This window comes from Schistocerca cancellata, unplaced genomic scaffold (genome assembly GCF_023864275.1).
Source record: "Schistocerca cancellata isolate TAMUIC-IGC-003103 unplaced genomic scaffold, iqSchCanc2.1 HiC_scaffold_1144, whole genome shotgun sequence".
NCBI classification, from domain to species: domain Eukaryota; kingdom Metazoa; phylum Arthropoda; class Insecta; order Orthoptera; family Acrididae; genus Schistocerca; species Schistocerca cancellata.
In genome coordinates this window covers 3,040,234-3,184,412 of record NW_026047143.1, presented here as the reverse complement: position 1 = coordinate 3,184,412, position 144,179 = coordinate 3,040,234, and positions in this window count along the sequence as shown.

Below are 144,179 nucleotides of genomic sequence, written 5' to 3'. Positions count from 1 at the left end.
GATTCGAAAATCTTTGAGTCACAGCAGGACTGCCATAAGGTGCCCGAGGCAGCAATAGACCCATGGAGTCAACTCAGCTGGAGGACGATGTATTGAATCGGGACGCAATTTGAGTGATCCATCGTCATTAGGTGGCCCTGAACGTTACAATTCACTATCAGTTTTTCGTCCGATTCGAAAATCTTTGACTCACAGCAGAACGGCCATAAGGTGCCAGAGGCAGCAATAGACGCATGGAGACATGTCTGCTGGAGGACGATGTATTGAATCGGGACGCAATTTGAGTGTTCCATCGTCATTAGGAGGCCCTGAACGTTACAATTCACTATCAGTTTCTCGTCCGATTCGAAAATCTTTGAGTCACAGCAGGCCTGCCAAAAGGTGCCCGAGGCAGCAATAGACCCAAATAGATAAGTCTGCTGGAGGACGATGTATTGAATCGGGACGCAATTTGAGTGATCCATCGTCATTAGGTGGCCCTGAACGTTACAATTCACTATCAGTTTTTCGTCCCATTCGATAATCTAGATTCATAGCAGAACGGCCATAAGGTGCCCGAGGCAGCAATAGACCCATGGAGTCAAATCGGCTGGAGGACGATGTATTGAATCGGGACGCAATCTGCGTGGCCCATCGTCATTAGGTGGGCCTGAATGTTACAATTCACTATCAGTTTTTCGTCCGATTCGAAAATCTTTGACTCACAGCAGAACGGCCATTAGGTGCCCGAGGCAGCAATCGACCCATGGAGACAAGTCTGCTGGAGGACGATGTATTGAATCGGGACGCAATTTGAGTGATCCATCGTCATTAGGAGGCCCTGAACGTTACAATTCACGATCAGTTTTTCGTCCCATTCGATAATCTAGACTCGCAGCAGAACGGCCATAAGGTGCCCGAGGCAGCAATAGACCCATGGAGTCAAGTCGGCTGGAGGACGATGTATTTAATCGGGACGCAATTTGAGTGATCCATCGTCATTAGGTGGCCCTGAACGTTACAATTCACTATCAGTTTTTCGTCCCATTCTATAATCTAGACTCACAGCAGAACGGCCATAAGGTCCCCGAGGCAGCAATAGACGCATGGAGACAAGTCTGTTGGAGGACGATGTATTGAATCGGGACGCAATTTGAGTGTTCCATCGTCATTAGGAGGCCCTGAACGTTACAATTCACTATCAGTTTTTCGTCCGATTCGAAAATCTTTGACTCACAGCAGAACGGCCATAAGGTGCCCGAGGCAGCAATAGACCCATGGAGACAAGTCGGCTGGTGGACGATGTATTGAATCGGGACGTACTTTGAGTGATCCATCGTCATTAGGTGGCCCTGAAAGTTACAATTCACTATCATTTTTTCGTCCGATTCGAAAATCTATGACTCACAGCAGAACGGCCATAAGGTGCCCGAGGCAGCAATAGACCCATGGAGACAAGTCTGCTGGAGGACGATGTATTGAATCGGGACGCATTTTGTGTGGTCCATCGTCATTAGGTGGCCCTGAATGTTACAATTCACTATCAGTTTTTCGTCCGATTCGAAAATCTTTGACTCACAGCAGAACGGCCATAAGGTGCCCGAGGCAGCAATAGTCCCATGGAGTCAAGTCGGCTAGTGGACGATGTACTGAATCGCGACGCAATTTGTGTGGTCCATCGTCATTAGGTAGCCCTGAATGTTACAAATCACTATCAGGTTTTTCGTCCGATTCGAAAATCTTTGACTCACAGCAGAACGGCCATAAGGTGCCCGAGGCAGCAATAGACCCATGGAGACAAGTCGCCTGGGGACGATGTATTGAATCAGGACGCAATTTAAGTGATCCATCGTCATTAGGTGGCCCTGAAAGTTACAATTCACTATCAGTTTTTCGTCCCATTCGATAATCTAGACTCACAGCAGAACGGCCATAACGTGCCCGAGGCAGCAATAGACCCATGGAGACAAGACGGCTGGAGGACGATGTATTGAATCGGGACGCAATTTGAGTGATCCATCGTCATTAGGTGGCCCTGAACGTTACAATTCACTACCAGTTTTTCGTCCAATTCGATAATCTGGATTCACAGCAGAACGGCCATAAGGTGCCCGAGGCAGCAATAGACCCATGGAGTCAACTCGGCTGGAGGACGATGTATTGAATCGGGACGCAATTTGCGTGGTCCATCGTCATTAGGTGGCCCTGAATGTTACAATTCACTATCGGTTTTTCGTCCGATTCGAAAGTCTTTGACTCACAGCAGAACGGCCATTAGGTGCCCGAGTCAGCAATAGTCCAATGGAGACAAGTCCGCTGGAGGACGATGTATTGAATCGGGACGCAATTTGAGTGTTCCATCGTCATTAGGAGGCCCTGAACGTTCCAATTTACTATCAGTTTTTCGTCCGATTCGAAAATCTTTGACTAACAGCAGAACGGCCATAAGGTGCCCGAGGCAGCAATAGACCCATGGAGACAAGTCGGCTGGAGGACGATGTATTGAATCGGGACGCAATTTGAGTGATCCATCGTCATTAGGTTGACCTGAAAGTTACAATTCACTATCAGTTTTTCGTCCGATTCGAAAATCTTTGACTCATAACAGAACGGCCATAAGGTGCCCGAGGCAGCAATAGACCCATGGAGACAAGTCTGCTGGAGGACGATGTATTGAATCGGGACGCAATTTGAGTGATCCATCGTCATTAGGTGGCCCTGAACGTTACAATTCACTATCAGTTTTTCGTCCGATTCGAAAATCTTTGACTAACAGCAGAACGGCCATAAGGTGCCCGAGGCAGCAATAGACCCATGGAGACAAGTCGGCTGGAGGACGATGTATTGAATCGGGACGCAATTTGAGTGATCCATCGTCATTAGGTTGACCTGAAAGTTACAATTCACTATCAGTTTTTCGTCCGATTCGAAAATCTTTGACTCATAACAGAACGGCCATAAGGTGCCCGAGGCAGCAATAGACCCATGGAGACAAGTCTGCTGGAGGACGATGTATTGAATCGGGACGCAATTTGAGTGATCCATCGTCATTAGGTGGCCCTGAACGTTACAATTCACTATCAGTTTTTCGTCCCATTCGATAATCTAGAATCACAGCAGAACGGCCATAAGGTGCCCGAGGCAGCAATAGACCCATGGAGTCAGGTCGGCTGGAGGACGATGTACTGAATCGGGACGCAATTTGTGTGGTCCATCGTCATTAGGTGGCCCTGAATGTTACAATTCACTATCAGTTTTTCGTCCGATTCGAAAATCTTTGACTCATAACAGAACGGCCATAAGGTGCCCGAGGCAGCAATTAACCCATGGAGACAAGTCTGCTGGAGGACGATGTATTGAATCGGGACGCAATTTGAGTGATCCATCGTCATTAGGTGGCCCTGAACGTTACTATTCACTATCAGTTTTTCGTCCCATTCGATAATCTAGACTCACAGCAGAACGGCCATAACGTGCCCGAGGCAGCAATAGACCCATGGAGACAAGACGGCTGGAGGACGATGTATTGAATCGGGACGCAATTTGAGTGATCCATCGTCATTAGGTGGCCCTGAACGTTACAATTCACTACCAGTTTTTCGTCCAATTCGATAATCTGGATTCACAGCAGAACGGCCATAAGGTGCCCGAGGCAGCAATAGACCCATGGAGTCAACTCGGCTGGAGGACGATGTATTGAATCGGGACGCAATTTGCGTGGTCCATCGTCATTAGGTGGCCCTGAATGTTACAATTCACTATCGGTTTTTCGTCCGATTCGAAAGTCTTTGACTCACAGCAGAACGGCCATTAGGTGCCCGAGTCAGCAATAGTCCAATGGAGACAAGTCCGCTGGAGGACGATGTATTGAATCGGGACGCAATTTGAGTGTTCCATCGTCATTAGGAGGCCCTGAACGTTCCAATTTATTATCAGTTTTTCGTCCGATTCGAAAATCTTTGACTAACAGCAGAACGGCCATAAGGTGCCCGAGGCAGCAATAGACCCATGGAGACAAGTCGGCTGGAGGACGATGTATTGAATCGGGACGCAATTTGAGTGATCCATCGTCATTAGGTTGACCTGAAAGTTACAATTCACTATCAGTTTTTCGTCCGATTCGAAAATCTTTGACTCATAACAGAACGGCCATAAGGTGCCCGAGGCAGCAATAGACCCATGGAGACAAGTCTGCTGGAGGACGATGTATTGAATCGGGACGCAATTTGAGTGATCCATCGTCATTAGGTGGCCCTGAACGTTACAATTCACTATCAGTTTTTCGTCCCATTCGATAATCTAGAATCACAGCAGAACGGCCATAAGGTGCCCGAGGCAGCAATAGACCCATGGAGTCAGGTCGGCTGGAGGACGATGTACTGAATCGGGACGCAATTTGTGTGGTCCATCGTCATTAGGTGGCCCTGAATGTTACAATTCACTATCAGTTTTTCGTCCGATTCGAAAATCTTTGACTCACAGCAGAACGGCCATAAGGTTCCCCAGGCAGCAGTAGACGCATGGAGACAAGTCCGCTGGAGGACGATGTATTGAATCGGGACACAATTTGAGTGTTCCATCGTCATTAGGAGGCCCTGAACGTTACAATTCACTATCAGTTTTTCGTCCGATTCGAAAATCTTTGACTCACAGCAGAACGGCCATAAGGTGCCCGAGGCAGCAATAGACCCATGGAGACAAGTCTGCTGGAGGACGATGTATTGAATCGGGACGCAATTTGAGTGATCCATCGTCATTAGGTGGCCCTGAACGTTACAATTCACTATCAGTTTTTCGTCCCATTCGATAATCTAGAATCACAGCAGAACGGCCATAAGGTGCCCGAGGCAGCAATAGACCCATGGAGTCAGGTCGGCTGGAGGACGATGTACTGAATCGGGACGCAATTTGTGTGGTCCATCGTCATTAGGTGGCCCTGAATGTTACAATTCACTATCAGTTTTTCGTCCGATTGGAAAATCTTTGACTCACAGCAGAACGGCCATAAGGCGCCCGAGGCAGCAATAGACCCATGGAGACAAGTCTGCTGGAGGACGATGTATTGAATCGGGACGCAATTTGAGTGTTCCATCGTCATTAGGAGGCCCTGAACGTTACAATTCACTATCAGTTTTTCGTCCGATTCGAAAATCTTTGAGTCACAGCAGGACTGCCATAAGGTGCCCGAGGCAGCAATAGACCCATGGAGACAAGTCTGCTGGAGGACGATGTATTGAATCGGGACGCAATTTGAGTGATCCATCGTCATTAGGTGGCCCTGAACGTTACAATTCACTATCAGTTTTTCATCCCATTCGATAATCTAGACTCACAGCAGAACGGCCATAAGGTGCCCGAGGCAGCAATAGTCCCATGGAGTCAAGTCGGCTAGTGGACGATGTACTGAATCGGGACGCAATTTGTGTGGTCCATCGACATTAGGTGGCCCTGAATGTTACAAATCACTATCAGGTTTTTCGTCCGATTCGAAAATCTTTGACTCACAGCAGAACGGCCATAAGGTGCCCGAGGCAGCAATAGACCCATGGAGACAAGTCGGCTGGGGACGATGTATTGAATCGGGACGCAATTTAAGTGATCCATCGTCATTAGGTGGCCCTGAAATTTACAATTCACTATCAGTTTTTCGTCCCATTCGATAATCTAGACTCACAGCAGAACGGCCATAAGGTGCCCGAGGCAGCAATAGACCCATGGAGACAAGTCGGCTGGAGGACGATGTATTGAATCGGGACGCAATTTGAGTGATCCATCGTCATTAGGTGGCCCTGAACGTAACAATTCACTACCAGTTTTTCGTCCCATTCGATAATCTAGATTCACAGCAGAACGGCCATTAGGTGCCCGAGGCAGCAATAGACCCATGGAGTCAACTCGGCTGGAGGACGATGTATTGAATCGGGACGCAATTTGCGTGGTCCATCGTCATTAGGTGGCCCTGAATGTTACAATTCACTATCAGTTTTTCGTCCGATTCGAAAGTCTTTGACTCACAGCAGAACGGCCATTAGGTGCCCGAGGCAGCAATCGTCCAATGGAGACAAGTCCGCTGGAGGACGATGTATTGAATCGGGACGCAATTTGAGTGCTCCATCGTCATTAGGTTGCCCTGAAAGTTACAATTCACTATCAGTTTTTCGTCCGATTCGAAAATCTTTGACTCATAGCAGAACGGCCATAAGGTGCCCGAGGCAGCAATAGACCCATGGAGACAAGTCTGCTGGAGGACGATGTATTGAATCGGGACGCAATTTGAGTGTTCCATCGTCATTAGGAGGCCCTGAAAGTTACAATTCACTATCAGTTTTTCGTCCGATTCGAAAATCTTTGACTCACAGCAGAACGGCCATAAGGTGCCCGAGGCAGCAATAGACGCATGGAGACAAGTCTGCTGGAGGACAATGTATTGAATCGGGACACAATTTGAGTGTTCCATCGTCATTAGGAGGCCCTGAACGTTACAATTCACTATCAGTTTTTCGTCCGATTCGAAAATCTTTGACTCACAGCAGAACGGCCATAAGGTACCCGAGGCAGCAATAGACCCATGGAGACAAGTCTGCTGGAGGACGATGTATTGAATCGGGACGCAATTTGCGTGATCCATCGTCATTAGGTGGCCCTGAACGTTACAATTCACTATCAGTTTTTCGTCCCGTTCGATAATCTAGACTCACAGCAGAACGGCCATAAGGTGCCCGAGGCAGCAATAGACCCATGGAGTCAGGTCGGCTGGAGGACGATGTACTGAATCGGGACGCAATTTGTGTGGTCCATCGTCATTAGGTGGCCCTGAACGTTACAATTCACTATCAGTTTTTCGTCCGATTCGAAAATCTTTGACTCACAGCAGAACGGCCATAAGGTGCCCGAGGCAGCAATAGACCCATGGAGACAAGTCTGCTGGAGGACGATGTATTGAATCGGGACGCAATTTGAGTGATCCATCGTCATTAGGTGGCCCTGAACGTTACAATTCACTATCAGTTTTTCGTCCCGTTCGATAATCTAGACTCACAGCAGAACGGCCATAAGGTGCCCGAGGCAGCAATAGACCCATGGAGTCAGGTCGGCTGGAGGACGATGTACTGAATCGGGACGCAATTTGTGTGGTCCATCGTCATTAGGTGGCCCTGAATGTTACAATTCACTATCAGTTTTTCGTCCGATTCGAAAATCTTTGACTCACAGCAGAACGGCCATAAGGTGCCCGAGGCAGCAATAGACCCATGGAGACAAGTCTGCTGGAGGACGATGTATTGAATCGGGACGCAATTTGAGTGATCCATCGTCATTAGGTTGACCTGAAAGTTACAAGTCACTATCAGTTTTTCGTCCGATTCGAAAATCTTTGACTCATAACAGAACGGCCATAAGGTGCCCGAGGCAGCAATAGACCCATGGAGACAAGTCTGCTGGAGGACGATGTATTGAATCGGGACGCAATTAGAGTGATCCATCGTCATTAGGTGGCCCTGAACGTTACAATTCACTATCAGTTTTTCGTCCCATTCGATAATCTAGAATCACAGCAGAACGGCCATAAGGTGCCCGAGGCAGCAATAGACCCATGGAGTCAGGTCGGCTGGAGGACGATGTACTGAATCGGGACGCAATTTGTGTGGTCCATCGTCATTAGGTGGCCCTGAATGTTACAATTCACTATCAGTTTTTCGTCCGATTCGAAAATCTTTGACTCACAGCAGAACGGCCATAAGGTTCCCCAGGCAGCAGTAGACGCATGGATACAAGTCTGCTGGAGGACGATGTATTGAATCGGGACACAATTTGAGTGTTCCATCGTCATTAGGAGGCCCTGAACGTTACAATTCACTATCAGTTTTTCGTCCGATTCGAAAATCTTTGACTCACAGCAGAACGGCCATAAGGTGCCCGAGGCAGCAATAGACCCATGGAGACAAGTCTGCTGGAGGACGATGTATTGAATCGGGACGCAATTTGAGTGATCCATCGTCATTAGGTGGCCATGAACGTTACAATTCACTATCAGTTTTTCGTCCCATTCGATAATCTAGAATCACAGCAGAACGGCCATAAGGTGCCCGAGGCAGCAATAGACCCATGGAGTCAGGTCGGCTGGAGGACGATGTACTGAATCGGGACGCAATTTGTGTGGTCCATCGTCATTAGGTGGCCCTGAATGTTACAATTCACTATCAGTTTTTCGTCCGATTGGAAAATCTTTGACTCACAGCAGAACGGCCATAAGGTGCCCGAGGCAGCAATAGACCCATGGAGACAAGTCTGCTGGAGGACGATGTATTGAATCGGGACGCAATTTGAGTGTTCCATCGTCATTAGGAGGCCCTGAACGTTACAATTCACTATCAGTTTTTCGTCCGATTCGAAAATCTTTGAGTCACAGCAGGACTGCCATAAGGTGCCCGAGGCAGCAATAGACCCATGGAGACAAGTCTGCTGGAGGACGATGTATTGAATCGGGACGCAATTTGAGTGATCCATCGTCATTAGGTGGCCCTGAACGTTACAATTCACTATCAGTTTTTCATCCCATTCGATAATCTAGACTCACAGCAGAACGGCCATAAGGTGCCCGAGGCAGCAATAGTCCCATGGAGTCAAGTCGGCTAGTGGACGATGTACTGAATCGGGACGCAATTTGTGTGGTCCATCGACATTAGGTGGCCCTGAATGTTACAAATCACTATCAGGTTTTTCGTCCGATTCGAAAATCTTTGACTCACAGCAGAACGGCCATAAGGTGCCCGAGGCAGCAATAGACCCATGGAGACAAGTCGGCTGGGGACGATGTATTGAATCGGGACGCAATTTAAGTGATCCATCGTCATTAGGTGGCCCTGAAATTTACAATTCACTATCAGTTTTTCGTCCCATTCGATAATCTAGACTCACAGCAGAACGGCCATAAGGTGCCCGAGGCAGCAATAGACCCATGGAGACAAGTCGGCTGGAGGACGATGTATTGAATCGGGACGCAATTTGAGTGATCCATCGTCATTAGGTGGCCCTGAACGTAACAATTCACTACCAGTTTTTCGTCCCATTCGATAATCTAGATTCACAGCAGAACGGCCATTAGGTGCCCGAGGCAGCAATAGACCCATGGAGTCAACTCGGCTGGAGGACGATGTATTGAATCGGGACGCAATTTGCGTGGTCCATCGTCATTAGGTGGCCCTGAATGTTACAATTCACTATCAGTTTTTCGTCCGATTCGAAAGTCTTTGACTCACAGCAGAACGGCCATTAGGTGCCCGAGGCAGCAATAGTCCAATGGAGACAAGTCCGCTGGAGGACGATGTATTGAATCGGGACGCAATTTGAGTGCTCCATCGTCATTAGGTTGCCCTGAAAGTTACAATTCACTATCAGTTTTTCGTCCGATTCGAAAATCTTTGACTCATAGCAGAACGGCCATAAGGTGCCCGAGGCAGCAATAGATCCATGGAGACAAGTCTGCTGGAGGACGATGTATTGAATCGGGACGCAATTTGAGTGTTCCATCGTCATTAGGAGGCCCTGAAAGTTACAATTCACTATCAGTTTTTCGTCCGATTCGAAAATCTTTGACTCACAGCAGAACGGCCATAAGGTGCCCGAGGCAGCAATAGACGCATGGAGACAAGTCTGCTGGAGGACAATGTATTGAATCGGGACACAATTTGAGTGTTCCATCGTCATTAGGAGGCCCTGAACGTTACAATTCACTATCAGTTTTTCGTCCGATTCGAAAATCTTTGACTCACAGCAGAACGGCCATAAGGTACCCGAGGCAGCAATAGACCCATGGAGACAAGTCTGCTGGAGGACGATGTATTGAATCGGGACGCAATTTGCGTGATCCATCGTCATTAGGTTGCCCTGAACGTTACAATTCACTATCAGTTTTTCGTCCCGTTCGATAATCTAGACTCACAGCAGAACGGCCATAAGGTGCCCGAGGCAGCAATAGACCCATGGAGTCAGGTCGGCTGGAGGACGATGTACTGAATCGGGACGCAATTTGTGTGGTCCATCGTCATTAGGTGGCTCTGAACGTTACAATTCACTATCAGTTTTTCGTCCGATTCGAAAATCTTTGACTCACAGCAGAACGGCCATAAGGTGCCCGAGGCAGCAATAGACCCATGGAGACAAGTCTGCTGGAGGACGATGTATTGAATCGGGACGCAATTTGAGTGATCCATCGTCATTAGGTGGCCCTGAACGTTACAATTCACTATCAGTTTTTCGTCCCGTTCGATAATCTAGACTCACAGCAGAACGGCCATAAGGTGCCCGAGGCAGCAATAGACCCATGGAGTCAGGTCGGCTGGAGGACGATGTACTGAATCGGGACGCAATTTGTGTGGTCCATCGTCATTAGGTGGCCCTGAATGTTACAATTCACTATCAGTTTTTCGTCCGATTCGAAAATCTTTGACTCACAGCAGAACGGCCATAAGGTGCCCGAGGCAGCAATAGACCCATGGAGACAAGTCTGCTGCAGGACGATGTATTGAATCGGGACGCAATTTGAGTGTTCCATCGTCATTAGGAGGCCCTGAACGTTACAATTCACTATCAGTTTTTCGTCCGATTCGAAAATCATTGAGTCACAGCAGGACTGCCATAAGGTGCCCGAGGCAGCAATAGACCCAAGGAGACAAGTCTGCTGGAGGACGATGTATTGAATCGGGACGCAATTTGAGTGATCCATCGTCATTAGGTGGCCCTGAACGTTACAATTCACTATCAGTTTTTCATCCCATTCGATAATCTAGACTCACAGCAGAACGGCCATAAGGTGCCCGAGGCAGCAATAGTCCAATGGAGACAAGTCCGCTGGAGGACGATGTATTGAATCGGGACGCAATTTGAGTGTTCCATCGTCATTAGGAGGCCCTGAAAGTTACAATTCACTATCAGTTTTTCGTCCGATTCGAAAATCTTTGACTCACAGCAGAACGGCCATAAGGTGCCCGAGGCAGCAATAGACGCATGGAGACAAGTCTGCTGGAGGACAATGTATTGAATCGGGACACAATTTGAGTGTTCCATCGTCATTAGGAGGCCCTGAACGTTACAATTCACTATCAGTTTTTCGTCCGATTCGAAAATCTTTGACTCACAGCAGAACGGCCATAAGGTGCCCGAGGCAGCAATAGACCCATGGAGACAAGTCTGCTGGAGGACGATGTATTGAATCGGGACGCAATTTGCGTGATCCATCGTCATTAGGTGGCCCTGAGCGTTACAATTCACTATCAGTTTTTCGTCCCGTTCGATAATCTAGACTCACAGCAGAACGGCCATAAGGTGCCCGAGACAGCAAAAGACCCATGGAGTCAGGTCGGCTGGAGGACGATGTACTGAAGCGGGACGCAATTTGTGTGGTCGATCGTCATTAGGTGGCCCTGAACGTTACAATTCACTATCAGTTTTTCGTCCGATTCGAAAATCTTTGACTCACAGCAGAACGGCCATAAGGTGCCCGAGGCAGCAATAGACACATGGAGACAAGTCTGCTGGAGGACGATGTATTGAATCGGGACGCAATTTGAGTGATCCATCGTCATTAGGTGGCCCTGAACGTTACAATTCACTATCAGTTTTTCGTCCCGTTCGATAATCTAGACTCACAGCAGAACGGCCATAAGGTGCCCGAGGCAGCAATAGACCCATGGAGTCAGGTCGGCTGGAGGACGATGTACTGAATCGGGACGCAATTTGTGTGGTCCATCGTCATTAGGTGGCCCTGAATGTTACAATTCACTATCAGTTTTTCGTCCGATTCGAAAATCTTTGACTCACAGCAGAACGGCCATAAGGTGCCCGAGGCAGCAATAGACCCATGGAGACAAGTCTGCTGGAGGACGATGTATTGAATCGGGACGCAATTTGAGTGTTCCATCGTCATTAGGAGGCCCTGAACGTTACAATTCACTATCAGTTTTTCGTCCGATTCGAAAATATTTGTGTCACAGCAGGACTGCCATAAGGTGCCCGAGGCAGCAATAGACCCATGGAGACAAGTCTGCTGGAGGACGATGTATTGAATCGGGACGCAATTTGCGTGGTCCATCGTCATTAGGTGGCTCTTAATGTTACAATTCACTATCAGTTTTTCGTCCGATTCGAAAGTCTTTGACTCACAGCAGAACGGCCGTAAGGTGCCCGAGGCAGCAATAGACCCATGGAGACAAGTCGGCTGGAGGACGATGTATTGAATCGGGACGCAATTTGAGTGATCCATCGTCATTAGGTTGCCCTGAAAGTTACAATTCACTATCAGTTTTTCGTCCGATTCAAAAATCTTTGACTCACAGCAGAACGGCCATAAGGTGCCCGAGGCAACAATAGACCCATGGAAACAAGTCTGCTGGAGGACGATATATTGAATCGGTACGCAATTTGAGTGATCCATCGTCATTAGGTGGCCCTGAACGTTACAATTCACAATCAGTTTTTCGTCCGATTCGAAAATCTTTGAGTCACAGCTGAACGGCCATAAGGTGCCCGAGGCAGCAATAGACCCATGGAGACATGTCTGCTGGAGGACGATGTATTGAATCGGGACGCAATTTGAGTGATCCATCGTCATTAGGTGGCCCTGAATGTTACAATTCACTATCAGTTTTTCGTCCGATTCGAAAATCTTTGACTCACAGCAGAACGGCCATAAGGTGCCCGAGGCAGCAATAGACCCATGGAGACAAGTCGGCTGGAGGACGATGTATTGAATCGGGACGCAATTTGAGTGTTCCATCGTCATTAGGAGGCCCTGAACGTTACAATTCACTATCAGTTTTTCGTCCGATTCGAAAATCTTTGACTCACAGCAGAACGGCCATAAGGTGCCCGAGGCAGCAATAGACCCATGGAGACAGTCTGCTGGAGGACAATGTATTGAATCGGGACGCAATTTGAGTGATCCATCGTCATTAGGTGGCCCTGAACGTTACAATTCACTATCAGTTTTTCGTCCGATTCGAAAATCTTTGACTCACAGCAGAACGGCCATAAGGTGCCAAGGCAGCAATAGACCCATGGAGACATGTCGGCTGGAGGACGATGTATTGAATCGGGACGCAATTTGAATGATCCATCGTCATTAGGTGGCCCTGAACGTTACAATTCTCTATCAGTTTTTCGTCCGATTCGAAAATCTTTGACTCACAGCAGAACGGCCATAAGGTGCGCGAGGCAGCAATAGACCCATGGAGACAAGTCTGCTGGAGGTCGATGTATTGAATCGGGACGCAATTTGAGTGTTCCATCGTCATTAGGAGGCCCTGAAAGTTACAATTCACAATCAGTTTTTCGTCCGATTCGAAAATCTTTGACTCACAGCAGAACGGCCATAAGGTGCCCGAGGCAGCAATAGACGCATGGAGACAAGTCTGCTGGAGTACGATGTATTGAATCGGGACGCAATTTGAGTGTTCCATCGTCATTAGGAGGCCCTGAACGTTACAATTCACTATCAGTTTTTCGTCCGATTCCAAAATCTTTGACTCACAGCAGAACGGCCATAAGGTGCCCGAGGCAGCAATAGACCCATGCAGACAAGTCGGCTGGTGGACGATGTATTGAATCGGGATGCAATTTGAGTGATCCATCGTCATTAGGTGGCCCTGAAAGTTACAATTCACTATCAGTTTTTCGTCCGATTCGAAAATCTTTGACTCACAGCAGAACGGCCATAAGGTGCCCGAGGCAGCAATAGACCCATGGAGACAAGTCTGCTGGAGGACGATGTATTGAATCGGGACGCAATTTGAGTGATCCATCGTCATTAGGTGGCCCTGAACGTTACAATTCACTATCAGTTTTTCGTCCCATTCGATAATCTAGACTCACAGCAGAACGGCCATAAGGTGCCCGAGGCAGCAATAGACCCATGGAGTCAGGTCGGCTGGAGGACGATGTACTGAATCGGGACGCAATTTGTGTGGTCCATCGTCATTAGGTGGCCCTGAATGTTACAATTCACTATCAGTTTTTCGTCCGATTCGAAAATCTTTGACTCACAGCAGAACGGCCATAAGGTGCCCGAGGCAGCAATAGACCCATGGAGACAAGTCGGCTGGAGGACGATATATTGAATCGGGACGCAATTTGAGTGTTCCATCGTCATTAGGAGGCCCTGAACGTTACAATTCACTATCAGTTTTTCGTCCGATTCGAAAATCTTTGAGTCACAGCTGAACGGCCATAAGGTGCCCGAGGCAGCAATAGACCCATGGAGACAAGTCTGCTGGAGGACGATGTATTGAATCGGGACGCAATTTGAGTGTTCCATCGTCATTAGGAGGCCCTGAACGTTACAATTCACTATCAGTTTTTCGTCCGATTCGAAAATCTTTGAGTCACAGCTGAACGGCCATAAGGTGCCCGAGGCTGCAATAGACCCATGGAGACAGTCTGCTGGAGGACAATGTATTGAATCGGGACGCAATTTGAGTGATCCATCGTCATTAGGTGGCCCTGAACGTTACAATTCACTATCAGTTTTTCGTCCGATTCGAAAATCTTTGACTCACAGCAGAACGGCCATAAGGTGCCCGAGGCAGCAATAGACCCATGGAGACAAGTCTGCTGGAGGTTGATGTATTGAATCGGGACGCAATTTGAGTGTTCCATCGTCATTAGGAGGCCCTGAAAGTTACAATTCACTATCAGTTTTTCGTCCGATTCGAAAATCTTTGACTCACAGCAGAACGGCCATAAGGTGCCCGAGGCAGCAATAGACGCATGGAGACAAGTCTGCTGGAGGACGATGTATTGAATCGGGACGCAATTTGAGTGTTCCATCGTCATTAGGAGGCCCTGAACGTTACAATTCACTATCAGTTTTTCGTCCGATTCGAAAATCTTTGACTCACAGCAGATCGGCCATAAGGTGCCCGAGGCAGCAATAGACCCATGGAGACAAGTCGGCTGGTGGACGATGTATTGAATCGGGATGCAATTTGAGTGATCCATCGTCATTAGGTGGCCCTGAAAGTTACAATTCACTATCAGTTTTTCGTCCGATTCGAAAATCTTTGAGTCACAGCAGGAATGCCATAAGGTGCCCGAGGCAGCAATAGACCCATGGAGACAAGTCTGCTGGAGGACGATGTATTGAATCGGGACGCAATTTGAGTGATCCATCGTCATTAGGTGGCCCTGAACGTTACAATTCACTATCAGTTTCTCGTCCCGATCGATAATCTAGACTCACAGCAGAACGGCCATAAGGTGCCCGAGGCAGCAATAGACGCATGGAGACAAGTCTGCTGGAGGACGATGTATTGAATCGGGACGCAATTTGAGTGTTCCATCGTCATTAGGAGGCCCTGAACGTTACAATTCACTATCAGTTTTTCGTCCGATTCGAAAATCTTTGACTCACAGCAGAACGGCCATAAGGTGCCCGAGGCAGCAATAGACCCATGGAGACAAGTCGGCTGGTGGACGATGTATTGAATCGGGATGCAATTTGAGTGATCCATCGTCATTAGGTGGCCCTGAACGTTACAATTCACTATCAGTTTTTCGTCCGATTCGAAAATCTTTGAGTCACAGCAGGACTGCCATAAGGTGCCCGAGGCAGCAATAGACCCATGGAGACAAGTCTGCTGGAGGACGATGTATTGAATCGGGACGCAATTTGAGTGATCCATCGTCATTAGGTGGCCCTGAACGTTACAATTCACTATCAGTTTCTCGTCCCGTTCGATAATCTAGACTCACAGCAGAACGGCCATAAGGTGCCCGAGGCAGCAATAGACCCATGGAGTCAGGTCGGCTGGAGGACGATGTACTGAATCGGGACGCAATTTGTGTGGTCCATCGTCATTAGGTGGCCCTGAATGTTACAATTCACTATCAGTTTTTCGTCCGATTCGAAAATCTTTGACTCAAAGCAGAACGGCCATAAGGTGCCCGAGGCAGCAAGAGACCCATGGAGACAAGTCTGCTGGAGGACGATGTATTGAATCGGGACGCAATTTGAGTGTTCCATCGTCATTATGAGGCCCTGAACGTTACAATTCACTATCAGTTTTTCGTCCGATTCGAAAATCTTTGAGTCACAGCAGGACTGCCATAAGGTGCCCGAGGCAGCAATAGACCCATGGAGACAAGTCTGCTGGAGGACGATGTATTGAATCGGGACGCAATTTGAGTGATCCATCGTCATTAGGTGGCCCTGAACGTTACAATTCACTATCAGTTTTTCATCCCATTCGATAATCTAGACTCACAGCAGAACGGCCATAAGGTGCCCGAGGCAGCAATAGTCCCATGGAGTCAAGTCGGCTAGTGGACGATGTACTGAATCGGGACGCAATTTGTGTGGTCCATCGTCATTAGGTGGCCCTGAATGTTACAAATCACTATCAGGTTTTTCGTCCGATTCGAAAATCTTTGACTCACAGCAGAACGGCCATAAGGTGCCCGAGGCAGCAATAGACCCATGGAGACAAGTCGGCTGGGGACGATGTATTGAATCGGGACGCAATTTAAGTGATCCATCGTCATTAGGTGGCCCTGAAAGTTACAATTCACTATCAGTTTTTCGTCCCATTCGATAATCTAGACTCACAGCAGAACGGCCATAAGGTGCCCGAGGCAGCAATAGACCCATGGAGACAAGTCGGCTGGAGGACGATGTATTGAATCGGGACGCAATTTGAGTGATCCATCGTCATTAGGTGGCCCTGAACGTTACAATTCACTACCAGTTTTTCGTCCCATTTGATAATCTAGATTCACAGCAGAACGGCCATAAGGTGCCCGAGGCAGCAATAGACCCATGGAGTCAACTCGGCTGGAGGACGATGTATTGAATCGGGACGCAATTTTAGTGTTCCATCGTCATTAGGAGGCCCTGAACGTTACAATTCACTATCAGTTTTTCGTCCGATTCGAAAATCTTTGAGTCACAGCTGAACGGCCATAAGGTGCCCGAGGCTGCAATAGACCCATGGAGACAGTCTGCTGGAGGACAATGTATTGAATCGGGACGCAATTTGAGTGATCCATCGTCATTAGGTGGCCCTGAACGTTACAATTCGCTATCAGTTTTTCGTCCGATTCGAAAATCTTTGACTCACAGCAGAACGGCCATAAGGTGCCAAGGCAGCAATAGACCCATGGAGACATGTCGGCTGGAGGACGATGTATTGAATCGGGACGCAATTTGAGTGATCCATCGTCATTAGGTGGCCCTGAACGTTACAATTCACTATCAGTTTTTCGTCCGATTCGAAAATCTTTGAGTCACAGCAGAACGGCCATAAGGTGCCCGAGGCAGCAATAGACCCATGGAGACAAGTCTGCTGGAGGTCGATGTATTGAATCGGGACGCAATTTGAGTGTTCCATCGTCATTAGGAGGCCCTGAAAGTTACAATTCACTATCAGTTTTTCGTCCGATTCGAAAATCTTTGACTCACAGCAGAACGGCCATAAGGTGCCCGAGGCAGCAATAGACGCATGGAGACAAGTCTGCTGGAGGACGATGTATTGAATCGGGACGCAATTTGAGTGTTCCATCGTCATTAGGAGGCCCTGAACGTTACAATTCACTATCAGTTTTTCGTCCGATTCCAAAATCTTTGACTCACAGCAGAACGGCCATAAGGTGCCCGAGGCAGCAATAGACCCATGGAGACAAGTCGGCTGGTGGACGATGTATTGAATCGGGATGCAATTTGACTGATCTATCGTCATTAGGTGGCCCTGAAAGTTACAATTCACTATCAGTTTTTCGTCCGATTCGAAAATCTTTGACTCACAGCAGAACGGCCATAAGGTGCCCGAGGCAGCAATAGACCCATGGAGACAAGTCTGCTGGAGGACGATGTATTGAATCGGGACGCAATTTGAGTGATCCATCGTCATTAGGTTGCCCTGAACGTTACAATTCACTATCAGTTTTTCGTCCCATTCGATAATCTAGACTCACAGCAGAACGGCCATAAGGTGCCCGAGGCAGCAATAGACCCATGGAGTCAGGTCGGCTGGAGGACGATGTACTGAATCGGGACGAATTTGTGTGGTCCATCGTCATTAGGTGGCCCTGAATGTTACAATTCACTATCAGTTTTTCGTCCGATTCGAAAATCTTTGACTCACGGCAGAACGGCCATAAGGTGCCCGAGGCAGCAATAGACCCATTGAGACAAGTCTGCTGGAGGACGATGTATTGAATCGGGACGCAATTTGATTGTTCCATCGTTATTAGGAGGCCCTGAACGTTACAATTCACTATCAGTTTTTCGTCCGATTCGAAAATCTTTGAATCACAGCTGGACTGCCATAAGGTGCCCGAGGCAGCAATCGACCCATGGAGACAAGTCTGCTGGAGGACGATGTATTGAATCGGGACGCAATTTGAGTGATCCATCGTCATTAGGTGGCCCTGAACGTTACAATTCACCATCAGTTTTTCATCCCATTCGATAATCTAGACTCACAGCAGAACGGCCATAAGGTGCCCGAGGCAGCAATAGACCCATGGAGACAAGTCGGCTGGAGGACGATGTATTGAATCGGGTCGCAATTTGAGTGTTCCATCGTCATTAGGAGGCCCTGAACGTTATAATTCACTATCAGTTTTTCGTCCGATTCGAAAATCTTTGAGTCACAGCTGAACGGCCATAAGGTGCCCGAGGCAGCAATAGACCCATGGAGACATGTCTGCTGGAGGACGATGTATTGAATCGGGACGCAATTTGAGTGATCCATCGTCATTAGGTGGCCCTGAATGTTACAATTTACTATCAGTTTTTCGTCCGATTCGAAAATCTTTGACTCACAGCAGAACGGCCATAAGGTGCCCGAGGCAGCAATAGACCCATGGAGACAAGTCGGCTGGAGGACGATGTATTGAATCGGGACGCAATTTGAGTGTTCCATCGTCATTAGGAGGCCCTGAACGTTACAATTCACTATCAGTTTTTCGTCCGATTCGAAAATCTTTGAGTCACAGCTGAACGGCCATAAGGTGCCCGAGGCTGCAATAGACCCATGGAGACAGTCTGCTGGAGGACAATGTATTGAATCGGGACGCAATTTGAGTGATCCATCGTCATTAGGTGGCCCTGAACGTTACAATTCACTATCAGTTTTTCGTCCGATTCGAAAATCTTTGACTCACAGCAGAACGGCCATAAGGTGCCAAGGCAGCAATAGACCCATGGAGACATGTCGGCTGGAGGACGATATATTGAATCGGGACGCAATTTGAGTGATCCATCGTCATTAGGTGGCCCTGAACGTTACAATTCACTATCAGTTTTTCGTCCGATTCGAAAATCTTTGACTCACAGCAGAACGGCCATAAGGTGCCCGAGGCAGCAATAGACCCATGGAGACAAGTCTGCTGGAGGTCGATGTATTGAATCGGGACGCAATTTGAGTGTTCCATCGTCATTAGGAGGCCCTGAAAGTTACAATTCACTATCAGTTTTTCGTCCGATTCGAAAATCTTTGACTCACAGCAGAACGGCCATAAGGTGCCCGAGGCAGCAATAGACGCATGGAGACAAGTCTGCTGGAGGACGATGTATTGAATCAGGACGCAATTTGAGTGTTCCATCGTCATTAGGAGGCTCTGAACGTTACAATTCACTATCAGTTTTTCGTCCGATTCGAAAATCTTTGACTCACAGCAGAACGGCCATAAGGTGCCCGAGGCAGCAATAGACCCATGGAGACAAGTCGGCTGGTGGACGATGTATTGAATCGGGATGCAATTTGAGTGATCCATCGTCATTAGGTGGCCCTGAAAGTTACAATTCACTATCAGTTTTTCGTCCGATTCGAAAATCTTTGAGTCACAGCAGGACTGCCACAAGGTGCCCGAGGCAGCAATAGACCCATGGAGACAAGTCTGCTGGAGGACGATGTATTGAATCGGGACGCAATTTGAGTGATACATCGTCATTAGGTGGCCCTGAACGTTACAATTCACTACCAGTTTTTCGTCCCATTCGATAATCTAGATTCACAGCAGAACGGCCATAAGGTGCCAAGGCAGCAATAGACCCATGGAGTCAACTCGGCCGGAGGACGATGTATTGAATCGGGACGCAATTTGCGTGGTCCATCGTCATTAGGTGGCCCTGAATGTTACAATTCACTATCAGTTTTTCGTCCGATTCGAAAGTCTTTGACTCACAGCAGAACGGCCATTAGGTGCCCGAGGCAGCAATAGACCAATGGAGACAAGTCCGCTGGAGGACGATGTATTGAATCGGGACGCAATTTGAGTGTTCCATCGTCATTAGGAGGCCCTGAACGTTACAATTCACTATTAGTTTTTTGTCCCATTCGATAATCTAGACTCACAGCAGAACGGCCATAAGGTGCCCGAGGCAGCAATAGACCCATGGAGTCAAGTCGGCTGGAGGACGATGTATTGAATCGGGACGCAATTTGAGTGATCCATCGTCATTAGGTGGCCCGAACGTTACAATTCACTATCAGTTTTTCGTCCGATTCGAAAATCTTTGACTCACAGCAGAACGGCCATAAGGTGCCCGAGGGAGCAATAGACCCATGAAGTCAAGTCTGCTGGAGGACGATGTATTGAATCAGGACGCAATTTGAGTGATCCATCGTCATTAGGTGGCCCTGAACGTTACAATTCACTATCAGTTTTTCGTCCCATTCGATAATCTAGACTCACAGCAGAACGGCCATAAGGTGCCCGAGGCAGCAATAGACCCATGGAGACAAGTCGGCTGGGGACGATGTATTGAATCGGGACGCAATTTGAGTGATCCATCGTCATTAGGTGGCCCTGAACGTTACAATTCACTATCAGTTTTTCGTCCGATTCGAAAATCTTTGAGTCACAGCAGGCCTGCCATAAGGTGCCCGAGGCAGCAATACACCCATGAAGTCAAGTCTGCTGGAGGACGATGTAATGAATCGGGACGCAATTTTAGTGTTCCATCGTCATTAGGAGGCCCTGAACGTTACAATTCACTATCAGTTTTTCGTCCGATTCGAAAATCTTTGACTCACAGCAGAACGGCCATAAGGTGCCCGAGGCAGCAATAGACCCATGGAGACAAGTCGGCTGGTGGACGATGTATTGAATCGGGACGCAATTTGAGTGATCCATCGTCATTAGGTTGCCCTGAAAGTTACAATTCACTATCAGTTTTTCGTCCGATTCGAAAATCTTTGACTCACAGCAGAACGGCCATAAGGTGCCCGAGGCAACAATAGACCCATGGAAACAAGTCTGCTGGAGGACGATATATTGAATCGGGACGCAATTTGAGTGATCCATCGTCATTAGGCGGCCCTGAACGTTACAATTCACTATCAGTTTTTCGTGCCATTCGATAATCTAGACTCACAGCAGAACGGCCATAAGGTGCCTGAGGCAGCAATAGACCCATGGAGTCAGGTCGGCTGGAGGACGATGTACTGAATCGGGACGCAATTTGTGTGGTCCATCGATATTAGGTGGCCCTGAATGTTACAATTCACTATCAGTTTTTCGTCCGATTCGAAAATCTTTGACTCACAGCAGAACGGCCATAAGGTGCCCGAGGCAGCAATAGACCCATGGAGACAAGTCTGCTGGAGGACGATGTATTGAATCGGGACGCAATTTGAGTGTTCCATCGTCATTAGGAGGCCCTGAACGTTACAATTCACAATCAGTTTTTCGTCCGATTCGAAAATCTTTGAGTCACAGCAGGCCTGCCATAAGGTGCCCGAGGCAGCAATAGACCCATGAAGTCAAGTCTGCTGGAGGAAGATGTATTGAATCGGGACGCAATTTTAGTGTTCCATCGTCATTAGGAGGCCCTGAGCGTTACAATTCACTATCAGTTTTTCGTCCGATTCGAAAATCTTTGACTCACAGCAGAACGGCCATAAGGTGCCCGAGGCAGCAATAGACCCATGGGGACAAGTCGGCTGGAGGACGATGTATTTAATCGGGACGCAATTTGAGTGATCCATCGTCATTAGGTGGTCCTGAAAGTTACAATTCTCTATTTGTTTTTCGTCCGATTCGAAAATCTTTGACTCACAGCAGAACGGCCATAAGGTGCCCGAGGCAGCAATAGACCCATGGAGACAAGTCGGCTGGAGGACGATGTATTGAATCGGGAAGCAATTTGAGTGTTCCATCGTCATTAGGAGGCCCTGAACGTTACAATTCACTATCAGTTTTTCGTCCGATTCGAAAATCTTTGAGTCACAGCTGAACGGCCATAAGGTGCCCGAGGCAGCAATAGACCCATGGAGAGAGTCTGCTGGAGGACAATATATTGAATCGGGACGCAATTTGAGTGATCCATCGTCATTAGGTGGCCCTGAACGTTACAATTCACTATCAGTTTTTCGTCCGATTCGAAAATCTTTGACTCACAGCAGAACGGCCATATGGTGCCAAGGCAGCAATAGACCCATGGAGACATGTCGGCTGGAGGACGATGTATTGAATCGGGACGCAATTTGAGTGATCCATCGTCATTAGGTGGCCCTGAATGTTACAATTCACTATCAGTTTTTCGTCCGATTCGAAAATCTTTGACTCACAGCAGAACGGCCATAAGGTGCCCGAGGCAGCAATAGACCCATGGAGACAAGTCGGCTGGAGGACGATGTATTGAATCGGGACGCAATTTGAGTGTTCCATCGTCATTAGGAGGCCCTGAACGTTACAATTCACTATCAGTTTTTCGTCCGATTCGAAAATCTTTGAGTCACAGCTGAACGGCCGTAAGGTGCCCGAGGCTGCAATAGACCCATGGAGACAGTCTGCTGGAGGACAATGTATTGAATCGGGACGCAATTTGAGTGATCCATCGTCATTAGGTGGCCCTGAACGTTACAATTCACTATCAGTTTTTCGTCCGATTCGAAAATCTTTGACTCACAGCAGAACGGCCATAAGGTGCCAAGGCAGCAATAGACCCATGGAGACATGTCGGCTGGAGGACGATGTATTGAATCGGGACGCAATTTGAGTGATCCATCGTCATTAGGTGGCCCTGAACGTTACAATTCACTATCAGTTTTTCGTCCGATTCGAAAATCTTTGACTCACAGCAGAACGGCCATAAGGTGCCCGAGGCAGCAATAGACCCATGGAGACAAGTCGGCTGGAGGACGATGTATTGAATCGGGACGCAATTTGAGTGTTCCATCGTCATTAGGAGGCCCTGAACGTTACAATTCACTATCAGTTTTTCGTCCGATTCGAAAATCTTTGAGTCACAGCTGAACGGCCATAAGGTGCCCGAGGCAGCAATAGACCCATGGAGACATGTCTGCTGGAGGACGATGTATTTAATCGGGACGCAATTTGAGTGATCCATCGTCATTAGGTGGCCCTGAATGTTACAATTCACTATCAGTTTTTCGTCCGATTCGAAAATCTTTGACTCACAGCAGAACGGCCATAAGGTGCCCGAGGCAGCAATAGACCCATGGAGACAAGTCGGCTGGAGGACGATGTATTGAATCGGGACGCAATTTGAGTGTTCCATCGTCATTAGGAGGCCCTGAATGTTACAATTCACTATCAGTTTTTCGTCCGATTCGAAAATCTTTGACTATCAGCTGAACGGCCATAAGGTGCCCGAGGCTGCAATAGACCCATGGAGACAGTCTGCTGGAGGACAATGTATTGAATCGGGACGCAATTTGAGTGATCCATCGTCATTAGGTGGCCCTGAACGTTACAATTCACTATCAGTTTTTCGTCCGATTCGAAAATCTTTGACTCACAGCAGAACGGCCATAAGGTGCCAAGGCAGCAATAGACCCATGGAGACATGTCGGCTGGAGGACGATGTATTGAATCGGGACGCAATTTGAGTGAACAATCGTCATTAGGTGGCCCTGAACGTTACAATTCACTATCAGTTTTTCGTCCGATTCGAAAATCTTTGACTCACAGTAGAACGGCCATAAGGTGCCCGAGGCAGCAATAGACCCATGGAGACAAGTCTGCTGGAGGTCGATGTATTGAATCGGGACGCAATTTGAGTGTTCCATCGCCATTAGGAGGCCCTGAACGTTACAATTCACTATCAGTTTTTCGTCCGATTCGAAAATCTTTGACTCACAGCAGAACGGCCATAAGGTGCCCGAGGCAGCAATAGACCCATGGAGACAAGTCTGCTGGAGGACGATGTATTGAATCGGGACGCAATTTGAGTGTTCCATCGTCATTAGGAGGCCCTGAACGTTACAATTCACTATCAGTTTTTCGTCCGATTCGAAAATCTTTGACTCACAGCAGAACGGCCATAAGGTGCCCGAGGCAGCAATAGACCCATGGAGACATGTCTGCTGGAGGACGATGTATTGAATCGGGACGCAATTTGAGTGATCCATCGTCATTAGGTGGCCCTGAATGTTACAATTCACTATCAGTTTTTCGTCCGATTCGAAAATCTTTGACTCACAGCAGAACGGCCATAAGGTGCCCGAGGCAGCAATAGACCCATGGAGACAAGTCGGCTGGAGGACGATGTATTGAATCGGGACGCAATTTGAGTGTTCCATCGTCATTAGGAGGCCCTGAATGTTACAATTCACTATCAGTTTTTCGTCCGATTCGAAAATCTTTGACTCACAGCTGAACGGCCATAAGGTGCCCGAGGCTGCAATAGACCCATGGAGACAGTCTGCTGGAGGACAATGTATTGAATCGGGACGCAATTTGAGTGATCCATCGTCATTAGGTGGCCCTGAACGTTACAATTCACTATCAGTTTTTCGTCCGATTCGAAAATCTTTGACTCACAGCAGCACGGCCATAAGGTGCCAAGGCAGCAATAGACCCATGGAGACATGTCGGCTGGAGGACGATGTATTGAATCGGGACGCAATTTGAGTGAACCATCGTCATTAGGTGGCCCTGAACGTTACAATTCACTATCAGTTTTTCGTCCGATTCGAAAATCTTTGACTCACAGCAGAACGGCCATAAGGTGCCCGAGGCAGCAATAGACCCATGGAGACAAGTCTGCTGGAGGTCGATGTATTGAATCGGGACGCAATTTGAGTGTTACATCGTCATTAGGAGGCCCTGAAAGTTACAATTCACTATCAGTTTTTCGTCCGATTCGAAAAACATTGACTCACAGCAGAACGGCCATAAGGTGCCCGAGGCAGCAATAGACCCATGGAGGCAAGTCTGCTGGAGGACGAAGTATTGAATCGGGACGCAATTTGAGTGTTCCATCGTCATTAGGAGGCCCTGAACGTTACAATTCACTATCAGTTTTTCGTCCGATTCGAAAATCTTTGACTCACAGCAGAACGGCCATAAGGTGCCCGAGGCAGCAATAGACCCATGGAGACAAGTCGGCTGGTGGACGATGTATTGAATCGGGATGCAATTTGAGTGATCCATCGTCATTAGGAGGCCCTGAAAGTTACAATTCACTATCAGTTTTTCGTCCGATTCGAAAATCTTTGAGTCACAGCAGGACTGCCATAAGGTGCCCGAGGCAGCAATAGACCCATGGAGACAAGTCTGCTGGAGGACGATGTATTGAATCGGGACGCAATTTGAGTGATCCATCGTCATTAGGTGGCCCTGAACGTTACAATTCACTACCAGTTTTTCGTCCCATTCGATAATCTAGATTCACAGCAGAACGGCCATAAGGTGCCAAGGCAGCAATAGACCCATGGAGTCAACTCGGCCGGAGGACGATGTATTGAATCGGGACGCAATTTGCGTGGTCCATCGTCATTAGGTGGCCCTGAATGTTACAATTCACTATCAGTTTTTCGTCCGATTCGAAAGCCTTTGACTCACAGCAGAACGGCCATTAGGTGCCCGAGGCAGCAATAGACCAATGGAGACAAGTCCGCTGGAGGACGATGTATTGAATCGGGACGCAATTTGAGTGTTCCATCGTCATTAGGAGGCCCTGAACGTTACAATTCACTATTAGTTTTTTGTCCCATTCGATAATCTAGACTCACAGCAGAACGGCCATAAGGTGCCCGAGGCAGCAATAGACCCATGGAGTCAAGTCGGCTGGAGGACGATGTATTGAATCGGGACGCAATTTGAGTGATCCATCGTCATTAGGTGGCCCGAACGTTACAATTCACTATCAGTTTTTCGTCCGATTCGAAAATCTTTGACTCACAGCAGAACGGCCATAAGGTGCCCGAGGCAGCAATAGACCCATGAAGTCAAGTCTGCTGGAGGACGATGTATTGAATCGGGACGCAATTTTAGTGTTCCATCGTCATTAGGAGGCCCTGAACGTTACAATTCACTATCAGTTTTTCGTCCGATTCGAAAATCTTTGACTCACAGCAGAACGGCCATAAGGTGCCCGAGGCAGCAATTGACCCATGGAGACAAGTCGGCTGGTGGACGATGTATTGAATCGGGACGCAATTTGAGTGATCCATCGTCATTAGGTTGCCCTGAAAGTTGCAATTCACTATCAGTTTTTCGTCCGATTCGAAAATCTTTGTCTCACAGCAGAACGGCCATAAGGTGCCCGAGGCAGCAATAGACCCATGGAGACAAGTCGGCTGGAGGACGATGTATTGAATCGGGACGCAATTTGAGTGATCCATCGTCATTAGGTGGCCCTGAACGTTACAATTCACTACCAGTTTTTCGTCCCATTCGATAATCTAGATTCACAGCAGAACGGCCATAAGGTGCCCGAGGCAGCAATAGACCCATGGAGTCAACTCGGCTGGAGGAGGTTGTATTGAATCGGGACGCAATTTGCGTAGTCCATCGTCATTAGGTGGCCCTGAATGTTACAATTCACTATCAGTTTTTCGTCCGATTCGAAAGTCTTTGACTCACAGCAGAACGGCCATTAGGTGCCCGAGGCAGCAATAGTCCAATTGAGACAAGCCCGCTGGAGGACGATGTATTGAATCGGGACGCAATTTGAGTGTTCCATCGTCATTAGGTGGCCCTGAACGTTCCAATTCACTATCAGTTTTTCGTCCCATTCGATAATCTAGACTCACAGCAGAACGGCCATAAGGTGCCTGAGGCAGCAATAGACCCATGGAGTCAGGTCGGCTGGAGGACGATGTACTGAATCGGGACGCAATTTGTGTGGTCCATCGAAATTAGGTGGCCCTGAATGTTACAATTCACTATCAGTTTTTCGTCCGATTCGAAAATCTTTGACTCACAGCAGAACGGCCATAAGGTGCCCGAGGCAGCAATAGACCCATGGAGACAAGTCTGCTGGAGGACGATGTATTGAATCGGGACGCAATTTGAGTGTTACATCGTCATTAGGAGGCCCTGAACGTTACAATTCACAATCAGTTTTTCGTCCGATTCGAAAATCTTTGAGTCACAGCAGGCCTGCCATAAGGTGCCCGAGGCAGCAATAGACCCATGAAGTCAAGTCTGCTGGAGGACGATGTATTGAATCGGGACGCAATTTTAGTGTTCCATCGTCATTAGGAGGCCCTGAGCGTTACAATTCACTATCAGTTTTTCGTCCGATTCGAAAATCTTTGACTCACAGCAGAACGGCCATAAGGTGCCCGAGGCAGCAATAGACCCATGGAGACAAGTCGGCTGGAGGACGATGTATTTAATCGGGACGCAATTTGAGTGATCCATCGTCATTAGGTGGTCCTGAAAGTTACAATTCTCTATTTGTTTTTCGTCCGATTCGAAAATCTTTGACTCACAGCAGAACGGCCATATGGTGCCAAGGCAGCAATAGACCCATGGAGACATGTCGGCTGGAGGACGATGTATTGAATCGGGACGCAATTTGGGTGATCCATCGTCATTAGGTGGCCCTGAATGTTACAATTCACTATCAGTTTTTCGTCCGATTCGAAAGTCTTTGACTCACAGCAGAACGGCCATAAGGTGCCCGAGGCAGCAATAGACCCATGGAGACAAGTCGGCTGGAGGACAATGTATTGAATCGGGACGCAATTTGAGTGATCCATCGTCATTAGGTGGCCCTGAACGTTACAATTCACTATCAGTTTTTCGTCCGATTCGAAAATCTTTGACTCACAGCAGAACGGCCATAAGGTGCCCGAGGCAGCAATAGACCCATGGAGACAAGTCTGCTGGAGGACGATGTATTGAATCAGGACGCAATTTGAGTGTTCGATCGTCATTAGGAGGCCCTGAACGTTACAATTCACTATCAGTTTTTCGTCCGATTCGAAAATCTTTGACTCACAGCAGAACGGCCATAAGGTGCCCGAGGCAGCAATAGACCCATGGAGACAAGTCGGCTGGTGGACGATGTATTGAATCGGGACGCAATTTGAGTGATCCATCGTCATTAGGTGGCCCTGAAAGTTACAATTCACTATCAGTTTTTCGTCCGATTCGAAAATCTTTGACTCACAGCAGAACGGCCATAAGGTGCCCGAGGCAGCAATAGGCCCATGGAGACAAGTCTGCTGGAGGACGATGTATTGAATCGGGACGCAATTTGAGTGATCCATCGTCATTAGGTGGCCCTGAACGTTACAATTCACTATCAGTTTTTCGTCCCATTCGATAATCTAGACTCACAGCAGAACGGCCATAAGGTGCCCGAGGCAGCAATAGACCCATGGAGTCTGGTCGGCTATAGGGCGATGTACTGAATCGGGACGCAATTTGTGTGGTCCATCGTCATTAGGTGGCCCTGAATGTTACAATTCACTATCAGTTTTTCGTCCGATTCGAAAATCTTTGACTCACAACAGAACGGCCATAAGGTGCCCGAGGCAGCAATAGACCCATGGAGACAAGTCTGCTGGAGGACGATGTATTGAATCGGGACGCAATTTGAGTGTTCCATCGTCATTAGGAGGCCCTGAACGTTACAATTCACTATTTGTTTTTCGTCCGATTCGAAAATCTTTGACTTACAGCAGAACGGCCATAAGGTGCCCGAGGCAGCAACAGACCCATGGAGACAAGTCGGCTGGAGGACGATGTATTGAATCGGGACGCAATTTGAGTGTTCCATCGTCATTAGGAGGCCCTGAACGTTACAATTCACTATCAGTTTTTCGTCCGATTCGAAAATCTTTGAGTCACAGCAGGCCTGCCATAAGTTGCCCGAGGCAGCAATAGACCCATGAAGTCAAGTCTGCTGGAGGACGATGTATTGAATCGGGACGCAATTTTAGTGTTCCATCGTCATTAGGAGGCCCTGAACGTTACAATTCACTATCAGTTTTTCGTCCGATTCGAAAATCTTTGACTCACAGCAGAACGGCCATAAGGTGACCGAGGCAGCAATAGACCCATGGAGACAAGTCGGCTGGTGGACGATGTATTTAATCGGGACGCAATTTGAGTGATCCATCGTCATTAGGTGGTCCTGAAAGTTACAATTCTCTATTTGTTTTTCGTCCGATTCGAAAATCTTTGACTTACAGCAGAACGGCCATAAGGTGCCCGAGGCAGCAATTGACCCATGGAGACAAGTCGGCTGGAGGACGATGTATTGAATCGGGACGCAATTTGAGTGTTCCATCGTCATTAGGAGGCCCTGAACGTTACAATTCACTATCAGTTTTTCGTCCGATTCGAAAATCTTTGAGTCACAGCTGAACGGCCATAAGGTGCCCGAGGCAGCAATAGACCTATGGAGACAGTCTGCTGGAGGACAATGTATTCAATCGGGACGCAATTTGAGTGATCCATCGTCATTAGGTGGCCCTGAACGTTACAATTCACTATCAGTTTTTCGTCCGATTCGAAAATCTTTGACTCACTGCAGAACGGCCATAAGGTGCCAAGGCAGCAATAGACCCATGGAGACATGTCGGCTGGAGGACGATGTATTGAATCGGGACGCAATTTGAGTGATCCATCGTCATTAGGAGGCCCTGAACGTTACAATTCACTATCAGTTTTTCGTCCGATTCGAAAATCTTTGAGTCACAGCTGAACGGCCATAAGGTGCCCGAGGCTGCAATAGACCCATGGAGACAGTCTGCTGGAGGACAATGTATTGAATCGGGACGCAATTTGAGTGATCCATCGTCATTAGGTGGCCCTGAACGTTACAATTCACTATCAGTTTTTCGTCCGATTCGAAAATCTTTGACTCACAGCAGAACGGCCATAAGGTGCCAAGGCAGCAATAGACCCATGGAGACATGTCGGCTGGAGGACGATGTATTGAATCGGGACGCAATTTGAGTGATCCAACGTCATTAGGTGGCCCTGAACGTTAAAATTCACTATCAGTTTTTCGTCCCATTCGATAATCTAGACTCACAGCAGAACGGCCATAAGGTGCCCGAGGCAGCAATAGACCCATGGAGTCAGGTCGGCTGGAGGACGATGTACTGAATCGGGACGCAATTTGTGTGGTCCATCGTCATTAGGTGGCCCTGAATGTTACAATTCACTATCAGTTTTTCGTCCGATTCGAAAATCTTTGACTCACAGCAGAACGGCCATAAGGTGCCCGAGGCAGCAATAGACCCATGGAGACAAGTCTGCTGGAGAACGATGTATTGAATCGGGACGCAATTTGAGTGTTCCATCGTCATTAGGAGGCCCTGAACGTTACAATTCACTATCAGTTTTTCGTCCGATTCGAAAATCTTTGAGTCACAGCAGGACTGCCATAAGGTGCCCGAGGCAGCAATAGACCCATGGAGACAAGTCTGCTGGAGGACGATGTATTGAATCGGGACGCAATTTGAGTGATCCATCGTCATTAGGTGGCCCTGAACGTTACAATTCACTATCAGTTTTTCGTCCGATTCGAAAATCTTTGACTCACAGCAGAACGGCCATAAGTTTCCCGAGGCAGCAATAGACCCATGAAGTCAAGTCTATTGGAGGACGATGTATTGAATCGGGACGCAATTTTAGTGTTCCATCGTCATTAGGAGGCCCTGAACGTTACAATTCACTATCAGTTTTTCGTCCGATTCGAAAATCTTTGACTCACAGTAGAACGGCCATAAGGTGCCCGAGGCAGCAATAGACCCATGGAGACAAGTCGGCTGGAGGACGATGTATTGAATCGGGACGCAATTTGAGTGATCCATCGTCATTAGGTTGCCCTGAAAGTTATAATTCACTATCAGTATTTCGTCCGATTCGAAAATCTTTGACTCACAGCAGAACGGCCATAAGGTGCCCGAGGCAACAATAGACCCATCGAAACAAGTCTGCTGGAGGACGATATATTGAATCGGGACGCAATTTGAGTGATCCATCGTCATTAGGTGGCCCTGAACGTTACAATTCACTATCAGTTTTTCGTCCGATTCCATAATCTAGACTCACAGCAGAACGGCCATAAGGTGCCTGAGGCAGCAATAGACCCATGGAGTCAGGTCGGCTGGAGGACGATGTACTGAATCGGGACGCAATTTGTGTGGTCCATCGTCATTAGGTGGCCCTGAACGTGACAATTCACTATCAGTTTTTCGTCCGATTCGAAAATCTTTGACTCACAGCAGAACGGCCATAAGGTGCCCGAGGCAGCAATAGACCTATGGAGACAAGTCTGCTGGAGGACGATGTATTGAATCGGGACGCAATTTGAGTGTTCCATCGTCATTAGGAGGCCCTGAACGTTACAATTCACAATCAGTTTTTCGTCCGATTCGGAAATCTTTGAGTAACAGCAGGCCTGCCATAAGGTGCCCGAGGCAGCAATAGACCCATGAAGTCAAGTCTGCTGGAGGACGATGTATTGAATCGGGACGCAATTTTAGTGATCCATCGTCATTAGGAGGCCCTGAACGTTACAATTCACTATCAGTTTTTCGTCCGATTCGAAAATCTTTGAGTCACAGCTGAACGGCCATAAGGTGCCCGAGGCTGCAATAGACCCATGGAGACAGTCTGCTGGAGGACAATGTATTGAATCGGGACGCAATTTGAGTGATCCATCGTCATTAGGTGGCCCTGAACGTTACAATTCACTATCAGTTTTTCGTCCGATTCGAAAATCTTTGACTCACAGCAGAACGGCCATAAGGTGCCCGAGGCAGCAATAGACCTATGGAGACAAGTCTGCTGGAGGACGATGTATTGAATCGGGACGCAATTTGAGTGTTCCATCGTCATTAGGAGGCCCTGAACGTTACAATTCACAATCAGTTTTTCGTCCGATTCGGAAATCTTTGAGTAACAGCAGGCCTGCCATAAGGTGCCCGAGGCAGCAATAGACCCATGAAGTCAAGTCTGCTGGAGGACGATGTATTGAATCGGGACGCAATTTGAGTGATCCATCGTCATTAGGTGGCCCTGAACGTTACAATTCACTATCATCTTTTCGTCCCATTCGATAATCTAGACTCACAGCAGAACGGCCATAAGGTGCCCGAGGCAGCAATAGACCCAAGGAGTCAGGTCGGCTGGAGGACGATGTACTGAATCGGGACGCAATTTGTGTGTTCCATCGTCATTAGGTGGCCCTGAATGTTACAATTCCCTATCAGTTTTTCGTCCGATTCGAAAATCTTTGACTCACAGCAGAACGGCCATAAGGTGCCCGAGGCAGCAATAGACCCATGGAGACAAGTCTGCTGGAGGACGATGTATTGAATCGGGACGCAATTTGAGTGTTCCATCGTCATTAGGAGGCCCTGAACGTTACAATTCACTATCAGTTTTTCGTCCGATTCGAAAATCTTTGAGTCACAGCTGAACGGCCATAAGGTGCCCGAGGCAGCAATAGACCTATGGAGACAGTCTGCTGGAGGACAATGTATTTAATCGGGACGCAATTTGAGTGATCCATCGTCATTAGGTGGCCCTGAACGTTACAATTCACTATCAGTTTTTCGTCCGATTCGAAAATCTTTGACCTACTGCAGAACGGCCATAAGGTGCCAAGGCAGCAATAGACCCATGGAGACATGTCGGCTGGAGGACGATGTATTGAATCGGGACGCAATTTGAGTGATCCATCGTCATTAGGAGGCCCTGAACGTTACAATTCACTATCAGTTTTTCGTCCGATTCGAAAATCTTTGAGTCACAGCTGAACGGCCATAAGGTGCCCGAGGCTGCAATAGACCCATGGAGACAGTCTGCTGGAGGACAATGTATTGAATCGGGACGCAATTTGAGTGATCCATCGTCATTAGGTGGCCCTGAACGTTACAATTCACTATCAGTTTTTCGTCCGATTCGAAAATCTTTGACTCACAGCAGAACGGCCATAAGGTGCCAAGGCAGCAATAGACCCATGGAGACATGTCGGCTGGAGGACGATGTATTGAATCGGGACGCAATTTGAGTGATCCAACGTCATTAGGTGGCCCTGAACGTTAAAATTCACTATCAGTTTTTCGTCCCATTCGATAATCTAGACTCACAGCAGAACGGCCATAAGGTGCCCGAGGCAGCAATAGACCCATGGAGTCAGGTCGGCTGGAGGACGATGTACTGAATCGGGACGCAATTTGTGTGGTCCATCGTCATTAGGTGGCCCTGAATGTTACAATTCACTATCAGTTTTTCGTCCGATTCGAAAATCTTTGACTCACAGCAGAACGGCCATAAGGTGCCCGAGGCAGCAATAGACCCATGGAGACAAGTCTGCTGGAGAACGATGTATTGAATCGGGACGCAATTTGAGTGTTCCATCGTCATTAGGAGGCCCTGAACGTTACAATTCACTATCAGTTTTTCGTCCGATTCGAAAATCTTTGAGTCACAGCAGGACTGCCATAAGGTGCCCGAGGCAGCAATAGACCCATGGAGACAAGTCTGCTGGAGGACGATGTATTGAATCGGGACGCAATTTGAGTGATCCATCGTCATTAGGTGGCCCTGAACGTTACAATTCACTATCAGTTTTTCGTCCGATTCGAAAATCTTTGACTCACAGCAGAACGGCCATAAGGTTCCCGAGGCAGCAATAGACCCATGAAGTCAAGTCTGCTGGAGGACGATGTATTGAATCGGGACGCAATTTTAGTGTTCCATCGTCATTAGGAGGCCCTGAACGTTACAATTCACTATCAGTTTTTCGTCCGATTCGAAAGTCTTTGACTCACAGTAGAACGGCCATAAGGTGCCCGAGGCAGCAATAGACCCATGGAGACAAGTCGGCTGGAGGACGATGTATTGAATCGGGACGCAATTTGAGTGATCCATCGTCATTAGGTTGCCCTGAAAGTTATAATTCACTATCAGTTTTTCGTCCGATTCGAAAATCTTTGACTCACAGCAGAACGGCCATAAGGTGCCCGAGGCAACAATAGACCCATCGAAACAAGTCTGCTGGAGGACGATATATTGAATCGGGACGCAATTTGAGTGATCCATCGTCATTAGGTGGCCCTGAACGTTACAATTCACTATCAGTTTTTCGTCCGATTCGATAATCTAGACTCACAGCAGAACGGCCATAAGGTGCCTGAGGCAGCAATAGACCCATGGAGTCAGGTCGGCTGGAGGACGATGTACTGAATCGGGACGCAATTTGTGTGGTCCATCGTCATTAGGTGGCCCTGAACGTTACAATTCACTATCAGTTTTTCGTCCGATTCGAAAATCTTTGACTCACAGCAGAACGGCCATAAGGTGCCCGAGGCAGCAATAGACCTATGGAGACAAGTCTGCTGGAGGACGATGTATTGAATCGGGACGCAATTTGAGTGTTCCATCGTCATTAGGAGGCCCTGAACGTTACAATTCACAATCAGTTTTTCGTCCGATTCGGAAATCTTTGAGTCACAGCAGGCCTGCCATAAGGTGCCCGAGGCAGCAATAGACCCATGAAGTCAAGTCTGCTGGAGGACGATGTATTGAATCGGGACGCAATTTTAGTGTTCCATCGTCATTAGGAGGCCCTGAACGTTACAATTCTCTATTTGTTTTTCGTCCCATTTGGAAATCTTTGACTCACAGCAGAACGGCCATAAGGTGCCCGAGGCAGCAATAGACCCATGGAGACATGTCGGCTGGAGGACAATGTATTGAATCGGGACGCAATTTGAGTGATCCATCGTCATTAGGTGGCCCTGAACGTTACAATTCACTATCAGTTTTTCGTACGATTCGAAAATCTTTGACTCACAGCAGAACGGCCATAAGGTGCCAAGGCAGCAATAGACCCATGGAGACATGTCGGCTGGAGGACGATGTATTGAATCGGGACGCAATTTGAGTGATCCATCGTCATTAGGAGGCCCTGAACGTTACAATTCACTATCAGTTTTTCGTCCGATTCGAAAATCTTTGAGTCACAGCTGAACGGCCATAAGGTGCCCGAGGCTGCAATAGACCCATGGAGACAGTCTGCTGGAGGACAATGTATTGAATCGGGACGCAATTTGAGTGATCCATCGTCATTAGGTGGCCCTGAACGTTACAATTCACTATCAGTTTTTCGTCCGATTCGAAAATCTTTGACTCACACCAGAACGGCCATAAGTGGCCAAGGCAGCAATAGACCCATGGAGACATGTCGGCTGGAGGACGATGTATTGAATCGGGACGCAATTTGAGTGTTCCATCGTCATTAGAAGGCCCTGAACGTTACAATTCACTATCAGTTTTTCGTCCGATTCGAAAATCTTTGACTCACAGCAGAACGGCCATAAGGTGCCCGAGGCAGCAATAGACCCATGGAGACAAGTCGGCTGGTGGACGATGTATTGAATCGGGACGCAATTTGAGTGATCCATCGTCATTAGGTGGCCCTGAAAGTTACAATTCACTATCAGTTTTTCGTCCGATTCGAAAATCTTTGACTCACAGCAGAACGGCCATAAGGTGCCCGAGGCAGCAATAGACCCATGGAGACAAGTCTGCTGGAGGACGATGTATTGAATCGGGACGCAATTTGAGTGATCCATCGTCATTAGGTGGCCCTGAACGTTACAATTCACTATCATCTTTTCGTCCCATTCGATAATCTAGACTCACAGCAGAACGGCCATAAGGTGCCCGAGGCAGCAATAGACCCAAGGAGTGAGGTCGGCTGGAGGACGATGTACTGAATCGGGACGCAATTTGTGTGTTCCATCGTCATTAGGTGGCCCTGAATGTTACAATTCACTATCAGTTTTTCGTCCAATTCGAAAATCTTTGACTCACAGCAGAACGGCCATAAGGTGCCCGAGGCAGCAATAGACCCATGGAGACAAGTCTGCTGGAGGACGATGTATTGAATCGGGACGCAATTTGAGTGATCCATCGTCATTAGGTGGCCCTGAACGTTACAATTCACTATCAGTTTTTCATCCCATTCGATAATCTAGACTCACAGCAGAACGGCCATAAGGTGCCCGAGGCAGCAATAGTCCCATGGAGTCAAGTCGGCTAGTGGACGATGTACTGAATCGGGACGCAATTTGTGTGGTCCATCGTCATTAGGTGGCCCTGAATGTTACAAATCACTATCGGGTTTTTCGTCCGATTCGAAAATCTTTGACTCACAGCAGAACGGCCATAAGGTGCCCGAGGCAGCAATCGACCCATGAAGTCAAGTCTGCTGGAGGACGATGTATCGAATCAGGACGCAATTTGAGTGATCCATCGTCATTAGGTGGCCCTGAAAGTTACAATTCACTATCAGTTTTTCGTCCCATTCGATAATCTAGACTCACAGCTCAACGGCCATAAGGTGCCCGAGGCAGCAATAGACCCATGGAGACAAGTCGGCTGGAGGACGATGTATTGAATCGGGACGCAATTTGAGTGATCCATCGTCATTAGGTGGCCCTGAACGTTACAATTCACTACCAGTTTTTCGTCCCATTCGATAATCTAGATTCACAGCGGAACGGCCATAAGGTGCCAAGGCAGCAATAGACCCATGGAGTCAACTCGGCTGGAGGCCGATGTATTGAATCGGGACGCAATTTGCGTGGTCCATCGTCATTAGGTGGCCCTGAATGTTACAATTCACTATCAGTTTTTCGTCCGATTCGAAAGTCTTTGACTCACAGCAGAACGGCCATTAGGTGCCCGAGGCAGCAATAGACCAATGGAGACAAGTCCGCTGGAGGACGATGTATTGAATCGGGACGCAATTTGAGTGTTCCATCGTCATTAGGAGGCCCTGAACGTTACAATTCACTATCAGTTTTTTGTCCCATTCGATAATCTAGACTCACAGCAGAACGGCCATAAGGTGCCCGAGGCAGCAATAGACCCATGGAGTCAAGTCGGCTGGAGGACGATGTATTGAATCGGGACGCAATTTGAGTGATCCATCGTCATTAGGTGGCCCGAACGTTACAATTCACTATCAGTTTTTCGTCCGATTCGAAAATCTTTGACTCACAGCAGAACGGCCATAAGGTGCCCGAGGCAGCAATAGACCCATGAAGTCAAGTCTGCTGGAGGACGATATATTGAATCGGGACGCAATTTGAGTGATCCATCGTCATTAGGTGGCCCTGAACGTTACAATTCACTATCAGTTTTTCGTCCCATTCGATAATCTAGACTCACAGCAGAACGGCCATAAGGTGCCTGAGGCAGCAATAGACCCATGGAGTCAGGTCGGCTGGAGGACGATGTACTAAATCGGGACGCAATTTGTGTGGTCCATCGTCATTAGGTGGCCATGAATGTTACAATTCACTATCAGTTTTTCGTCCGATTCGAAAATCTTTGACTCACAGCAGAACGGCCTTAAGGTGCCCGAGGCAACAATAGACCCATGGAAACAAGTCTGCTGGAGGACGATATATTGAATCGGGACGCAATTTGAGTGATCCATCGTCATTAGGTGGCCCTGAACGTTACAATTCACTATCAGTTTTTCATCCCATTCTATAATCTAGACTCACAGCAGAACGGCCATAAGGTGCCCGAGGCAGCAATAGTCCCATGGAGACAAGTCTGCTGGAGGACGATGTATTGAATCGGGACGCAATTTGAGTGTTCCATCGTCATTAGGTGGCCCTGAAAGTTACAATTCACTATCAGTTTTTCGTCCGATTCGAAAATCTTTGACTCACAGCAGAACGGCCATAAGGTGCCGAGGCAGCAATAGACGCATGGAGACATGTCTGCTGGAGGATGATGTATTGAATCGGGACGCAATTTGAGTGATCCATCGTCATTAGGAGGCCCTGAACGTTACAATTCACTATCAGTTTTTCGTCCCATTCGATAATCTAGACTCACAGCAGAACGGCCATAAGGTGCCCGAGGCAGCAATAGACCCATGGAGTCAAGTCGGCTAGTGGACGATGTTCTGAATCGGGACGCAATTTGTGTGGTCCATCGTCATTAGGTGGCCCTGAATGTTACAAATTACTATCAGTTTTTCGTCCGATTCGAAAATCTTTGACTCACAGCAGAACGGCCATAAGGTGCCCGAGGCAGCAATCGACCCATGGAGACAAGTCTGCTGGAGGACGATGTATTGAATCGGGACGCAATTTGAGTGTTCCATCGTCATTAGGTGGCCCTGAAAGTTACAATTCACTATCAGTTTTTCGTCCGATTCGAAAATCTTTGACTCACAGCAGAACGGCCATAAGGTGCCGAGGCAGCAATAGACGCATGGAGACATGTCTGCTGGAGGATGATGTATTGAATCGGGACGCAATTTGAGTGATCCATCGTCATTAGGAGGCCCTGAACGTTACAATTCACTATCAGTTTTTCGTCCCATTCGATAATCTAGACTCACAGCAGAACGGCCATAAGGTGCCCGAGGCAGCAATAGACCCATGGAGTCAAGTCGGCTGGAGGACGATGTATTGAATCGGGACGCAATTTGAGTGACCCATCGTCATTAGGTGGCCCTGAACGTTACAATTCACTATCAGTTTTTCCTCCGATTCGAAAATCTTTGACTCACAGCAGAACGGCCATAAGGTGCCCGAGGCAGCAATAGACGCATGGAGACATGTCTGCTGGAGGACGATGTATTGAATCGGGACGCAATTTGAGTGTTCCATCGTCATTAGGAGGCCCTGAACGTTACAATTCACTATCAGTTTTTCGTCCGATTCGAAAATCTTTGAGTCACAGCAGGCCTGCCATAAGGTGCCCGAGGCAGCAATAGACCCATGGAGACAAGTCTGCTGGAGAACGATGTATTGAATCGGGACGCAATTTGAGTGATCCATCGTCATTAGGTGGCCCTGAACGTTACAATTCACTATCAGTTTTTCGTCCGATTCGAAAATCTTTGACTCACAGCAGAACGGCCATAAGGTGCCCGAGGCAGCAATAGACCCATGAAGTCAAGTCTGCTGGAGGACGATGTATTTAATCAGGACGCAATTAGAGTGATCCATCGTCATTAGGTGGCCCTGAACGTTACAATTCACTATCAGCTTTTCGTCCCATTCGATAATCTAGACTCACAGCAGAACGGCCATAAGGTGCCCGAGGCAGCAATAGACCCATGGAGTCAACTCGGCTGGAGGACGATGTATTGAATTGGGACGCAATTTGCGTGGTCCATCGTCATTAGGAGGCCCTGAATGTTACAATTCACTATCAGTTTTTCGTCCGATTCGAAAATCTTTGACTCACAGCAGAACGGCCATTAGGTGCCCGAGGCAGCAATCGATCCATGGAGACAAGTCTGCTGGAGGACGATGTATTGAATCGGGACGCAATTTGAGTGATCCATCGTCATTAGGAGGCCCTGAACGTTACAATTCACTATCAGTTTTTTGTCCCATTCGATAATCTAGACTCACAGCAGAACGGCCATAAGGTGCCCGAGGCAGCAATAGACCCAAGGAGACAAGTCGGCTGGGGACGATGTATTGAATCGGGACGCAATTTGAGTGATCCATCGTCATTAGGTGGCCCTGAACGTTACAATTCACTATCAGTTTTTCGTCCCATTCGATAATCTAGATTCACAGCAGAACGGCCATAAGGTGCCCGAGGCAGCAATAGACCCATGGAGTCCACTCGGCTGGAGGACGATGTATTGAATCGGGACGCAATTTGCGTGGTCCATCGTCATTAGGTGGCCCTGAATGTTACAATTCACTATCAGTTTTTCGTCCGATTCAAAAATCTTTGACTCACAGCAGAACGGCCATTAGGTGCCCTAGGCAGCAATCGACCCATGGAGACAAGTCTGCTGGAGGACGATGTATTGAATCGGGACGCAATTTGAGTGATCCATCGTCATAGGTGGCCCTGAACGTTACAATTCACTATCAGTTTTTCATCCCATTCTATAATCTAGACTCACAGCAGAACGGCCATAAGGTGCCCGAGGCAGCAATAGTCCCATGGAGTCACGTCGGCTAGTGGACGATGTACTGAATCGGGACGCAATTTGTGTGGTCCATCGTCATTAGGTGGCCCTTAATGTTACAAATCACTATCAGTTTTTCGTCCGATTCGAAAATCTTTGACTCACAGCAGAACGCCCATAAGGTGCCCGAGGCAGCAATAGACCCAAGAAGTCAAGTCTGCTGGAGGACGATGTAACGAATCAGGACGCAATTTGAGTGATCCATCGTCATTAGGTGGCCCTGAACGTTACAATTCACTATCAGTTTTTCGTCCCATTCGATAATCTAGACTCACAGCAGAACGGCCATGAGGTGCCCGAGGCAGCAATAGACCCATGGAGACAAGTCGGCTGGGGACGATGTATTGAATCGGGACGCAATTTGAGTGATCCATCGTCATTAGGTGGCCCTGAACGTTACAATTCACCATCAGTTTTTCGTCCCATTCGATAATCTAGATTCACAGCAGAACGGCCATAAGGTGCCCGAGGCAGCAATAGACCCATGGAGTCAAATCGGCTGGAGGACGATGTATTGAATCGGGACGCAATTTGCGTGGTCCATCGTCATTAGGTGGCCCTGAATGTTACAATTCACTATCAGTTTTTCGTCCGATTCGAAAATCTTTGACTCACAGCAGAACGGCCATTAGGTGCCCGAGGCAGCAATCGACCCATGGAGGCAAGTCTGCTGGAGGACGATGTATTGAATCGGGACGCAATTTGAGTGATCCATCGTCATTAGGAGGCCCTGAACGTTACAATTCGCTATCAGTTTTTCGTCCGATTCGAAAATCTTTGACTCACAGCAGAACGGCCATAAGGTGCCCGAGGCAGCAATAGACCCATGGAGACAAGTCTGCTGGAGGACGATGTATTGAATCGGGACGCAATTTGAGTGATCCATCGTCATTAGGTGGCCCTGAACGTTACAATTCACTATCAGTTTTTCATCCCATTCTATAATCTAGACTCACAGCAGAACGGCCATAAGGTGCCCGAGGCAGCAATAATCCCATGGAGTCAAGTCGGCTAGTGGACGATGTACTGAATCGGGACGCAATTTGTGTGGTCCATCGTCATTAGGTGGAACTTAATGTTACAAATCACTATCAGTTTTTCGTCCGATTCGAAAATCTTTGACTCACAGCAGAACGGCCATAAGGTGCCCGAGGCAGCAATCGACCCATGGAGACAAGTCTGCTGGAGGACGATGTATTGAATCGGGACGCAATTTGAGTGATCCATCGTCATTAGGTGGCCCTGAAAGTTACAATTCACTATCAGTTTTTCGTCCGATTCGAAAATCTTTGACTCACAGCAGAACGCCCATAAGGTGCCCGAGGCAGCAATAGACCCATGAAGTCAAGTCTGTTGGAGGACGATGTATCGAATCAGGACGCAATTTGAGTGATCCATCGTCATTAGGTGGCCCTGAAAGTTACAATTCACTATCAGTTTTTCGTCCCATTCGATAATCTAGACTCACAGCAGAACGGCCATAAGGTGCCCGAGGCAGCAATAGACCCATGGAGACAAGTCGGCTGGGGACGATGTATTGAATCGGGACGCAATTTGAGTGATCCATCGTCATTAGGTGGCCCTGAACGTTACAATTCACTATCAGTTTTTCGTCCCATTCGATAATCTAGATTCACAGCAGAACGGCCATAAGGTGCCCGAGGCAGCAATAGACCCATGGAGTCAAATCGGCTGGAGGACGATGTATTGAATCGGGACGCAATTTGCGTGGTCCATCGTCATTAGGTGGCCCTGAATGTTACAATTCACTATCAGTTTTTCGTCCGATTCGAAAATCTTTGACTCACAGCAGAACGGCCATTAGGTGCCCGAGGCAGCAATCGACCCATGGAGACAAGTCTGCTGGAGGACGATGTATTGAATCGGGACGCAATTTGAGTGATCCATCGTCATTAGGAGGCCCTGAACGTTACAATTCACTATCAGTTTTTCGTCCCATTCGATAATCTAGGCTCACAGCAGAACGGCCTTAAGGTGCCCGAGGCAGCAATAGACCCATGGAGTCAAGTCGGCTGGAGGACGATGTATTTAATCGGGACGCAATTTGAGTGATCCATCGTCATTAGGAGGCCCTGAACGTTACAATTCACTATCAGTTTTTCGTCCCATTCGATAACCTAGACTCACAGCAGAACGGACATAAGGTGCCCGAGGCAGCAATAGACCCATGGAGTCAAGTCGGCTGGAGGACGATGTATTGAATCGGGACGCAATTTGTGTGTTCCATCGTCATTAGGAGGCCCTGAACGTTACAATTCACTATCAGTTTTTCGTCCGATTCGAAAATCTTTGACTCACAGCAGAACGGCCATAAGGTGCCCGAGGCAGCAATAGACCCATGGAGACAAGTCGGCTGGAGGACGATGTATTTAATCGGGACGCAATTTGAGTGATCCATCGTCATTAGGTGGTCCTGAAAGTTACAATTCTCTATTTGTTTTTCGTCCGATTCGAAAATCTTTGACTCACAGCAGAACGGCCATAAGGTGCCCGAGGCAGCAATAGACCCATGGAGACAAGTCGGCTGGAGGACGATGTATTGAATCGGGACGCAATTTGAGTGTTCCGTCGTCATTAGGAGGCCCTGAACGTTACAATTCACTATCAGTTTTTCGTCCGATTTGAAAATCTTTGAGTCACAGCTGAACGGCCATAAGGTGCCCGAGGCAGCAATATACCTATGGAGACAGTCTGCTGGAGACTATGTATTGAATCGGGACGCAATTTGAGTGATCCATCGTCATTAGGTGGCCCTGAACGTTACAATTCACTATCAGTTTTTCGTCCGATTCGAAAATCTTTGACTCACAGCAGAACGGCCATAAGGTGCCAAGGCAGCAATAGACCCATGGAGACATGTCGGCTGGAGGACGATGTATTGAATCGGGACGCAATTTGAGTGATCCATCGTCATTAGGAGGCCCTGAACGTTACAATTCACTATCAGTTTTTCGTCCGATTCGAAAATCTTTGAGTCACAGCTGAACGGCCATAAGGTGCCCGAGGCTGCAATAGACCTATGGAGACAGTCTGCTGGAGGACAATGTATTGAATCGGGACGCAATTTGAGTGATCCATCGTCATTAGGTGGCCCTGAACGTTACAATTCACTATCAGTTTTTCGTCCGATTCGAAAATCTTTGACTCACAGCAGAACGGCCATAAGTGGCCAAGGCAGCAGTAGACCCATGGAGACATGTCGGCTGGAGGACGATGTATTGAATCGGGACGCAATTTGAGTGATCCATCGTCATTAGGTGGCCCTGAACGTTACAATTCACTATCAGTTTTTCGTCCGATTCGAAAATCTTTGACTCACAGCAGAACGGCCATAAGGTGCCCGAGGCAGCAATAGACCCATGGAGACAAGTCTGCTGGAGGACGATGTATTGAATCGGGACGCAATTGGAGTGTTCCATCGTCATTAGGAGGCCCTGAAAGTTACAATTCACTATCAGTTTTTCGTCCGATTCGAAAATCTTTGACCCACAGCAGAACGGCCATAAGGTGCCCGAGGCAGCAATAGACGCATGGAGACAAGTCTGCTGGAGGACGATGTATTGAATCGGGACGCAATTTGAGTGTTCCATCGTCATTAGGAGGCCCTGAACGTTACAATTCACTATCAGTTTTTCGTCCGATTCGAAAATCTTTGACTCACAGCAGAACGGCCATAAGGTGCCCGAGGCAGCAATAGACCCATGGAGACAAGTCTGCTGGAGGACGATGTATTGAATCGGGACGCAATTAGAGTGATCCATCGTCATTAGGTGGCCCTGAACGTTACAATTCACTATCAGTTTTTCGTCCCATTCGATAATCTAGACTCACAGCAGAACGGCCATAAGGTGCCCGAGGCAGCAATAGACCCATGTAGGCAAGTCTGCTGGAGGACGATGTATTGAATCGGGACGCAATTTTAGTGATCCATCGTCATTAGGTGGCCCTGAACGTTACAATTCACTATCAGTTTTTCATCCCATTCGATAATCTAGACTCACAGCTGAACGGCCATAAGGTGCCCGAGGCAGCAATAGTCCCAAGGAGTCAAGTCGGCTAGTGGACGATGTACTGAATCGGGACGCAATTTGTGTGGTCCATCGTCATTAGGTGGCCCTGAATGTTACAAATCACTATCAGGTTTTTCGTCCGATTCGAAAATCTTTTACTCACAGCAGAACGGCCATAATGTGCCCGAGGCAGCAATCGACCCATGGAGACAAGTCTGCTGGAGGACGATGTATTGAATCGGGACGCAATTTGAGTGATCCATCGTCATTAGGTGGCCCTGAAAGTTACAATTCACTATCAGTTTTTCGTCCCATTCGATAATCTAGACTCACAGCAGAACGGCCATAAGGTGCCCGAGGCAGCAATAGACCCATGGAGACAAGTCGGCTGGAGGACGATGTATTGAATCGGGACGCAATTTGAGTGATCCATCGTCATTAGGTGTCCCTGAACGTTACAATTCACTACCAGTTTTTCGTCCCATTCGATAATCTTGATTCACAGCAGAACGGCCATAAGGTGCCAAGGCAGCAATGGACCCATGGAGTCAACTCCGCTGGAAGACGATGTATTGAATCGGGACGCCATTTGCGTGGTCCATCGTCATTAGGTGGCCCTGAATGTTACAATTCACTATCAGTTTTTCGTCCGATTCGAAAGTCTTTGACTCACAGCAGAACGGCCATTAGGTGCCCGAAGCAGCAATAGACCAATGGAGACAAGTCCGCTGGAGGACGATGTATTGAATCGGGACGCAATTTGAGTGATCCATCGTCATTAGCTGGCCCTGAACGTTACAATTCACTATCAGTTTTTCGTCCCATTCGATAATCTAGGCTCACAGCAGAACGGCCTTAAGGTGCCCGAGGCAGCAATAGACCCATGGAGTCAAGTCGGCTGGAGGACGATGTATTTAATCGGGACGCAATTTGAGTGATCCATCGTCATTAGGAGGCCCTGAACGTTACAATTCACTATCAGTTTTTCGTCCCATTCGATAACCTAGACTCACAGCAGAACGGACATAAGGTGCCCGAGGCAGCAATAGACCCATGGAGTCAAGTCGGCTGGAGGACGATGTATTGAATCGGGACGCAATTTGTGTGTTCCATCGTCATTAGGAGGCCCTGAACGTTACAATTCACTATCAGTTTTTCGTCCGATTCGAAAATCTTTGACTCACAGCAGAACGGCCATAAGGTGCCCGAGGCAGCAATAGACCCATGGAGACAAGTCGGCTGGAGGACGATGTATTTAATCGGGACGCAATTTGAGTGATCCATCGTCATTAGGTGGTCCTGAAAGTTACAATTCTCTATTTGTTTTTCGTCCGATTCGAAAATCTTTGACTCACAGCAGAACGGCCATAAGGTGCCCGAGGCAGCAATAGACCCATGGAGACAAGTCGGCTGGAGGACGATGTATTGAATCGGGACGCAATTTGAGTGTTCCGTCGTCATTAGGAGGCCCTGAACGTTACAATTCACTATCAGTTTTTCGTCCGATTTGAAAATCTTTGAGTCACAGCTGAACGGCCATAAGGTGCCCGAGGCAGCAATATACCTATGGAGACAGTCTGCTGGAGACTATGTATTGAATCGGGACGCAATTTGAGTGATCCATCGTCATTAGGTGGCCCTGAACGTTACAATTCACTATCAGTTTTTCGTCCGATTCGAAAATCTTTGACTCACAGCAGAACGGCCATAAGGTGCCAAGGCAGCAATAGACCCATGGAGACATGTCGGCTGGAGGACGATGTATTGAATCGGGACGCAATTTGAGTGATCCATCGTCATTAGGAGGCCCTGAACGTTACAATTCACTATCAGTTTTTCGTCCGATTCGAAAATCTTTGAGTCACAGCTGAACGGCCATAAGGTGCCCGAGGCTGCAATAGACCTATGGAGACAGTCTGCTGGAGGACAATGTATTGAATCGGGACGCAATTTGAGTGATCCATCGTCATTAGGTGGCCCTGAACGTTACAATTCACTATCAGTTTTTCGTCCGATTCGAAAATCTTTGACTCACAGCAGAACGGCCATAAGTGGCCAAGGCAGCAGTAGACCCATGGAGACATGTCGGCTGGAGGACGATGTATTGAATCGGGACGCAATTTGAGTGATCCATCGTCATTAGGTGGCCCTGAACGTTACAATTCACTATCAGTTTTTCGTCCGATTCGAAAATCTTTGACTCACAGCAGAACGGCCATAGGGTGCCCGAGGCAGCAATAGACCCATGGAGACAAGTCTGCTGGAGGACGATGTATTGAATCGGGACGCAATTGGAGTGTTCCATCGTCATTAGGAGGCCCTGAAAGTTACAAATCACTATCAGTTTTTTGTCCGATTCGAAAATCTTTGACCCACAGCAGAACGGCCATAAGGTGCCCGAGGCAGCAATAGACGCATGGAGACAAGTCTGCTGGAGGACGATGTATTGAATCGGGACGCAATTTGAGTGTTCCATCGTCATTAGGAGGCCCTGAACGTTACAATTCACTATCAGTTTCTCGTCCGATTCGAAAATCTTTGACTCACAGCAGAACGGCCATAAGGTGCCCGAGGCAGCAATAGACCCATGGAGACAAGTCGGCTGGTGGACGATGTATTGAATCGGGACGCAATTTGAGTGATCCATCGTCATTAGGTGGCCCTGAAAGTTACAATTCACTATCAGTTTTTCGTCCGATTCGAAAATCTTTGACTCACAGCAGAACGGCCATAAGGTGCCCGAGGCAGCAATAGACCCATGGAGACAAGTCTGCTGGAGGACGATGTATTGAATCGGGACGCAATTAGAGTGATCCATCGTCATTAGGTGGCCCTGAACGTTACAATTCACTATCAGTTTTTCGTCCCATTCGATAATCTAGACTCACAGCAGAACGGCCATAAGGTGCCCGAGGCAGCAATAGACCCATGTAGGCAAGTCTGCTGGAGGACGATGTATTGAATCGGGACGCAATTTTAGTGATCCATCGTCATTAGGTGGCCCTGAACGTTACAATTCACTATCAGTTTTTCATCCCATTCGATAATCTAGACTCACAGCTGAACGGCCATAAGGTGCCCGAGGCAGCAATAGTCCCAAGGAGTCAAGTCGGCTAGTGGACGATGTACTGAATCGGGACGCAATTTGTGTGGTCCATCGTCATTAGGTGGCCCTGAATGTTACAAATCACTATCAGGTTTTTCGTCCGATTCGAAAATCTTTTACTCACAGCAGAACGGCCATAATGTGCCCGAGGCAGCAATCGACCCATGGAGACAAGTCTGCTGGAGGACGATGTATTGAATCGGGACGCAATTTGAGTGATCCATCGTCATTAGGTGGCCCTGAAAGTTACAATTCACTATCAGTTTTTCGTCCCATTCGATAATCTAGACTCACAGCAGAACGGCCATAAGGTGCCCGAGGCAGCAATAGACCCATGGAGACAAGTCGGCTGGAGGACGATGTATTGAATCGGGACGCAATTTGAGTGATCCATCGTCATTAGGTGGCCCTGAACGTTACAATTCACTACCAGTTTTTCGTCCCATTCGATAATCTTGATTCACAGCAGAACGGCCATAAGGTGCCAAGGCAGCAATGGACCCATGGAGTCAACTCCGCTGGAAGACGATGTATTGAATCGGGACGCAATTTGCGTGGTCCATCGTCATTAGGTGGCCCTGAATGTTACAATTCACTATCAGTTTTTCGTCCGATTCGAAAGTCTTTGACTCACAGCAGAACGGCCATTAGGTGCCCGAAGCAGCAATAGACCAATGGAGACAAGTCCGATGGAGGACGATGAATTGAATCGGGACGCAATTTGAGTGTTCCATCGTCATTAGGAGGCCCTGAACGTTACAATTCACTATCAGTTTTTTGTCCCATTCGATAAACTAGACTCACAGCAGAACGGCCATAAGGTGCCCGAGGCAGCAATAGACCCATGAAGTCAAGTCTGCTGGAGGACGATGTATTGAATCGGGACGCAATTTTAGTGTTCCATCGTCATTAGGAGGCCCTGAACGTTACAATTCACTATCAGTTTTTCGTCCGATTCGAAAATCTTTGACTCACAGCAGAACGGCCTTTAGGCGCCCGAGGCAGCAATCGACCCATGGAGACAAGTCTGCTGGAGGACGATGTATTGAATCGGGACGCAATTTGAGTGATCCATCGTCATTAGGTGGCCCTGAACGTTACAATTCACTATCAGTTTTTCATCCCATTCTATAATCTAGACTCACAGCAGAACGGCCATAAGGTGCCCGAGGCAGCAATAGTCCCATGGAGTCAAGTCGGCTAGTGGACGATGTACTGAATCGGGACGCAATTTGTGTGGTCCATCGTCATTAGGTGGCCCTTAATGTTACAAATCACTATGAGTTTTTCGTCCGATTCGAAAATCTTTCACTCACAGCAGAACGGCCATAAGGTGCCCGAGGCAGCAATCGACCCATGGAGACAAGTCTGCTGGAGGACGATGTATTGAATCGGAACGCAATTTGAGTGATCCATCGTCATTAGGAGGCCCTGAAAGTTACAATTCACTATCAGTTTTTCGTCCGATTCGAAAATCTTTGACTCACAGCAGAACGCCCATAAGGTGCCCGAGGCAGCAATAGACCCATGAAGTCAAGTCTGCTGGAGGACGATGTATCGAATCAGAACGCAATTTGAGTGATCCATCGTCATTAGGTGGCCCTGAACGTTACAATTCACTATCAGTTTTTCGTCCCATTCGATAATCTAGACTCACAGCAGAACGGCCATAAGGTGCCCGAGGCAGCAATAGACCCATGGAGACAAGTCGGCTGGGGACGATGTATTGAATCGGGACGCAATTTGAGTGATCCATCGTCATTAGGTGGCCCTGAACGTTACAATTCACTATCAGTTTTTCGTCCCATTCGATAATCTAGATTCACAGCAGAACGGCCATAAGGTGCCCGAGGCAGCAATAGACCTATGGAGTCAAATCGGCTGGAGGACGATGTATTGAATCGGGACGCAATTTGCGTGGTCCATCGTCATTAGGTGGCCCTGAATGTTACAATTCACTATCAGTTTTTCGTCCGATTCGAAAATCTTTGACTCACTGCAGAACGGCCATTAGGTGCCCGAGGCCGCAATCGACCCATGGAAACAAGTCTGCTGGAGGACGATGTATTGAATCGGGACGCAATTTGAGTGATCCATCGTCATTAGGAGGCCCTGAACGTTACAATTCACTATCATTTTTTCGTCCGATTCGAAAATCTTTGACTCACTGCAGAACGGCCATAAGGTGCCCGAGGCAGCAATAGACCCATGGAGACAAGTCTGCTGGAGGACGATGTATTGAATCGGGACGCAATTTGAGTGATCCATCGTCATTAGGTGGCCCTGAACGTTACAATTCACTATCAGTTTTTCATCCCATTCTATAATCTAGACTTACAGCAGAACGGCCATAAGGTGCCCGAGGCAGCAATAATCCCATGGAGTCAAGTCGGCTAGTGGACGATGTACTGAATCGGGACGCAATTTGTGTGGTCCATCGTCATTAGGTGGCCCTTAATGTTACAAATCACTATCAGTTTTTCGTCCGATTCGAAAATCTTTGACTCACAGCAGAACGGCCATAAGGTGCCCGAGGCAGCAATCGACCCATGGAGAAAAGTCTGCTGGAGGACGATGTATTGAATCGGGACGCAGTTTGAGTGATCCATCGTCATTAGGTGGCCCTGAAAGTTACAATTCACTATCAGTTTTTCGTCCGATTCGAGAATCTTTGACTCACAGCAGAACGCCCATAAGGTGCCCGAGGCAGCAATAGACCCATGAAGTCAAGTCTGCTGGAGGACGATGTATCGAATCAGGACGCAATTTGAGTGATCCATCGTCATTAGGTGGCCCTGAAAGTTACAATTCACTATCAGTTTTTCGTCCCATTCGATAATCTAGACTCACAGCAGAACGGCCATAAGGTGCCCGAGGCAGCAATAGACCCATGGAGACAAGTCGGCTGGGGACGATGTATTGAATCGGGACGCAATTTGAGTGATCCTTCGTCATTAGGTGGCCCTGAACGTTACAATTCACTATCAGTTTTTCGTCCCATTCGATAATCTAGATTCACAGCAGAACGGCCATAAGGTGCCCGAGGCAGCAATAGACCCATGGAGTCAAATCGGCTGGAGGACGATGTATTGAATCGGGACGCAATTTGCGTGGTCCATCGTCATTAGGTGGCCCTGAATGTTACAATTCACTATCAGTTTTTCGTCCGATTCGAAAATCTTTGACTCACAGCAGAACGGCCATTAGGTGCCCGAGGCAGCAATCGACCCAAGAAGACAAGTCTGCTGGAGGACGATGTATTGAATCGGGACGCAATTTGAGTGATCCATCGTCATTAGGAGGCCCTGAACGTTACAATGCACTATCAGTTTCCGTCCCATTCGATAATCTAGGCTCACAGCAGAACGGCCTTAAGGTGCCCGAGGCAGCAATAGACACATGGAGTAAAGTCGGCTGGAGGACGATGTATTTAATCGGGACGCAATTTGAGTGATCCATCGTCATTAGGAGGCCCTGAACGTTACAATTCACTATCAGTTTTTCGTCCCATTCGATAATCTAGACTCACAGCAGAACGGCCATAAGGTGCCCGAGGCAGCAATAGACCCATGGAGTCAAGTCGGCTGGAGGACGATGTATTGAATCGGGACGCAATTTGAGTGTTCCATCGTCATTAGGAGGCCCTGAACGTTATAATTCACTATCAGTTTTTCGTCCGATTCGAAAATCTTTGAGTCACAGCAGGTCTGCCATAAGGTGCCCGAGGCAGCAATAGACCCATGAAGTCAAGTCTGCTGGAGGACGATGTATTGAATCGGGACGCAATTTTAGTGTTCCATCGTCATTAGGTGGCCCTGAACGTTACAATTCACTATCAGTTTTTCGTCCGATTCGAAAATCTTTGACTCACAGCAGAACGGCCATAAGGTGCCCGAGGCAGCAATAGACCCATGGAGACTAGTCGGCTGGAGGACGATGTATTTAATCGGGACGCAATTTGAGTGATCCATCGTCATTAGGTGGTCCTGAAAGTTACAATTCTCTATTTGTTTTTCGTCCGATTCGAAAATCTTTGACTCACAGCAGAACGGCCATAAGGTGCCCGAGGCAGCAATAGACCCATGGAGACAAGTCGGCTGGAGGACGATGTATTGAATCGGGACGCAATTTGAGTGTTCCATCGTCATTAGGAGGCCCTGAACGTTACAATTCACTATCAGTTTTTCGTCCGATTCGAAAATCTTTGAGTCACAGCTGAACGGCCATAAGGTGCCCGAGGCAGCAATAGACCTATGGAGACAGTCTGCTGGAGGACAATGTATTGAATCGGGACGCAATTTGAGTGATCCATCGTCATTAGGTGGCCCTGAACGTTACAATTCACTATCAGTTTTTCGTCCGATTCGAAAATCTTTGACTCACAGCAGAACGGCCATAAGGTGCCAAGGCAGCAATAGACCCATGGAGACATGTCGGCTGGAGGACGATGTATTGAATCGGGACGCAATTTGAGTGATCCATCGTCATTAGGAGGCCCTGAACGTTACAATTCACTATCAGTTTTTCGTCCGATTCGAAAATCTTTGAGTCACAGCTGAACGGCCATAAGGTGCCCGAGGCTGCAATAGACACATGGAGACAGTCTGCTGGAGGACAATGTATTGAATCGGGACGCAATTTGAGTGATCCATCGTCATTAGGTGGCCCTGAACGTTACAATTCACTATCAGTTTTTCGTCCGATTCGAAAATCTTTGACTCACAGCAGAACGGCCATAAGTGGCCAAGGCAGCAGTAGACCCATGGAGACATGTCGGCTGGAGGACGATGTATTGAATCGGGACGCAATTTGAGTGATCCATCGTCATTAGGTGGCCCTGAACGTTACAATTCACTATCAGTTTTTCGTCCGATTCGAGAATCTTTGACTCACAGCAGAACGGCCATAAGGTGCCCGAGGCAGCAATAGACCCATGGAGACAAGTCTGCTGGAGGACGATGTATTGAATCGGGACGCAATTGGAGTGTTCCATCGTCATTAGGAGGCCCTGAAAGTTACAATTCACTATCAGTTTTTCGTCCGATTCGAAAATCTTTGACTCACAGCAGAACGGCCATAAGGTGCCCGAGGCAGCAATAGACGCATGGAGACAAGTCTGCTGGAGGACGATGTATTGAATCGGGACGCAATTTGAGTGTTCCATCGTCATTAGGAGGCCCTGAACGTTACAATTCACTATCAGTTTCTCGTCCGATTCGAAAATCTTTGACTCACAGCAGAACGGCCATAAGGTGCCCGAGGCAGCAATAGACCCATGGAGACAAGTCGGCTGGTGGACGATGTATTGAATCGGGACGCAATTTGAGTGATCCATCGTCATTAGGTGGCCCTGAAAGTTACAATTCACTATCAGTTTTTCGTCCGATTCGAAAATCTTTGACTCACAGCAGAACGGCCATAAGGTGCCCGAGGCAGCAATAGACCCATGGAGACAAGTCTGCTGGAGGACGATGTATTGAATCGGGACGCAATTTGAGTGATCCATCGTCATTAGGTGGCCCTGAACGTTACAATTCACTATCAGTTTTTCGTCCCATTCGATAATCTAGACTCACAGCAGAACGGCCATAAGGTGCCCGAGGCAGCAATAGACCCATGGAGACAAGTCTGCTGGAGGACGATGTATTGAATCGGGACGCAATTTGAGTGATCCATCGTCATTAGGTGGCCCTGAACGTTACAATTCACTATCAGTTTTTCATCCCATTCGATAATCTAGACTCACAGCAGAACGGCCATAAGGTGCCCGAGGCAGCAATAGTCCCAAGGAGTCAAGTCGGCTAGTGGACGATGTACTGAATCGGGACGCAATTTGTGTGGTCCATCGTCATTAGGTGGCCCTGAATGTTACAAATCACTGTCAGGTTTTTCGTCCGATTCGAAAATCTTTTACTCACAGCAGAACGGCCATAATGTGCCCGAGGCAGCAATCGACCCATGGAGACAAGTCTGCTGGAGGACGATGTATTGAATCGGGACGCAATTTGAGTGATCCATCGTCATTAGGTGGCCCTGAACGTTACAATTCACTACCAGTTTTTCGTCCCATTCGATAATCTAGATTCACAGCAGAACGGCCATAAGGTGCCAAGGCAGCAATGGACCCATGGAGTCAACTCGGCTGGAAGACGATGTATTGAATCGGGACGCAATTTGCGTGGTCCATCGTCATTAGGTGGCCCTGAATGTTACAATTCACTATCAGTTTTTCGTCCGATTCGAAAGTCTTTGACTCACAGCAGAACGGCCATTAGGTGCCCGAAGCAGCAATAGACCAATGGAGACAAGTCCGCTGGAGGACGATGTATTGAATCGGGACGCAATTTGAGTGTTCCATCGTCATTAGGAGGCCCTGAACGTTACAATTCACTATCAGTTTTTTGTCCCATTCGATAATCTAGACTCACAGCAGAACGGCCATAAGGTGCCCGAGGCAGCAATAGACCCATGGAGTCAAGTCGGCTGGAGGACGATGTATTGAATCGGGACGCAATTTGAGTGATCCATCGTCATTAGGTGGCCCGAACGTTACAATTCACTATCAGTTTTTCGTCCGATTCGAAAATCTTTGACTCACAGCAGAACGGCCATAAGGTGCCCGAGGCAGCAATAGACCCATGAAGTCAAGTCTGCTGGAGGACGATGTATTGAATCGGGACGCAATTTTAGTGTTCCATCGTCATTAGGAGGCCCTGAACGTTACAATTCACTATCAGTTTTTCGTCCGATTCGAAAATCTTTGACTCACAGCAGAACGGCCATAAGGTGCCCGAGGCAGCAATAGACCCATGGAGACAAGTCGGCTGGTGGACGATGTATTGAATCGGGACGCAATTTGAGTGATCCATCGTCATTAGGTTGCCCTGAAAGTTACAATTCACTATCAGTTTTTCGTCCGATTCGAAAATCTTTGACTCACAGCAGAACGGCCATAAGGTGCCCGAGGCAACAATAGACCCATGGAAACAAGTCTGCTGGAGGACGATATATTGAATCGGGACGCAATTTGAGTGATCCATCGTCATTAGGTGGCCCTGAACGTTACAATTCACTATCAGTTTTTCGTCCCATTCGATAATCTAGACTCACAGCAGATCGGCCATAAGGTGCCTGAGGCAGCAATAGACCCATGGAGTCAGGTCGGCTGGAGGACGATGTATTGAATCGGGTCGCAATTTGTGTGGTCCATCGTCATTACGTGGCCCTGAATGTTACAAATCACTATCAGTTTTTCGTCCGATTCGAAAATCTTTGACTCACAGCAGAACGGCTATAAGGTGCCCGAGGCAGCAATAGACGCATGGAGACATGTCTGCAGGAGGACGATGTATTGAATCGGGACGCAATTTGAGTGATCCATCGTCATTAGGAGGCCCTGAACGTTACAATTCACTATCAGTTATTCGTTACATTCGATAATCTAGACTCACAGCAGAACGGCCATAAGGTGCCCGAGGCAGCAATAGACCCATGGAGTCAAGTCGGCTGGAGGACGATGTACTGAATTGGGACGCAATTTGAGTGATCCATCGTCATTAGGTGGCCCTGAACGTTACAATTCACTATCAGTTTTTCGTCCGATTCGAAAATCTTTGACTCACAGCAGAACGGCCATAAGGTGCCCGAGGCAGCAATAGACACATGGAGACATGTCTGCTGGAGGACGATGTATTGAATCGGGACGCAATTTGAGTGTTCCATCGTCATTAGTAGGCCCTGAACGTTACAATTCACTATCAGTTTTTCGTCCGATTCGAAAATCTTTGAGTCACAGCAGGCCTGCCATAAGGTGCCCGAGGCAGCAATAGACCCATGGAGACAAGTCTGTTGGAGGACGATGTATTGAATCGGGACGCAATTTGAGTGATCCATCGTCATTAGGTGGCCCTGAACGTTACTATTCACTATCAGTTTTTCATCCCATTCTATAATCTAGACTCACAGCAGAACGGCCATAAGGTGCCCGAGGCAGCAATAGTCCCATGGAGTCAAGTCGGCTAGTGGACGATGTACTGAATCGGGACGCAATTTGTGTGGTCCATCGTCATTAGGTGGCCCTGAAAGTTACAATTCACTATCAGTTTTTCGTCCGATTCGAAAATCTTTGACTCACAGCAGAACGGCCATAAGGTGCCCGAGGCAGCAATAGACCCATGAAGTCAAGTCTGCTGGAGGACGATGTATTGAATCAGGACGCAATTTGAGTGATCCGTCGTCATTAGGTGGCCCTGAACGTTACAATTCACTATCAGTTTTTCGTCCCATTCGATAATATAGACTCACAGCAGAACGGCCATAAGGTGCCCGAGGCAGCAATAGACCCATGGAGTCAACTCGGCTGGAGGACGATGTATTGAATCGGGACGCAATTTGCGTGGTCCATCGTCATTAGGAGGCCCTGAATGTTACAATTCACTATCAGTTTTTCGTCCGATTCGAAAATCTTTGACTCACAGCAGAACGGCCATTAGGTGCCCGAGGCAGCAATCGACCCATGGAGACAAGTCTGCTGGAGGACGATGTATTGAATCGGGACGCAATTTGAGTGATCCATCGTCATTAGGAGGCTCTGAACGTTACAATTCACTATCAGTTTTTTGTCCCATTCGATAATCTAGACTCACAGCAGAACGGCCATAAGGTGCCCGAGGCAGCAATAGACCCATGGAGTGAAGTCGGCTGGAGGACGATGTTCTGAATCGGGACGCAATTTGTGTGGTCCATCGTCATTAGGTGGCCCTGAATGTTACAAATCACTATCAGTTTTTCGTCCGATTCGAAAATCTTTGACTCACAGCAAAACGGCCATAAGGTGCTTGAGGCAGCAATCGACCCATGGAGACAAGTCTGCTGGAGGACGATGTATTGAATCGGGACGCAATTTGAGTGTTCCATCGTCATTAGGTGGCCCTGAAAGTTACAATTCACTATCAGTTTTTCGTCCGATTCGAAAATCTTTGACTCACAGCAGAACGGCCATAAGGTGCCCGAGGCAGCAATAGACGCATGGAGACATGTCTGCTGGAGGACGATGTATTGAATCGGGACGCAATTTGAGTGATCCATCGTCATTAGGAGGCGCTGAACGTTACAATTCACTATCAGTTTTTCGTCCCATTCGATAATCTAGACTCACAGCAGAACGGCCATAAGGTGCCCGAGGCAGCAATAGACCCATGGAGTCAAGTCGGCTGGAGGACGATGTATTGAATCGGGACGCAATTTGAGTGCTCCATCGTCATTAGGTGGCCCTGAACGTTACAATTCACTATCAGTTTTTCGTCCGATTCGAAAATCTTTGACTCACAGCAGAACGGCTATAAGGTGCCCGGGGCAGCAATAGACGCATGGAGACATGTCTGCTGGAGGACGATGTATTGAATCGGGACGCAATTTGAGTGTTCCATCGTCATTAGGAGGCCCTGAACGTTACAATTCACTATCAGTTTTTCGTCCGATTCGAAAATCTTTGAGTCACAGCAGGCCTGCCATAAGGTGCCCGAGGCAGCAATAGACCCATGGACACAAGTCTGCTGGAGGACGATGTATTGAATCGGGACGCAATTTGAGTGATCCATCGACATTAGGTGGCCCTGAACGTTACAATTCACTATCAGTTTTTCATCCCATTCTATAATCTAGACTCACAGCAGAACGGCCATAAGGTGCCCGAGGCAGCAATAGTCCCATGGAGTCAAGTCGGCTAGTGGACGATGTACTGAATCGGGACGCAATTTGTGTGGTCCATCGTCATTAGGTGGCCCTGAAAGTTACAATTCACTATCAGTTTTTCGTCCGATTCGAAAATCTTTGACTCACAGCAGAACGGCCATAAGGTGCCCGAGGCAACAATAGACCCATGGAAACAAGTCTGCTGGAGGACGATATATTGAATCGGGACGCAATTTGAGTGATCCATCGTCATTAGGTGGCCCTGAACGTTACAATTCACTATCAGTTTTTCGTCCCATTCGATAATCTAGACTCACAGCAGATCGGCCATAAGGTGCCTGAGGCAGCAATAGACCCATGGAGTCAGGTCGGCTGGAGGACGATGTACTGAATCGGGTCGCAATTTGTGTGGTCCATCGTCATTAGGTGGCCCTGAATGTTACAATTCACTATCAGTTTTTCGTCCGATTCGAAAATCTTTGACTCACAGCAGAACGGCCATAAGGTGCCCGAGGCAACAATAGACCCATGGAAACAAGTCTGCTGGAGGGCGATATATTGAATCGGGACGCAATTTGAGTGATCCATCGTCATTAGGTGGCCCTGAACGTTACAATTCACTATCAGTTTTTCATCCCATTCTATAATCTAGACTCACTGCAGAACGGCCATAAGGTGCCCGAGGCAGCAATAGTCCCATGGAGTCAAGTCGGCTAGTGGACGATGTTCTGAATCGGGACGCAATTTGTGTGGTCCATCGTCATTAGGTGGCCCTGAATGTTACAAATCACTATCAGTTTTTCGTCCGATTCGAAAATCTTTGACTCACAGCAGAACGGCCATAAGGTGCCCGAGGCAGCAATCGACCCATGGAGACAAGTCTGCTGGAGGACGATGTATTGAATCGGGACGCTATTTGAGTGTTCCATCGTCATTAGGTGGCCGTGAAAGTTACAATTCACTATCAGTTTTTCGTCCGATTCGAAAATCTTTGACTCACAGCAGAACGGCCATAAGGTGCCCGAGGCAGCAATAGACGCATGGAGACATGTCTGCAGGAGGACGATGTATTGAATCGGGACGCAATTTGAGTGATCCATCGTCATTAGGTGGCCCTGAACGTTACAATTCACTATCAGTTTTTCGTTACATTCGATAATCTAGACTCACAGCAGAACGGCCATAAGGTGCCCGAGGCAGCAATAGACACATGGAGACATGTCTGCTGGAGGACGATGTATTGAATCGGGACGCAATTTGAGTGTTCCATCGTCATTAGGAGGCCCTGAACGTTACAATTCACTATCAGTTTTTCGTCCGATTCGAAAATCTTTGAGTCACAGCAGGCTTGCCATAAGGTGCCCGAGGCAGCAATAGACCCATGGAGACAAGTCTGCTGGAGGACGATGTATTGAATCGGGACGCAATTTGAGTGATCCATCGTCATTAGGTGGCCCTGAACGTTACTATTCACTACCAGTTTTTCATCCCATTCTATAATCTAGACTCACAGCAGAACGGCCATAAGGTGCCCGAGGCAGCAATAGTCTCATGGAGTCAAGTCGGCTAGTGGACGATGTACTGAATCGGGACGCAATTTGTGTGGTCCATCGTCATTAGGTGGCCCTGAAAGTTACAATTCACTATCAGTTTATCGTCCGATTCGAAAATCTTTGACTCACAGCAGAACGGCCATAAGGTGCCCGAGGCAGCAATAGACCCATGAAGTCAAGTCTGCTGGAGGACGATGTATTGAATCAGGACGCAATTTGAGTGATCCATCGTCATTAGGTGGCCCTGAACGTTACAATTCACTGTCAGTTTTTCGTCCCATTCGATAATCTAGACTCACAGCAGAACGGCCATAAGGTGCCCGAGGCAGCAATAGACCCATGGAGTCAACTCGGCTGGAGGACGATGTATTAAATCGGGACGCAATTTGCGTGGTCCATCGTCATTAGGAGGCCCTGAATGTTACAATTCACTATCAGTTTTTCGTCCGATTCGAAAATCTTTTACTCACAGCAGAACGGCCATTAGGTGCCCGAGGCAGCAATCGACCCATGGAGACAAGTCTACTGGAGGACGATGTATTGAATCGGGACGCAATTTGAGTGATCCATCGTCATTAGGAGGCCCTGAACGTTACAATTCACTATCAGTTTTTTGTCCCATTCGATAATCTAGACTCACAGCAGAACGGCCATAAGGTGCCCGAGGCAGCAATAGACCCATGGAGTGAAGTCGGCTGGAGGACGATGTATTGAATCGGGACGCAATTTGAGTGATCCATCGTCATTAGGTGGCCCTGAACGTTACAATTCACTATCAGTTTTTCGTCCGATTCGAAAATCTTTGACTCACAGCAGAACGGCCATAAGGTGCCAAGGCAGCAACAGACCCATGGAGACAAGTCTGCTGGAGGACGATGTATTGAATCGGGACGCAATTTGAGTGTTCCATCGTCATTAGGAGGCCCTGAACGTTACAATTCACTATCAGTTTTTCGTCCGATTCGAAAATCTTTGAGTCACAGCAGGCCTGCCATAAGGTGCCCGAGGCAGCAATAGACCCATGGATACAAGTCTGCTGGAGGACGATGTATTGAATCGGGACGCAATTTGAGTGATCCATCGTCATTAGGTGGCCCTGAAAGTTACAATTCACTATCAGTTTTTCGTCCGATTCGAAAATCTTTGACTCACAGCAGAACGGCCATAAGGTGCCCGAGGCAGCAATAGACCCATGAAGTCAAGTCTGCTGGAGGACGATGTATCGAATCAGGACGCAATTTGAGTGATCCATCGTCATTAGGTGGCCCTGAACGTTACAATTCACTATCAGTTTTTCGTCCCATTCGATAATCTAGATTCACAGCAGAACGGCCATAAGGTGCCCGAGGCAGCAATAGACCCATGGAGACAAGTCGGCTGTGGACGATGTATTGAATCGGGACGCAATTTGAGTGATCCATCGTCATTAGGTGGCCCTGAACGTTACAATTCACTATCATTTTTTCGTCCCATTCGATAATCTAGATTCACAGCAGAACGGCCATAAGGTGCCCGAGGCAGCAATAGACCCATGGAGTCAAATCGGCTGGAGGACGATGTATTGAATCGGGACGCAATTTGCGTGGTCCATCGTCATTAGGTGGCCCTGAATGTTACAATTCACTATCAGTTTTTCGTCCGATTCGAAAATCTTTGACTCACAGCAGAACGGCCATAAGGTGCCCGAGGCAGCAATAGACCCATGGAGACAAGTCTGCTGGAGGACGATGTATTGAATCGGGACGCAATTTGAGTGATCCATCGTCATTAGGTGGCCCTGAACGTTACAATTCACTATCAGTTTTTCGTCCCATTCGATAATCTAGACTCACAGCAGAACGGCCATAAGGTGCCCGAGGCAGCAATAGACCCATGGAGACAAGTCTGCTGGAGGACGATGTATTGAATCGGGACGCAATTAGAGTGATCCATCGTCATTAGGTGGCCCTGAACGTTACAATTCACTATCAGTTTTTCATCCCATTCGATAATCTAGACTCACAGCAGAACGGCCATAAGGTGCCCGAGGCAGCAATAGTCCCAAGGAGTCAAGTCGGCTAGTGGACGATGTACTGAATCGGGACGCAATTTGTGTGGTCCATCGTCATTAGGTGGCCCTGAATGTTACAAATCACTATCAGGTTTTTCGTCCGATTCGATAATCTTTTACTCACAGCAGAACGGCCATAATGTGCCCGAGGCAGCAATCGACCCATGGAGACAAGTCTGCTGGAGGCCGATGTATTGAATCGGGACGCAATTTGAGTGATCCATCGTCATTAGGTGGCCCTGAACGTTACAATTCACTACCAGTTTTTCGTCCCATTCGATAATCTAGATTCACAGCAGAACGGCCATAAGGTGCCAAGGCAGCAATGGACCCATGGAGTCAAGTCGGCTGGAGGACGATGTATTGAATCGGGACGCAATTTGCGTGGTCCATCGTCATTAGGTGGCCCTGAATGTTACAATTCACTATCAGTTTTTCGTCCGATTCGAATGTCTTTGACTCACAGCAGAACGGCCATTAGGTGCCCGAAGCAGCAATAGACCAATGGAGACAAGTCCGCTGGAGGACGATGTATTGAATCGGGACGCAATTTGAGTGTTCCATCGTCATTAGGAGGCCCTGAACGTTACAATTCACTATCAGTTTTTTGTCCCATTCGATAATCTAGACTCACAGCAGAACGGCCATAAGGTGCCCGAGGCAGCAATAGACCCATGGAGTCAAGTCGGCTGGAGGACGATGTATTGAATCGGGACGCAATTTGAGTGATCCATCGTCATTAGGTGGCCCGAACGTTACAATTCACTATCAGTTTTTCGTCCGATTCGAAAATCTTTGACTCACAGCAGAACGGCCATAAGGTGCCCGAGGCAGCAATAGACCCATGAAGTCAAGTCTGCTGGAGGACGATGTATTGAATCGGGACGCAATTTTAGTGTTCCATCGTCATTATGAGGCCCTGAACGTTACAATTCACTATCAGTTTTTCGTCCGATTCGAAAATCTTTGACTCACAGCAGAACGGCCATAAGGAGCCCGAGGCAGCAATAGACCCATGGAGACAAGTCGGCTGGTGGACGATGTATTGAATCGGGACGCAATTTGAGTGATCCATCGTCATTAGGTTGCCCTGAAAGTTACAATTCACTATCAGTTTTTCGTCCGATTCGAAAATCTTTGACTCACAGCAGAACGGCCATAAGGTGCCCGAGGCAACAATAGACCCATGGAAACAAGTCTGCTGGAGGACGATATATTGAATCGGGACGCAATTTGAGTGATCCATCGTCATTAGGTGGCCCTGAACGTCACAATTCACTATCAGTTTTTCGTCCCATTCGATAATCTAGACTCACAGCAGATCGGCCATAAGGTGCCTGAGGCAGCAATAGACCCATGGAGTCAGGTCGGCTGGAGGACGATGTACTGAATCGGGTCGCAATTTGTGTGGTCCATCGTCATTACGTGGCCCTGAATGTTACAAATCACTATCAGTTTTTCGTCCGATTCGAAAATCTTTGACTCACAGCAGAACGGCCATAAGGTGCCCGAGGCAGCAATAGACGCATGGAGACATGTCTGCAGGAGGACGATGTATTGAATCGGGACGCAATTTGAGTGATCCATCGTCATTAGGAGGCCCTGAACGTTACAATTCACTATCAGTTTTTCGTTACATTCGATAATCTAGACTCACAGCAGAACGGCCATAAGGTGCCCGAGGCAGCAATAGACCCATGGAGTCAAGTCGGCTGGAGGACGATGTACTGAATCGGGACGCAATTTGAGTGATCCATCGTCATTAGGTGGCCCTGAACGTTACAATTCACTATCAGTTTTTCGTCCGATTCGAAAATCTTTGACTCACAGCAGAACGGCCATAAGGTGCCCGAGGCAGCAATAGACACATGGAGACATGTCTGCTGGAGGACGATGTATTGAATCGGGACGCAATTTGAGTGTTCCATCGTCATTAGTAGGCCCTGAACGTTACAATTCACTATCAGTTCTTCGTCCGATTCGAAAATCTTTGAGTCACAGCAGGCCTGCCATAAGGTGCCCGAGGCAGCAATAGACCCATGGAGACAAGTCTGCTGGAGGACGATGTATTGAATCGGGACGCAATTTGAGTGATCCATCGTCATTAGGTGGCCCTGAACGTTACAATTCACTATCAGTTTTTCATCCCATTCTATAATCTAGACTCACAGCAGAACGGCCATAAGGTGCCCGAGGCAGCAATAGTCCCATGGAGTCAAGTCGGCTAGTGGACGATGTACTGAATCGGGACGCAATTTGTGTGGTCCATCGTCATTAGGTGGCCCTGAAAGTTACAATTCACTATCAGTTTTTCGTCCGATTCGAAAATCTTTGACTCACAGCAGAACGGCCATAAGGTGCCCGAGGCCGAAATAGACCCATGAAGTCAAGTCTGCTGGAGGACGATGTATTGAATCAGGACGCAATTTGAGTGATCCGTCGTCATTAGGTGGCCCTGAACGTTACAATTCACTATCAGTTTTTCGTCCCATTCGATAATCTAGACTCACAGCAGAACGGCCATAAGGTGCCCGAGGCAGCAATAGACCCATGGAGTCAACTCGGCTGGAGGACGATGTATTGAATCGGGACGCAATTTGCGTGGTCCATCGTCATTAGGAGGCCCTGAATGTTCCAATTCACTATCAGTTTTTCGTCCGATTCGAAAATCTTTGACTCACAGCAGAACGGCCATTAGGTGCCCGAGGCAGCAATCGACCCATGGAGACAAGTCTGCTGGAGGACGATGTATTGAATCGGGACGCAATTTGAGTGATCCATCGTCATTAGGAGGCTCTGAACGTTACAATTCACTATCAGTTTTTTGTCCCATTCGATAATCTAGACTCACAGCAGAACGGCCATAAGGTGCCCGAGGCAGCAATAGACCCATGGAGTCAACTCGGCTGGAGGACGATGTATTGAATCGGGACGCAATTTGCGTGGTCCATCGTCATTAGGAGGCCCTGAATGTTACAATTCACTATCAGTTTTTCGTCCGATTCGAAAATCTTTGCCTCACAGCAGAACGGCCATTAGGTGCCCGAGGCAGCAATCGACCCATGGAGACAAGTCTGCTGGAGGACGATGTATTGAATCAGGACGCAATTTGAGTGATCCGTCGTCATTAGGTGGCCCTGAACGTTACAGTTCACTATCAGTTTTTCGTCCCATTCGATAATCTAGACTCACAGCAGAACGGCCATAAGGTGCCCGAGGCAGCAATAGACCCATGGAGTCAACTCGGCTGGAGGACGATGTATTGAATCGGGACGCAATTTGCGTGGTCCATCGTCATTAGGAGGCCCTGAATGTTACAATTCACTATCAGTTTTTCGTCCGATTCGAAAATCTTTGACTCACAGCAGAACGGCCATTAGGTGCCCGAGGCAGCAATCGACCCATGGAGACAAGTCTGCTGGAGGACGATGTATTGAATCGGGACGCAATTTGAGTGATCCATCGTCATTAGGAGGCTCTGAACGTTACAATTCACTATCAGTTTTTTGTCCCATTCGATAATCTAGACTCACAGCAGAACGGCCATAAGGTGCCCGAGGCAGCAATAGACCCATGGAGTGAAGTCGGCTGGAGGACGATGTATTGAATCGGGACGCAATTTGAGTGATCCATCGTCATTAGGTGGCCCTGAACGTTACAATTCACTATCAGTTTTTCATCCCATTCTATAATCTAGACTCACAGCAGAACGGCCATAAGGTGCCCGAGGCAGCAATAGTCCCATGGAGTCAAGTCGGCTAGTGGACGATGTACTGAATCGGGACGCAATTTGTGTGGTCCATCGTCATTAGGTGGCCCTGAAAGTTACAATTCACTATCAGTTTTTCGTCCGATTCGAAAATCTTTGACTCACAGCAGAACGGCCATAAGGTGCCCGAGGCAGCAATAGACCCATGAAGTCAAGTCTGCTGGAGGACGATGTATTGAATCAGGACGCAATTTGAGTGATCCGTCGTCATTAGGTGGCCCTGAACGTTACAATTCACTATCAGTTTTTCGTCCCATTCGATAATCTAGACTCACAGCAGAACGGCCATAAGGTGCCCGAGGCAGCAATAGACCCATGGAGTCAACTCGGCTGGAGGACGATGTATTGAATCGGGACGCAATTTGCGTGGTCCATCGTCATTAGGAGGCCCTGAATGTTACAATTCACTATCAGTTTTTCGTCCGATTCGAAAATCTTTGACTCACAGCAGAACGGCCATAAGGTGCCCGAGGCAGCAAAAGACGCATGGAGTCAAGTCTGCTGGAGGACGATGTATTGAATCGGGACACAATTTGAGTGTTCCTTCGTCATTAGGAGGCCCTGAACGTTACAATTCACTATCAGTTTTTCGTCCGATTCGAAAATCTTTGAGTCACAGCAAGCCTGCCATAAGGTGCCCGAGGCAGCAATAGACCCATGGAGACAAGTCTGCTGAAGGACGATATATTGAATCGGGACTCAATTTGAGTGATCCATCGTCATTAGGTGGCCCTGAACGTTACAATTCACTATCAGTTTTTCATCCCATTCTATAATCTAGACTCACAGCAGAACGGCCATAAGGTGCCCGAGGCAGCAATAGTCCCATGGAGACAAGTCGGCTAGTGGACGATGTTCTGAATCGGGACGCAATTTGTGTGGTCCATCGTCATTAGGTGGCCCTGAATGTTACAAATCACTATCAGTTTTTCGTCCGATTCGAAAATCTTTGACTCACAGCAGAACGGCCATAAGGTGCTTGAGGCAGCAATCGACCCATGGAGACAAGTCTGCTGGAGGACGATGTATTGAATCGGGACGCAATTTGAGTGTTCCATCGTCATTAGGTGGCCCTGAAAGTTACAATTCACTATCAGTTTTTCGTCCGATTCGAAAATCTTTGACTCACAGCAGAACGGCCATAAGGTGCCCGAGGCAGCAATAGACGCATGGAGACATGTCTGCTGGAGGACGATGTATTGAATCGGGACGCAATTTGAGTGATCCATCGTCATTAGGAGGCGCTGAACGTTACAATTCACTATCAGTTTTTCGTCCTATTCGATAATCTAGACTCACAGCAGAACGGCCATTAGGTGCCCGAGGCAGCAATAGACCCATGGAGTCAAGTCGGCTGGAGGACGATGTATTGAATCGGGACGCAATTTGAGTGCTCCATCGTCATTAGGTGGCCCTGAACGTTACAATTCACTATCAGTTTTTCGTCCGATTCGAAAATCTTTGACTCACAGCAGAACGGCCATAAGGTGCACGGGGCAGCAATAGACGCATGGAGACATGTCTGCTGGAGGACGATGTATTGAATCGGGACGCAATTTGAGTGTTCCATCGTCATTAGGAGACCCTGAACGTTACAATTCACTATCATTTTTTCGTCCGATTCGAAAATCTTTGAGTCACAGCAGGCCTGCCATAAGGTGCCCGAGGCAGCAATAGACCCATGGAGACAAGTCTGCTGGAGGACGATGTATTGAATCGGGACGCAATTTGAGTGATCCATAGTCATTAGGTGGCCCTGAACGTTACAATTCACTATCAGTTTTTCGTCCCATTCTATAATCTAGACTCACAGCAGAACGGCCATAAGGTGCCCGAGGCAGCAATAGTCCCATGGAGTCAAGTCGGCTAGTGGACGATGTACTGAATCGGGACGCAATTTGTGTGGTCCATCGTCATTAGGTGGCCCTGAAAGTTACAATTCACTATCAGTTTTTCGTCCGTTTCGAAAATCTTTGACTCACAGCAGAACGGCCATAAGGTGCCCGAGGCAACAATAGACCCATGGAAACAAGTCTGCTGGAGGACGATATATTGAATCGGGACGCAATTTGAGTGATCCATCGTCATTAGGTGGCCCTGAACGTTACAATTCACTATCAGTTTTTCGTCCCATTCGCTAATCTAGACTCACAGCAGATCGGCCATAAGGTGCCTGAGGCAGCAATAGACCCATGGAGTCAGGTCGGCTGGAGGACGATGTACTGAATCGGGTCGCAATTTGTGTGGTCCATCGTCATTAGGTGGCCCTGAATGTTACAATTCACTATCAGTTTTTCGTCCGATTCGAAAATCTTTGACTCACAGCAGAACGGCCATAAGGTGCCCGAGGCAACAATAGACCCATGGAAACAAGTCTGCTGGAGGGCGATATATTGAATCGGGACGCAATTTGAGTGATCCATCGTCATTAGGTGGCCCTGAACGTTACAATTCACTATCAGTTTTTCATCCCATTCTATAATCTAGACTCACTGCAGAACGGCCATAAGGTGCCCGAGGCAGCAATAGTCCCATGGAGTCATGTCGGCTAGTGGACGATGTTCTGAATCGGGACGCAATTTGTGTGGTCCATCGTCATTAGGTGGCCCTGAATGTTACAAATCACTATCAGTTTTTCGTCCGATTCGAAAATCTTTGACTCACAGCAGAACGGCCATAAGGTGCCCGTGGCAGCAATCGACCCATGGAGACAAGTCTGCTGGAGGACGATGTATTGAATCGGGACGCAATTTGAGTGTTCCATCGTCATTAGGTGGCCGTGAAAGTTACAATTCACTATCAGTTTTTCGTCCGATTCGAAAATCTTTGACTCAGCAGAACGGCCATAAGGTGCCCGAGGCAGCAATAGACGCATGGAGACATGTCTGCTGGAGGACGATGTATTGAATCGGGACGCAATTTGAGTGATCCATCGTCATTAGGAGGCCCTGAACGTTACAATTCACTATCAGTTTTTCGTTACATTCGATAATCTAGACTCACAGCAGAACGGCCATAAGGTGCCCGAGGCAGCAATAGACCCATGGAGTCAAGTCGGCTGGAGGACGATGTACTGAATCGGGACGCAATTTGAGTGATCCATCGTCATTAGGTGGCCCTGAACGTTACAATTCACTATCAGTTTTTCGTCCGATTCGAAAATCTTTGACTCACAGCAGAACGGCCATAAGGTGCCCGAGGCAGCAATAGACACATGGAGACATGTCTGCTGGAGGACGATGTATTGAATCGGGACGCAATTTGAGTGTTCCATCGTCATTAGGTGGCCCTGAACGTCACTGTTCACTATCAGTTTTTCATCCCATTCTATAATCTAGACTCACAGCAGAACGGCCATAAGGTGCCCGAGGCAGCAATAGTCTCATGGAGTCAAGTCGGCTAGTGGACGATGTACTGAATCGGGACGCAATTTGTGTGGTCCATCGTCATTAGGTGGCCCTGAAAGTTACAATTCACTATCAGTTTATCGTCCGATTCGAAAATCTTTGACTCACAGCAGAACGGCCATAAGGTGCCCGAGGCAGCAATAGACCCATGAAGTCAAGTCTGCTGGAGGACGATGTATTGAATCAGGACGCAATTTGAGTGATCCATCGTCATTAGGTGGCCCTGAACGTTACAATTCACTATCAGTTTTTCGTCCCATTCGATAATCTAGACTCACAGCAGAACGGCCATAAGGTGCCCGAGGCAGCAATAGACCCATGGAGTCAACTCGGCTGGAGGACGATGTATTGAATCGGGACGCAATTTGCGTGGTCCATCGTCATTAGGAGGCCCTGAATGTTAAATTCACTATCAGTTTTTCGTCCGATTCGAAAATCTTTGACTCACAGCAGAACGGCCATTAGGTGCCCGAGGCAGCAATCGACCAATGGAGACAAGTCTGCTGGAGGACGATGTATTGAATCGGGACGCAATTTGAGTGATCCATCGTCATTAGGAGGCTCTGAACGTTACAATTCACTATCAGTTTTTTGTCCCATTCGATAATCTAGACTCACAGCAGAACGGCCATAAGGTGCCCGAGGCAGCAATAGACCCATGGAGTGAAGTCGGCTGGAGGACGATGTATTGAATCGGGACGCAATTTGAGTGATCCATCGTCATTAGGTGGCCCTGAACGTTACAATTCACTATCAGTTTTTCATCCCATTCTATAATCTAGACTCACAGCAGAACGGCCATAAAGTGCCCGAGGCAGCAATAGTCCCATGGAGTCAAGTCGGCTAGTGGACGATGTACTGAATCGGGACGCAATTTGTGTGGTCCATCGTCATTAGGTGGCCCTGAAAGTTACAATTCACTATCAGTTTTTCGTCCGATTCGAAAATCTTTGACTCACAGCAGAACGGCCATAAGGTGCCCGAGGCAGCAATAGACCCATGAAGTCAAGTCTGCTGGAGGACGATGTATTGAATCAGGACGCAATTTGAGTGATCCGTCGTCATTAGGTGGCCCTGAACGTTACAATTCACTATCAGTTTTTCGTCCCATTCGATAATCTAGACTCACAGCAGAACGGCCATAAGGTGCCCGAGGCAGCAATAGACCCATGGAGTCAACTCGGCTGGAGGACGATGTATTGAATCGGGACGCAATTTGCGTGGTCCATCGTCATTAGGAGGCCCTGAATGTTACAATTCACTATCAGTTTTTCGTCCGATTCGAAAATCTTTGACTCACAGCAGAACGGCCATAAGGTGCCCGAGGCAGCAAAAGACGCATGGAGACAAGTCTGCTGGAGGACGATGTATTGAATCGGGACGCAATTTGAGTGTTCCTTCGTCATTAGGAGGCCCTGAACGTTACAATTCACTATCAGTTTTTCGTCCCATTCGAAAAACTTTGAGTCACAGCAAGCCTGCCATAAGGTGCCCGAGGCAGCAATAGACCCATGGAGACAAGTCTGCTGGAGGGCGATATATTGAATCGGGACGCAATTTGAGTGATCCATCGTCATTAGGTGGCCCTGAACGTTACAATTCACTATCAGTTTTTCATCCCATTCTATAATCTAGACTCACTGCAGAACGGCCATAAGGTGCCCGAGGCAGCAATAGTCCCATGGAGTCAAGTCGGCTAGTGGACGATGTTCTGAATCGGGACGCAATTTGTGTGGTCCATCGTCATTAGGTGGCCCTGAATGTTACAAATCACTATCAGTTTTTCGTCCGATTCGAAAATCTTTGACTCACAGCAGAACGGCCATAAGGTGCCCGTGGCAGCAATCGACCCATGGAGACAAGTCTGCTGGAGGACGATGTATTGAATCGGGACGCAATTTGAGTGTTCCATCGTCATTAGGTGGCCGTGAAAGTTACAATTCACTATCAGTTTTTCGTCCGATTCGAAAATATTTGACTCACAGCAGAACGGCCATAAGGTGCCCGAGGCAGCAATAGACGCATGGAGACATGTCTGCTGGAGGACGATGTATTGAATCGGGACGCAATTTGAGTGATCCATCGTCATTAGGAGGCCCTGAACGTTACAATTCACTATCAGTTTTTCGTTACATTCGATAATCTAGACTCACAGCAGAACGGCCATAAGGTGCCCGAGGCAGCAATAGACCAATGGAGTCAAGTCGGCTGGAGGACGATGTACTGAATCGGGACGCAATTTGAGTGATCCATCGTCATTAGGTGGCCCTGAACGTTACAATTCACTATCAGTTTTTCGTCCGATTCGAAAATCTTTGACTCACAGCAGAACGGCCATAAGGTGCCCGAGGCAGCAATAGACACATGGAGACATGTCTGCTGGAGGACGATGTATTGAATCGGGACGCAATTTGAGTGTTCCATCGTCATTAGGAGGCCCTGAACGTTACAATTCACTATCAGTTTTTCGTCCGATTCGAAAATCTTTGAGTCACAGCAGGCCTGCCATAAGGTGCCCGAGGCAGCAATAGACCCATGGAGACAAGTCTGCTGGAGGACGATGTATTGAATCGGGACGCAATTTGAGTGATCCATCGTCATTAGGTGGCCCTGAACGTTACTGTTCACTATCAGTTTTTCATCCCATTCTATAATCTAGACTCACAGCAGAACGGCCATAAGGTGCCCGAGGCAGCAATAGTCTCATGGAGTCAAGTCGGCTAGTGGACGATGTACTGAATCGGGACGCAATTTGTGTGGTCCATTGTCATTAGGTGGCCCTGAAAGTTACAATTCACTATCAGTTTATCGTCCGATTCGAAAATCTTTGACTCACAGCAGAACGGCCATAAGGTGCCCGAGGCAGCAATAGACCCATGAAGTCAAGTCTGCTGGAGGACGATGTATTGAATCAGGACGCAATTTGAGTGATCCATCGTCATTAGGTGGCCCTGAACGTTACAATTCACTATCAGTTTTTCGTCCCATTCGATAATCTAGACTCACAGCAGAACGGCCATAAGGTGCCCGAGGCAGCAATAGACCCATGGAGTCAACTCGGCTGGAGGACGATGTATTAAATCGGGACGCAATTTGCGTGGTCCATCGTCATTAGGAGGCCCTGAATGTTACAATTCACTATCAGTTTTTCGTCCGATTCGAAAATCTTTGACTCACAGCAGAACGGCCATTAGGTGCCCGAGGCAGCAATCGACCCATGGAGACAAGTCTACTGGAGGACGATGTATTGAATCGGGACGCAATTTGAGTGATCCATCGTCATTAGGAGGCCCTGAACGTTACAATTCACTATCAGTTTTTTGTCCCATTCGATAATCTAGACTCACAGCAGAACGGCCATAAGGTGCCCGAGGCAGCAATAGACCCATGGAGTGAAGTCGGCTGGAGGACGATGTATTGAATCGGGACGCAATTTGAGTGATCCATCGTCATTAGGTGGCCCTGAACGTTACAATTCACTATCAGTTTTTCGTCCGATTCGAAAATCTTTGACTCACAGCAGAACGGCCATAAGGTGCCAAGGCAGCAACAGACCCATGGAGACAAGTCTGCTGGAGGACGATGTATTGAATCGGGACGCAATTTGAGTGTTCCATCGTCATTAGGAGGCCCTGAACGTTACAATTCACTATCAGTTTTTCGTCCGATTCGAAAATCTTTGAGTCACAGCAGGCCTGCCATAAGGTGCCCGAGGCAGCAATAGACCCATGGATACAAGTCTGCTGGAGGACGATGTATTGAATCGGGACGCAATTTGAGTGATCCATCGTCATTAGGTGGCCCTGAACGTTACAATTCACTATCAGTTTTTCATCCCATTCTATAATCTAGACTCACAGCAGAACGGCCATAAGGTGCCCGAGGCAGCAATAGTCCCATGGAGTCAAGTCGGCTAGTGGACGATGTACTGAATCGGGACGCAATTTGTGTGGTCCATCGTCATTAGGTGGCCCTTAATGTTACAAATCACTATCAGTTTTTCGTCCGATTCGAAAATCTTTGACTCACAGCAGAACGGCCATAAGGTGCCCGAGGCAGCTATCGACCCATGGAGACAAGTCTGCTGGAGGACGATGTATTGAATCGGGACGCAATTTGAGTGATCCATCGTCATTAGGTGGCCCTGAAAGTTACAATTCACTATCAGTTTTTCGTCCGATTCGAAAATCTTTGACTCACAGCAGAACGGCCATAAGGTGCCCGAGGCAGCAATAGACCCATGAAGTCAAGTCTGCTGCAGGACGATGTATCGAATCAGGACGCAATTTGAGTGATCCATCGTCATTAGGTGGCCCTGAACGTTACAATTCACTATCAGTTTTTCGTCCCATTCGATAATCTAGATTCACAGCAGAACGGCCATAAAGTGCCCGAGGCAGCAATAGACCCATGGAGACAAGTCGGCTGGGGACGATGTATTGAATCGGGACGCAATTTGAGTGATCCATCGTCATTAGGTGGCCCTGAACGTTACAATTCACTATTATTTTTTCGTCCCATTCGATAATCTAGATTCACAGCAGAACGACCATAAGGTGCCCGAGGCAGCAATAGACCCATGGAGTCAAGTCGGCTGGAGGACGATGTATTGAATCGGGACGCAATTTGAGTGATCCATCGACATTAGGTGGCCCTGAACGTTACAATTCACTATCAGTTTTTCGTCCGATTCGAAAATCTTTGACTCACAGCAGAACGGCCATAAGGTGCCCGAGGCAGCAATAGACCCATGGAGACAAGTCGGCTGGAGGACGATGTATTGAATCGGGACGCAATTTGAGTGTTCCATCGTCATTAGGAGGCCCTGAACGTTACAATTCACTATCAGTTTTTCGTCCGATTCGAAAATCTTTGAGTCACAGCTGAACGGCCATAAGGTGCCCGAGGCAGCAAAAGACGCATGGAGACAAGTCTGCTGGAGGACGATGTATTGAATCGGGACGCAATTTGAGTGTTCCTTCGTCATTAGGAGGCCCTGAACGTTACAATTCACTATCAGTTTTTCGTCCGATTCGAAAATCTTTGAGTCACAGCAGGCCTGCCATAAGGTGCCCGAGGCAGCAATAGACCCATGGAGACAAGTCTGCTGGAGGACGATATATTGAATCGGGACTCAATTTGTGTGATCCATCGTCATTAGGTGGCCCTGAACGTTACAATTCACTATCAGTTTTTCATCCCATTCTATAATCTAGACTCACAGCAGAACGGCCATAAGGTGCCCGAGGCAGCAATAGTCCCATGGAGTCAAGTCGGCTAGTGGACGATGTTCTGAATCGGGACGCAATTTGTGTGATCCATCGTCATTAGGTGGCCCTGAATGTTACAAATCACTATCAGTTTTTCGTCCGATTCGAAAATCTTTGACTCACAGCAGAACGGCCATAAGGTGCCCGAGGCAGCAATAGACGCATGGAGACATGTCTGCTGGAGGACGATGTATTGAATCGGGACGCAATTTGAGTGATCCATCGTTATTAGGAGGCGCTGAACGTTACAATTCACTATCAGTTTTTCGTCCCATTCGATAATCTAGACTCACAGCAGAACGGCCATAAGGTGCCCGAGGCAGCAATAGACCCATGGAGACAAGTCGGCTGGTGACGATGTATTGAATCGGGACGCAATTTGAGTGATCCATCGTCATTAGGTGGCCCTGAACGTTACAATTCACTATCATTTTTTCGTCCCATTCGATAATCTAGAGTCACAGCAGAACGGCCATAAGGTGCCCGAGGCAGCAAGAGACAAGTCGGCTGGAGGACGATGTATTTAATCGGGACGGAATTTGAGTGATCCATCGTCATTAGGTGGCCCTGAAAGTTACAATTCACTATCAGTTTTTCGTCCGATTCGAAAATCTTTGACTCACAGCAGAACGGCCATAAGGTGCCCGAGGCAGCAATAGACCCATGGAGACAAGTCGGCTGGAGGACGATGTATTGAATCGGGACGCAATTTGAGTGTTCCATCGTCATTAGGAGGCCCTGAACGTTACAATTCACTATCAGTTTTTCGTCCGATTCGAAAATCTTTGAGTCACAGCTGAACGGCCATAAGGTGCCCGATGCAGCAAAGACGCATGGAGACAAGTCTGCTGGAGGACGATGTATTGAATCGGGACGCAATTTGAGTGTTCCTTCGTCATTAGGAGGCCCTGAACGTTACAATTCACTATCAGTTTTTCGTCCGATTCGAAAATCTTTGAGTCACAGCAGGCCTGCCATAAGGTGCCCGAGGCAGCAATAGACCCATGGAGACAAGTCTGCTGGAGGACGATATATTGAATCGGGACTCAATTTGAGTGATCCATCGTCATTAGGTGGCCCTGAACGTTACAATTCACTATCAGTTTTTCATCCCATTCTATAATCTAGACTCACAGCAGAACGGCCATAAGGTGCCCGAGGCAGCAATAGTCCCATGGAGTCAAGTCGGCTAGTGGACGATGTTCTGAATCGGGACGCAATTTGTGTGGTCCATCGTCATTAGGTGGCCCTGAATGTTACAAATCACTATCAGTTTTTCGTCCGATTCGAAAATCTTTGACTCACAGCAGAACGGCCATAAGGTGCCCGAGGCAGCAATAGACGCATGGAGACATGTCTGCTGGAGGACGATGTATTGAATCGGGACGCAATTTGAGTGATCCATCGCCATTAGGAGGCGCTGAACGTTACAATTCACTATCAGTTTTTCGTCCCATTCGATAATCTAGACTCACAGCAGAACGGCCATAAGGTGCCCGAGGCAGCAATAGACCCATGGAGTCAAGTCGGCTGGAGGACGATGTATTGAATCGGGACGCAATTTGAGTGATCCATCGTCATTAGGTGGCCCTGAACGTTACAATTCACTATCAGTTTTTCGTCCGATTCGAAAATCTTTGACTCACAGCAGAGCGGCCATAAGGTGCCCGGGGCAGCAATAGACGCATGGAGACATGTCTGCTGGAGGACGATGTATTGAATCGGGACGCAATTTGAGTGATCCATCGTCATTAGGAGGCCCTGAACGTTACAATTCACAATCAGTTTTTTGTCCCATTCGATAATCTAGACTCACAGCAGAACGGCCATAAGGTGCCCGAGGCAGCAATAGACCCATGGAGTGAAGTCGGCTGGAGGACGATGTATTGAATCGGGACGCAATTTGAGTGATCCATCGTCATTAGGTGGCCCTGAACGTTACAATTCACTATCAGTTTTTCGTCCGATTCGAAAATCTTTGACTCACAGCAGAACGGCCATAAGGTGCCAAGGCAGCAATAGACCCATGGAGACAAGTCTGCTGGAGGACGATGTATTGAATCGGGACGCAATTTGAGTGTTCCATCGTCATTAGGAGGCCCTGAACGTTACAATTCACTATCAGTTTTTCGTCCGATTCGAAAATCTTTGAGTCACAGCAGGGCTGCCATAAGGTGCCCGAGGCAGCAATAGACCCATGGAGACAAGTCTGCTGGAGGACGATGTATTGAATCGGGACGCAATTTGAGTGATCCATCGTCATTAGGTGGCCCTGAACGTTACAATTCACTATCAGTTTTTCATCCCATTCTATAATCTAGACTCACAGCAGAACGGCCATAAGGTGCCCGAGGCAGCAATAGTCCCATGGAGTCAAGTCGGCTAGTGGACGATGTACTGAATCGGGACGCAATTTGTGTGGTCCATCGTCATTAGGTGGCCCTTAATGTTACAAATCACTATCAGTTTTTCGTCCGATTCGAAAATCTTTGACTCACAGCAGAACGGCCATAAGGTGCCCGAGGCAGCTATCGACCCATGGAGACAAGTCTGCTGGAGGACGATGTATTGAATCGGGACGCAATTTGAGTGATCCATCGTCATTAGGTGGCCCTGAAAGTTACAATTCACTATCAGTTTTTCGTCCGATTCGAAAATCTTTGACTCACAGCAGAACGGCCATAAGGTGCCCGAGGCAGCAATAGACCCATGAAGTCAAGTCTGCTGGAGGACGATGTATCGAATCAGGACGCAATTTGAGTGATCCATCGTCATTAGGTGGCCCTGAACGTTACAATTCACTATCAGTTTTTCGTCCCATTCGATAATCTAGATTCACAGCAGAACGGCCATAAGGTGCCCGAGGCAGCAATAGACCCATGGAGACAAGTCGGCTGGGGACGATGTATTGAATCGGGACGCAATTTGAGTGATCCATCGTCATTAGGTGGCCCTGAACGTTACAATTCACTATCATTTTTTCGTCCCCTTCGATAATCTAGATTCACAGCAGAACGGCCATAAGGTGCCCGAGGCAGCAATAGACCCATGGAGTCAAATCGGCTGGAGGACGATGTATTGAATCGGGACGCAATTTGCGTGGTCCATCGTCATTAGGTGGCCCTGAATGTTACAATTCACTATCAGTTTTTCGTCCGATTCGAAAATCTTTGACTCACAGCAGAACGGCCATTAGGTGCACGAGGCAGCAATCGACCCATGGAGACAAGTCTGCTGGAGGACGATGTGTTGAATCGGGACGCAATTTGAGTGATCCATCGTCATTAGGAGGCCCTGAACGTTACAATTCACTATCAGTTTTTCGTCCCATTCGATAATCTAGACTCACAGCAGAACGGCCATAAGGTGCCCGAGGCAGCAATAGACCCATGGAGTGAAGTCGGCTGGAGGACGATGTATTGAATCGGGACGCAATTTGAGTGATCCATCGTCATTAGGTGGCCCTGAACGTTACAATTCACTATCAGTTTTTCGTCCGATTCGAAAATCTTTGACTCACAGCAGAACGGCCATAAGGTGCCAGAGGCAGCAATAGTCCCATGGATTCAAGTCGGCTAGTGGACGATGTACTGAATCGGGACGCAATTTGTGTGGTCCATCGTCATTAGGTGGCCCTTAATGTTACAAATCACTATCAGTTTTTCGTCCGATTCGAAAATCTTTGACTCACAGCAGAATGGCCATAAGGTGCCCGAGGCAGCTATCGACCCATGGAGACAAGTCTGCTGGAGGACGATGTATTGAATCGGGACGCAATTTGAGTGATCCATCGTCATTAGGTGGCCCTGAAAGTTACAATTCACTATCAGTTTTTCGTCCGATTCGAAAATCTTTGACTCACAGCAGAACGGCCATAAGGTGCCCGAGGCAGCAATAGACCCATGAAGTAAAGTCTGCTGGAGGACGATGTATCGAATCAGGACGCAATTTGAGTGATCCATCGTCATTAGGTGGCCCTGAACGTTACAATTCACTATCAGTTTTTCGTCCCATTCGATAATCTAGATTCACAGCAGAACGGCCATAAGGTGCCCGAGGCAGCAATAGACCCATGGAGACAAGTCGGCTGGGGACGATGTATTGAATCGGGACGCAATTTGAGTGATCCATCGTCATTAGGTGGCCCTGAACGTTACAATTCACTATCATTTTTTCGTCCCATTCGATAATCTAGATTCACAGCAGAACGGCCATAAGGTGCCCGAGGCAGCAATAGACCCAAGGAGTCAAATCGGCTGGAGGACGATGTATTGAATCGGGACGCAATTTGCGTGGTCCATCGTCATTAGGTGGCCCTGAATGTTACAATTCACTATCAGTTTTTCGTCCGATTCGAAAATCTTTGACTCACAGCAGAACGGCCATTAGGTGCCCGAGGCAGCAATCGACCCATGGAGACAAGTCTGCTGGAGGACGATGTGTTGAATCGGGACGCAATTTGAGTGATCCATCGTCATTAGGAGGCCCTGAACGTTACAATTCACTATCAGTTTTTCGTCCCATTCGATAATCTAGACTCACAGCAGAGCGGCCATAAGGTGCCCGAGGCAGCAATGGACCCATGGAGTCAAGTCGGCTGGGGGACGATGTAATGAATCGGGACGCAATTTGAGTGATCCATCGTCATTAGGTGGCCCTGAACGTTACAATTCACTATCAGTTTTTCGTCCCATTCGATAATCTAGACTCACAGCAGAACGGCCATAAGGTGCCCGAGGCAGCAAGAGACAAGTCGGCTGGAGGACGATGTATTTAATCGGGACGGAATTTGAGTGATCCATCGTCATTAGGTGGCCCTGAAAGTTACAATTCACTATCAGTTTTTCGTCCGATTCGAAAATCTTTGACTCACAGCAGAACGGCCATAAGGTGCCCGAGGCAGCAATAGACCCATGGAGACAAGTCGGCTGGAGGACGATGTATTGAATCGGGACGCAATTTGAGTGTTCCATCGTCATTAGAAGGCCCTGAACGTTACAATTCACTATCAGTTTTTCGTCCGATTCGAAAATCTTTGACTCACAGCAGAACGGCCATAAGGTGCCAAGGCAGCAATAGACCCATGGAGACAAGTCTGCTGGAGGACGATGTATTGAATCGGGACGCAATTTGAGTGTTCCATCGTCATTAGGAGGCCCTGAACGTTACAATTCACTATCAGTTTTTCGTCCGATTCGAAAATCTTTGAGTCACAGCAGGGCTGCCATAAGGTGCCCGAGGCAGCAATAGACCCATGGAGACAAGTCTGCTGGAGGACGATGTATTGAATCGGGACGCAATTTGAGTGATCCATCGTCATTAGGTGGCCCTGAACGTTACAATTCACTATCAGTTTTTCATCCCATTCTATAATCTAGACTCACAGCAGAACGGCCATAAGGTGCCCGAGGCAGCAATAGTCCCATGGAGTCAAGTCGGCTAGTGGACGATGTACTGAATCGGGACGCAATTTGTGTGGTCCATCGTCATTAGGTGGCCCTTAATGTTACAAATCACTATCAGTTTTTCGTCCGATTCGAAAATCTTTGACTCACAGCAGAACGGCCATAAGGTGCCCGAGGCAGCTATCGACCCATGGAGACAAGTCTGCTGGAGGACGATGTATTGAATCGGGACGCAATTTGAGTGATCCATCGTCATTAGGTGGCCCTGAAAGTTACAATTCACTATCAGTTTTTCGTCCGATTCGAAAATCTTTGACTCACAGCAGAACGGCCATAAGGTGCCCGAGGCAGCAATAGACCCATGAAGTCAAGTCTGCTGGAGGACGATGTATCGAATCAGGACGCAATTTGAGTGATCCATCGTCATTAGGTGGCCCTGAACGTTACAATTCACTATCAGTTTTTCGTCCCATTCGATAATCTAGATTCACAGCAGAACGGCCATAAGGTGCCCGAGGCAGCAATAGACCCATGGAGACAAGTCGGCTGGGGACGATGTATTGAATCGGGACGCAATTTGAGTGATCCATCGTCATTAGGTGGCCCTGAACGTTACAATTCACTATCATTTTTTCGTCCCCTTCGATAATCTAGATTCACAGCAGAACGGCCATAAGGTGCCCGAGGCAGCAATAGACCCATGGAGTCAAATCGGCTGGAGGACGATGTATTGAATCGGGACGCAATTTGCGTGGTCCATCGTCATTAGGTGGCCCTGAATGTTACAATTCACTATCAGTTTTTCGTCCGATTCGAAAATCTTTGACTCACAGCAGAACGGCCATTAGGTGCACGAGGCAGCAATCGACCCATGGAGACAAGTCTGCTGGAGGACGATGTGTTGAATCGGGACGCAATTTGAGTGATCCATCGTCATTAGGAGGCCCTGAACGTTACAATTCACTATCAGTTTTTCGTCCCATTCGATAATCTAGACTCACAGCAGAACGGCCATAAGGTGCCCGAGGCAGCAATAGACCCATGGAGTCAACTCGGCTGGAGGACGATGTATTAAATCGGGACGCAATTTGCGTGGTCCATCGTCATTAGGAGGCCCTGAATGTTAAATTCACTATCAGTTTTTCGTCCGATTCGAAAATCTTTGACTCACAGCAGAACGGCCATTAGGTGCCCGAGGCAGCAATCGACCCATGGTGGCAAGTCTACTGGAGGACGATGTATTGAATCGGGACGCAATTTGAGTGATCCATCGTCATTAGGAGGCCCTGAACGTTACAATTCACTATCAGTATTTTGTCCCATTCTATAATCTAGACTCACAGCAGAACGGCCATAAGGTGCCCGAGGCAGCAATAGACCCATGGAGTGAAGTCGGCTGGAGGACGATGTATTGAATCGGGACGCAATTTGAGTGATCCATCGTCATTAGGTGGCCCTGAACGTTACAATTCACTATCAGTTTTTCGTCCGATTCGAAAATCTTTGACTCACAGCAGAACGGCCATAAGGTGCCAAGGCAGCAACAGACCCATGGAGACAAGTCTGCTGGAGGACGATGTATTGAATCGGGACGCAATTTGAGTGTTCCATCGTTATTAGGAGGCCCTGAACGTTACAATTCACTATCAGTTTTTCGTCCGATTCGAAAATCTTTGAGTCACAGCAGGCCTGCCATAAGGTGCCCGAGGCAGCAATAGACCCATGGATACAAGTCTGCTGGAGGACGATGTATTGAATCGGGACGCAATTTGAGTGATCCATCGTCATTAGGTGGCCCTGAACGTTACAATTCACAATCAGTTTTTCATCCCATTCTATAATCTAGACTCACAGCAGAACGGCCATAAGGTGCCCGAGGCAGCAATAGTCCCATGGATCAAGTCGGCTAGTGGACGATGTACTGAATCGGGACGCAATTTGTGTGGTCCATCGTCATTAGGTGGCCCTTAATGTTACAAATCACTATCAGTTTTTCGTCCGATTCGAAAATCTTTGACTCACAGCAGAACGGCCATAAGGTGCCCGAGGCAGCTATCGACCCATGGAGACAAGTCTGCTGGAGGACGATGTATTGAATCGGGACGCAATTTGAGTGATCCATCGTCATTAGGTGGCCCTGAAAGTTACAATTCACTATCAGTTTTTCGTCCGATTCGAAAATCTTTGACTCACAGCAGAACGGCCATAAGGTGCCCGAGGCAGCAATAGACCCATGAAGTCAAGTCTGCTGGAGGACGATGTATCGAATCAGGACGCAATTTGAGTGATCCATCGTCATTAGGTGGCCCTGAACGTTACAATTCACTATCAGTTTTTCGTCCCATTCGATAATCTAGATTCACAGCAGAACGGCCATAAGGTGCCCGAGGCAGCAATAGACCCATGGAGACAAGTCGGCTGGGGACGATGTATTGAATCGGGACGCAATTTGAGTGATCCATCGTCATTAGGTGGCCCTGAACGTTACAATTCACTATCATTTTTTCGTCCCATTCGATAATCTAGATTCACAGCAGAACGGCCATAAGGTGCCCGTGGCAGCAATAGACCCAAGGAGTCAAATCGGCTGGAGGACGATGTATTGAATCGGGACGCAATTTGCGTGGTCCATCGTCATTAGGTGGCCCTGAATGTTACAATTCACTATCAGTTTTTCGTCCGATTCGAAAATCTTTGACTCACAGCAGAACGGCCATTAGGTGCCCGAGGCAGCAATCGACCCATGGAGACAAGTCTGCTGGAGGACGATGTGTTGAATCGGGACGCAATTTGAGTGATCCATCGTCATTAGGAGGCCCTGAACGTTACAATTCACTATCAGTTTTTCGTCCCATTCGATAATCTAGGCTCACAGCAGAACGGCCATAAGGTGCCCGAGGCAGCAATAGACCCATGGAGTCAAGTCGGCTGGAGGACGATGTATATAATCGGGACGCAATTTGAGTGATCCATCGTCATTAGGAGGCCCTGAACGTTACAATTCACTATCAGTTTTTCGTCCCATTCGATAATCTAGACTCACAGCAGAGCGGCCATAAGGTGCCCGAGGCAGCAATAGACCCATGGAGTCAAGTCGGCTGGAGGACGATGTAATGAATCGGGACGCAATTTGAGTGATCCATCGTCATTAGGTGGCCCTGAACGTTACAATTCACTATCAGTTTTTCGTCCCATTCGATAATCTAGACTCACAGCAGAACGGCCATAAGGTGCCAGAGGCAGCAATAGTCCCATGGATTCAAGTCGGCTAGTGGACGATGTACTGAATCGGGACGCAATTTGTGTGGTCCATCGTCATTAGGTGGCCCTTAATGTTACAAATCACTATCAGTTTTTCGTCCGATTCGAAAATCTTTGACTCACAGCAGAATGGCCATAAGGTGCCCGAGGCAGCTATCGACCCATGGAGACAAGTCTGCTGGAGGACGATGTATTGAATCGGGACGCAATTTGAGTGATCCATCGTCATTAGGTGGCCCTGAAAGTTACAATTCACTATCAGTTTTTCGTCCGATTCGAAAATCTTTGACTCACAGCAGAACGGCCATAAGGTGCCCGAGGCAGCAATAGACCCATGAAGTAAAGTCTGCTGGAGGACGATGTATCGAATCAGGACGCAATTTGAGTGATCCATCGTCATTAGGTGGCCCTGAACGTTACAATTCACTATCAGTTTTTCGTCCCATTCGATAATCTAGATTCACAGCAGAACGGCCATAAGGTGCCCGAGGCAGCAATAGACCCATGGAGACAAGTCGGCTGGGGACGATGTATTGAATCGGGACGCAATTTGAGTGATCCATCGTCATTAGGTGGCCCTGAACGTTACAATTCACTATCATTTTTTCGTCCCATTCGATAATCTAGATTCACAGCAGAACGGCCATAAGGTGCCCGAGGCAGCAATAGACCCAAGGAGTCAAATCGGCTGGAGGACGATGTATTGAATCGGGACGCAATTTGCGTGGTCCATCGTCATTAGGTGGCCCTGAATGTTACAATTCACTATCAGTTTTTCGTCCGATTCGAAAATCTTTGACTCACAGCAGAACGGCCATTAGGTGCCCGAGGCAGCAATCGACCCATGGAGACAAGTCTGCTGGAGGACGATGTGTTGAATCGGGACGCAATTTGAGTGATCCATCGTCATTAGGAGGCCCTGAACGTTACAATTCACTATCAGTTTTTCGTCCCATTCGATAATCTAGACTCACAGCAGAGCGGCCATAAGGTGCCCGAGGCAGCAATGGACCCATGGAGTCAAGTCGGCTGGAGGACGATGTAATGAATCGGGACGCAATTTGAGTGATCCATCGTCATTAGGTGGCCCTGAACGTTACAATTCACTATCAGTTTTTCGTCCCATTCGATAATCTAGACTCACAGCAGAACGGCCATAAGGTGCCCGAGGCAGCAAGAGACAAGTCGGCTGGAGGACGATGTATTTAATCGGGACGGAATTTGAGTGATCCATCGTCATTAGGTGGCCCTGAAAGTTACAATTCACTATCAGTTTTTCGTCCGATTCGAAAATCTTTGACTCACAGCAGAACGGCCATAAGGTGCCCGAGGCAGCAATAGACCCATGGAGACAAGTCGGCTGGAGGACGATGTATTGAATCGGGACGCAATTTGAGTGTTCCATCGTCATTAGGAGGCCCTGAACGTTACAATTCACTATCAGTTTTTCGTCCGATTCGAAAATCTTTGAGTCACAGCTGAACGGCCATAAGGTGCCCGAGGCAGCAAAAGACGCATGGAGACAAGTCTGCTGGAGGACGATGTATTGAATCGGGACGCAATTTGAGTGTTCCTTCGTCATTAGGAGGCCCTGAACGTTACAATTCACTATCAGTTTTTCGTCCGATTCGAAAATCTTTGAGTCACAGCAGGCCTGCCATAAGGTGCCCGAGGCAGCAATAGACCCATGGAGACAAGTCTGCTGGAGGACGATATATTGAATCGGGACTCAATTTGAGTGATCCATCGTCATTAGGTGGCCCTGAACGTTACAATTCACTATCAGTTTTTCATCCCATTCTATAATCTAGACTCACAGCAGAACGGCCATAAGGTGCCCGAGGCAGCAATAGTCCCATGGAGTCAAGTCGGCTAGTGGACGATGTTCTGAATCGGGACGCAATTTGTGTGGTCCATCGTCATTAGGTGGCCCTGAATGTTACAAATCACTATCAGTTTTTCGTCCGATTCGAAAATCTTTGACTCACAGCAGAACGGCCATAAGGTGCCCGAGGCAGCAATAGACGCATGGAGACATGTCTGCTGGAGGACGATGTATTGAATCGGGACGCAATTTGAGTGATCCATCGTCATTAGGTGGCCCTGAACGTTACAATTCACTATCAGTTTTTCGTCCGATTCGAAAATCTTTGACTCACAGCAGAGCGGCCATAAGGTGCCCGGGGCAGCAATAGACGCATGGAGACATGTCTGCTGGAGGACGATGTATTGAATCGGGACGCAATTTGAGTGATCCATCGTCATTAGGAGGCCCTGAACGTTACAATTCACTATCAGTTTTTTGTCCCATTCGATAATCTAGACTCACAGCAGAACGGCCATAAGGTACCCGAGGCAGCAATAGACCCATGGAGTCAAGTCGGCTGGAGGACGATGTATTGAATCGGGACGCAATTTGAGTGATCCATCGTCATTAGGTGGCCCTGAACGTTACAATTCACTATCAGTTTTTCGTCCGATTCGAAAATCTTTGACTCACAGCAGAACGGCCATAAGGTGCCAAGGCAGCAATAGACCCATGGAGACAAGTCTGCTGGAGGACGATGTATTGAATCGGGACGCAATTTGAGTGTTCCATCGTCATTAGGAGGCCCTGAACGTTACAATTCACTATCAGTTTTTCGTCCGATTCGAAAATCTTTGAGTCACAGCAGGCCTGCCATAAGGTGCCCGAGGCAGCAATAGACCCATGGAGTCAAGTCTGCTGGAAGACGATGTATTGAATCGGGACGCAATTTGAGTGATCCATCGTCATTAGGTGGCCCTGAACGTTACAATTCACTATCAGTTTTTCATCCCATTCTATAATCTAGACTCACAGCAGAACGGCCATAAGGTGCCCGAGGCAGCAATAGTCCCATGGAGTCAAGTCGGCTAGTGGACGATGTACTGAATCGGGACGCAATTTGTGTGGTCCATCGTCATTAGGTGGCCCTTAATGTTACAAATCACTATCAGTTTTTCGTCCGATTCGAAAATCTTTGACTCACAGCAGAACGGCCATAAGGTGCCCGAGGCAGCTATCGACCCATGGAGACAAGTCTGCTGGAGGACGATGTATTGAATCGGGACGCAATTTGAGTGATCCATCGTCATTAGGTGGCCCTGAAAGTTACAATTCACTATCAGTTTTTCGTCCGATTCGAAAATCTTTGTCTCACAGCAGAACGGCCATAAGGTGCCCGAGGCAGCAGTAGACCCATGAAGTCAAGTCTGCTGGAGGACGATGTATCGAATCTGGACGCAATTTGAGTGATCCATCGTCATTAGGTGGCCCTGAACGTTACAATTCACTATCAGTTTTTCGTCCCATTCGATAATCTAGATTCACAGCAGAACGGCCATAAGGTGCCCGAGGCAGCAATAGACCCATGGAGACAAGTCGGCTAAGGACGATGTATTGAATCGGGACGCAATTTGAGTGATCCATCGTCATTAGGTGGCCCTGAACGTTACAATTCACTATCATTTTTTCGTCCCATTCGATAATCTACATTCACAGCAGAACGGCCATAAGGTGCCCGAGGCAGCAATAGACCCATGGAGTCAAATCGGCTGGAGGACGATGTATGAATCGGGACGCAATTTGCGTGGTCCATCGTCATTAGGTGGCCCTGAATGTTACAATTCACTATCAGTTTTTCGTCCGATTCGAAAATCTTTGACTCACAGCAGAACGGCCATTAGGTGCCCGAGGCAGCAATCGACCCATGGAGGCAAGTCTGCTGGAGGACGATGTGTTGAATCGGGACGCAATTTGAGTGATCCATCGTCATTAGGAGGCCCTGAACGTTACAATTCACTAACAGTTTTTCGTCCCATTCGATAATCTAGGCTCACAGCAGAACGGCCATAAGGTGCCCGAGGCAGCAATAGACCCATGGAGTCAAGTCGGCTGGAGGACGATGTATATAATCGGGACGCAATTTGAGTGATCCATCGTCATTAGGAGGCCCTGAACGTTACAATTCACTATCAGTTTTTCGTCCCATTCGATAATCTAGACTCACAGCAGAACGGCCATAAGGTGCCCGAGGCAGCAATAGACCCATGGAGTCAAGTCGGCTGGAGGACGATGTATTGAATCGGGACGCAATTTGAGTGATCCATCGTCATTAGGTGGCCCTGAACGTTACAATTCACTATCAGTTTTTCGTCCCATTCGATAATCTAGACTCACAGCAGAACGGCCATAAGGTGCCCGAGGCAGCAAGAGACAAGTCGGCTGGAGGACGATGTATTTAATCGGGACGGAATTTGAGTGATCCATCGTCATTAGGTGGCCCTGAAAGTTACAATTCACTATCAGTTTTTCGTCCGATTCGAAAATCTTTGAGTCACAGCAGGCCTGCCATAAGGTGCCCGAGGCAGCAATAGACCCATGGAGACAAGTCTGCTGGAGGACGATATATTGAATCGGGACTCAATTTGAGTGATCCATCGTCATTAGGTGGCCCTGAACGTTACAATTCACTATCAGTTTTTCATCCCATTCTATAATCTAGACTCACAGCAGAACGGCCATAAGGTGCCCGAGGCAGCAATAGTCCCATGGAGTCAAGTCGGCTAGTGGACGATGTTCTGAATCGGGACGCAATTTGTGTGGTCCATCGTCATTAGGTGGCCCTGAATGTTACAAATCACTATCAGTTTTTCGTCCGATTCGAAAATCTTTGACTCACAGCAGAACGGCCATAAGGTGCCCGAGGCAGCAATAGACGCATGGAGACATGTCTGCTGGAGGACGATGTAATGATCGGGACGCAATTTGAGTGATCCATCGTCATTAGGAGGCGCTGAACGTTACAATTCACTATCAGTTATTCGTCCCAGTCGATAATCTAGACTCACAGCAGAACGGCCATAAGGTGCCCGAGGCAGCAATAGACCCATGGAGTCAAGTCGGCTGGAGGACGATGTATTGAATCGGGACGCAATTTGAGTGATCCATCGTCATTAGGTGGCCCTGAACGTTACAATTCACTATCAGTTTTTCGTCCGATTCGAAAATCTTTGACTCACAGCAGAGCGGCCATAAGGTGCCCGGGGCAGCAATAGACGCATGGAGACATGTCTGCTGGAGGACGATGTATTGAATCGGGACGCAATTTGAGTGATCCATCGTCATTAGGAGGCCCTGAACGTTACAATTCACTATCAGTTTTTTGTCCCATTCGATAATCTAGACTCACAGCAGAACGGCCATAAGGTGCCCGAGGCAGCAATAGACCCATGGAGTCAAGTCGGCTGGAGGATGATGTATTGAATCGGGACGCAATTTGAGTGATCCATCGTCATTAGGTGGCCCTGAACGTTACAATTCACTATCAGTTTTTCGTCCGATTCGAAAATCTTTGACTCACAGCAGAACGGCCATAAGGTGCCAAGGCAGCAATAGACCCATGGAGACAAGTCTGCTGGAGGACGATGTATTGAATCGGGACGCAATTTGAGTGTTCCATCGTCATTAGGAGGCCCTGAACGTTACAATTCACTATCAGTTTTTCGTCCGATTCGAAAATCTTTGAGTCACAGCAGGCCTGCCATAAGGTGCCCGAGGCAGCAATAGACCCATGGAGACAAGTCTGCTGGAGGACGATGTATTGAATCGGGACGCAATTTGAGTGATCCATCGTCATTAGGTGGCCCTGAACGTTACAATTCACTATCAGTTTTTCATCCCATTCGATAATCTAGACTCACAGCAGAACGGCCATAAGGTGCCCGAGGCAGCAATAGTCCCATGGAGTCAAGTCGGCTAGTGGACGATGTACTGAATCGGGACGCAATTTGTGTGGTCCATCGTCATTAGGTGGCCCTTAATGTTACAAATCACTATCAGTTTTTCGTCCGATTCGAAAATCTTTGACTCACAGCAGAACGGCCATAAGGTGCCCGAGGCAGCAATAGACCCATGAAGTCAAGTCTGCTGGAGGACGATGTATCGAATCAGGACGCAATTTGAGTGATCCATCGTCATTAGGTGGCCCTGAACGTTACAATTCACTATCAGTTTTTCGTCCCATTCGATAATCTAGATTCACAGCAGAACGGCCATAAGGTGCCCGAGGCAGCAATAGACCCATGGAGACAAGTCGGCTGGGGTCGATGTATTGAATCGGGACGCAATTTGAGTGATCCATCGTCATTAGGTGGCCCTGAACGTTACAATTCACTATCATTTTTTCGTCCCATTCGATAATCTAGATTCACAGCAGAACGGCCATAAGGTGCCCGAGGCAGCAATAGACCCATGGAGTCAAATCGGCTGGAGGACGATGTATTGAATCGGGACGCAATTTGCGTGGTCCATCGTCATTAGGTGGCCCTGAATGTTACAATTCACTATCAGTTTTTCGTCCGATTCGAAAATCTTTGACTCACAGCAGAACGGCCATTGGGTGCCCGAGGCAGCAATCGACCCATGGAGACAAGTCTGCTGGAGGACGATGTGTTGAATCGGGACGCAATTTGAGTGATCCATCGTCATTAGGAGGCCCTGAACGTTACAATTCACTATCAGTTTTTCGTCCCATTCGATAATCTAGGCTCACAGCAGAACGGCCATAAGGTGCCCGAGGCAGCAATAGACCCATGGAGTCAAGTCGGCTGGATGACGATGTATATAATCGGGACGCAATTTGAGTGATCCATCGTCATTAGGAGGCCCTGAACGTTACAATTCACTATCAGTTTTTCGTCCCATTCGATAATCTAGACTCACAGCAGAACGGCCATAAGGTGCCCGAGGCAGCAATAGACCCATGGAGTCAAGTCGGCTGGAGGACGATGTATTGAATCGGGACGCAATTTGCGTGGTCCATCGTCATTAGGTGGCCCTGAAAGTTACAATTCACTATCAGTTTTTCGTCCGATTCGAAAATCTTTGAGTCACAGCAGGCCTGCCATAAGGTGCCCGAGGCAGCAATAGACCCATGGAGACAAGTCTGCTGGAGGACGATATATTGAATCGGGACTCAATTTGAGTGATCCATCGTCATTAGGTGGCCCTGAACGTTACAATTCACTATCAGTTTTTCATCCCATTCTATAATCTAGACTCACAGCAGAACGGCCATAAGGTGCCCGAGACAGCAATAGTCCCATGGAGTCAAGTCGGCTAGTGGACGATGTTCTGAATCGGGACGCAATTTGTGTGGTCCATCGTCATTAGGTGGCCCTGAATGTTACAAATCACTATCAGTTTTTCGTCCGATTCGAAAATCTTTGACTCACAGCAGAACGGCCATAAGGTGCCCGAGGCAGCAATAGACGCATGGAGACATGTCTGCTGGAGGACGATGTATTGAATCGGGACGCAATTTGAGTGATCCATCGTCATTAGGAGGCGCTGAACGTTACAATTCACTATCAGTTTTTCGTCCCATTCGATAATCTAGACTCACAGCAGAACGGCCATAAGGTGCCCGAGGCAGCAATAGACCCATGGAGTCAAGTCGGCTGGAGGACGATGTATTGAATCGGGACGCAATTTGAGTGATCCATCGTCATTAGGTGGCCCTGAACGTTACAATTCACTATCAGTTTTTCGTCCGATTCGAAAATATTTGACTCACAGCAGAGCGGCCATAAGGTGCCCGGGGCAGCAATAGACGCATGGAGACATGTCTGCTGGAGGACGATGTATTGAATCGGGACGCAATTTGAGTGATCCATCGTCATTAGGAGGCCCTGAACGTTACAATTCACTATCAGTTTTTTGTCCCATTCTTTAATCTAGACTCACAGCAGAACGGCCATAAGGTGCCCGAGGCAGCAATAGACCCATGGAGTGAAGTCGGCTGGAGGACGATGTATTGAATCGGGACGCAAATTGAGTGATCCATCGTCATTAGGTGGCCCTGAACGTTACAATTCACTATCAGTTTTTCGTCCGATTCGAAAATCTTTGACTCACAGCAGAACGGCCATAAGGTGCCAAGGCAGCAATAGACCAATGGAGACAAGTCTGCTGGAGGACGATGTATTGAATCGGGACGCAATTTGAGTGTTCCATCGTCATTAGGAGGCCCTGAACGTTACAATTCACTATCAGTTTTTCGTCCGATTCGAAAATCTTTGAGTCACAGCAGGCCTGCCATAAGGTGCCCGAGGCAGCAATAGACCCATGGAGACAAGTCTGCTGGAGGACGATGTATTGAATCGGGACGCAATTTGAGTGATCCATCGTCATTAGGTGGCCCTGAACGTTACAATTCACTATCAGTTTTTCATCCCATTCGATAATCTAGACTCACAGCAGAACGGCCATAAGGTGCCCGAGGCAGCAATAGTCCCATGGAGTCAAGTCGGCTAGTGGACGATGTACTGAATCGGGACGCAATTTGTGTGGTCCATCGTCATTAGGTGGCCCTTAATGTTACAAATCACTATCAGTTTTTCGTCCGATTCGAAAATCTTTGACTCACAGCAGAACGGCCATAAGGTGCCCGAGGCAGCTATCGACCCATGGAGACAAGTCTGCTGGAGGACGATGTATTGAATCGGGACGCAATTTGAGTGATCCATCGTCATTAGGTGGCCCTGAAAGTTACAATTCACTATCAGTTTTTCGTCCGATTCGAAAATCTTTGACCCACAGCAGAACGGCCATAAGGTGCCCGAGGCAGCAATAGACCCATGAAGTCAAGTCTGCTGGAGGACGATGTATCGAATCAGGACGCAATTTGAGTGATCCATCGTCATTAGGTGGCCCTGAACGTTACAATTCACTATCAGTTTTTCGTCCCATTCGATAATCTAGATTCACATCAGAACGGCCCTAAGGTGCCCGAGGCAGCAATAGACCCATGGAGACAAGTCGGCTGGGGACGATGTATTGAATCGGGACGCAATTTGAGTGATCCATCGTCATTAGGTGGCCCTGAACGTTACAATTCACTATCATTTTTTCGTCCCATTCGATAATCTAGATTCACAGCAGAACGGCCATAAGGTGCCCGAGGCAGCAATAGACCCATGGGGTCAAATCGGCTGGAGGACGATGTATTGAATCGGGACGCAATTTGCGTGGTCCATCGTCATTAGGTGGCCCTGAATGTTACAATTCACTATCAGTTTTTCGTCCGATTCGAAAATCTTTGACTCACAGCAGAAGGCCATTGGGTGCCCGAGGCAGCAATCGACCCATGGAGACAAGTCTGCTGGAGGACGATGTGTTGAATCGGGACGCAATATGAGTGATCCATCGTCATTAGGAGGCCCTGAACGTTACAATTCACTATCAGTTTTTCGTCCCATTCGATAATCTAGGCTCACAGCAGAACGGCCATAAGGTGCCCGAGGCAGCAATAGACCCATGGAGTCAAGTCGGCTGGAGGACGATGTATTGAATCGGGACGCAATTTGAGTGATCCATCGTCATTAGGTGGCCCTGAACGTTACAATTCACTATCAGTTTTTCGTCCCATTCGATAATCTAGACTCACAGCAGAACGGCCATAAGGTGCCCGAGGCAGCAAGAGACAAGTCGGCTGGAGGACGATGTATTTAATCGGGACGGAATTTGAGTGATCCATCGTCATTAGGTGGCCCTGAAAGTTACAATTCACTATCAGCTTTTCGTCCGATTCGAAAATCTTTGACTCACAGCAGAACGACCATAAGGTGCCCGAGGCAGCAATAGACCCATGGAGACAAGTCGGCTGGAGGACGATGTATTGAATCGGGACGCAATTTGAGTGTTCCATCGTCATTAGGAGGCCCTGAACGTTACAATTCACTATCAGTTTTTCGTCCGATTCGAAAATCTTTGAGTCACAGCTGAACGGCCATAAGGTGCCCGAGGCAGCAAAAGACGCATGGAGACAAGTCTGCTGGATGACGATGTATTGATTCGGGACGCAATTTGAGTGTTCCTTCGTCATTAGGAGGCCCTGAACGTTACAATTCACTATCAGTTTTTCGTCCGATTCGAAAATCTTTGAGTCACAGCAGGCCTGCCATAAGGTGCCTGAGGCAGCAATAGACCCATGGAGACAAGTCTGCTGGAGGACGATATATTGAATCGGGACTCAATTTGAGTGATCCATCGTCATTAGGTGGCCCTGAACGTTACAATTCACTATCAGTTTTTCATCCCATTCTATAATCTAGACTCACAGCAGAACGGCCATAAGGTGCCCGAGGCAGCAATAGTCCCATGAAGTCAAGTCGGCTAGTGGACGATGTTCTGAATCGGGACGCAATTTGTGTGGTCCATCGTCATTAGGTGGCTCTGAATGTTACAAATCACTATCAGTTTTTCGTCCGATTCGAAAATCTTTGACTCACAGCAGAACGGCCATAAGGTGCCCGAGGCAGCAATAGACGCATGGAGACATGTCTGCTGGAGGACGATGTATTGAATCGGGACGCAATTTGAGTGATCCATCGTCATTAGGAGGCGCTGAACGTTACAATTCACTATCAGTTTTTCGTCCCATTCGATAATCTAGACTCACAGCAGAACGGCCATAAGGTGCCCGAGGCAGCAATAGACCCATGGAGTCAAGTCGGCTGGAGGACGATGTATTGAATCGGGACGCAATTTGAGTGATCCATCGTCATTAGGTGGCCCTGAACGTTACAATTCACTATCAGTTTTTCGTCCGATTCGAAAATCTTTGACTCACAGCAGAGCGGCCATAAGGTGCCCGGGGCAGCAATAGACGCATGGAGACATGTCTGCTGGAGGACGATGTATTGAATCGGGACGCAATTTGAGTGATCCATCGTCATTAGGAGGCCCTGAACGTTACAATTCACTATCAGTTTTTTGTCCCATTCGATAATCTAGACTCACAGCAGAACGGCCATAAGGTGCCCGAGGCAGCAATAGACCCATGGAGTGAAGTCGGCTGGAGGACGATGTATTGAATCGGGACGCAATTTGAGTGATCCATCGTCATTAGGTGGCCCTGAACGTTACAATTCACTATCAGTTTTTCGTCCGATTCGAAAATCTTTGACTCACAGCAGAACGGCCATAAGGTGCCAAGGCAGCAATAGACCCATGGAGACAAGTCTGCTGGAGGACGATGTATTGAATCGGGACGCAATTTGAGTGTTCCATCGTCATTAGGAGGCCCTGAACGTTACAATTCACTATCAGTTTTTCGTCCGATTCGAAAATCTTTGAGTCACAGCAGGCCTGCCATAAGGTGCCCGAGGCAGCAATAGACCCATGGAGACAAGTCTGCTGGAGGACGATGTATTGAATCGGGACGCAATTTGAGTGATCCATCGTCATTAGGTGGCCCTGAACGTTACAATTCACTATCAGTTTTTCGTCCGATTCGAAAATCTTTGACTCACAGCAGAACGGCCATAAGGTGCCCGAGGCAGCAATAGACCCATGAAGTCAAGTCTGCTGGAGGACGATGTATCGAATCAGGACGCAATTTGAGTGATCCATCGTCATTAGGTGGCCCTGAACGTTACAATTCACTATCAGTTTTTCGTCCCATTCGATAATCTAGATTCACAGCAGAACGGCCATAAGGTGCCCGAGGCAGCAATAGACCCATGGAGACAAGTCGGCTGGGGACGATGTATTGAATCGGGACGCAATTTGAGTGATCCATCGTCATTAGGTGGCCCTGAACTTTACAATTCACTATCATTTTTTCGTCCCATTCGATAATCTAGATTCACAGCAGAACGGCCATAAGGTGCCCGAGGCAGCAATAGACCCATGGAGTCAAGTCGGCTGGAGGACGATGTATATAATCGGGACGCAATTTGAGTGATCCATCGTCATTAGGAGGCCCTGAACGTTACAATTCACTATCAGTTTTTCGTCCCATTCGATAATCTAGACTCACAGCAGAACGGCCATAAGGTGCCCGAGGCAGCAATAGACCCATGGAGTCAAGTCGGCTGGAGGACGATGTATTGAATCGGGACGCAATTTGAGTGATCCATCGTCATTAGGTGGCCCTGAACGTTACAATTCACTATCAGTTTTTCGTCCCATTCGATAATCTAGACTCACAGCAGAACGGCCATAAGGTGCCCGAGGCAGCAAGAGACAAGTCGGCTGGCGGACGATGTATTTAATCGGTACGGAATTTGAGTGATCCATCGTCATTAGGTGGCCCTGAACGTTACAATTCACTATCAGTTTTTCATCCCATTCTATAATCTAGACTCACAGCAGAACGGCCATAAGGTGCCCGAGGCAGCAATAGTCCCATGGAGTCAAGTCGGCTAGTGGACGATGTACTGAATCGGGACGCAATTTGTGTGGTCCTCGTCATTAGGTGGCCTTGAAAGTTACAATTCACTATCAGTTTTTCGTCCGATTCGAAAATCTTTGACTCACAGCAGAACGGCCATAAGGTGCCCGAGGCAGCAATAGACCCATGGAGACAAGTCGGCTGGAGGACGATGTATTGAATCGGGACGCAATTTGAGTGTTCCATCGTCATTAGGAGGCCCTGAACGTTACAATTCACTATCAGTTTTTCGACCGATTCGAAAATCTTTGAGTCACAGCTGAACGGCCATAAGGTGCCCGAGGCTGCAATAGACCCATGGAGACAGTCTGCTGGAGGACAATGTATTGAATCGGGACGCAATTTGAGTGATCCATCGTCATTAGGAGGCCCTGAACGTTACAATTCACTATCAGTTTTTCGTCCCATTCGATAATCTAGACTCACAGCAGAACGGCCATAAGGTGCCAAGGCAGCAATAGACCCATGGAGTCAACTCGGCTGGAGGACGATGTATTGAATCGTTACGCAATTTGCGTGGTCCATCGTCATTAGGTGGCCCTGAATGTTACAATTCACTATCAGTTTTTCGTCCGATTCGAAAGTCTTTGACTCACAGCAGAACGGCCATTAGGTGCCCGAGGCAGCAATAGACCAATGGAGACAAGTCCGCTGGAGGACGATGTATTGAATCGGGACGCAATTTGAGTGTTCCATCGTCATTAGGAGGCCTGAACGTTACAATTCACTATCAGTTTTTTGTCCCATTCGATAATCTAGACTCACAGCAGAACGGCCATAAGGTGCCCGAGGCAGCAATAGACCCATGGAGTCAAGTCGGCTGGAGGACGATGTATTGAATCGGGACGCAATTTGAGTGATCCATCGTCATTAGGTGGCCCGAACGTTACAATTCACTATCAGTTTTTCGTCCGATTCGAAAATCTTTGACTCACTGCAGAACGGCCATAAGGTGCCCGAGGCAGCAATAGACCCATGAAGTCAAGTCTGCTGGAGGACGATGTATTGAATCGGGACGCAATTTTAGTGTTCCATCGTCATTAGGAGGCCCTGAACGTTACAATTCACTATCAGTTTTTCGTCCGATTCGAAAATCTTTGACTCACAGCAGAACGGCCATAAGGTGCCCGAGGCAGCAATAGACCCATGGAGACAAGTCGGCTGGTGGACGATGTATTGAATCGGGACGCAATTTGAGTGATCCAACGTCATTAGGTTGCCCCGAAAGTTACAATTCACTATCAGTTTTTCGTCCGATTCGAAAATCTTTGACACACAGCAGAACGGCCATAAGGTGCCCGAGGCAACAATAGACCCATGGAGACAAGTCTGCTGGAGGACGATGTATTGAATCGGGACGCAATTTGAGTGTTCCATCGTCATTAGGAGGCCCTGAACGTTACAATTCACTATCAGTTTTTCGTCCGATTCGAAAATCTTTGAGTCACAGCAGGCCTGCCATAAGGTGCCCGAGGCAGCAATAGACCCATGGAGACAAGTCTGCTGGAGGACGATGTATTGAATCGGGACGCAATTTGAGTGATCCATCGTCATTAGGTGGCCCTGAACGTTACAATTCACTATCAGTTTTTCATCCCATTCTATAATCTAGACTCACAGCAGAACGGCCATAAGGTGCCCGAGGCAGCAATAGTCCCATGGAGTCAAGTCGGCTAGTGGACGATGTACTGAATCGGGACGCAATTTGTGTGGTCCATCGTCATTAGGTGGCCCTTAATGTTACAAATCACTATCAGTTTTTCGTCCGATTCGAAAATCTTTGACGCACAGCAGAACGGCCATAAGGTGCCCGAGGCAGCAATAGACCCATGAAGTCAAGTCTGCTGGAGGACGATGTATCGAATCAGGACGCAATTTGAGTGATCCATCGTCATTAGGTGGCCCTGAAGGTTACAATTCACTATCAGTTTTTCGTCCCATTCGATAATCTAGATTCACAGCAGAACGGCCATAAGGTGCCCGAGGCAGCAATAGACCCATGGAGACAAGTCGGCTGGGGACGATGTATTGAATCGGGACGCAATTTGAGTGATCCATCGTCATTAGGTGGCCCTGAACGTTACAATTCACTATCATTTTTTCGTCCCATTCGATAATCTAGATTCACAGCAGAACGGCCATAAGGTGCCCGAGGCAGCAATAGACCCATGGAGTCAAGTCGGCTGGAGGACGATGTATATAATCGGGACGCAATTTGAGTGATCCATCGTCATTAGGAGGCCCTGAACGTTACAATTCACTATCAGTTTTTCGTCCCATTCGATAATCTAGACTCACAGCAGAACGGCCATAAGGTGCCCGAGGCAGCAATAGACCCATGGAGTCAAGTCGGCTGGAGGACGAGGTATTGAATCGGGACGCAATTTGAGTGATCCATCGTCATTAGGTGGCCCTGAACGTTACAATTCACTATCAGTTTTTCGTCCCATTCGATAATCTAGACTCACAGCAGAACGGCCATAAGGTGCCCGAGGCAGCAAGAGACAAGTCGGCTGGAGGACGATGTATTTAATCGGGACGGAATTTGAGTGATCCATCGTCATTAGGTGGCCCTGAAAGTTACAATTCACTATCAGTTTTTCGTCCGATTCGAAAATCTTTGACTCACAGCAGAACGGCCATAAGGTGCCCGAGGCAGCAATAGACCCATGGAGACAAGTCGGCTGGAGGACGATGTATTGAATCGGGACGCAATTTGAGTGTTCCATCGTCATTAGGAGGCCCTGAACGTTACAATTCACTATCAGTTTTTCGTCCGATTCGAAAATCTTTGAGTCACAGCTGAACGGCCATAAGGTGCCCGAGGCTGCAATAGACCCATGGAGACAGTCTGCTGGAGGACAATGTATTGAATCGGGACGCAATTTGAGTGATCCATCGTCATTAGGAGGCCCTGAACGTTACAATTCACTATCAGTTTTTCGTCCCATTCGATAATCTAGACTCACAGCAGAACGGCCATAGGGTGCCAAGGCATCAATAGACCCATGGAGTCAACTCGGCTGGAGGACGATGTATTGAATCGGGACGCAATTTGCGTGGTCCATCGTCATTAGGTGGCCCTGAATGTTACAATTCACTATCAGTTTTTCGTCCGATTCGAAAGTCTTTGACTCACAGCAGAACGGCCATTGGGTGCCCGAGGCAGCAATAGACCAATGGAGACAAGTCCGCTGGAGGACGATGTATTGAATCGGGACGCAATTTGAGTGTTCCATCGTCATTAGGAGGCCTGAACGTTACAATTCACTATCAGTTTTTTGTCCCATTCGATAATCTAGACTCACAGCAGAACGGCCATAAGGTGCCCGAGGCAGCAATAGACCCATGGAGTCAAGTCGGCTGGAGGACGATGTATTGAATCGGGACGCAATTTGAGTGATCCATCGTCATTAGGTGGCCCGAACGTTACAATTCACTATCAGTTTTTCGTCCGATTCGAAAATCTTTGACTCACTGCAGAACGGCCATAAGGTGCCCGAGGCAGCAATAGACCCATGAAGTCAAGTCTGCTGGAGGACGATGTATTGAATCGGGACGCAATTTTAGTGTTCCATCGTCATTAGGAGGCCCTGAACGTTACAATTCACTATCAGTTTTTCGTCCGATTCGAAAATCTTTGACTCACAGCAGAACGGCCATAAGGTGCCCGAGGCAGCAATAGACCCATGGAGACAAGTCGGCTGGTGGACGATGTATTGAATCGGGACGCAATTTGAGTGATCCATCGTCATTAGGTTGCCCCGAAAGTTACAATTCACTATCAGTTTTTCGTCCGATTCGAAAATCTTTGACTCACAGCAGAACGGCCATAAGGTGCCCGAGGCAACAATAGACCCATGGAGACAAGTCTGCTGGAGGACGATATATTGAATCGGGACGCAATTTGAGTGATCCATCGTCATTAGGTGGCCCTGAACGTTACAATTCACTATCAGTTTTTCGTCCCATTCGATAATCTAGACTCACAGCAGAACGGCCATAAGGTGCCTGAGGCATCAATAGACCCATGGAGTCAGGTCGGCTGGAGGACGATGTACTGAATCGGGACGCAATTTGTGTGGTCCATCGTCATTAGGTGGCCCTGAATGTTACAATTCACTATCAGTTATTCGTCCGATTCGAAAATCTTTGACTCACAGCAGAACGGCCATAAGGTGCCCGAGGCAGCAATAGACGCATGGAGACAAGTCTGCTGGAGGCCGATGTATTGAATCGGGACGCAATTTGAGTGTTCCATCGTCATTAGGAGGCCCTGAACGTTACAAATCACTATCAGTTTTTCGTCCGATTCGAAAATCTTTGAGTCACAGCAGGCCTGCTTTAAGGTGCCCGAGGCAGCAATAGACCCATGGAGACAAGTCTGGTGGAGGTCGATGTATTGAATCGGGACGCAATTTGAGTGATCCATCGTCATTAGGTGGCCCTGAACGTTACAATTCACTATCAGTTTTTCATCCCATTCTATAATCTAGACTCACAGCAGAACGGCCATAAGGTGCCCGAGGCAGCAATAGTCCCATGGAGTCAAGTCGGCTAGTGGACGATGTACAGAATCGGGACGCAATTTGTGTGGTCCATCGTCATTAGGTGGCCCTGAATGTTACAAATCACTATCAGCTTTTCGTCCGATTCGAAAATCTTTGACTCACAGCAGAGCGGCCATAAGGTGCCCGAGGCAACAATCGACCCATGGAGACAAGTCTGCTGGAGGACGATGTATTGAATCGGGACGCAATTTGAGTGTTCCATCGTCATTATGTGGCCATGAAAGTTACAATTCACTATCAGTTTTTCGTCCGATTCGAAAATCTTTGACTCACAGCAGAACGGCCATAAGGTGCCCGAGGCAGCAATAGACCCATGGAGACAAGTCGGCTGGGGACGATGTATTGAATCGGGACGCAATTTGAGTGATCCATCGTCATTAGGTGGCCCTGAACGTTACAATTCACTATCAGTTTTTCGTCCGATTCGAAAATCTTTGACTCACAGCAGAACGGCCATAAGGTGCCCGAGGCAGCAATAGACGCATGGAGACAAGTCTGCTGGAGGACGATGTATTGAATCGCGACGCAATTTGAGTGTTCCATCGTCATTAGGAGGCCCTGAACGTTACAATTCACTATCAGTTTTTCGTCCGATTCGAAAATCTTTGACTCACAGCAGAACGGCCATAAGGTGCCCGAGGCAGCAATCGACCCATGGAGACAAGTCTGCTGGAGGACGATGTATTGAATCGGGACGCAATTTGAGTGATCCATCGTCATTAGGAGGCCCTGAACGTTACAATTCACTATCAGTTTTTTGTCCCATTCGATAATCTAGACTCACAGCAGAACGGCCATAAGGTGCCCGAGGCAGCAATAGACCCATGGAGTGAAGTCGGCTGGAGGACGATGTATTGAATCGGGACGCAATTTGAGTGATCCATCGTCATTAGGTGGCCCTGAACGTTACAATTCACTATCAGTTATTCGTCCGATTCGAAAATCTTTGACTCACAGCAGAACGGCCATAAGGTGCCCGAGGCAGCAATAGACGCATGGAGACAAGTCTGCTGGAGGACGATGTATTGAATCGGGACGCAATTTGAGTGTTCCATCGTCATTAGGAGGCCCTGAACGTTACAATTCACTATCAGTTTTTCGTCCGATTCGAAAATCTTTGAGTCACAGCAGGCCTGCCATAAGGTGCCCGAGGCAGCAATAGACCCATGGAGACAAGTCTGCTGGAGGACGATGTATTGAATCGGGACGCAATTTGAGTGATCCATCGTCATTAGGAGGCCCTGAACGTTACAATTCACTATCAGTTTTTCATCCCATTCTATAATCTAGACTCACAGCAGAACGGCCATAAGGTGCCCGAGGCAGCAATAGTCCCATGGAGTCAAGTCGGCTAGTGGACGAAGTACTGAATCGGGACGCAATTTGTGTGGTCCATCGTCATTAGGTGGCCCTGAAAGTTACAATTCACTATCAGTTTTTCGTCCGATTCGAAAATCTTTGACTCACAGCAGAACGGCCATAAGGTGCCCGAGGCAGCAATAGACCCATGAAGTCAAGTCTGCTGGAGGACGATGTATTGAATCAGGACGCAATTTGAGTGATCCATCGTCATTAGGTGGCCCTGAACGTTACAATTCACTATCAGTTTTTCGTCCCATTCGATAATCTAGACTCACAGCAGAACGGCCATAAGGTGCCCGAGGCAGCAATAGACCCATGGAGACAAGTCGGCTGGGGACGATGTATTGAATCGGGACGCAATTTGAGTGATCCATCGTCATTAGGTGGCCCTGAACGTTACAATTCACTATCAGTTTTTCGTCCGATTCGAAAATCTTTGAGTCACAGCAGGCCTGCCATATGGTGCCCGAGGCAACAATAGACCCATGGAGACAAGTCTGCTGCAGGACGATGTATTGAATCGGGACGCAAATTGAGTGATCCATCGTCATTAGGTGGCCCTGAACGTTACAATTCACTATCAGTTTTTCATCCCATTCTATAATCTAGACTCACAGCAGAACGGCCATAAGGTGCCCGAGGCAGCAATAGTCCCATGGAGTCAAGTCGGCTAGTGGACGATGTACTGAATCGGGAAGCAATTTGTGTGGTCCATCGTCATTAGGTGGCCCTGAAAGTTACAATTCACTATCAGTTTTTCGTCCGATTCGAAAATCTTTGACTCACAGCAGAACGGCCATAAGGTGCCCGAGGCAGCAATAGACCCATGAAGTCAAGTGTGCTGGAGGACGATGTATTGAATCAGGACGCAATTTGAGTGTTCCATCGTCATTAGGTGGCCCTGAACGTTACAATTCACTATCAGGTTTTCGTCCTATTCGATAATCTAGACTCACAGCAGAACGGCCATTAGGTGCCCGAGGCAGCAATCGACCCATGGAGACAAGTCTGCTGGAGGACGATGTATTGAATCGGGACGCAATTTGAGTGATCCATCGTCATTAGGAGGCCCTGATCGTTACAATTCACTATCAGTTTTTTGTCCCATTCGATAATCTAGACTCACAGCAGAACGGCCATAAGGTGCCCGAGGCAGCAATAGACCCATGGAGTGAAGTCGGCTGGAGGACGATGTATTGAATCGGGACGCAATTTGAGTGATCCATCGTCATTAGGTGGCCCTGAACGTTACAATTCACTATCAGTTATTCGTCCGATTCGAAAATCTTTGACTCACAGCAGAACGGCCATAAGGTGCCCGAGGCAGCAATAGACGCATGGAGACAAGTCTGCTGGAGGACGATGTATTGAATCGGGACGCAATTTGAGTGTTCCATCGTCATTAGGAGGCCCTGAACGTTACAAATCACTATCAGTTTTTCGTCCGATTCGAAAATCTTTGAGTCACAGCAGGCCTGCTTTAAGGTGCCCGAGGCAGCAATAGACCCATGGAGACAAGTCTGGTGGAGGTCGATGTATTGAATCGGGACGCAATTTGAGTGATCCATCGTCATTAGGTGGCCCTGAACGTTACAATTCACTATCAGTTTTTCATCCCATTCTATAATCTAGACTCACAGCAGAACGGCCATAAGGTGCCCGAGGCAGCAATAGTCCCATGGAGTCAAGTCGGCTAGTGGACGATGTACAGAATCGGGACGCAATTTGTGTGGTCCATCGTCATTAGGTGGCCCTGAATGTTACAAATCACTATCAGTTTTTCGTCCGATTCGAAAATCTTTGACTCACAGCAGAGCGGCCATAAGGTGCCCGAGGCAACAATCGACCCATGGAGACAAGTCTGCTGGAGGACGATGTATTGAATCGGGACGCAATTTGAGTGTTCCATCGTCATTATGTGGCCATGAAAGTTACAATTCACTATCAGTTTTTCGTCCGATTCGAAAATCTTTGACTCACAGCAGAACGGCCATAAGGTGCCCGAGGCAGCAATAGACCCATGGAGACAAGTCGGCTGGGGACGATGTATTGAATCGGGACGCAATTTGAGTGATCCATCGTCATTAGGTGGCCCTGAACGTTACAATTCACTATCAGTTTTTCGTCCGATTCGAAAATCTTTGACTCACAGCAGAACGGCCATAAGGTGCCCGAGGCAGCAATAGTCGCATGGAGACAAGTCTGCTGGAGGACGATGTATTGAATCGCGACGCAATTTGAGTGTTCCATCGTCATTAGGAGGCCCTGAACGTTACAATTCACTATCAGTTTTTCGTCCGATTCGAAAATCTTTGACTCACAGCAGAACGGCCATAAGGTGCCCGAGGCAGCAATCGACCCATGGAGACAAGTCTGCTGGAGGACGATGTATTGAATCGGGACGCAATTTGAGTGATCCATCGTCATTAGGAGGCCCTGAACGTTACAATTCACTATCAGTTTTTTGTCCCATTCGATAATCTAGACTCACAGCAGAACGGCCATAAGGTGCCCGAGGCAGCAATAGACCCATGGAGTGAAGTCGGCTGGAGGACGATGTATTGAATCGGGACGCAATTTGAGTGATCCATCGTCATTAGGTGGCCCTGAACGTTACAATTCACTATCAGTTATTCGTCCGATTCGAAAATCTTTGACTCACAGCAGAACGGCCATAAGGTGCCCGAGGCAGCAATAGACGCATGGAGACAAGTCTGCTGGAGGACGATGTATTGAATCGGGACGCAATTTGAGTGTTCCATCGTCATTAGGAGGCCCTGAACGTTACAATTCACTATCAGTTTTTCGTCCGATTCGAAAATCTTTGAGTCACAGCAGGCCTGCCATAAGGTGCCCGAGGCAGCAATAGACCCGTGGAGACAAGTCTGCTGGAGGACGATGTATTGAATCGGGACGCAATTTGAGTGATCCATCGTCATTAGGAGGCCCTGAACGTTACAATTCACTATCAGTTTTTCATCCCATTCTATAATCTAGACTCACAGCAGAACGGCCATAAGGTGCCCGAGGCAGCAATAGTCCCATGGAGTCAAGTCGGCTAGTGGACGATGTACTGAATCGGGACGCAATTTGTGTGGTCCATCGTCATTAGGTGGCCCTGAAAGTTACAATTCACTATCAGTTTTTCGTCCGATTCGAAAATCTTTGACTCACAGCAGAACGGCCATAAGGTGCCCGAGGCAGCAATAGACCCATGAAGTCAAGTCTGCTGGAGGACGATGTATTGAATCAGGACGCAATTTGAGTGATCCATCGTCATTAGGTGGCCCTGAACGTTACAATTCACTATCAGTTTTTCGTCCCATTCGATAATCTAGACTCACAGCAGAACGGCCATAAGGTGCCCGAGGCAGCAATAGACCCATGGAGACAAGTCGGCTGGGGACGATGTATTGAATCAGGACGTAATTTGAGTGATCCATCGTCATTAGGTGGCCCTGAACGTTACAATTCACTATCAGTTTTTCGTCCGATTCGAAAATCTTTGAGTCACAGCAGGCCTGCCATAAGGTGCCCGAGGCAGCAATAGACCCATGGAGACAAGTCTGCTGGAGGACGATGTATTGAATCGGGACGCAAATTGAGTGATCCATCGTCATTAGGTGGCCCTGAACGTTACAATTCACTATCAGTTTTTCATCCCATTCTATAATCTAGACTCACAGCAGAACGGCCATAAGGTGCCCGAGGCAGCAAAAGTCCCATGGAGTCAAGTCGGCTAGTGGACGATGTACTGAATCGGGACGCAATTTGTGTGGTCCATCGTCATTAGGTGGCCCTTAATGTTACAAATCACTATCAGTTTTTCGTCCGATTCGAAAATCTTTGACTCACAGCAGAACGGCCATAAGGTGCCCGAGGCAGCAATCGACCCATGGAGACAAGTCTGCTGGAGGACGATGTATTGAATCGGGACGCAATTTGAGTGATCCATCGTCATTAGGAGGCCCTGAACGTTACAATTCACTATCAGTTTTTTGTCCCATTCGATAATCTAGACTCACAGCAGAACGGCCATAAGGTGCCCGAGGCAGCAATAGACCCATGGAGTGAAGTCGGCTGGAGGACGATGTATTGAATCGGGACGCAATTTGAGTGATCCATCGTCATTAGGTGGCCCTGAACGTTACAATTCACTATCAGTTTTTCGTCCGATTCGAAAATCTTTGACTCACAGCAGAACGGCCATAAGGTGCCCGAGGCAGCAATAGACGCATGGAGACAAGTCTGCTGGAGGACGATGTATTGAATCGGGACGCAATTTGAGTGTTCCATCGTCATTAGGAGGCCCTGAACGTTACAATTCACTATCAGTTTTTCGTCCGATTCGAAAATCTTTGACTCACAGCAGAACGGCCATAAGGTGCCCGAGGCAGCAATCGACCCATGGAGACAAGTCTGCTGGAGGACGATGTATTGAATCGGGACGCAATTTGAGTGATCCATCGTCATTAGGAGGCCCTGAACGTTACAATTCACTATCAGTTTTTTGTCCCATTCGATAATCTAGACTCACAGCAGAACGGCCATAAGGTGCCCGAGGCAGCAATAGTCCCATGGAGTCAAGTCGGCTAGTGGACGATGTACTGAATCGGGACGCAATTTGTGTGGTCCATCGTCATTAGGTGGCCCTGAAAGTTACAATTCACTATCAGTTTTTCGTCCGATTCGAAAATCTTTGACTCACAGCAGAACGGCCATAAGGTGCCCGAGGCAGCAATAGACCCATGAAGTCAAGTCTGCTGGAGGACGATGTATTGAATCAGGACGCAATTTGAATTATCCATCGTCATTAGGTGGCCCTGAACGTTACAATTCACTATCAGTTTTTCGTCCCATTCGATAATCTAGACTCACAGCAGAACGGCCATAAGGTGCCCGAGGCAGCAATAGACCCATATAGACAAGTCGGCTGGGGACGATGTATTGAATCGGGACGCAATTTGAGTGATCCATCGTCATTAGGTGGCCCTGAACGTTACAATTCACTATCAGTTTTTCATCCGATTCGAAAATCTTTGAGTCACAGCAGGCCTGCCATAAGGTGCCCGAGGCAGCAATAGACCCATGGAGACAAGTCTGCTGGAGGACGATGTATGGAATCGGGACGCAATTTGAGTGATCCATCGTCATTAGGTGGCCCTGAACGTTACAATTCACTATCAGTTTTTCATCCCATTCTATAATCTAGACTCACAGCAGAACGGCCATAAGGTGCCCGAGGCAGCAATAGTCCCATGGAGTCAAGTCGGCTAGTGGACGATGTACTGAATCGGGATGCAATTTGTGTGGTCCATCGTCATTAGGTGGCCCTGAAAGTTACAATTCACTATCAGTTTTTCGTCCGATTCGAAAATCTTTGACTCACAGCAGAACGGCTATAAGGTGCCCGAGGCAGCAATAGACCCATGGAGTGAAGTCGGCTGGAGGACGATGTATTGAATCGGGACGCAATTTGAGTGATCCATCGTCATTAGGAGGCCCTGAACGTTACAATTCACTATCAGTTTTTTGTCCCATTCGATAATCTAGACTCACAGCAGAACGGCCATAAGGTGCCCGAGGCAGCAATAGACCCATGGAGTGAAGTCGGCTGGAGGACGATGTATTGAATCGGGACGCAATTTGAGTGATCCATCGTCATTAGGTGGCCCTGAACGTTACAATTCACTATCAGTTATTCGTCCGATTCGAAAATCTTTGACTCACAGCAGAACGGCCATAAGGTGCCCGAGGCAGCAATAGACGCATGGAGACAAGTCTGCTGGAGGACGATGTATTGAATCGGGACGCAATTTGAGTGTTCCATCGTCATTAGGAGGCCCTGAACGTTACAATTCACTATCAGTTTTTCGTCCGATTCGAAAATCTTTGAGTCACAGCAGGCCTGCCATAAGGTGCCCGAGGCAGCAATAGACCCATGGAGACAAGTCTGCTGGAGGACGATGTATTGAATCGGGACGCAATTTGAGTGACCCATCGTCATTAGGTGGCCCTGAACGTTACAATTCACTATCAGTTTTTCATCTCATTCTATAATCTAGACTCACAGCAGAACGGCCATAAGTTGCCCGAGGCAGCAATAGTCCCATGGAGTCAAGTCGGCTAGTGGACGATGTACTGAATCGGGACGCTATTTGTGTGGTCCATCGTCATTAGGTGGCCCTTAATGTTACAAATCACTATCAGTTTTTCGTCCGATTCGAAAATCTTTGACTCACAGCAGAACGGCCATAAGGTGCCAGAGGCAGCAATCGACCCATGGAGACAAGTCTGCTGGAGGACGATGTATTGAATCGGGACGCAATTTGAGTAATCCATCGTCATTAGGTGGCCCTGAAAGTTACAATTCACTATCAGTTTTTCGTCCGATTCGAAAATCTTTGACTCACAGCAGAACGGCCATAAGGTGCCCGAGGCAGCAATAGACCCATGAAGTCAAGTCTGCTGGAGGACGATGTATCGAATCAGGACGCAATTTGAGTGATCCATCGTCATTAGGTGGCCCTGAACGTTACAATTCACTATCAGTTTTTCGTCCGATTCGAAAATCTTTGAGTCACAGCAGGCCTGCCATAAGGTGCCCGAAGCAGCAATAGACCCATGGAGACAAGTCTGCTGGAGGACGATGTATTGAATCGGGACGCAATTTGAGTGATCCATCGTCATTAGGTGGCCCTGAACGTTACAATTCACTATCAGTTTTTCATCCCATTCTATAATCTAGACTCACAGCAGAACGGCCATAAGGTGCCCGAGGCAGCAATAGTCCCATGGAGTCAAGTCGGCTAGTGGACGATGTACTGAATCGGGACGCAATTTGTGTGGTCCATCGTCATTAGGTGGCCCTTAATGTTACAAATCACTATCAGTTTTTCGTCCGATTCGAAAATCTTTGACTCACAGCAGAACGGCCATAAGGTGCCCGAGGCAGCAATCGACCCATGGAGACAAGTCTGCTGGAGGACGATGTATTGAATCGGGACGCAATTTGAGTTATCCATCGTCATTAGGTGGCCCTGAAAGTTACAATTCACTATCAGTTTTTCGTCCGATTCGAAAATCTTTGACTCACAGCAGAACGGCCATAAGGTGCCCGAGGAAGCAATAGACCCATGAAATCAAGTCTGCTGGAGGACGATGTATCGAATCAGGACGCAATTTGAGTGATCCATCGTCATTAGGTGGCCCTGAACGTTACAATTCACTATCAGTTTTTCGTCCCATTCGATAATCTAGACTCACAGCAGAACGGCCATAAGGTGCCCGAGGCAGCAATAGACCCATGGAGACAAGTCGGCTGGGGACGATGTATTGAATCGGGACGCAATTTGAGTGATCCATCGTCATTAGGTGGCCCTGAACGTTACAATTCACTATCAGTTTTTCGTCCCATTCGATAATCTAGATTCACAGCAGAACGGCCATAAGGTGCCCGAGGCAGCAATAGACCCATGGAGTCAAATCGGCTGGAGGACGATGTATTGAATCGGGACGCAATTTGCGTGGTCCATCGTCTTTAGGTGGCCCTGAATGTTACAATTCACTATCAGTTTTTCGTCCGATTCGAAAATCTTTGACTCACAGCAGAACGGCCATTAGGTGCCCGAGGCAGCAATCGACCCATGGAGACAAGTCTGCTGGAGGACGATGTATTGAATCGGGACGCAATTTGAGTGATCCATCGTCATTAGGAGGCCCTGAACGTTACAATTCACTATCAGTTTTTCGTCCCATTCGATAATCTAGGCTCACAGCAGAACGGCCATAAGGTGCCCGAGGCAGCAATAGACCCATGGAGTCAAGTCGGCTGGAGGACGATGTATTGAATCGGGACGCAATTTGAGTGATCCATCGTCATTAGGTGGCCCTGAACGTTACAATTCACTATCAGTTTTTCGTCCCATTCGATAATCTAGACTCACAGCAGAACGGCCATAAGGTGCCCGAGGCAGCAAGAGACAAGTCGGCTGGAGGACGATGTATTTAATCGGGACGGAATTTGAGTGATCCATCGTCATTAGGTGGCCCTGAAAGTTACAATTCACTATCAGTTTTTCGTCCGATTCGAAAATCTTTGACTCACAGCAGAACGGCCATAAGGTGCCCGAGGCAGCAATAGACCCGTGGAGACAAGTCGGCTGGAGGACGATGTATTGAATCGGGACGCAATTTGAGTGTTCCATCGTCATTAGGAGGCCCTGAACGTTACAATTCACTATCAGTTTTTCGTCCGATTCGAAAATCTTTGAGTCACAGCTGAACGGCCATAAGGTGCCCGAGGCTGCAATAGACCCATGGAGACAGTCTGCTGGAGGACAATGTATTGAATCGGGACGCAATTTGAGTGATCCATCGTCATTAGGTGGCCCTGAACCTTACAATTCACTATCAGTTTTTCGTCCGACTCGAAAATTTTTGACTCACAGCAGAACGGCCATAAGATGCCCGAGGCAGCAATAGACCCATTGAGACATCTCGGCTGGAGGACGATGTATTGAATCGGGACGCAATTTGAGTGATCCATCGTCATTAGGTGGCCCTGAACGTTACAATTCACTACCTGTTTTTCGTCCCGTTCGATAATCTAGATTCACAGCAGAACGGCCATAAGGTGCCAAGGCAGCAATAGACCCATGGAGTCAACTCGGCTGGAGGACGATGTATTGAATCGGGACGCAATTTGCGTGGTCCATCGTCATTAGGTGGCCCTGAATGTTACAATTCACTATCAGTTTTTCGTCCCATTCGATAATCTAGACTCACAGCAGAACGGCCATAAGGTGCCCGAGGCAGCAATAGACCCATGGAGTCAACTCGGCTGGAGGACGATGTATTGAATCGGAACGCAATTTGCGTGGTCCATCGTCATTAGGAGGCCCTGAATGTTTCAATTCACTATCAGTTTTTCGTCCGATTCGAAAATCTTTGACTCACAGCAGAACGGCCATACGGTGCCCGAGGCAGCAATAGACCCATGAAGTCAAGTCTGCTGGAGGACGATGTATTGAATCAGGACGCAATTTGAGTGATCCATCGTCATTAGGTGGCCCTGAACGTTACAATTCACTATCAGTTTTTCGTCCCATTCGATAATCTAGACTCACAGCAGAACGGCCATAAGGTGCCCGAGGCAGCAATAGACCAATGGAGTCAACTCGGCTGAAGGACGATGTATTGAATCGGGACGCAATTTGCGTGGTCCATCGTCATTAGGAGGCCCTGAATGTTACAATTCACTATCAGTTTTTCGTCCGATTCGAAAATCTTTGACTCACAGCAGAACGGCCATTAGGTGCCCGAAGCAGCAATCGACCCATGGAGACAAGTCTGCTGGAGGACGATGTATTGAATCGGGACGCAATTTGAGTGATCCATCGTCATTAGGAGGCCCTGAACTTTACAATTCACTATCAGTTTTTTGTCCCATTCGATTATCTAGACTCACAGCAGAACGGCCATAAGGTGCCCGAGGCAGCAATAGACCCATGGAGTGAAGTCGGCTGGAGGACGATGTACTGAATCGGGACGCAATTTGAGTGATCCATCGTCAGTAGGTGGCCCTGAACGTTACAATTCACTATCAGTTTTTCATCCCATTCTATAATCTAGACTCACAGCAGAACGGCCATAAGGTGCCCGAGGCAGCAATAGTCCCATGGAGTCAAGTCGGCTAGTGGACGATGTACTGAATCGGGTCGCAATTTGTGTGGTCCATCGTCATTAGGTTGTCCTTAATGTTACAAATCACTATCAGTTTTTCGTCCGATTCGAAAATCTTCGACTCACAGCAGAACGGCCATAAGGTGCCCGAGGCAGCAATCGACCCATGGAGACAAGTCTGCTGGAGGACGATGTATTGAATCGGGACGCAATTTGAGTGATCCATCGTCATTAGGTGGCCCTGAAAGTTACAATTCACTATCAGTTTTTCGTCCGATTCAAAAATCTTTGACTCACAGCAGAACGGCCATAAGGTGCCCGAGGCAGCAATTGACCCATGAAGTCAAGTCTGCTGGAGGACGATGTATCGAATCAGGACGCAATTTGAGTGATCCATCGTCATTAGGTGGCCCTGAACGTTACAATTCACTATCAGTTTTTCGTCCGATTCGAAAATCTTTGACTCACAGCAGAACGGCCATTAGGTGCCCGAGGCAGCAATCGACCCATGGAGACAAGTCTGCTGGAGGACGATGTATTGAATCGGGCCGCAATTTGAGTGATCCATCGTCATTAGGAGGCCCTGAACGTTACAATTCACTATCAGTTTTTCGTCCCATTCGATAATCTAGGGTCACAGCAGAACGGCCATAAGGTGCCCGAGGCAGCAGTAGACCCATGGAGTCAAGTCGGCTGGAGGACGATGTATTTAATCGGGACGCAATTTGAGTGATCCATCGTCATTAGGAGGCCCTGAACGTTACAATTCACTATCAGTTTTTCGTCCCATTCGATAATCTAGACTCACAGCAGAACGGCCATAAGGTGCCCGAGGCAGCAATAGACCCATGGAGTCAAGTCGGCTGGAGGACGATGTATTGAATCGGGACGCAATTTGAGTGATCCATCGTCATTAGGTGGCCCTGAACGTTACAATTCACTATCAGTTTTTCGTCACATTCGATAATCTAGACTCACAGCAGAACGGCCATAAGGTGCCCGAGGCAGCAAGAAACAAGTCGGCTGGAGGACGGTGTATTGAATCGGGACGCAATTTGTGTGGTCCATCGTCATTAGGTGGCCCTGAATGTTACAATTCACTATCAGTTTTTCGTACGATTCGAAAATCTTTGACTCACAGCAGAACGGCCATAAGGTGCCCGAGGCAGCAATAGACCCATGGAGACAAGTCTGCTGGAGGGCGATGTATTGAATCGGGACGCAATTTGAGTGTTCCATCGTCATTAGGAGGTCCTGAACGTTACAATTCACTATCAGTTTTTCGTCCGATTCGAAAATCTTTGAGTCACAGCAGGCCTGCCGTAAGGTGCCCGAGGCAGCAATAGACCCATGGAGACAAGTCTGCTGGAGGACGATGTATTGAATCGGGACGCATTTTGAGTGTTCCATCGTCATTAGGTGGCCCTGAAAGTTTCAATTCACTATCAGTTTTTCGTCCGATTGGAAAATCTTTGACTCACAGCAGAACGGCCATAAGGTGCCCGAGGCAGCAATAGACGCATGGAGACATGTCTACTGGAGGACGATGTATTGAATCGGGACGCAATTTGAGTGATCCATCGTCATTAGGAGGCCCTGAACGTTACAATTCACTATCAGTTTTTCGTCCTATTCGATAATCTAGACTCACAGCAGAACAGCCATAAGGTGCCCGAGGCAGCAATAGACCCATGGAGACATGTCTGCTGGAGGTCGATGTATTGAATCGGGACGCAATTTGAGTGATCCATCGTCATTAGGTGGCCCTGAACGTTACAATTCACTATCAGTTTTTCATCCCATTCTATAATCTAGACTCACAGCAGAACGGCCATAAGGTGCCCGAGGCAGCAATAGTCCCATGGAGTCAAGTCGGCTAGTGGACGATGTACTGAATCGGGACGCAATTTGTGTGGTCCATCGTCATTAGGTGGCCCTGAATGTTACAAATCACTATCAGTTTTTCGTCCGATTCGAAAATCTTTGACTCACAGCAGGACGGCCATAAGGTGCCCGAGGCAGCAATCGACCCATGGAGACAAGTCTGCTGGAGGACGATGTATTGAATCGGGACGCAATTTGAGTGTTCCATCGTCATTAGGTGGCCCTGAAAGTTTCAATTCACTATCAGTTTTTCGTCCGATTCGAAAATCTTTGACTCACAGCAGAACGGCCATAAGGTGCCCGAGGCAGCAATAGACCCATGGAGTCAACTCGGCTGAAGGACGATGTATTGAATCGGGACGCAATTTGCGTGGTCAATCGTCATTAGGAGGCCCTGAATGTTACAATTCACTATCAGTTTTTCGTCCCATTCGATAATCTAGACTCACAGCACAACGTCCATAAGGTGCCCGAGGCAGCAATAGACCCATGGAGTCAAGTCGGCTGGAGGACGATGTATTGAATCGGGACGCAATTTGAGTGATCCATCGTCATTAGGTGGCCCTGAACGTTACAATTCACTATCAGTTTTTCGTCCGATTCGAAAATCTTTGACTCACAGCAGAACGGCCATAAGGTGCCCGAGGCAGCAATAGACGCATGGAGACATGTCTGCTGGAGGACGATGTATTGAATCGGGACGCAATTTGAGTGTTCCATCGTCATTAGGAGGCCCTGAACGTTACAATTCACTATCAGTTTTCCGTCCGATTCGAAAATCTTTGAGTCACAGCAGGCCTGCCATAAGGTGCCCGAGGCAGCAATAGACCCATGGAGACAAGTCTGCTGGAGGACGATGTATTGAATCGGGACGCAATTTGAGTGATCCATCGTCATTAGGTGGACCTGAACGTTACAATTCACTACCAGTTTTTCATCCCATTCTATAATCTAGACTCACAGCAGAACGGCCATAAGGTGCCCGAGGCAGCAATAGTCCCATGGAGTCAAGTCGGCTAGTGGACGATGTACTGAATCGGGACGCAATTTGTGTGGTCCATTGTCATTAGGTGGCCCTTAATGTTACAAATCACTATCATTTTTTCGTCCGATTCGAAAATCTTTGACTCAGAGCAGAACGGCCATAAGGTGCCCGAGGCAGCAATCGACCCATGGAGACAAGTCTGCTGGAGGACGATGTATTGAATCGGGACGCAATTTGAGTGATCCATCGTCATTAGGTGGCCCTGAAAGTTACAATTCACTATCAGTTTTTCGTCCGAATCGAAAATCTTTGACTCACAGCAGAACGGCCATAAGGTGCCCGAGGCAGCAATAGACCCATGAAGTTAAGTCTGCTGGAGGACGATGTATTGAATCAGGACGCAATTTGAGTGATCCATCGTCATTAGGAGGCCCTGAACGTTACAATTCACTATCAGTTTTTCGTCCCATTCGATAATCTAGACTCACAGCAGAACGGCCATAAGGTGCCCGAGGCAGCAATAGACCCATGGAGTCAAGTCGGCTGGAGGACGATGTATTGAATCGGGACGCAATTTGAGTGATCCATCGTCATTAGGAGGCCCTGAACGTTACAATTCACTATCAGTTTTTCGTCCCATTCGATAATCTAGACTCACAGCAGAACGGCTATAAGGTGCCCGAGGCAGCAACAGACCCATGGAGTCAAGTCGGCTGGAGGACGATGTATTGAATCGGGACGCAATTTGAGTGATCCATCGTCATTAGGTGGCCCTGATCGTTACAATTCACTATCAGTTTTTCGTCCGATTAGAAAATCTTTGACTCACAGCAGAACGGCCATAAGGTGCCCGAGGCAGCAATAGACGCATGGAGACATGTCTGCTGGAGGACGATGTATTGAATCGGGACGCAATTTGAGTGTTCCATCGTCATTAGGAGGCCCTGAATGTTACAATTCACTATCAGTTTTTCATCCCATTCTATAATCTAGACTCACAGCAGAACGGCCATAAGGTGCCCGAGGCAGCAATAGTCCCATGGAGTCAAGTCGGCTAGTGGACGATGTACTGAATCGGGACGCAATTTGTGTGGTCCATCGTCATTAGGTGGCCCTTAATGTTACAAATCACTATCAGTTTTTCGTCCGATTCGAAAATCTTTGACTCACAGCAGAACGGCCATAAGGTGCCCGAGGCAGCAATCGACCCATGGAGACAAGTCTGCTGGAGGACGATGTATTGAATCGGGACGCAATTTGAGTGATCCATCGTCATTAGGTGGCCCTGAAAGTTACAATTCACTATCAGTTTTTCGTCCGATTCGAAAATCTTTGACTCACAGCAGAACGGCCATAAGGTGCCCGAGGCAGCAATAGACCCATGAAGTCAAGTCTGCTGGAGGACGATGTATCGAATCAGGACGCAATTTGAGTGATCCATCGTCATTAGGTGGCCCTGAACGTTACAATTCACTATCAGTTTTTCGTCCCATTCGATAATCTAGACTCACAGCAGAACGGCCATAAGGTGCCCGAGGCAGCAATAGACCCATGGAGACAAGTCGGCTGGGGACGATGTATTGAATCGGGACGCAATTTGAGTGATCCATCGTCATTAGGTGGCCCTGAACGTTACAATTCACTATCAGTTTTTCGTCCCATTCGATAATCTAGATTCACAGCAGAACGGCCATAAGGTGCCCGAGGCAGCAATAGACCCATGGAGTCAAATCGGCTGGAGGACGATGTATTGAATCGGGACGCAATTTGCGTGGTCCATCGTCATTAGGTGGCCCTGAATGTTACAATTCACTATCAGTTTTTCGTCCGATTCGAAAATCTTTGACTCACAGCAGAACGGCCATTAGGCGCCCGAGGCAGCAATCGACCCATGGAGACAAGTCTGCTGGAGGACGATGTATTGAATCGGGACGCAATTTGAGTGATCCATCGTCATTAGGAGGCCCTGAGCGTTACAATTCACTATCAGTTTTTCGTCCCATTCGATAATCTAGGCTCACAGCAGAACGGCCATAAGGTGCCAGGGCAGCAATAGACCCATGGAGACAAGTCGGCTGGAGGACGATATATTTAATCGGGACGCAATTTGAGTGATCCATCGTTATTAGGAGGCCCTGAACGTTACAATTCACTATCAGTTTTTCGTCCCATTCGATAATCTAGACTCACAGCAGAACGGCCATAAGGTGCCCGAGGCAGCAATAGACCCATGGAGTCAAGTCGGCTGGAGGACGATGTATTGAATCGGGACGCAATTTGAGTGATCCATCGTCATTAGTTGGCCCTGAACGTTACAATTCACTATCAGTTTTTCGTCCCATTCGATAATCTAGACTCACAGCAGAACGGCCATAAGGTGCCCGAGGCAGCAAGAGACAAGTCGGCTGGAGGACGATGTATTTAATCGGGACGGAATTTGAGTGATCCATCGTCATTAGGTGGCCCTGAAAGTTACAATTCACTATCAGTTTTTCGTCCGATTCGAAAATCTTTGACTCACAGCAGAACGGCCATAAGGTGCCCGAGGCAGCAATAGACCCATGGAGACAAGTCGGCTGGAGGACGATGTATTGAATCGGGACGCAATTTGAGTGTTCCATCGTCATTAGGAGGCCCTGAACGTTACAATTCACTATCAGTTTTTCATCCGATTCGAAAATCTTTGAGTCACAGCTGAACGGCCATAAGGTGCCCGAGGCAGCAATAGACCCATGGAGACAGTCTGCTGGAGGACAATGTATTGAATCGGGACGCAATTTGAGTGATCCATCGTCATTAGGTGGCCCTGAATGTTACAATTCACTATCAGTTTTTCGTCCGATTCGAAAATTTTTGACTCACAGCAGAACGGCCATAAGGTGCCAAGGCAGCAATAGACCCATGGAGACATGTCGGCTGGAGGACGATGTATTGAATCGGGACGCAATTTGAGTGATCCATCGTCATTAGGTGGCCCTGAACGTTACAATTCACTACCAGTTTTTCGTCCCGTTCGATAATCTAGATTCACAGCAGAACGGCCATAAGGTGCCAAGGCAGCAATAGACCCATGGAGTCAACTCGGCTGGAGGACGATGTATTGAATCGGGACGCAATTTGCGTGGTCCATCGTCATTAGGTGGCCCTGAATGTTACAATTCACTATCAGTTTTTCGTCCCATTCGATAATCTAGACTCACAGCAGAACGGCCATAAGGTGCCCGAGGCAGCAATAGACCCATGGAGTCAACTCGGCTGGAGGACGATGTATTGAATCGGGACGCAATTTGCGTGGTCCATCGTCATTAGGAGGCCCTGAATGTTTCAATTCACTATCAGTTTTTCGTCCGATTCGAAAATCTTTGACTCACAGCAGAACGGCCATAAGGTGCCCGAGGCAGCAATAGACCCATGAAGTCAAGTCTGCTGGAGGACGATGTATTGAATCAGGACGCAATTTGAGTGATCCATCGTCATTAGGTGGCCCTGAACGTTACAATTCACTATCAGTTTTTCGTCCCATTCGATAATCTAGACTCACAGCAGAACGGCCATAAGGTGCCCGAGGCAGCAATAGACCCATGGAGTCAACTCGGCTGAAGGACGATGTATTGAATCGGGTCGCAATTTGCGTGGTCCATCGTCATTAGGAGGCCCTGAATGTTACAATTCACTATCAGTTTTTCGTCCGATTCGAAAATCTTTGACTCACAGCAGAACGGCCATTAGGTGCCCGAGGCAGCAATCGACCCATGGAGACAAGTCTGCTGGAGGACGATGTATTGAATCGGGACGCAATTTGAGTGATCCATCGTCATTAGGAGGCCCTGAACTTTACAATTCACTATCAGTTTTTTGTCCCATTCGATAATCTAGACTCACAGCAGAACGGCCATAAGGTGCCCGAGGCAGCAATAGACCCATGGAGTGAAGACGGCTGGAGGACGATGTATTGAATCGGGACGCAATTTGAGTGATCCATCGTCAGTAGGTGGCCCTGAACGTTACAATTCACTATCAGTTTTTCATCCCATTCTATAATCTAGACTCACAGCAGAACGGCCAAAAGGTGCCCGAGGCAGCAATAGTCCCATGGAGTCAAGTCGGCTAGTGGACGATGTACTGAATCGGGTCGCAATTTGTGTGGTCCATCGTCATTAGGTTGTCCTTAATGTTACAAATCACTATCAGTTTTTCGTCCGATTCGAAAATCTTTGACTCCCAGCAGAACGGCCATAAGGTGCACGAGGCAGCAATCGACCCATGGAGACAAGTCTGCTGGAGGACCATGTATTGAATCGGGACGCAATTTGAGTGATCCATCGTCATTAGGGGGCCCTGAAAGTTACAATTCACTATCAGTTTTTCGTCCGATTCAAAAATCTTTGACTTACAGCAGAACGGCCGTAAGGTGCCCGAGGCAGCAATAGACCCATGAAGTCAAGTCTGCTGGAGGACGATGTATCGAATCAGGACGCAATTTGAGTGATCCATCGTCATTAGGTGGCCCTGAACGTTACAATTCACTATCAGTTTTTCGTCCGATTCGAAAATCTTTGACTCACAGCAGAACGGCCATTAGGTGCCCGAGGCAGCAATCGACCCATGGAGACAAGTCTGCTGGAGGACGATGTATTGAATCGGGCCGCAATTTGAGTGATCCATCGTCATTAGGAGGCCCTGAACGTTACAATTCACTATCAGTTTTTCGTCCCATTCGATAATCTAGGCTCACAGCAGAACGGCCATAAGGTGCCCGAGGCAGCAATAGACCCATGGAGTCAAGTCGGCTGGAGGACGATGTATTTAATCGGCACGCAATTTGAGTGATCCATCGTCATTAGGAGGCCCTGAACGTTACAATTCACTATCAGTTTTTCGTCCCATTCGATAATCTAGACTCACAGCAGAACGGCCATAAGGTGCCCGAGGCAGCAATAGACCCATGGAGTCAAGTCGGCTGGAGGACGATGTATTGAATCGGGACGCAATTTGAGTGATCCATCGTCATTAGGTGGCCCTGAACGTTACAATTCACTATCAGTTTTTCGTCCCATTCGATAATCTTTGACTCACAGCAGAACGGCCATAAGGTGCCCGAGGCAGCAAGAGACAAGTCGGCTGGAGGACGATGTATTTAATCGGGACGGAATTTGAGTGATCCATCGTCATTAGGTGGCCCTGAAAGTTACAATTCACTATCAGTTTTTCGTCCGATTCGAAACTTTTTGAGTCACAGCTGAACGGCCATAAGGTGCCCGAGGCTGCAATAGACCCATGGAGACATGTCGGCTGGAGGACGATGTATTGAATCGGGACGCAATTTGAGTGATCCATCGTCATTAGGAGGCCCTGAACGTTACAATTCACTATCAGTTTTTCGTCCCATTCGATAATCTAGGCTCACAGCAGAACGGCCATAAGGTGCCAGGGCAGCAATAGACCCATGGAGACAAGTCGGCTGGAGGACGATATATTTAATCGGGACGCAATTTGAGTGATCCATCGTCATTAGGAGGCCCTGAACGTTACAATTCACTATCAGTTTTTCGTCCCATTCGATAATCTAGACTCACAGCAGAACGGCCATAAGGTGCCCGAGGCAGCAATAGACCCATGGAGTCAAGTCGGCTGGAGGACGATGTATTGAATCGGGACGCAATTTGAGTGATCCATCGTCATTAGTTGGCCCTGAACGTTACAATTCACTATCAGTTTTTCGTCCCATTCGATAATCTAGACTCACAGCAGAACGGCCATAAGGTGCCCGAGGCAGCAAGAGACAAGTCGGCTGGAGGACGATGTATTTAATCGGGACGGAATTTGAGTGATCCATCGTCATTAGGTGGCCCTGAAAGTTACAATTCACTATCAGTTTTTCGTCCGATTCGAAAATCTTTGACTCACAGCAGAACGGCCATAAGGTGCCCGAGGCAGCAATAGACCCATGGAGACAAGTCGGCTGGAGGACGATGTATTGAATCGGGACGCAATTTGAGTGTTCCATCGTCATTAGGAGGCCCTGAACGTTACAATTCACTATCAGTTTTTCATCCGATTCGAAAATCTTTGAGTCACAGCTGAACGGCCATAAGGTGCCCGAGGCAGCAATAGACCCATGGAGACAGTCTGCTGGAGGACAATGTATTGAATCGGGACGCAATTTGAGTGATCCATCGTCATTAGGTGGCCCTGAATGTTACAATTCACTATCAGTTTTTCGTCCGATTCGAAAATTTTTGACTCACAGCAGAACGGCCATAAGGTGCCAAGGCAGCAATAGACCCATGGAGACATGTCGGCTGGAGGACGATGTATTGAATCGGGACGCAATTTGAGTGATCCATCGTCATTAGGTGGCCCTGAACGTTACAATTCACTACCAGTTTTTCGTCCCGTTCGATAATCTAGATTCACAGCAGAACGGCCATAAGGTGCCAAGGCAGCAATAGACCCATGGAGTCAACTCGGCTGGAGGACGATGTATTGAATCGGGACGCAATTTGCGTGGTCCATCGTCATTAGGTGGCCCTGAATGTTACAATTCACTATCAGTTTTTCGTCCCATTCGATAATCTAGACTCACAGCAGAACGGCCATAAGGTGCCCGAGGCAGCAATAGACCCATGGAGTCAACTCGGCTGGAGGACGATGTATTGAATCGGGACGCAATTTGCGTGGTCCATCGTCATTAGGAGGCCCTGAATGTTTCAATTCACTATCAGTTTTTCGTCCGATTCGAAAATCTTTGACTCACAGCAGAACGGCCATAAGGTGCCCGAGGCAGCAATAGACCCATGAAGTCAAGTCTGCTGGAGGACGATGTATTGAATCAGGACGCAATTTGAGTGATCCATCGTCATTAGGTGGCCCTGAACGTTACAATTCACTATCAGTTTTTCGTCCCATTCGATAATCTAGACTCACAGCAGAACGGCCATAAGGTGCCCGAGGCAGCAATAGACCCATGGAGTCAACTCGGCTGAAGGACGATGTATTGAATCGGGTCGCAATTTGCGTGGTCCATCGTCATTAGGAGGCCCTGAATGTTACAATTCACTATCAGTTTTTCGTCCGATTCGAAAATCTTTGACTCACAGCAGAACGGCCATTAGGTGCCCGAGGCAGCAATCGACCCATGGAGACAAGTCTGCTGGAGGACGATGTATTGAATCGGGACGCAATTTGAGTGATCCATCGTCATTAGGGGGCCCTGAAAGTTACAATTCACTATCAGTTTTTCGTCCGATTCAAAAATTTTTGACTCACAGCAGAACGGCCGTAAGGTGCCCGAGGCAGCAATAGACCCATGAAGTCAAGTCTGCTGGAGGACGATGTATCGAATCAGGACGCAATTTGAGTGATCCATCGTCATTAGGTGGCCCTGAACGTTACAATTCACTATCAGTTTTTCGTCCGATTCGAAAATCTTTGACTCACAGCAGAACGGCCATTAGGTGCCCGAGGCAGCAATCGACCCATGGAGACAAGTCTGCTGGAGGACGATGTATTGAATCGGGCCGCAATTTGAGTGATCCATCGTCATTAGGAGGCCCTGAACGTTACAATTCACTATCAGTTTTTCGTCCCATTCGATAATCTAGGCTCACAGCAGAACGGCCATAAGGTGCCCGAGGCAGCAATAGACCCATGGAGTCAAGTCGGCTGGAGGACGATGTATTTAATCGGCACGCAATTTGAGTGATCCATCGTCATTAGGAGGCCCTGAACGTTACAATTCACTATCAGTTTTTCGTCCCATTCGATAATCTAGACTCACAGCAGAACGGCCATAAGGTGCCCGAGGCAGCAATAGACCCATGGAGTCAAGTCGGCTGGAGGACGATGTATTGAATCGGGACGCAATTTGAGTGATCCATCGTCATTAGGTGGCCCTGAACGTTACAATTCACTATCAGTTTTTCGTCCCATTCGATAATCTTTGACTCACAGCAGAACGGCCATAAGGTGCCCGAGGCAGCAAGAGACAAGTCGGCTGGAGGACGATGTATTTAATCGGGACGGAATTTGAGTGATCCATCGTCATTAGGTGGCCCTGAAAGTTACAATTCACTATCAGTTTTTCGTCCGATTCGAAACTTTTTGAGTCACAGCTGAACGGCCATAAGGTGCCCGAGGCTGCAATAGACCCATGGAGACATGTCGGCTGGAGGACGATGTATTGAATCGGGACGCAATTTGAGTGATCCATCGTCATTAGGTGGCCCTGAACGTTACAATTCACTACCAGTTTTTCGTCCCGTTCGATAATCTAGATTCACAGCAGAACGGCCATAAGGTGCCAAGGCAGCAATAGCCCCATGGAGTCAACTCGGCTGGAGGACGATGTATTGAATCGGGACGCAATTTGCGTGGTCCATCGTCATTAGGTGGCCCTGAATGTTACAATTCACTATCAGTTTTTCGTCCCATTCGATAATCTAGACTCACAGCAGAACGGCCATAAGGTGCCCGAGGCAGCAATAGACCCATGCAGTCAATTCGGCTGGAGGACGATGTATTGAATCGGGACGCAATTTGCGTGGTCCATCGTCATTAGGAGGCCCTGAATGTTTCAATTCACTATCAGTTTTTCGTCCGATTCGAAAATCTTTGACTCACAGCAGAACGGCCATAAGGTGCCCGAGGCAGCAATAGACCCATGAAGTCAAGTCTGCTGGAGGACGATGTATTGAATCAGGACGCAATTTGAGTGATCCATCGTCATTAGGTGGCCCTGAACGTTACAATTCACTATCAGTTTTTCGTCCCATTCGATAATCTAGACTCACAGCAGAACGGCCATAAGGTGCCCGAGGCAGCAATAGACCCATGGAGTCAACTCGGCTGAAGGACGATGTATTGAATCGGGACGCAATTTGCGTGGTCCATCGTCATTAGGAGGCCCTGAATGTTACAATTCACTATCAGTTTTTCGTCCGATTCGAAAATCTTTGACTCACAGCAGAACGGCCATTAGGTGCCCGAGGCAGCAATCGACCCATGGAGACAAGACTGCTGGAGGACGATGTATTGAATCGGGATGCAATTTGAGTGATCCATTGTCATTAGGAGGCCCTGAACTTTACAATTCACTATCAGTTTTTTGTCCCATTCGATAATCTAGACTCACAGCAGAACGGCCATAAGGTGCCCGAGGCAGCAATAGACCCATGGAGTGAAGACGGCTGGAGGACGATGTATTGAATCGGGACGCAATTTGAGTGATCCATCGTCAGTAGGTGGCCCTGAACGTTACAATTCACTATCAGTTTTTCATCCCATTCTATAATCTAGACTCACAGCAGAACGGCCATAAGGTGCCCGAGGCAGCAATAGTCCCATGGAGTCAAGTCGGCTAGTGGACGATGTACTGAATCGGGTCGCAATTTGTGTGGTCCATCGTCATTAGGTTGTCCTTAATGTTACAAATCACTATCAGTTTTTCGTCCGATTCGAAAATCTTTGACTCCCAGCAGAACGGCCATAAGGTGCACGAGGCAGCAATCGACCCATGGAGACAAGTCGGCTGGAGGACGATGTATTGAATCGGGACGCAATTTGAGTGATCCATCGTCATTAGGTGGCCCTGAAAGTTACAATTCACTATCAGTTTTTCGTCCGATTCAAAAATCTTTGACTCACAGCAGAATTGCCATAAGGTGCCCGAGGCAGCAATAGACCCATGAAGTCAAGTCTGCTGGAGGACGATGTATCGAATCAGGACGCAATTTGAGTGATCCATCGTCATTAGGTGGCCCTGAACGTTACAATTCACTATCAGTTTTTCGTCCGATTCGAAAATCTTTGACTCACAGCAGAACGGCCATTAGGTGCCCGAGGCAGCAATCGACCCATGGAGACAAGTCTGCTGGAGGACGATGTATTGAATCGGGCCGCAATTTGAGTGATCCATCGTCATTAGGAGGCCCTGAACGTTACAATTCACTATCAGTTTTTCGTCCCATTCGATAATCTAGGCTCACAGCAGAACGGCCATAAAGTGCCCGATGCAGCAATAGACCCATGGAGTCAAGTCGGCTGGAGGACGATGTATTTAATCGGGACGCAATTTGAGTGATCCATCGTCATTAGGAGGCCCTGAACGTTACAATTCACTATCAGTTTTTCGTCCCATTCGATAATCTAGACTCACAGCAGAACGGCCATAAGGTGCCCGAGGCAGCAATAGACCCATGGAGTCAAGTCGGCTGGAGGACGATGTATTGAATCGGGACGCAATTTGAGTGATCCATCGTCATTAGGTGGCCCTGAACGTTACAATTCACTATCAGTTTTTCGTCCGATTCGAAAATTTTTGAGTCACAGCTGAACGGCCATAAGGTGCCCGAGGCTGCAATAGACCCATGGAGACAGTCTGCTGGAGGACAATGTATTGAATCGGGACGCAATTTGAGTGATCCATCGTCATTAGGTGGCCCTGAACGTTACAATTCACTATCAGTTTTTCGTCCGATTCGAAAATTTTTGACTCACAGCAGATCGGCCATTAGGTGCCCGAGGCAGCAATCGACCCATGGAGACAAGTCTGCTGGAGGACGATGTATTGAATCAGGACGCAATTTGAGTGATCCATCGTCATTAGGAGGCCCTGAACTTTACAATTCACTATCAGTTTTTTGTCCCATTCGATAATCTAGACTCACAGCAGAACGGCCATAAGGTGCCCGAGGCAGCAATAGACCCATGGAGTGAAGACGGCTGGAGGACGATGTATTGAATCGGGACGCAATTTGAGTGATCCATCGTCAGTAGGTGGCCCTGAACGTTACAATTCACTATCAGTTTTTCATCCCATTCTATAATCTAGACTCACAGCAGAACGGCCATAAGGTGCCCGAGGCAGCAATAGTCCCATGGAGTCAAGTCGGCTAGTGGACGATGTACTGAATCGGGACGCAATTTGTGTGGTCCATCGTCATTAGGTTGTCCTTAATGTTACAAATCACTATCAGTTTTTCGTCCGATTCGAAAATCTTTGACTCCCAGCAGAACGGCCATAAGGTGCACGAGGCAGCAATCGACCCATGTAGACAAGTCTGCTGGAGGACGATGTATTGAATCGGGACGCAATTTGAGTGATCCATCGTCATTAGGTGGCCCTGAAAGTTACAATTCACTATCAGTTTTTCGTCCGATTCAAAAATCTTTGACTCACAGCAGAACGGCCATAAGGTGCCCGAGGCAGCAATAGACCCATGAAGTCAAGTCTGCTGGAGGACGATGTATCGAATCAGGACGCAATTTGAGTGATCTATCGTCATTAGGTGGCCCTGAACGTTACAATTCACTATCAGTTTTTCGTCCGATTCGAAAATCTTTGACTCACAGCACAACGGCCATTAGGTGCCCGAGGCAGCAATCGACCCATGGAGACAAGTCTGCTGGAGGACGATGTATTGAATCGGGCCGCAATTTGAGTGATCCATCGTCATTAGGAGGCCCTGAACGTTACAATTCACTATCAGTTTTTCGTCCCATTCGATAATCTAGGGTCACAGCAGAACGGCCATAAGGTGCCCGAGGCAGCAATAGACCCATGGAGTCAAGTCGGCTGGAGGACGATGTATTTAATAGGGACGCAATTTGAGTGATCCATCGTCATTAGGAGGCCCTGAACGTTACAATTCACTATCAGTTTTTCGTCCCATTCGATAATCTAGACTCACAGCAGAACGGCCATAAGGTGCCCGAGGCAGCAATAGACCCATGGAGTCAAGTCGTTTGGAGGACGATGTATTGAATCGGGACGCAATTTGAGTGATCCATCGTCATTAGGTGGCCCTGAACGTTACAATTCACTATCAGTTTTTCGTCCCATTCGATAATCTAGACTCACAGCAGAACGGCCATAAGTTGCCCGAGGCAGCAAGAGATAAGGCGGCTGGAGGACGATGTATTAATTCGGGACGGAATTTGAGTGATCCATCGTCATTAGGTGGCCATGAAAGTTACAATTCACTATCAGTTTTTCGTCCGATTCGAAAATCTTTGACTCACAGCAGAACGGCCATAAGGTGCCCGAGGCAGCAATAGACCCATGGAGACAAGTCGGCTGGAGGACGATGTATTGAATCGGGACGCAATGTGAGTGTTCCATCGTCATTAGGAGGCCCTGAACGTTACAATTCACTATCAGTTTTTCGTGCGATTCGAAAATCTTTGAGTCACAGCTGAACGGCCATAAGGTGCCCGAGGCTGCAGTAGACCCATGGAGACAGTCTGCTGGAGGACAGGGTATTGAATCGGGACGCAATTTGAGTGATCCATCGTCATTAGGTGGCCCTGAATGTTACAATTCACTATCAGTTTTTCGTCCGATTCGAAAATATTTGACTCACAACAGAACGGCCATAAGGTGCCCGGGGCAGCAATAGACCCATGAAGTCAAGTCTGCTGGAGGACGATGTATTGAATCGGGACGCAATTTTAGTGTTCCATCGTCATTAGGAGGCCCTGAACGTTACAATTCACTATCAGTTTTTCGTCCGATTCGAAAATCTTTGACTCACAGCAGAACGGCCATAAGGTGCCCGAGGCAGCAATAGACACATGGAGACAAGTCGGCTGGTGGACGATGTATTGAATCGGGACGCAATTTGAGTGATCCATCGTCATTAGGTTGCCCTGAAAGTTACAATTCACTATCAGTTTTTCGTCCGATTCGAAAATCTTTGACTCACAGCAGAACGGCCATAAGGTGCCCGAGGCAACAATAGACCCATGGAAACAAGTCTGCTGGAGGACGATATATTGAATCGGGACGCAATTTGAGTGATCCATCGTCATTAGGTGGCCCTGAACGTTACAATTCACTATCAGTTTTTCGTTTCATTCGATAATCTAGACTCACAGCAGAACGGCCATAAGGTGCCTGAGGCAGCAATAGACCCATGGAGTCAGGTCGGCTGGAGGACGATGTACTGAATCGGGACGCAATTTGTGTGGTCCATCGTCATTAGGTGGCCCTGAATGTTACAATTCACTATCAGTTTTTTGCCCGATTCGAAAATCTTTGACTCACAGCAGAACGGCCATAAGGTGCCCGAGGCAGCAATAGACCCATGGAGACAAGTCTGCTGGAGGACGATGTATTGAATCGGGACGAAATTTGAGTGTTCCATCGTCATTAGGAGGCCCTGAACGTTACAATTCACTATCAGTTTTTCGTCCGATTCGAAAATCTTTGAGTCACAGCAGGCCTGCCGTAAGGTGCCCGAGGCAGCAATAGACCCATGGAGACAAGTCTGCTGGAGGACGATGTATTGAATCGGGACGCAATTTGAGTGTTCCATCGTCATTAGGTGGCCCTGAAAGTTTCAATTCACTATCAGTTTTTCGTCCGATTCGAAAATCTTTGACTCACAGCAGAACGGCCATAAGGTGCCCAAGGCAGCAATAGACGCATGGAGACATGTCTGCTGGAGGACGATGTATTGAATCGGGACGCAATTTGAGTGATCCATCGTCATTAGGAGGCCCTGAACGTTACAATTCACTATCAGTTTTTCGTCCCATTCGATAATCTAGACTCACAGCAGGACGGCCATAAGGTGCCCGAGGCAGCAATAGACCCATGGAGACATGTCTGCTGGAGGTCGATGTATTGAATCGGGACGCAATTTGAGTGATCCATCGTCATTAGGTGGCCCTTAATGTTACAAATCACTATCAGTTTTTCGTCCGATTCGAAAATCTTTGACTCACAGCAGAACGGCCATAAGGTGCCCGAGGCAGCAATCGACCCATGGAGACAAGTCTGCTGGAGGACGATGTATTGAATCGGGACGCAATTTGAGTGATCCATCGTCATTAGGTGGCCCTGAAAGTTACAATTCACTATCAGTTTTTCGTCCGAATCGAAAATCTTTGACTCACAGCAGAACGGCCATAAGGTGCCCGTGGCAGCAATAGACCCATGAAGTCAAGTCTGCTGGAGGACGATGTATTGAATCAGGACGCAATTTGAGTGATCCATCGTCATTAGGAGGCCTTGAACGTTACAATTCACTATCAGTTTTTCGTCCCATTCGATAATCTAGACTCACAGCAGAACGGCCATAAGGTGCCTGAGGCAGCAATAGACCCATGGAGTCAAGTCGGCTGGAGGACGATGTATTGAATCGGGACGCAATTTGAGTGATCCATCGTCATTAGGAGGCCCTGAACGTTACAATTCACTATCAGTTTTTCGTCCCATTCGATAATCTAGACTCACAGCAGTACGGCCATAAGGTGCCCGAGGCAGCAATAGACCCATAGAGTCAAGTCGGCTGGAGGACGATGTATTGAATCGGGACGCAATTTGAGTGATCCATCGTCATTAGGTGGCCCTGAACGTTACAATTCACTATCAGTTTTTCGTCCGATTCGAAAATCTTTGACTCACAGCAGAACGTCCATAAGGTGCCCGAGGCAGCAATAGACGCATGGAGACATGTCTGCTGGAGGACGATGTATTGAATCGGGACGCAATTTGAGTGTTCCATCGTCATTAGGAGGCCCTGAACGTTACAATTCACTATCAGTTTTTCGTCCGATTCGAAAATCTTTGAGTCACAGGAGGCCTGCCATAAGGTGCCCGAGGCAGCAATAGACCCATGGATACAAGTCTGCTGGAGGACGATGTATTGAATCGGGACGCAATTTGAGTGATCCATCGTCATTAGGTGGCCCTGAACGTTACAATTCACTATCAGTTTTTCATCCCATTCTATAATCTAGACTCACAGCAGAACGGCCATAAGGTGCCCGAGGCAGCAATAGTCCCATGGAGTCAAGTCGGCTAGTGGACGATGTACTGAATCGGGACGCAATTTGTGTGGTCCTCGTCATTAGGTGGCCCTGAAAGTTACAATTCACTATCAGTTTTTCGTCCGATTCGAAAATCTTTGACTCACAGCAGAACGGCCATAAGGTACCCGAGGCAGCAATAGACCCATGAAGTCAAGTCTGCTGGAGGACGATGTATTGAATCAGGACGCAATTTGAGTGATCCATCGTCATTAGGTGGCCCTGAACGTTACAATTCACTATCAGTTTTTCGTCCCATTCGACAATCTAGACTCACAGCAGAACGGCCATAAGGTGCCCGAGGCAGCAATAGACCCATGAAGTCAAGTCTGCTGGAGGACGATGTATTGAATCAGGACGCAATTTGAGTGATCCATCGTCATTAGGTGGCCCTGAATGTTACAATTCACTATCAGTTTTTCGTCCGATTCGAAAATCTTTGACTCACAGCAGAACGGCCATTAGGTGCCCGAGGCAGCAATCGACCCATGGAGACAAGTCTGCTGGAGGACGATGTATTGAATCGGGACGCAATTTGAGTGATCCATCGTCATTAGGAGGCCCTGAACGTTACAATTCACTATCAGTTTTTCGTCCGATTCGAAAATCTTTGACTCACAGCAGAACGGCCGTAAGGTGCCCGAGGCAGCAATAGACGCATGGAGACAAGTCTGCTGGAGGACGATGTATTGAATCGGGACGCAATTTGAGTGTTCCATCGTCATTAGGAGGCCCTGAACGTTACAATTCACTATCAGTTTTTCGTCCGATTCGAAAATCTTTGAGTCACAGCAGGCCTGCCATAAGTTGCCCGAGGCAGCAAAAACCCATGGAGAAAAGTCTGCTGGAGGACGATGTATTGAATCGGGACGCAATTTGAGTGATCCATCGTCATTAGGTGGCCCTGAACGTTACAATTCACTATCAGTTTTTCATCCCATTCTATAATCTAGACTCACAGCAGAACGGCCATATGGTGCCCGAGGCAGCAATAGACCCATGGAGTCAAGTCGGCTGGAGGACGATGTATTGAATCGGGACGCAATTTGAGTGATCCATCGTCATTAGGTGGCCCTGAACGTTACAATTCACTATCAGTTTTTCGTCCGATTCGAAAATCTTTGACTCACAGCAGAACGTCCATAAGGTGCCCGAGGCAGCAATAGACGCATGGAGACATGTCTGCTGGAGGACGATGTATTGAATCGGGACGCAATTTGAGTGTTCCATCGTCATTAGGAGGCCCTGAACGTTACAATTCACTATCAGTTTTTCGTCCGATTCGAAAATCTTTGAGTCACAGCAGGCCTGCCATAAGGTGCCCGAGGCAGCAATAGACCCATGGATACAAGTCTGCTGGAGGACGATGTATTGAATCGGGACGCAATTTGAGTGATCCATCGTCATTAGGTGGCCCTGAACGTTACAATTCACTATCAGTTTTTCATCCCATTCTATAATCTAGACTCACAGCAGAACGGCCATAAGGTGCCCGAGGCAGCAATAGTCCCATGGAGTCAAGTCGGCTAGTGGACGATGTACTGAATCGGGACGCAATTTGTGTGGTCCTCGTCATTAGGTGGCCTTGAAAGTTACAATTCACTATCAGTTTTTCGTCCGATTCGAAAATCTTTGACTCACAGCAGAACGGCCATAAGGTACCCGAGGCAGCAATAGACCCATGAAGTCAAGTCTGCTGGAGGACGATGTATTGAATCAGGACGCAATTTGAGTGATCCATCGTCATTAGGTGGCCCTGAACGTTACAATTCACTATCAGTTTTTCGTCCGATTCGAAAATCTTTGACTCACAGCAGAACGGCCATTAGGTGCCCGAGGCAGCAATCGACCCATGGAGACAAGTCTGCTGGAGGACGATGTATTGAATCGGGACGCAATTTGAGTGATCCATCGTCATTAGGAGGCCCTGAACGTTACAATTCACTATCAGTTTTTTGTCCCATTCGATAATCTAGACTCACAGCAGAACGGCCATAAGGTGCCCGAGGCAGCAATAGACCCATGGAGTCAAGTCGGCTGGAGGACGATGTATTGAATCGGGACGCAATTTGAATGTTCCACCGTCATTAGGAGGCCCTGAACGTTACAATTCACTATCAGTTTTTCGTCCGATTCGAAAATCTTTGAGTCACAGCAGGCCTGCCATAAGGTGCCCGAGGCAGCAATAGACCCATGGAGAAAAGTCTGCTGGAGGACGATGTATTGAATCGGGACGCAATTTGAGTGATCCATCGTCATTAGGTGGCCCTGAACGTTACAATTCACTATCAGTTTTTCATCCCATTCTATAATCTAGACTCACAGCAGAACGGCCATAAGGTGCCCGAGGCAGCAATAGTCCCATGGAGTCAAGTCGGCTAGTGGACGATGTACTGAATCGGGACGCAATTTGTGTGGTCCATCGTCATTAGGTGGCCCTTAATGTTACAAATCACTATCAGTTTTTCGTCCGATTCGATAATCTTTGGCTCACAGCAGAACGGCCAAAGGTGCCCGAGGCAGCAATCGACCCATGGAGACAAGTCTGCTGGAGGACGATGTATTGAATCGGGACGCAATTTGAGTGTTCCATCGTCATTAGGAGGCCCTGAACGTTACAATTCACTATCAGTTTTTCGTCCGATTCGAAAATCTTTGAGTCACAGCAGGCCTGCCATAAGGTGCCCGAGGCAGCAATAGACCCATGGATACAAGTCCGCTGGAGGACGATGTATTGAATCGGGACGCAATTTGAGTGATCCATCGTCATTAGGTGGCCCTGAACGTTACAATTCACTATCAGTTTTTCATCCGATTCGAAAATCTTTGACTCACAGCAGAACGGCCATAACGTGCCCGAGGCAGCAATAGACCCATGAAGTCAAGTCTGCTGGAGGACGATGTATTGAATCAGGATGCAATTTGAGTGATCCATCGTCATTAGGTGGCCCTGAATGTTACAATTCACTATCAGTTTTTCGTCCGATTCGAAAATCTTTGACTCACAGCAGAACGGCCATTAGGTGCCCGAGGCAGCAATCGACCCATGGAGACAAGTCTGCTGGAGGACGACGTATTGAATCAGGACGCAATTTGAGTGATCCATCGTCATTAGGAGGCCCTGAACGTTACAATTCACTATCAGTTTTTTGTCCCATTCGATAATCTAGACTCACAGCAGAACGGCCATAAGGTGCCCGAGGCAGCAATAGACCCATGGAGTCAAGTCGGCTGGAGGACGATGTATTGAATCGGGACGCAATTTGAGTGATCCATCGTCATTAGGTGGCCCTGAACGTTACAATTCACTATCAGTTTTTCGTCCGATTCGAAAATCTTTGACTCACAGCAGAACGGCCATAAGGTGACCGAGGCAGCAATAGACGCATGGAGACAAGTCTGCTGGAGGACGATGTATTGAATCGGGACGCAATTTGAGTGTTCCATCGTCATTAGGAGGCCCTGAACGTTACAATTCACTATCAGTTTTTCGTCCGATTCGAAAATCTTTGAGTCACAGCAGGCCTGCCATAAGGTGCCCGAGGCAGCAATAGACCCATGGATACAAGTCCGCTGGAGGACGATGTATTGAATCGGGACGCAATTTGAGTGATCCATCGTCATTAGGTGGCCCTGAACGTTACAATTCACTATCAGTTTTTCATCCCATTCTATAATCTAGACTCACAGCAGAACGGCCATAAGGTGCCCGAGGCAGCAATAGTCCCATGGAGTCAAGTCGGCTAGTGGACGATGTACTGAATCGGGACGCAATTTGTGTGGTCCATCGTCATTAGGTGGCCCTGAAAGTTACAATTCACTATCAGTTTTTCGTCCGATTCGAAAATCTTTGACTCACAGCAGAACGGCCATAACGTGCCCGAGGCAGCAATAGACCCATGAAGTCAAGTCTGCTGGAGGACGATGTATTGAATCAGGACGCAATTTGAGTGATCCATCGTCATTAGGTGGCCCTGAATGTTACAATTCACTATCAGTTTTTCGTCCGATTCGAAAATCTTTGACTCACAGCAGAACGGCCATTAGGTGCCCGTGGCAGCAATCGACCCATGGAGACAAGTCTGCTGGAGGACGATGTATTGAATCGGGACGCAATTTGAGTGATCCATCGTCATTAGGAGGCCCTGAACGTTACAATTCACTATCAGTTTTTAGTCCCATTCGATAATCTAGACTCACAGCAGAACGGCCATAAGGTGCCCGAGGCAGCAATAGACGCATGGAGACAAGTCTGCTGGAGGACGATGTATTGAATCGGGACGCAATTTGAGTGTTCCATCGTCATTAGGAGGCCCTGAACGTTACAATTCACTATCAGTTTTTCGTCCGATTCGAAAATCTTTGAGTCACAGCAGGCCTGCCATAAGGTGCCCGAGGCAGCAATAGACCCATGGAGAAAAGTCTGCTGGAGGACGATGTATTGAATCGGGACGCAATTTGAGTGATCCATCGTCATTAGGTGGCCCTGAACGTTACAATTCACTATCAGTTTTTCATCCCATTCTATAATCTAGACTCACAGCAGAACGGCCATAAGGTGCCCGAGGCAGCAATAGACCCATGGAGTCAAGTCGGCTGGAGGACGATGTATTGAATCGGGACGCAATTTGAGTGATCCATCGTCATTAGGTGGCCCTGAACGTTACAATTCACTATCAGTTTTTCGTCCGATTCGAAAATCTTTGACTCACAGCAGAACGTCCATAAGGTGCCCGAGGCAGCAATAGACGCATGGAGACATGTCTGCTGGAGGACGATGTATTGAATCGGGACGCAATTTGAGTGTTCCATCGTCATTAGGAGGCCCTGAACGTTACAATTCACTATCAGTTTTTCGTCCGATTCGAAAATCTTTGAGTCACAGCAGGCCTGCCATAAGGTGCCCGAGGCAGCAATAGACCCATGGATACAAGTCTGCTGGAGGACGATGTATTGAATCGGGACGCAATTTGAGTGATCCATCGTCATTAGGTGGCCCTGAACGTTACAATTCACTATCAGTTTTTCATCCCATTCTATAATCTAGACTCACAGCAGAACGGCCATAAGGTGCCCGAGGCAGCAATAGTCCCATGGAGTCAAGTCGGCTAGTGGACGATGTACTGAATCGGGACGCAATTTGTGTGGTCCTCGTCATTAGGTGGCCTTGAAAGTTACAATTCACTATCAGTTTTTCGTCCGATTCGAAAATCTTTGACTCACAGCAGAACGGCCATAAGGTACCCGAGGCAGCAATAGACCCATGAAGTCAAGTCTGCTGGAGGACGATGTATTGAATCAGGACGCAATTTGAGTGATCCATCGTCATTAGGTGGCCCTGAACGTTACAATTCACTATCAGTTTTTCGTCCGATTCGAAAATCTTTGACTCACAGCAGAACGGCCATTAGGTGCCCGAGGCAGCAATCGACCCATGGAGACAAGTCTGCTGGAGGACGATATATTGAATCGGGACGCAATTTGAGTGATCCATCGTCATTAGGAGGCCCTGAACGTTACAATTCACTATCAGTTTTTTGTCCCATTCGATAATCTAGACTCACAGCAGAACGGCCATAAGGTGCCCGAGGCAGCAATAGACCCATGGAGTCAAGTCGGCTGGAGGACGATGTATTGAATCGGGACGCAATTTGAGAGATCCATCGTCATTAGGTGGCCCGAACGTTACAATTCACTATGAGTTTTTCGTCCGATTCGAAAATCTTTGACTCACAGCAGAACGGCCATAAGGTGCCCGAGGCAGCAATAGACCCATGAAGTCATGTCTGCTGGAGGACGATGTATTGAATCGGGACGCAATTTTAGTGTTCCATCGTCATTAGGTTGCCCTGAAAGTTACAATTCACTATCAGTTTTTCGTCCGATTCGAAAATCTTTGACTCACAGCAGAACGGCCATAAGGTGCCAAGGCAGCAATAGACCCATGGAGACATGTCGGCTGGAAGACGATGTATTGAATCGGGACGCAATTTGAGTGATCCATCGTCATTAGGAGGCCCTGAACGTTACAATTCACTATCAGTTTTTCGTCCCATTCGATAATCTACATTCACAGCAGAACGGCCATAAGGTGCCAAGGCAGCAATAGACCCATGGAGTCAACTCGGCTGGAGGACGATGTATTGAATCGGGACGCAATTTGCGTGGTCCATCGTCATTAGGTGGCCCAGAATGTTACAATTCACTATCAGTTTTTCGTCCGATTCGAAAGTCTTTGACTCACAGCAGAACGGCCATTAGGTGCCCGTCGCAGCAATAGACCAATGGAGACAAGTCCGCTGGAGGACGATGTATTGAATCAGGACGCAATTTGAGTGATCCATCGTCATTAGGTGGCCCTGAACGTTACAATTCACTATCAGTTTTTCGTCCCATTCGATAATCTAGACTCACAGCAGAACGGCCATAAGGTGCCCGAGGCAGCAATAGACCCATGAAGTCAAGTCTGCTGGAGGACGATGTATTGAATCAGGACGCAATTTGAGTGATCCATCGTCATTAGGTGGCCCTGAATGTTACAATTCACTATCAGTTTTTCGTCCGATTCGAAAATCTTTGACTCACAGAAGAACGGCCATTAGGTGCCCGAGGCAGCAATAGACCCATGGAGTCAAGTCGGCTGGAGGACGATGTATTGAATCGGGACGCAATTTGAGTGATCCATCGTCATTAGGTGGCCCTGAACGTTACAATTCACTATCAGTTTTTCGTCCGATTCGAAAATCTTTGACTCACAGCAGAACGGCCATAAGGTGCCCGAGGCAGCAATAGACGCATGGAGACAAGTCTGCTGGAGGACGATGTATTGAATCGGGACGCAATTTGAGTGTTCCATCGTCATTAGGAGGCCCTGAACGTTACAATTCACTATCAGTTTTTCGTCCGATTCGAAAATCTTTGAGTCACAGCAGGCTTGCCATAAGTTGCCCGAGGCAGCAATAGACCCATGGAGAAAAGTCTGCTGGAGGACGATGTATTGAATCGGGACGCAATTTGAGTGATCCATCGTCATTAGGTGGCCCTGAACGTTACAATTCACTATCAGTTTTTCATCCCATTCTATAATCTAGACTCACAGCAGAACGGCCATATGGTGCCCGAGGCAGCAATAGACCCATGGAGTCAAGTCGGCTGGAGGACGATGTATTGAATCGGGACGCAATTTGAGTGATCCATCGTCATTAGGTGGCCCTGAACGTTACAATTCACTATCAGTTTTTCGTCCGATTCGAAAATCTTTGACTCACAGCAGAACGTCCATAAGGTGCCCGAGGCAGCAATAGACGCATGGAGACATGTCTGCTGGAGGACGATGTATTGAATCGGGACGCAATTTGAGTGTTCCATCGTCATTAGGAGGCCCTGAACGTTACAATTCACTATCAGTTTTTCGTCCGATTCGAAAATCTTTGAGTCACAGCAGGCCTGCCATAAGGTGCCCGAGGCAGCAATAGACCCATGGATACAAGTCTGCTGGAGGACGATGTATTGAATCGGGACGCAATTTGAGTGATCCATCTTCATTAGGTGGCCCTGAACGTTACAATTCACTATCAGTTTTTCATCCCATTCTATAATCTAGACTCACAGCAGAACGGCCATAAGGTGCCCGAGGCAGCAATAGTCCCATGGAGTCAAGTCGGCTAGTGGACGATGTACTGAATCGGGACGCAATTTGTGTGGTCCTCGTCATTAGGTGGCCTTGAAAGTTACAATTCACTATCAGTTTTTCGTCCGATTCGAAAATCTTTGACTCACAGCAGAACGGCCATAAGGTACCCGAGGCAGCAATAGACCCATGAAGTCAAGTCTGCTGGAGGACGATGTATTGAATCAGGACGCAATTTGAGTGATCCATCGTCATTAGGTGGCCCTGAACGTTACAATTCACTATCAGTTTTTCGTCCGATTCGAAAATCTTTGACTCACAGCAGAACGGCCATTAGGTGCCCGAGGCAGCAATCGACCCATGGAGACAAGTCTGCTGGAGGACGATGTATTGAATCGGGACGCAATTTGAGTGATCCATCGCCATTAGGAGGCCCTGAACGTTACAATTCACTATCAGTTTTTTGTCCCATTCGATAATCTAGACTCACAGCAGAACGGCCATAAGGTGCCCGAGGCAGCAATAGACCCATGGAGTCAAGTCGGCTGGAGGACGATGTATTGAATCGGGACGCAATTTGAGTGATCCATCGTCATTAGGTGGCCCTGAACGATACAATTCACTATCAGTTTTTCGTCCGATTCGAAAATCTTTGACTCACAGCAGAACGGCCATAAGGTGCCCGAGGCAGCAATAGACGCATGGAGACAAGTCTGCTGGAGGACGATGTATTGAATCGGGACGCAATTTGAGTGTTCCATCGTCATTAGGAGGCCCTGAACGTTACAATTCACTATCAGTTTTTCGTCCGATTCGAAAATCTTTGAGTCACAGCAGGCCTGCCATAAGGTGCCCGAGGCAGCAATAGACCCATGGAGAAAAGTCTGCTGGAGGACGATGTATTGAATCGGGACGCAATTTGAGTGATCCATCGTCATTAGGTGGCCCTGAACGTTACAATTCACTATCAGTTTTTCATCCCATTCTATAATCTAGACTCACAGCAGAACGGCCATAAGGTGCCCGAGGCAGCAATAGTCCCATGGAGTCAAGTCGGCTAGTGGACGATGTACTGAATCGGGACGCAATTTGTGTGGTCCATCGTCATTAGGTGGCCCTTAATGTTACAAATCACTATCAGTTTTTCGTCCGATTCGATAATCTTTGGCTCACAGCAGAACGGCCAAAGGTGCCCGAGGCAGCAATCGACCCATGGAGACAAGTCTGCTGGAGGACGATGTATTGAATCGGGACGCAATTTGAGTGTTCCATCGTCATTAGGAGGCCCTGAACGTTACAATTCACTATCAGTTTTTCGTCCGATTCGAAAATCTTTGAGTCACAGCAGGCCTGCCATAAGGTGCCCGAGGCAGCAATAGAGCCATGGATACAAGTCCGCTGGAGGACGATGTATTGAATCGGGACGCAATTTGAGTGATCCATCGTCATTAGGTGGCCCTGAACGTTACAATTCACTATCAGTTTTTCATCCCATTCTATAATCTAGACTCACAGCAGAACGGCCATAAGGTGCCCGAGGCAGCAATAGTCCCATGGAGTCAAGTCGGCTAGTGGACGATGTACTGAATCGGGACGCAATTTGTGTGGTCCATCGTCATTAGGTGTCCCTGAAAGTTACAATTCACTATCAGTTTTTCGTCCGATTCGAAAATCTTTGACTCACAGCAGAACGGCCATAACGTGCCCGAGGCAGCAATAGACCCATGAAGTCAAGTCTGCTGGAGGACGATGTATTGAATCAGGATGCAATTTGAGTGATCCATCGTCATTAGGTGGCCCTGAATGTTACAATTCACTATCAGTTTTTCGTCCGATTCGAAAATCTTTGACTCACAGCAGAACGGCCATTAGGTGCCCGAGGCAGCAATCGACCCATGGAGACAAGTCTGCTGGAGGACGATGTATTGAATCGGGACGCAATTTGAGTGATCCATCGTCATTAGGAGGCCCTGAACGTTACAATTCACTATCAGTTTTTTGTCCCATTCGATAATCTAGACTCACAGCAGAACGGCCATAAGGTGCCCGAGGCAGCAATAGACCCATGGAGTCAAGTCGGCTGGAGGACGATGTATTGAATCGGGACGCAATTTGAGTGATCCATCGTCATTAGGTGGCCCTGAACGTTACAATTCACTATCAGTTTTTCGTCCGATTCGAAAATCTTTGACTCACAGCAGAACGGCCATAAGGTGACCGAGGCAGCAATAGACGCATGGAGACAAGTCTGCTGGAGGACGATGTATTGAATCGGGACGCAATTTGAGTGTTCCATCGTCATTAGGAGGCCCTGAACGTTACAATTCACTATCAGTTTTTCGTCCGATTCGAAAATCTTTGAGTCACAGCAGGCCTGCCATAAGGTGCCCGAGGCAGCAATAGACCCATGGATACAAGTCCGCTGGAGGACGATGTATTGAATCGGGACGCAATTTGAGTGATCCATCGTCATTAGGTGGCCCTGAACGTTACAATTCACTATCAGTTTTTCATCCCATTCTATAATCTAGACTCACAGCAGAACGGCCATAAGGTGCCCGAGGCAGCAATAGTCCCATGGAGTCAAGTCGGCTAGTGGACGATGTACTGAATCGGGACGCAATTTGTGTGGTCCATCGTCATTAGGTGGCCCTGAAAGTTACAATTCACTATCAGTTTTTCGTCCGATTCGAAAATCTTTGACTCACAGCAGAACGGCCATAACGTGCCCGAGGCAGCAATAGACCCATGAAGTCAAGTCTGCTGGAGGACGATGTATTGAATCAGGACGCAATTTGAGTGATCCATCGTCATTAGGTGGCCCTGAATGTTACAATTCACTATCAGTTTTTCGTCCGATTCGAAAATCTTTGACTCACAGCAGAACGGCCATTAGGTGCCCGTGGCAGCAATCGACCCATGGAGACAAGTCTGCTGGAGGACGATGTATTGAATCGGGACGCAATTTGAGTGATCCATCGTCATTAGGAGGCCCTGAACGTTACAATTCACTATCAGTTTTTTGTCCCATTCGATAATCTAGACTCACAGCAGAACGGCCATAAGGTGCCCGAGGCAGCAATAGACGCATGGAGACAAGTCTGCTGGAGGACGATGTATTGAATCGGGACGCAATTTGAGTGTTCCATCGTCATTAGGAGGCCCTGAACGTTACAATTCACTATCAGTTTTTCGTCCGATTCGAAAATCTTTGAGTCACAGCAGGCCTGCCATAAGGTGCCCGAGGCAGCAATAGACCCATGGAGAAAAGTCTGCTGGAGGACGATGTATTGAATCGGGACGCAATTTGAGTGATCCATCGTCATTAGGTGGCCCTGAACGTTACAATTCACTATCAGTTTTTCATCCCATTCTATAATCTAGACTCACAGCAGAACGGCCATAAGGTGCCCGAGGCAGCAATAGACCCATGGAGTCAAGTCGGCTGGAGGACGATGTATTGAATCGGGACGCAATTTGAGTGATCCATCGTCATTAGGTGGCCCTGAACGTTACAATTCACTATCAGTTTTTCGTCCGATTCGAAAATCTTTGACTCACAGCAGAACGTCCATAAGGTGCCCGAGGCAGCAATAGACGCATGGAGACATGTCTGCTGGAGGACGATGTATTGAATCGGGACGCAATTTGAGTGTTCCATCGTCATTAGGAGGCCCTGAACGTTACAATTCACTATCAGTTTTTCGTCCGATTCGAAAATCTTTGAGTCACAGCAGGCCTGCCATAAGGTGCCCGAGGCAGCAATAGACCCATGGATACAAGTCTGCTGGAGGACGATGTATTGAATCGGGACGCAATTTGAGTGATCCATCGTCATTAGGTGGCCCTGAACGTTACAATTCACTATCAGTTTTTCATCCCATTCTATAATCTAGACTCACAGCAGAACGGCCATAAGGTACCCGAGGCAGCAATAGACCCATGAAGTCAAGTCTGCTGGAGGACGATGTATTGAATCAGGACGCAATTTGAGTGATCCATCGTCATTAGGTGGCCCTGAACGTTACAATTCACTATCAGTTTTTCGTCCGATTCGAAAATCTTTGACTCACAGCAGAACGGCCATTAGGTGCCCGAGGCAGCAATCGACCCATGGAGACAAGTCTGCTGGAGGACGATGTATTGAATCGGGACGCAATTTGAGTGATCCATCGTCATTAGGAGGCCCTGAACGTTACAATTCACTATCAGTTTTTTGTCCCATTCGATAATCTAGACTCACAGCAGAACGGCCATAAGGTGCCCGAGGCAGCAATAGACCCATGGAGTCAAGTCGGCTGGAGGACGATGTATTGAATCGGGACGCAATTTGAGAGATCCATCGTCATTAGGTGGCCCGAACGTTACAATTCACTATGAGTTTTTCGTCCGATTCGAAAATCTTTGACTCACAGCAGAACGGCCATAAGGTGCCCGAGGCAGCAATAGACCCATGAAGTCATGTCTGCTGGAGGACGATGTATTGAATCGGGACGCAATTTTAGTGTTCCATCGTCATTAGGTTGCCCTGAAAGTTACAATTCACTATCAGTTTTTCGTCCGATTCGAAAATCTTTGACTCACAGCAGAACGGCCATAAGGTGCCAAGGCAGCAATAGACCCATGGAGACATGTCGGCTGGAAGACGATGTATTGAATCGGGACGCAATTTGAGTGATCCATCGTCATTAGGAGGCCCTGAACGTTACAATTCACTATCAGTTTTTCGTCCCATTCGATAATCTACATTCACAGCAGAACGGCCATAAGGTGCCAAGGCAGCAATAGACCCATGGAGTCAACTCGGCTGGAGGACGATGTATTGAATCGGGACGCAATTTGCGTGGTCCATCGTCATTAGGTGGCCCAGAATGTTACAATTCACTATCAGTTTTTCGTCCGATTCGAAAGTCTTTGACTCACAGCAGAACGGCCATTAGGTGCCCGTCGCAGCAATAGACCAATGGAGACAAGTCCGCTGGAGGACGATGTATTGAATCGGGACGCAATTTCAGTGTTCCATCGTCATTTGGAGGCCCTGAACGTTACAATTCACTATCATTTTTTTGTCCCATTCGATAATCTAGACTCACAGCAGAACGGCCATAAGGTGCCCGAGGCAGCAATAGACCCATGGAGTCAAGTCGGCTGGAGGACGATGTTTTGAATCGGGACGCAATTTGAGAGATCCATCGTCATTAGGTGGCCCGAACGTTACAATTCACTATCAGTTTTTCGTCCGATTCGAAAATCTTTGACTCACAGCAGAACGGCCATAAGGTGCCCGAGGCAGCAATAGACCCATGAAGTCATGTCTGCTGGAGGACGATGTATTGAATCGGGACGCAATTTTAGTGTTCCATCGTCATTAGGTTGCCCTGAAAGTTACAATTCACTATCAGTTTTTCGTCCGATTCGAAAATCTTTGACTCACAGCAGAACGGCCATAAGGTGCCCGAGGCAACAATAGACCCATGGAAACAAGTCTGCTGGAGGACGATATATTGAATCGGGACGCAAATTGAGTGATCCATCGTCATTAGGTGGCCCTGAACGTTACAATTCACTATCAGTTTTTCATCCCATTCAATAATCTAGACTCACAGCAGAACGGCCATAAGGTGCCCGAGGCAGCAATAGTCCCATGGAGTCAAGTCTGCTAGTGGACGATGTACTGAATCGGGACGCAATTTGTGTGGTCCATCGTCATTAGGTGGCCCTGAAAGTTACAATTCACTATCAGTTTTTCGTCCGATTCGAAAATCTTTGACTCACAGCAGAACGGCCATAAGGTGCCCGAGGCAGCAATAGACCCATGAAGTCAAGTCTGCTGGAGGACGATGTATTGAATCAGGACGCAATTTGAGTGATCCATCGTCATTAGGTGGCCCTGAACGTTACAATTCACTATCAGTTTTTCGTCCCATTCGATAATCTAGACTCACAGCAGAACGGCCATAAGGTTCCCGAGGCAGCAATAGACCCATGGAGACAAGTCGGCTGGGGACGATGTATTGAATCGGGACGCAATTTGAGTGATCCATCGCCATTAGGTGGCCCTGAACGTTACAATTCACTATCAGTTTTTCGTCCCATTCGATAATCTAGATTCACAGCAGAACGGCCATAAGGTGCCCGAGGCAGCAATATACCCATGGAGTCAACCCGGCTGGAGGACGATGTATTGAATCGGGACGCAATTTGCGTGGTCCATCGTCATTAGGTGGCCCTGAATGTTACAATTCACTATCAGTTTTTCGTTCGATTCGAAAATCTTTGACTCACAGCAGAACGGCCATTAGGTGCCCGAGGCAGCAATCGACCCATGGAGACAAGTCTGCTGGAGGACGATGTATTGAATCGGGACGCAATTTGAGTGATCCATCGTCATTAGGAGGCCCTGAACGTTACAATTCACTATCAGTTTTTTGTCCCATTCGATAATCTAGAGTCACAGCAGAACGGCCATAAGGTGCCCGAGGCAGCAATAGACCCATGGAGTCATGTCGGCTGGAGGACGATGTATTGAATCGGGACGCAATTTGAGTGATCCATCGTCATTAGGTGGCCCTGAACGTTACAATTCACTATCAGTTTTTCGTCCGATTCGAAAATCTTTGACTCACAGCAGAACGGCCATAAGGTGCCCGAGGCAGCAATAGACGCATGGAGACAAGTCTGCTGGAGGACGATGTATTGAATCGGGACGCAATTTGAGTGTTCCATCGTCATTAGGAGGCCCTGAACGTTACAATTAACTATCAGTTTTCCGTCGATTCGAAAATCTTTGAGTCACAGCAGGCCTGCCATAAGGTGCCCGAGGCAGCAATAGACCCATGGAGACAAGTCTGCTGGAGGACGATGTATGGAATCGGGACGCAATTTGAGTGATCCATCGTCATTAGGTGGCCCTGAACGTTACAATTCACTATCAGTTTTTCATCCCATTCTATAATCTAGACTCACAGCAGAACGGCCATAAGGTGCCCGAGGCAGCAATCGACCCATGGAGACAAGGCTGCTGGAGGACGATGTATTGAATCGGGACGCAATTTGAGTGATCCATCGTCATTAGGTGGCCCTGAAAGTTACAATTCACTATCAGTTTTTGGTCCGATTCGAAACTCTTTGACTCACAGCAGAACGGCCATAAGGTGCCCGAGGCAGCAATAGACCCATGAAGTCAAGTCTGCTGGAGGACGATGTATTGAATCAGGACGCAATTTGAGTGATCCATCGTCATTAGGTGGCCCTGAACGTTACAATTCACTATCAGTTTTTCGTCCCATTCGATAATCTAGACTCACAACAGAACGGCCATAAGGTGCCCGAGGCAGCAATAGACCCATGGAGACAAGTCGGCTGGGGACGATGTATTGAATCGGGACGCAATTTGAGCGATCCATCGTCATTAGGTGGCTCTGAACGTTACAATTCACTATCAGTTTTTCGTCCCATTCGATAATCTAGATTCACAGCAGAACGGCCATAAGGTGCCAGAGGCAGCAATAGACCCATGGAGTCAACTCGGCTGGAGGACGATGTATTGAATCGGGACGCAATTTGCGTGGTCCATCGTCATTAGGTGGCCCTGAATGTTACAATTCACTATCAGTTTTTCGTCCGATTCGAAAATCTTTGACTCACAGCAGAACGGCCATTAGGTGCCCGAGGCAACAATCGACCCATGGAGACAAGTCTGCTGGAGGACGATGTATTGAATCGGGACGCAATTTGAGTGATCCATCGTCATTAGGAGGCCCTGAACGTTACAATTCACTATCAGTTTTTTGTCCCATTCGATAATCTAGAGTCACAGCAGAACGGCCATAAGGTGCCCGAGGCAGCAATAGACCCATGGAGTCAAGTCGGCTGGAGGACGATGTATTGAATCGGGACGCAATTTGAGTGATCCATCGTCATTAGGTGGCCCTGAACGTTACAATTCACTATCAGTTTTTCGTCCGATTCGAAAATCTTTGACTCACAGCAGAACGGCCATAAGGTGCCCGAGGCAGCAATAGACGCATGCAGACAAGTCTGCTGGAGGACGATGTATTGAATCGGGACGCAATTTGAGTGTTCCATCGTCATTAGGAGGCCCTGAACGTTACAATTAACTATCAGTTTTCCGTCGATTCGAAAATCTTTGAGCCACAGCAGGCCTGCCATAAGGTGCCCGAGGCAGCAATAGTCCCATGGAGACAAGTCTGCTGGAGGACGATGTATTGAATCGGGACGCAATTTGAGTGATCCATCGTCATTAGGTGGCCCTGAACGTTACAATTCACTATCAGTTTTTCATCCCATTCTATAATCTAGACTCACAGCAGAACGGCCATAAGGTGCCCGAGGCAGCAATCGACCCATGGAGACAAGGCTGCTGGAGGACGATGTATTGAATCGGGACGCAATTTGAGTGATCCATCGTCATTAGGTGGCCCTGAAAGTTACAATTCACTATCAGTTTTTGGTCCGATTCGAAAATCTTTGACTCACAGCAGAACGGCCATAAGGTGCCCGAGGCAGCAATAGACCGATGAAGTCAAGTCTGCTGGAGGACGATGTATTGAATCAGGACGCAATTTGAGTGATCCATCGTCCTTAGGTGGCCCTGAACGTTACAATTCACTATCAGTTTTTCGTCCCATTCGATAATCTAGACTCACAACAGAACGGCCATAAGGTGCCCGAGGCAGCAATAGACCCATGGAGACAAGTCGGCTGGGGACGATGTATTGAATCGGGACGCAATTTGAGCGATCCATCGTCATTAGGTGGCTCTGAACGTTACAATTCACTATCAGTTTTTCGTCCCATTCGATAATCTAGATTCACAGCAGAACGGCCATAAGGTGCCAGAGGCAGCAATAGACCCATGGAGTCAACTCGGCTGGAGGACGATGTATTGAATCGGGACGCAATTTGCGTGGTCCATCGTCATTAGGTGGCCCTGAATGTTACAATTCACTATCAGTTTTTCGTCCGATTCGAAAATCTTTGACTCACAGCAGAACGGCCATTAGGTGCCCGAGGCAGCAATCGACCCATGGAGACAAGTCTGCTGGAGGACGATGTATTGAATCGGGACGCAATTTGAGTCATCCATCGTCATTAGGAGGCCCTGAACGTTACAATTCACTATCAGTTTTTTGTCCCATTCGATAATCTAGACTCACAGCAGAACGGCCATAAGGTGCCCGAGGCAGCAATAGACCCATGGAGTCAAGTCGGCTGGAGGACGATGTATTGAATCGGGACGCAATTTGA